The following is a 144,179-nucleotide window of genomic DNA, read 5'->3' as shown; positions in this document are numbered from 1 at the left end:
TGCATATAAAAGAATGCCTTTTGGCTTATGTAATGCACCGGCTACGTTTCAAAGATGCATGATGAGTATTTTCTCAGATCTTCTTGAGAATAGTATCGAAGTTTTTATGGATGACTTTAGTGTTTACGGTGATTCATTCGACCTTTGTTTGGATAGTTTAGCTAGAGTATTAGAAAGGTGTGTTAGTTCAAACCTTGTGCTTAATTTTGAAAAATGTCATTTTATGGTAAAACAATGTATTATTCTAGGATATGTTGTTTCTAATACTGGTATATCTGTTGATCTAGCAAAGGTAGATGTTATTTCTAGTTTACCTTACCCCTCTTCCGTGAGGGAAGTCCGTTCGTTTCTTGGTCATACAGGTTTTTACCGGCGATTTATTAAGGACTTCAGTAAGGTTACATTGCCTTTATCCTGACTGCTGCAGAAGGACGTTGAGTTTGAGCTGAGTGAAGACTGCATGGAAGCGTTTGATAAGCTAAAGATTGCGTTGACCCAAGCTCCCATTGTGAGAGGGCATGCCTGGAGTCGGCCGTTTGAGATAATGTGTGACGCATCCAACTATGCGGTAGGAGCGGCACTGCCATTTTAATGACGAGAATTTTGATGGTATAGAATTTCAGAAATAAATTCTCGTTGCAAGTATAGTTTCTAAACCAACAAACAATCCTCACATCAAACAAAATATGGTTGTCACTAGTTCAACCCCAATAAAATAACCGAGAGTATTAATCCCGGGTCGTTCTCCTTAGAAATTACAATGAAGTATTTTGTTATTGGCTATGAAGGAATGTTTTGGGGTTTTTGTAATAAGAGACAAGGAATGTAAATAACAAGAGAAATAAGCTAATAACTAAGAAAGCTCTTGGCAAGGAATGAGAATTAGAAGTCATATCCTCATTATCATCATTAATTATGACAAGAATTATCCATTGCTCCACTTAGTTAACCTCTAACTATGAAGGAAAGTCAAGTGGATATAATCAACTTGAATCCACAAGTCCTAGTCAAATCATAGTGAAATACTAGCTTTAGTGAAATTCAAGTCAACTAGCAACTTCCAATTATCAATCAACAAAAGAGTTTGATAACTCAAGAGTCTCCAATTACCCAACCAAAGCCAAGAGGAGAAAAATCTAACTCATAAATAAAGGAGACATTTCATCAAACACATAGAGGGCAATAAAAGTAAACATCATAAATTGAAAGAATTAAAGGAAGCTATAACTAATCAAAGCAAGAAATCAACAATAAAAGTTAAAGCAAACATCAAAAGACATGTAAATCATAAATTGCATTAAAAAGAAATGAAAATCAACAAGAGAGTTCATAAACTAAAATTGACAAAATAGAGGAATTAACAAGAGAAGTAGAATGAACTAAAGTGCTAGAACAATAAAAATGTAAAGGAAAACTAAATAGAAGGAGAAGGAGAAAGAGATCAAGATCTAAAAAGGAGTAAACTAAGAACCCTAATCTAGAGAGAGGAGAGAGCTCTCTAGAATTCTACATCTAAACTCTCATGAAAACTCCACTATGACTACTTAGTCCCTCTCCCTTCAATCCTTGGGTTCAATAGCATCAGAAATGAGTTGAATTGGGCCCAAAATGACTCAGAAATTGCTGGCCACGAGTTGCTCAAAATAGCCCACGTTGATCCTGTAACGCGCACACATGGGTGACGCGTGCGCATCGCCTAACTGCAAGGCAACTATGGCATATTTTATAGCATTTTGAAGCCTCGAATGTTAGCTTTCCAATGCAAATAGAACCGCCTCATTTGAACCTCTGTAGCTCAAGTTATAATCGTTTTAGTACGAAGAGGTCAGGATTGACAGCTTAGCAATTCCTTCATTTCTTCATGAGTTCTCTATTTTTACATGCTTTTCTCTTCACTTCTTCCATCCAATACTTGCCTTATGAACCTGAAATCACTCAACAAACATATCAATGCATCGAATGGAATTAGAGTGAATTAAAATTGGCAAATTTAAGGCCTAAAAAGCATGTTTTCGCACTTAAGCACAATTTAAGGAGAATTTACAAAACCATGCTATTTCATTGAATAAATGTGGGAAAAGGTGATAAAATCTCCCAAATTAAGCACAAGATAAACCATAAAATTGGGGTTTATCAACGCTGGCTCAGTGCAAAGGTAAGAACCCTTATATAATTGCTTATGCTTCTAAGACTTTAGACACTGCTCATTCTAATTATACTACCACTGAAAAAGAGCTCTTGGCTATTGTTTTTGCTTTGGATGAATTCCGAGCTTATTTACTTGGTACTAAGGTGGTAGTATATTCAGACCATGCAGCTCTAAAATATTTGTTAGCTAAAAAAGAGTCCAAACCAAGGTTGATACGTTGGATATTGTTGTTGCAAGAATTTGATTTAGAGATCAAAGACAGAAGTGGTTCCCAAAATTTAGTGGCGGACCACTTGAGTCGCCTAGAGCATATTAAAAGTGACTCCACACCTATAGCTAATTATTTGGTTAGTCATACCTTTCCTCCTAAATTTTTCTAAACATCAAAAGGACAAGCTTAAAAGCGAGTCCAAATATTATATATGGGATGACCCATATTTATGGAGATGTGGTGCTGACTAAATAATTAGAAGGTGTGTGCCACAATCAGAATTTCAGTCAATTTAGAGGCCTGCCACTCTTCTGAGAGTGGTGGACACTTTGGACCTCAAAGAACTGCTAGAAAAAATTTAGACTGTGGATTCTGATGGCCCACACTTTTTAAGGATGCTACTACTTTCTGTGAATCTTGCCTCCAATGCCAAAGGTTTGATAATATATCCAAGAGGTATAAGATGCCCCAACAACTTATGTTGTTTTGTGAAGTTTTTGATGTTTGGGGTATTGACTTCATGGGTCCATTTCCAAACTCTAATGGTTTCTTATACATATTGTTAGTTGTTGATTATGTTTCTAAATGGGTGGAAGCAATTCCTACCCATACTGATGATGCTAACGTTGTTGTTTCTTTTGTTCTAAATAATATTATCTGTCGCTTTGGATCACCACGAGCAATCGTGAGTGATCAAGGCACTCATTTTTGTAACAAGAGAATGACAGGTCTGTTAAAGAAACATAGGTGGCGACGGCTTACCATCCCCAAACCAATGGGCAAGCCGAGATGTCTAACAGAGAGATCAAGCGCATACTGGAGAAGGTTGTCAAACCTCATAGAAAAGACTGGAGTACTAGACTTGCAGATGCGCTTTGGGCTTATCGGACAGCTTACAAGACACCCATCGAAATAAGTCCATTCCGCCTTGTCTACGGAAAGGCTTGTCACCTTCCAGTGGAGGTGGAGCATAAAGCTTACTAGGTGGTGAAGGAATGCAACTCAGGATTGAAAAAAAGCTGCAACTACAAGAATTGGAGTGCCTTTGACTAGAAGCGTACGAAAACTCGAGGCTCTACAAGGAGAGGGTGAAGGCAGTGCATGATAAGAATATCAAGAGGAGAGAGTTTAGAACTAGGGATTTAGTCCTCCTCTATAACTCAAGGTTGAGACTCATGCCAGGCAAACTAAGATCAAGGTGGGAAGGACCCTATCGAGTGAAAAAGGCGGAACCATATAGAGTCTTCCACCTGAGTCACCCTTCAAGTCCCACCTTCTTCAAGGTCAATGGCCACCGCTTGAAGCTATACCATGGTGAGAAGATGAAGAACAACAAGAAGTTGGAGATCTTCCTCTTGGCGGATCCAACAATAGAAGAAGACTGAGCTTGTGGACCGTCCAACTTAAGGACGTTAAAGAAAAGTGCTACGTGGGAGACAACCCACCATGGTATGATCTTCCTTTTTTATTATCAGTGTTATTTTATTTTTATCAGTGTTAAATTCTGCATAATTACTTCTATTAGTTACTATTTTTATATAAAAAATGGGGCCTTCGACGCGCAAGCGTCTATAACGTGTACGCGTCGTATGAGAATGCGCAACAATGAGAAAACGAACAGAGAGTTGTGCGAGAGCTACGCGGGAGGGGTGCTTGGCGCACAAGCCACCTCATGCGTACGCGTACACCACGCATACGCGTCCCCTGCAGAAATTTCAACCAATGCGTAAGCGTCCTTGACGCGTACACATGGACATGAAAATCGGCGTAAACAAGTGTTTTGAACAGAGAGTTATGATGGCATCGCACGGGTAGTGTGCTAGAGGCACAAATCAACCCACGTATACACGTCTCTGACGCGTACGCATCGCTTTCATTCTTGGCTATCCACGTGTGCGCGTGAAGGACACGCACGCGTCGTTTGCAATTTTGGCCCCCATACAAAATGAACAGAGAGTTGTGCGTGCGCGAGGCTGGAATCGCGCAACTGGCACAACCATGGTCACGCGTACGCATGACCGACGCTTACGCGTCGCCTTAATTTGTGCTAACCCACGCGTACGCGTAGGTGACGCGTGCGCGTCATATGCGCCGTGTCACTTACTCAGCGCGCCGCCTAGATTTCAATTTTACTCACCTCTCTCTTCTTTTCCTAATCCTAATTCTTCTCCTTTCTTCTTCATTCTTTCCTTCTTCTTACTTCTTACTTCTTTCTTCTTTCCTTCTTCCACCACCACTGACAGACCACCACCAGAGACCGCCAACTCCGGCAGCTACAAATTCCTTTTCTTTTCGTCCTCCCTTCTTACTCTTCTCTCAATCTCACTTCCATTCCTCTCCCTATTTTCATCTTCTTCTTGAGGTTTCTTTTCTTCTTCTCTTCTACTCTTTCATTCTTCTCTTATTTATTGCAATTAATTAATTTATTTATTCTTAATTTTATATTACCTTAGTTATTTATAATTTTTTTTTATTTATCATGCATTTTTATGTTGGTGTTGGAGTTTTATTTGGGTGATTGTTTTGCTATATTTTAGCTTGTGTATATTATGTGGAGTAATTTGACAGTTGACATTTTATTTTGGGTCTCATATACACATGGATTAATTATTTTAATTCCTATTTTACATTGAACACCAAGTGTTTGTGAAAAAGCTCTAATGGCATTTTGAATTCTTTTCTATTTTACTCTTACACTTTAATGCCTCCTTTTCACAACCCTTGCAATCCACATGTATTGAGTATATCATTCACAATTGTCATCATACAAGTTCTCATGAGTTTGGTACATTTAATAATTGATGCTTAAGCTATGCTTCTCATGCCTATTACTTGCATGCTTTTAATCCTCTTGCATCTAATTGTTTTGATATGCCTTCATAATTTTAATTAATGTCTTCCATGCATGTTGTAGCTACCATGTATAAGACATTACTTTTCCTTTGGCATTCATTATTCCTTGGATTTTCTTCCTTCTGGTTGTTAGCTATCTATACTTGACATTACTTCTCTTTCTCCCTTCTTTAGGATGACCACTAAAAGAGGAAAGGAGAAGGCTTCTAAAAAGCCACCGACAAGAAAAGGAACCAAGAGAGCACCGGCTAAGGCGCCGCCATCTACAAGCATCAAGCAACCAACAAAGCGGGTGAAGAGGATTATCAAATTTGATGAAGCAGAGAAAGCCTTTCTCGCACGGGACTCCACACGGTTCACTAACCGTTACTGCGAGCAGATGTTCCCCATCCTAGCAGGGAGGAACTACAATAATGAGCATCTACTCATTCTTCCAACATATTTTGTTGATTTTGTGGAGCCCCGCATTGAGAGGAGACAGTGGGGATTCTTAAGGAGGCAGCCACGGGAGGCCAATCTATTATGGGTAGTTGAATTCTACTCCAACTTTCATTCGCCTACCCTGTAGTCTGTCTATGTTCGTCAGAAGCAAGTCCCTGTCTCCGAGGGTGCCATACAGAGAGTACTGGATCTTCCACCTAGCCCAGAGGGGTTGGATGACTATCAAGAGGCCCAACTTAAGTGCCAGATGTATCAGTTTGACTGGGATAGCGTCCTTGGAGTTATAGCCCAACCTGGCAGCATCTGGATCTATGGACAACACTAGTCAAAATTCAAGAGCATCTTAGCCCAAGCACTTACCTTGGAGGCTCGTGTGTGGGCATAGATTATGTCCCACTACATCTTTTTGAGCACCCACGAGTGTACCTTCACTGTGGACATGGCTGTACTCATCTGGTGCATTCTTACAGAGCAACCTCTCAACTTACCCTGACTCATCCGGCAGGCCATGGGACACGTGCAGATCACGGGGAACCTACCCTTTCCCGCATTGGTTTCAGATTTAGTCTCTGCGGCAGGAGTCTCCTATCGGGCAGGGGATACGAAGGTCATGATTCCCAGGGACAATCAGTATGTCCCAAACGGGAAGTACATCAGACCCCCACTACCTTCTGCGAGCCGACATCTCGGCCCATCTTTGGACATTCCTCCATTTTCTGCTCCACCATCATCCACACCTCCTACACCATCCACCACTCAGATGTTCCTTCAGATCCTTCAGAGGTTAGACCGACAAGACCGGTGGATGGAGCGAATAGAGCACCGCAACAAGCGCCGGTACACTTATCTGAAGGAGCTCATTGTCAGTACTCACCCACCTCCGGGAGAGAATGATACCCTGGATTCTACTTCCTATGCTAGTACGGAGAGCCATGACGAGCCGGACGGTGGAGGCGATGCCTCCAGCCCCACCTTGCTCCTTACTGATGGCACAGAGGACCGTGCCAAGCCTTATGTGTGGGGAGGTTAGTACCTAACTTCTGGAGGTAATCTCTCTCTCTTAACACCAATATGTTACTTTTCTTTTGTTAGATAGGATAGATTGCATGATAGTAGTTGCTTGCATGTATGTTCTGCTTGGTAGAAGTAATGAGTTTCTTTTCACGACCAAATTTTATATCATTTCACTAGTTCAAATTAAAATTTTTGTTAAACTTGTTGGAAGATTTTAAATTAGAACATGGTTTAGAGCTAAGAACACACAACCTGTGAGATTTTGAGCTTAATTATATGGTTACATTATTTAACCATGATTTTTTATTCTTGTGTGTTTTCTTCTCTATGATTGCAATCTTTGGTTTGTTCCATTCTATATGTCCATTATTTAGTGTATATTCATGCATATATGTGATTGAGGCCATTATTTGATATTAGCTCACTTATCCCAAATAGCCTACCATTCTATTTACCTTTATTTGCCACTTTGAGCCCTTTTAACCCCCATTCATTCTTTATATTACCACATTACTAGCCTTAAGCGGAAAAACAATTAATTATCCTATTGAATCTTTGGTTAGTTTAAGATAGTGAGTGTGTGTCAACTAAGTGTGGGGAAATGTGGGAACCTTAGGTTGATGAGAATGTGTTTTGTTTATTATTGACAATTATTGAGAATTTAGGTGCTACTCATGTGAAATTAGAGAAACCATATGCATTGATATACTATGCTTGCAATTATATATATACTAGTGTTAAACCCGTGCGATGCACGGGCTTATATTTAAATTTGATAAGTTAAATTAAAAATAATATTTTATAACCATATATTTTTTAAATTTAGTATAATACTATTATCGTTGTTATATAATAAACGTGTTAAATATGTTATTTTATCTTTATTTAAAGTAAAATATAAATAGAAGAGTTTGAAGTTTATAATATTCTTGAACCATAAGGAGGGAGACATAAAAAAATAAGAAGATATATAACTGTAATAATAGCATGTTAATTTTACCCTAAATTTTATATCAAAAAGCTAATAAAAATTTATCGACAACCTAGTATCTTACTAACTTCATTAGAAAAGCAATTGGCATAGGATGTTGTGCTCCTTGTTACACATTTTATTTCAAATTTGAAAAAAGAGTTATAGATAAATTAGTTATATCTATAGTAAATATTTGTATAAAAGTGTAAATCATAACATGCTATTAAAATGAAAATAATATTATTCTTACCTAAATATTATTAAAAATCTCTTTGAACACGACATTTATTGTTGATGACTTTGGATTGCCGTCTTCGTCTAGAATTAAAACCCTGAGGCCACTGCGACTCTTAACTCTTGACAAAGTTGTCCATGGGTGAACACTGATTTTGGCAAATAAAGCTGTACATGTGATAGTGATTGACCCTGACTCATGTTAATGGTCATTGCAAAGCATACTGTTAATGAAAATTGTCTCCATTGGAACTTAAATGGCAATTCTGAATCTGAAGGGATCAAGTTTATTCTTGGAATGTACACTTTATTTCCAATATTTCTACCGGTCACTACCGTCGCTCCAATTACGTTGCTGCTAAGTTTGTTAACTATTAATCTTGTCCCGTTGCATAAACTTGAAGTCTGGTCTATGTTTCGCAGTAGCATTACAGCGACTCCTGGCTTCAAAGTCAACTTGTGATTGGGTAGTCCTGAACATTTGATGTCATTTAGGAACTCTGGTGTGAACCACTCTTGTTGTACATCTTCATTCTCATCAGCTTGACATGTTGTGTCAGAGCTCAAATACTCCTTTTCCATCCCTGGAAAGATTGTCAAGACGAAATCGTTTACCTTCTCGACACTCTCAAGCGTGGGTGCAAGAATTGCCCTACTCTGAAAATACCTGTAATCTGACATGTTTTGCAATAAATTTGGATATACAAAGTCTACCGAATGAGAGAGAGGGTCATCAGTAGTTGTAATCAATATATCATCTGGAATTTCAACTTCTGATTCATCACCAACAACAGAGCCAATATTTCCATTTCCAACATCAAGTATCCAATTAGCAAATCTCTTCATTTCACCTTCATCTTGATCCAAAGAAGACATTAGAAGCCTCATATTCGTATGCAGTTTCAGAACCTTACAAAATGACCACATATGGGATGAGTTAATAGCGGATGCCAATATATCATGTCTACTTCCTTTCGAAATCACCGGAAGTATCTGTCTGAAATCACCTCCTAGAACAACAACCTTACCACCAAATGGTTGATGTGTCTTATGTTGATCGGTAACTGACATAAGATCCCTGAGCGTCCGATCAAGTGCTTCAAAACGACAGTTGTACCTTCCCTCGCATACAACATATTGAGAACTCAAAATTGGATCATGTTTCGGACTTCTCTGATCTCTCCTCATACCACATCTTGACGTCGCAATGCCGGCAAAAAATTTCTGGGTCACCAATATCTATCACATCTAATAATCACCAAGATAATAAATTGTTTCAGTTATATCTGCAACAAATACTTTATATAAAAATATACCTTTCTTTTACCATGTTAAGTATAAAAATAATATTTATAAAAGATTACCGAAGAATGCAATTTATGGATTAAGAAGATGAGATCATATAATACAATTTCATTGTGCCAACCTCAAGATTTAAGTTTTACATGCATGTTAATCAAACAATAAGAATTACAATAAATCAATGTTCAAATACAAAAATTATAATATATAACCATATCTTAGTTTGAATTTTAAAACTTGAACACTAAACGATAATTTTTTGTTTATAAAAAGCATAACAATAGTAAATAATAAAGTGCTGATATTGCTACTTCTTAAATTACGTGTATTCTGTAACAGCCCAGACCACCCGCTAGCACAATATTGTCCGCTTTGGCACATAAGGCCTACGGTTTTGCTTTCCATGATAGGGATGATAGCCGAAGCCCCCCACACTCACTCGTCAAAACACGTCATGCTAGGGAGAGGTATCCACACCCTTATACGGCATGCTTCGTTCCCCTCTCCAACCGATGTGGGACCTTACAATCCACCCCCCTAAGGGAGCCCAGCGCCCTCGCTGACACATCGATCCAGGTTCCGGCTCTGATACCATCTGTAACAGCCCAGACCAACCGCTAGCACGATATTATCCGCTTTGGCACATAAGGCCTCACTGTTTTGCCTTCCACGATAGGGATGATAGCCGAAGCCCCCACACTCACTCGTCAAAATGCGTCATGCTATGGAGAGGTATCCACACCCTTATAAGGCATGTTTCGTTCCCCTCCCCAACCGATGTTGGACCTTACATATTCTCAGCAACATCGAATATGGCTGGGTATTCAATTTGCACAGAATCATCTAATATAGTCGTGTTTTCAGTAATATCCTCAACTTCTTCAAAAATATTTGAAAGATTTATAGTCAATTCCTTCAAGAATGTTTTTCTTTGTATCAGGTGTCTTTCTTTTTCAGCTATGCACACTTCTTCTAATTCTTTAGTATCTAAATTTGAATTAGATGTACTGATGAGCGAATATTTTATACGCTTTTTGGGGATAATTTCATATAGTTTTGAGTATGTTTTAGTTAGTTTTTAGTCTATTTTCATTAGCTTTTAGGAAAAATTCATATTTCTGGACTTTACTATGAGTTGTGTATTTTTCTGTAATTTCAGGTATTTTTCTGGCTGAAATTGAAGGAGCTGAGCAAAAATCTGATTCAGGCTGAAAAAGGACTGCTGATGCTGTTGGATTCTGACCTCCCTGCACTCAAAGTGGATTTTCTGGAGCTATAGAACTCAAAATGGCATGCTTCCAATTGCGTTGGAAAGTAGACATCCAGGGCTTTCCAGCAATATATAATAGTCTATACTCTGCACAAGGATAGACGACATAAACTGGCGTTCAACGCCAGTTCTCTGCCCAATTCTGGCGCCCAGCGCCAGAAAAGGATCAAAAGCTGGAGTTAAACGCCCAAACTGGCATAAAAACTGGCGTTCAACTCCACAAATGGCCTCTGCACGTGAATTGCTTAAGTCTCAGCCCAGCACACACCAAGTGGGCCCCAGAAGTGGATCTCTGCATCATCCATCATAGTTTACTCATATTTTTTAACCCTAGGCTACTAGTTTAGTATTTAAACAACTTTTAGAGACTTATTTTGTATCTCATGACATTTTTAGATCAAAACCTTGTATTCTCTGACGGCATGAGTCTCTAAACCTCATTGTTGGGGGTGAGGAGCTCTGCTGTGTCTCGATGAATTAATGCAAGTATTTCTGTTTTCCATTCTAACACGCTTGTTCCTATCTAAGATGTTCATTCGCGCTTAACTGTGATGGAGGTGATGATCTGTGACACTCATCACCTCCCTCAAATCATGAACGTGTGCCTGACAACCACCTCCGTTCTATATACGATTGAATGAGTATCTCTTAGATTCCTTAATCAGAATATCCGTGGTATAAGCTAGAACTGATGGTGGCATTCATGAGAATCCGGAAAGTCTAAACCTTGTCTGTGGTATTCCGAGTAGGATTCAAGGATTGAATGACTGTGACGAGCTTCAAACTCCTGAAGGCTGGGCGTTAGTGACAGACGCAAAAGGATAGTGAATCCTATTCCAACCGGATCGAGAACCAACCAGTGATTAGCCGTGCTGTGACAGAGCGCGTGAGCGTAGTTTTCACTGGAAGGATGGAAGGTAGCCATTGACAACGGTGATCCACCAATACACAGCTTGCCATAGGAGGACGTGCGTGCGTGAACAAGAAGACAGAGGAAAGCAGAGATTCAGAAGACAAAGCATCTCCAAAACTCCAACATATTCTCCATTACTGCATAACAAGTAACCTTTAATACATGCTCCATTGTTTATTTGCAATTCAACTGACAAACATAATTGACTTCCTGACTAAGATTTACAAGATAACCATAGATTGCTTCAAACCAACAATCTCCGTGGGATTCGACCCTTACTCACGTGAGGTATTACTTGGACGACCCAGTGCACTTGCTGGTCAGTAGTACGAGTTGTGAAAAGTGTAATTCACAATTTGTGCACCAAGTTTTTGGCGCCGTTGCCGGGGATTGTTCGTGTTTGAACAACTGACGGATTATTTTGTTGCTTAGATTAGGAAAAATTTCTTTTTTTGTTTAGAGTCTCTTATTATTGTCGTGTTAAAATTTTAGAATCCTTATTTTCTTTTTTAAAAAAAAAATATAGTTTTCAAAAATAATTTCTCTATTAGATCCTGTGCCAAACTTCAAGTTTGGTGTTTTCTTGTTGATTTTCCTTAAAATTTTCGAAAATTTTGGTTTGGTTTTCTAAAAATTTTAAGTTTGGTGTTCTTTCTTCGTGTTCTTGAGCTTTCCTTGTGACTTGATCTTAAAATTTTTAAGTTTGGTGTTCCTTGGTGTTTTCCCTCCAAAATTTTCAAAAATAGGGAGCATTAGATCTAAAAATTTTAAAATCTTGTGCTATCTTATTGTTTTTCTCTTTCCTCTTAAAAATAAAAAATATCTTTTCTCTCTTTTTTAAAAACAAATTTTCGAAATATATTTCTAAAATTCAGATTTTTTATTTCAAAATTTAAAACTTTTTTTTCAAAATCATCATATCCTTTTCAAAACTTCCTAACCAATTTCTCTCTCCTCAGTTTTTCGAAAATCTTCACTCAATTTTTATTTATTCTATTTTAATTTATTTCATTTTCGAAATAAATATATAAATAAATAAATAAAAATATTTTTCCTATTTTACATCATCTCCCTTTCTCCATCATGGATCTAAGTGGAAATGAACAGTCCAGGAGGACTCTGGGGTCATATTCTAACCCCTCTACTGCTTCATATGGGAGTAGTATCTGCATACCCTCCATTGGAGTCAGTAGCTTTGAGTTGAATCCTCAGCTCATTATCATGGTGCAGCAAAGTTGCCAGTATTCTGGTCTTCCACAGGAAGAACCTACAGAGTTTCTGGCACAGTTTTTACAAATTGCTGACACAGTACATGATAAGGAAATAGATCAGGATGTCTACAGACTATTACTGTTTCCATTTGCTGTAAAAGATCAAGCTAAGAGGTGGTTAAATAACCAACCTAAGGCCAGCATAAGGACATGGTAACAGCTGACAGAAAAATTCCTGAATCAATATTTCCCTCCAAAAAGGATGACACAGCTAAGGCTGGACATCCAAGGCTTTAAACAAGGAGATAATGAATCTCTTTATGATGCCTGGGAGAGATACAGAGAGATGCTACGAAAATGCCCCTCTGAAATATTTTCAGAGTGGGTTCAGTTAGACATCTTCTACTATGGGATTGCAGAAGGAGCTCAGATGTCTCTAGATTACTCAGCTGGTGGATCTATCCACATGAGAAAGACAATTGAAGAGGCTCAAGAGCTCATTGATACAGTTGCCAGGAATCAGCATCTGTACCTAAGCAGCAACCCTTCCATGAATGAAGAGGTTAAAACAGTAACTGCTGAACTCAGTCTTGTAAAACAAGCTGCTGAATTCAATCAGCAATTGGACTTTCTAACAAAGCAGCTAGCCGAATTTAAAGACAGGTTACAAGAGACAAGGATGGCTAATATACATATGGACGAACAGTTTAAGCAAACAAAGCAGCAGCTGTCAAAGCAAATAGCAGAGGAATGCCAAGCAGTTCAACTAAGAAGTGGGAAAACATTGAATACCCCACCTCAAGGCAGCAAAAAGCTAAGAAATGAGCAAACCACCCAAAATTCACCTGAGGACAGTAAGAGCCCAGGGAAAAATAATTCTGGCGCTAAAACGCCAGAAAATTGGTAGAAGGCTGGCGCTGAACGCCCAGACCATGGCCAAAACTGGCGTTCAACGCCAGAGATACAACAGGACTGGCGTTCAACACCAGAAATGGGCAAGGATCTGGCGTTGAACGCCCAAAATGGGCAGGATCTGGCGCTGAACGCCCAAAAAGGGCACAGTTCTGGCGTTCAGACGCCAAGAGCAGACAAGGAGCTGGCGTCCAGTTTCACTCCAGCTTCTAACTCTGGCACTCAAGTGCCAGTGAGGGATCAGACACACACAAATGCTGATAACAACCCCTCTAAAAAGGCTTCTTCAACCACTTCTGTAGGCAATAAACCTGCAGCAACTAAGGTTGAAGAATATAAAGCCAAGATACCTTATCCTCAAAAACTTCGGAAAGAGGAGCAGGATAAGCAATTTGCTCGCTTTGCAGATTACCTCAGGACTCTTGAAATAAAGATTCCATTTGCAGAAGCACTTGAGCAAATACCTTCTTATGCCAAGTTCATGAAAGAGATCTTGAGTCATAAGAAGGATTGGAGAGAAACAGAAAGAGTTCTCCTCACTAAAGAATGTAGTGCAGTCATTCTGAAGAGCTTTCCTGAAAAGCTTAAAGACCCTGGGAGCTTTCTGATACCATGCATATTAGAAGATAATTGCACCAAGACAGCTTTATGTGATCTTGGGGCAAGCATCAACCTAATACCTGCATCCACTATCAGGAAGCTTGGCTTAACTGAAGAAGTTAAACCAACCCGGATATGTCTCCAACTTGCTGATGGTTCCACTAAATACCCATCAGGCGTGATTGAGGACATGATTGTCAGAGTTGGGCCATTCGCCTTTCCCACTGACTTTGTTGTGCTGGAAATGGAGGAGCACAAGAGTGCTACTCTCATTCTAGGAAGACCCTTCCTAGCAACTGGACGATCCCTCATTGACGTCCAACAGGGGGAAATAACCCTGAGAGTCAACAATGATGAGTTCAAGTTGAACGCTGTCAAAGCCATGCAGCATCCAGACACATCAACAGACTGCATGAAAGTTGATCTTATTGACTCTTTGGTAGAAGAGATCAACATGGCTGAGAGTCTCGAATCAGAGTTGGAAGACATCTTTAAAGATGTTCAGCCTGATTTGGAGGATTCAGGAGACATGAAAGAGCCTCTGAACTTTCTTCTGAAAGAGGAAAAACCTCCTAAACCCGAGCTCAAGCCACTACCACCATCCTTGAAATATGCATTTCTGGGAGAAGGTGACACTTTTCCAGTGATCATAAGCTCTGCTTTAAATTCACAGGAAGAGGAAGCACTTATTCAAGTGCTAAGGACACACAAGACAGCTCTTGGGTGGTCCATAAGTGACCTTAAGGGCATAAGCCCAGCTAGATGCATGCACAAAATCCTATTGGAGGATAATGCCAAACCAGTGGTTCAACCACAGAGGCGGCTAAATCCAGCCATGAAGGAAGTCGGCAGAAAGAGGTCACCAAGTTACTAGAGGCTGGGATTATTTATCCTATTTCTGATAGCCCCTGGGTGAGCCCTGTTCAAGTCGTCCCAAAAAAGGGAGGCATGACAGTGATTCATAATGAAAAAATGAACTGGTTCCTACAAGAACAGTTACAGGGTGGCGCATGTGTATTGACTACAGAAGGCTCAATACAGCCACCAGAAAGGATCATTTTCCTTTACCATTCATAGACCAGATGCTAGAAAGACTAGCAGGTCATGATTATTACTGCTTTTTGGATGGCTACTCAGGTTATAACCAGATTGCAGTAGATCCCCAGGATAAAGAGAAAACATCATTCACATGTCCATCCGGAGTGTTTGCTTATAGAAGGATGCCATTTGGGCTATGTAATGCGCCTGCAACCTTCCAGAGATGCATGCTCTCTATTTTCTCTGACATGGTGGAAAAATTTCTGGAAGTCTTCATGGATGACTTCTCAGTATATGGAGACTCATTCAGCTCCTGTCTTGATCACCTGAAACTTGTTCTGAAAAGATGCAAAGAAACCAACCTAGTTTTAAACTGGGAAAAGTGTCACTTCATGGTGACTGAAGGAATTGTTCTTGGGCATAAAATCTCAAACAAGGGAATAGAGGTGGATCAAGAAAAAATAGAGGTAATTGAAAAATTACCACCACCTGCCAATGTTAAGGCAATCAGAAGCTTTCTCGGGCATGCAGGATTCTATAGGAGGTTTATAAAGAATTTTTCAAAAATCGCAAAATCTCTAAGCAATCTGCTAGCTGCTGACATGCCATTTGTGTTTGACACAAAGTGCCTGCAGGCGTTTGAAACGCTGAAAGCTAAGCTGGTCACAGCACCAGTCATTTCTGCACCAGACTGGACATTACCATTTGAGCTAATGTGTGATGCCAGTGATCATGCCATTGGTGCAGTATTGGGACAGAGGCATGACAAGCTTCTGCATGTTATTTATTATGCCAGTCGCGTTCTAAATGATGCCCAGAAAAATTACACAACCACAGAAAAAGAACTACTTGCAGTGGTTTACGCCATTGACAAGTTCAGATCATACTTAGTAGGATCAAAAGTGATTGTGTATACTGATCATGCTGCTCTTAAATATCTACTCACAAAGCAGGATTCAAAACCCAGGCTCATCAGATGGGTATTGCTTCTGCAAGAGTTTGATATAGAAATAAGAGACAGAAAAGGGACAGAGAACCAAGTGGCTGATCATCTGTCCCGGATAGAGCCAGTGGAAGGGACGTCCCTCCCTTCTCTTGAGATCTCTGAGACGTTTCCTGATGAGCATTTATTCGCCATTCAGGAAGCACCATGGTTTGCCGATATTGCAAACTATAAAGCTGCAAGGTTCATACCCAAGGAGTACAACAGGATACAAAAGAAGAAATTAATTACTGATGCAAAGTACTACTTATGGGATGAACCTTATCTCTTTAAGAGATGTGCAGACGGAATTATCCGTAGGTGTGTGCCTAGAGAAGAAGCACAGAGGATCCTGTGGCATTACCATGGATCTCAATATGGAGGCCATTTCGGAGGTGAGCGAACAGCCACCAAGGTCCTCCAATGTGGCTTCTATTGGCCCACACTCTATAAAGATTTCCGAGAGTTTGTACGTAATTGTGACAGTTGCCAAAGAGCTGGTAACCTGCCTTATGGTTACGCCATGCCTCAACAAGGAATCTTGAAAATTGAGTTGTTTGACGTATGGGGAATTGACTTCATGGGACCTTTCCCACCATCATACTCAAACACTTATATTCTGGTGGCAGTTGACTATGTATCAAAATGGGTTGAGGCTATTGCCACACCCACCAATGATACTAAAACAGTGCTGAAGTTCCTCCAGAAACATATCTTTAGCAGGTTTGGTGTCCCTAGAGTACTAATCAGTGATGGGGGCACTCACTTCTGCAATAAACAGCTTTACTCTGCCATGGTTCGGTATGGAATTCGCCACAAGGTGGCCACTCCATATCACCCACAAACCAATGGGCAAGCTGAAGTCTCTAACAGAGAATTAAAGAGAATCCTGGAACGGACAGTAAATACCCGTAGAAAGGATTGGGCACGGAGCCTGGATGATGCTCTGTGGGCTTACAGGACAGCATTCAAGACCCCTATAGGGACCTCTCCATACCAACTCATGTATGGTAAGGCATGTCACCTGCCCGTGGAACTGGAACATAAGGCCTACTGGGCAACCAGATTCCTAAACTTTGATGCCAAATTAGCAGGAGAAAAACGATTGCTCCAGCTAAATGAGCTAGAGGAATTCAGATTCACAGCTTTCGAAAATGCCAAGCTTTATAAAGAAAAATAAAAAAAATGGCATGACAGAAAGCTGTCATCTAGAATCTTTGAACCAGGACAGAAGGTCCTGTTGTTTAACTCTAGACTCAGGCTATTCCCCGGGAAACTGAAATCCCGGTGGAGGGGACCATACGTGATTACAAGTGTGTCACCATATGGTTATGTGGAGCTTCAAGATATTGATTCTGATAAGAAGTTCATTGTCAATGGACAGAGAATCAAGCATTATCTTGAAGGCAACATTGAGCAAGAATGCTCAAGGCTGAAGCTAGATTAAAAGCTCAGCAAGGTCCAGCTAAAGACAATAAAGAAGCGCTTGCTGGGAGGCAACCCAGCCATGGGGCAACAATCCTCTAAGCATTTTGCCCTATTTCTATTTTTATTCTTATTTGTTTATATAGAGTTCATTGGCAACAAGGTAAATAATCATTTACAGAAGACCTCAGCACACAAAACAGAGAAAAAGAGCTCACTGGCAAGAAAACGCCAGTAAAAGTATATTTTGGGCGTTCAATGCCCAAAATGGGCATCCACTGGGCGTTGAACGCCAGTGATGGTAGCAATCTGGGCGTTCAATGCCAGAAAGGGGCACCCACTGGGTGTTGAACACCAGTAATGGCAGCAGCTGGGCGTTGAACGCCCAGGAGAGCAGCATTTGGGCGCTGAACGCCCAAAACAGGCAGTGTTTGGGCGTTCAAACGCCAGGACAGCAGGGAGGAGCCAAATTCATTTTTCCACACGTACTTCCATTTTAATTTCAAATTTTATGTTTCAATGCATGATTTTTACATGAACATGTTAAGAACCCTGATTTCTAAAATCCTTAATTTCTAAAAATCCCTCTTTCCAAATTCAATCCAAACTCTTTTCAAAACTTTTCTGAAAACAAATCTATCTTTTTCACTCAAAAATCTTTTCAACTAATCCATATCTTTTTCAAATCTCCATATTATCTTTTTCAAAATTCAGATTTATCTTTTTCAAAAATCTATCATATCTTTTCAAAATTAAACTATATCTTCTATCTTATCTTTTTCAACTCAATCTTTTTATCTTATCTTTTCCAATTTTTTGAAAACCCACCCCCCCCATCCCTTTAAATTTGGGTTCGGCCTCCCTCCTCCTCCATCAACAATTGCACCTAGCTCTCCTTCTATCCCTCTCCTTTCTTTTCTTTTGCTTGAGGACAAGCAAACCTCTAAGTTTGGTGTGTTTATCCGAGATCACTAAGATCATGGCTCCTAAAGGAAAACAACCCACTCCAAGAGGCAAGAAAGAGAGCGTTCCAAAACCACTTTGGAATCAAGGGAAGTTCTTATCTAAAGAACATTCAGACCATTATCTTAAAGTAATGGGTCTGAGATCAGTGATCCCGGAAGTTAGATTCGATCTGAAAGAAGATGAATATCCGGAGATCCAAGAGCAAATTCGAATCAGGAACTGGGAAGTCCTAGCTAATCCTGAAACGAAAGTAGGAAGGAACATGGTCCAGGAGTTCTATGCTAATATGTGGCAGACTGACAAGCAAAAACTATCTGGAACTGCCTTCTATGAATTTCGAACCATGGTCAGAGGAAAGATTGTTCATACCACCCCTGACAAGATCAGAGAGATCTTAAAGCTACCTCAGCTAAAGGATGATCCAGACTCCTTCAACAGGAGGATGATGAGAGCAGACATTGACCTGGATAAGATTCTAGAGGACATATGTATCCCTGGAGCCAGGTGGACCACCAACACAAAGGGTGTCCCAAATCAACTCAAGAGAGAGGATCTCAAACCAGTCGCCAGAGGATGGCTGGACTTCATTGGGCATTCTCTGTTGCCCACTAGCAACCGTTCTGAAGTCACAGTTAAAAGAGCAGTGATGATCCATTGCATCATGATGGGGAAGGAAGTGGAGGTTCATCAGCTGATTTCAACTGAACTCTACAAAATTGCTAACAAAAATTCTAAAGAGGTCAGGTTGGCTTATCCAAGCGTGATTTCTCTGCTCTGCAAGGACGCTGGAGTAAGGATGGGAATAACTGAATATATCCTAATTGAAAAGCCAATCACCAAAGCATCAATGGAAAAACAACAAGCACAGGAGGATCCCATCAAGAAGAGAGCACAGGAATTCCTCCCAGAGATCCCTCAATCTGAATACTGGGAGTATCTTGAGACGTCCGTTACCAAGATACGGGAAGCTATGGAGCAAATAATAAAAGAACAGAAGGAACACAGTCAAATGCTGACCTATATGTTTAAAGAACAAGAGGAGCAGGGGCGTGACATAAGGGAATTGAAACGCCAAAGTTCTTCTCTTGTAGGACCAAGCACCCCAAGGATCAGAGGAACCCCCGTTCCCCCAGAATAAAGGTTGTTAATTTCCAATTTCTGCCTTAACTCTGTGACAGTGTCCTTATAGAAGTTTACCTTAGGAGTCATATAGTAGTAATTAGTATCTATTTTGATTTTATCTCCAATTAAGCTATAGTTTATTTTTCTCATCATCAGCAAACATGAATAAAGTAGTAGATCTTTTGAATAAGAGGCAATAAAATTTCGAGTTTTAATAAGAGAAATTCTAATTAGTTAAATGTGGTGGCAATGCTTTCTGTCTTCTGAATGAATGCTTGAATAGTGCATATGTCTTTTGAATTTGTTGTTTAAGACTGTTAAATATGTTGGCTCTTGAAAGAATGATGAACATGAGACATGTTATTGATAATCTAAAAAATTATAAAAATGATTCTTGAAGCAAGAAAAAGCAGCAAAGAACAAAGCTTGCAGAAAAAAAAAAAGAGAAGCAAGCAGAAAAAGCCAATAACCCTTAAAACCAAAAGGCAAGGGCAAATGAAAAGGATCCCAAGGCTTTGAGCATCAGTGGATAGGAGGGCCTAAAGGACTAAAATCCTGGTCTAAGCGGCTAAACCAAGCTGTCCCTAACCATGTGCTTGTGACGTGAAGGTGTCAAGTGAAAACTTGAGACTGAGCGGTTAAAGTCAATGTCCAAGCGAAAAGAAGAGTGTGCTTAAGAACTCTGGACACCTCTAATTGGGGACTTTAGCAAAGCTGAGTCACAATCTGAAAAGGTTCACCCAGTTATGTGTCTGTGGCATTTATGTATCCGGTGGTAATACTAGAAGACAAAGTGCTTAGGGCCACGGCCAAGACTCATAAAGAAGCTGTGTTCAAGAATCATCACACTGAACTAAGAGAATCAATAACACTATCTGAATTCTGAGTTCCTATAGATGCCAATCACTCTAAGCTTCAATGGATAAAGCGAGATGCCAAAACTGTTCAGAAGCAAAAAGCTACTAGCCCTGCTCATCTAATTAGAATCTGAGCTTCATTCAAAAAAAAAAAAAAACTCTGAGATATTATTGCTTCCCAACCTATTAGTCTTCTATTTTATTTGTCTAGTTGCTTGAGGACAAGCAACAGTTTAAGTTTGGTGTTGTGATGAGCGGATATTTTATACGCTTTTTGGGGATAATTTCATATAGTTTTGAGTATGTTTTAGTTAGTTTTTAGTCTATTTTCATTAGCTTTTAGGAAAAATTCATATTTCTGGACTTTACTATGGGTTGTGTGTTTTTCTGTAATTTCAGGTATTTTTCTGGCTGAAATTGAAGGAGCTGAGCAAAAATCTGATTCAGGCTGAAAAAGGACTGCTGATGCTGTTGGATTCTGACCTCCCTGCACTCAAAGTGGATTTTCTGGAGCTACAGAACTCGAAATGGCATGCTTTCAATTGCGTTGGAAAGTAGACATCCAGAGCTTTCCAGAAATATATAATAGTCCATACTTTGCACAAGGATAGACGACGTAAACTGGCGTTCAATGCCAGTTCTTTGCCCAATTCTGGCGTCCAGCGCCAGAAAAGGATCAAAAGCTGGAGTTGAACGCCCAAACTGGCATAAAAACTGGCGTTCAACTCCACAAATGGCCTCTGCACGTGAATTGCTTAAGTCTCAGTCCAGCACACACCAAGTGGGCCCCAGAAGTGGATCTCTGCATCATCCATCATAGTTTACTCATATTTTGTAACCCTAGGCTACTAGTTTAGTATTTAAACAACTTTTAGAGACTTATTTTGTATCTCATGACATTTTTAGATCAAAACCTTATATTCTCTGACGGCATGAGTCTCTAAACCCCATTGTTGGGGTTGAGGAGCTCTGCTGTGTCTCGATGAATTAATGCAAGTATTTCTGTTTTCCATTCTAACACGCTTGTTCCTATCTAAGATGTTCATTCGCGCTTAACTGTGATGGAGGTGATGATCTGTGACACTCATCACCTCCCTCAAATCATGAACGTGTGCCTGACAACCACCTCCGTTCTATATACGATTGAATGAGTATCTCTTAGATTCCTTAATCAGAATCTCCGTGGTATAAGCTAGAACTGATGGCGGCATTCATGAGAATCCGGAAAGTCTAAACCTTGTCTGTGGTATTCCGAGTAGGATTCAAGGATTGAATGACTGTGACGAGCTTCAAACTCCTGAAGGCTGGGCGTTAGTGACAGACGCAAAAGGATAGTGAATCCTATTCCAACCGGATCGAGAACCAACCGGTGATTAGCCGTGCTGTGACAGAGCGCGTGAGCGTAGTTTTCACTGGAAGGATGGAAGGTAGCCATTGACAATGGTGATCCACCAACACACAGCTTGCCATAGGAGGACGTGCGTGCGTGAACAAGAAGACAGAGGAAAGCAGAGATTCTGAAGACAAAGCATCTCCAAAACTCCAACATATTCTCCATTACTGCATAACAAGTAACCTTTAATCCATGCTCCATTGTTTATTTGCAATTCAACTAACAAACATAATTGACTTCCTGACTAAGATTTACAAGATAACCATAGATTGCTTCAAACCAACAATCTCCGTGGGATTCGACCCTTACTCACGTGAGGTATTACTTGGACGACCCAGTGCACTTGCTGGTCAGTAGTACGAGTTGTGAAAAGTGTAATTCACAATTTGTGCACCATGTACTTGCTCCTGTAATCATTAGAGATAATACATCAAGTGCTTTATATTATAAAAAATGAATATATGTTAAATGTTTAAATCAGCTGAATTATGAATATATATTATGAATGTAGTATTAAAGATAAAAGAAGTAAAATTTTAGCTTTGTGATAATTACAATCTATCATGCTTATCTTACCATGTCTCTTTTGAAGTAGCATAGTCTTCCTATTCAGTCTTACATCCCTTTGCAATCTAATTCGATTTGTGTACTCCAATGAATCTATAATAATTATTTAGCATATACCAAAGATTATTTTTAATAGACCAATTGAAAAGTTAAATGTTTGGTCTTTAAGTAATAAAAGCATATTAACATACGCTGGCTTTGTAACTGGACGATATTATTTGATATTTGTTGAAGATGTTGCTAACTTGTCTGATGACATGGGCTATCATATGCTTCACGTGTGATACCCGAATTACTAATATCACTAATATCGGAACATCGTTCTTTTTCATCTACAGAGTGTAGATTAGTAGTTGGAGACCTTGATCGATATGGTGTTGGGTTATTACCTAATAAGATAACTTGAGATATTAGTTTTGAACATATTTTCTGTTAAAGTTTATAATTGAATAAATAGTAGAAAAATCAAAATACATAAAGTGCATGTACATTCACATAAGCAAGTTCCAAAAAAAATCATCCAAAAATAAATCTGTATTAATGCTATTTGTAATGTTCGACAACACCGATTAAAAATGCACACCATTGGAACTATCACTCGAATTTTCTGTAATTTTTTCATAAACAAATTTAGCAACATATTACGAAGACAATGTAAATTAATAATTTATTATTTGTCAATAGCTAAATAATATATAGAAAATACTGTATTTTATGGGCTTTCATTCGGCCAAAATACTCATGACATGTTAATTATTTTGTATACCCAATAAAAACTAAATATATAGAACTGACATACTTAAAAATACCAAATAAAAAATATATTATTCTAACCTAAAAATAAAAATGATAAAATAATTAATTTATTTTTTAATATGAAATCTACCTTGAATTGTGCTTCACTTTGTATTTTCTTTGTCTTTTAATATCAATTTTCTCTTCAATATAATCTTGCTTCTCTTTGGACTTCTTGTATCTTTTAATATATACCTAAAAATATTAAATAAATAAATTTTTTAACCAATTAAAAATATATATACATTATACATAATATATTTTTATTATCAAATTTTTTATATTATTAAAAAAATAAAGTAGTACACATATGACCGCATTTGTTTTTGGTATACATGTCCATCAAAACATAGACACAGGAGTACATGTATGGTGTTTGTTTACTGAGACAAAAATAATGAAAGACATAGTCATACACAAACACCCATAAAAAAATATATTTTGTGTCTCTCTAAAATGCCGAAACACTAATTCTTAACTTGAGACACTAATTTTTTTACATTTTTTTCTCATGTCTAACTTACCAAATAGAATATAAAATTAGTGTCTTCTTATGTCTATGTAAAATCACACAAGTTTTATTTTCAATGGCTGCTTTAATTTCTTTTTTATTCTCATTTATTTAGTCCAGTAAACATATTTTATGAAAAATAATATATTTTTTTTACAAAAGTATCTTTTTTCAAATAAATATAAGTTTAATCTCACGATCAATAAATTCAACTTATAGTTAAAATCTTTTTTTTTCTTAAATAAAGAGATTGAAAATGAATAACTTATAAGTAAAAAGAGAGAAAAAGATGAAAGTTTTTTGGATTAGGATGGTGGAGTTCGTGATCGAAGATGAAGCAAGTATTCTTCTGCCACTCTCCAGAAAAAGATGAAAGTACCTCTATTGTTGTGCTGAGATAATCTAAAAAATAACAATGTAAACGAAGTAAATAGAAAAAAATTATAAATGTGACAAATAAAAAAATTTAAATTTAAAAATCAAAACGGTTAAGAAGCCACTTAATTAGGAATTAGTATTAGAATTTTAAATTTCAAATTTTTAAAAAGAGTTTCCTAATTAGCTAGTGCAAATTTAAAATTTTTAAATAAACTTTTTTAATTAAACGTTTGTTATTCATTAAGAATATAGGAATTTGTTAATTTAAAAATAATGTTTATTAGTTTCGTCATAAATAGTATCAATCCTATTATTTATCGAAAAAATAAATAAAATTAAATACAATCTAAAAATTAATCTTATAAATTACATGAATTTAGAAAAAAATACTTAAAAAGAGAGAAAAAGATGAAAGTACTTCTACAATCTAAAAGATAATAATAAAAATTAATAAATGTGGCAAGTAAAAAAATTTAAATTTAAAAATCGAAATGGTTAAAAACTTAATTAGAAATTAGTATTAGAAATTCAAATTTAAAATTTTTAAATAGAATTTTTTAATTAGCTAGTATAAATTTTAAATTTTTAAATAAAATTTTTTAATCAAACGTCCATTGTCTATTAAGAATATAGAAATTTGTTAATTTAAAAATGATTTTTTTTAGTTTCATCATAAACAGTATTAACTTTATTATACTTTTTCTAAAATTTAAATAGTATTACATTTTTTTTAAATAGTATAAATAACTTCACATCTTAACAAGACTGATAATTCTATTTACTTTATTATAATCCTTTGTAATTAGCATAGTAGCTTATAAATTATATAAATTTTTTAAAAATATTCTCAAACCCTATTGCTTACGTAAAAATTCAAAAAAAATATATTTGAATTTAAATTTAAAATTCTAAACACAATACTTTAATTAAAAATTATAATTAGATTTTTTTTAAATAAGTACACATTAAAATTTAATAACTAACTTAATTATATCAACAATTTAAAGAAGAAATTTATAACTTTATGACATTAAATATTAAATTAAAAATTATCAAAATATCAATGGTGAGAATCAAATTAAAAATAAAACCACAAGTAATAACCAAATAACTTCAATTTATATTTAAAAAATTCTAAATTTCAAACATAAAAATCGAAAAGAACCAAAAAAAATAACAACTCAAAAAAAGACAATGTTTCCACTAAAACAAACGTATGTTTGGCATTATTCTATTAGATAGATTCTAAAAGGAATTCCAAAATATGTGCATCCAAATTCTCGAGTTTCTTTCTCAATCTTGATCTTCTTGCAAGTTGAGGTATCTCCTTCCACCTTCGAATTTTCCGACTCTGAGGATAGTCGCTTAGTTGGTGTAATAGCATTTTCCAACAATTCGGATTCATCATTGGCAGCAACTTCATTGGAATTCTAGCAACAAATTCTGTACAAAAAACCGCGTTAAATTAAAGGATTCTTTCTAACCTTTAATTTTATCTCACTAATATTTTTTGAATAAAATTAACTTCTAATTTTGAGAGAACAAAAAAGATTATTTTTTAAACAAATACCTTAGCACCTTCTACTTTCTCCCCTTCAATGATTGAGGATATCTTTGAAATTGGAAGCAAACCACCGGTGTAATCAACATCCTAAAATTATAATTAATTATTATTTATAAATTAGATACTACTAATGACCAAAGAAGAAAAAAATAAATTGATTTTTAATAGAAAGTACACTTATATATACTCACAATTTGAATAGGGTGAGCCTCTTTGAATTTATTTATGAGATCCACATTATCAGTCATCTTCTTTAACTTTATAAGAAGGTGAAAAATATGGATTATCATATATTTGAACTTCAACGACGAAGAGAAAGATCTTATCAATTAGGTTGAGCAAAAGTGTAGGTGTATCCAATAAATCTCCTTTCTGCAGGGTATTATATAATATATTAATAATAAATAATATAAAAAGTACCAATAAAAATATCTTTACTAATGCTTTTAGAAATAAATATTGGTTAGATCTTACCAATAGGAGTGGATCAAGTATCTCTACATAGCTCTTTCCCAAAATTTATTTTGCCTCCTTGTCAAAGACTACAAAACATGCACAGTCAGAATCATCAATGACACCAAGCTTTATTCGATACCTGCTTAAAAAAATAACATAAAAAAAGTTAAATATAGACTTATTCAATATCTAATCCAATGTACATAGACCTTATTTAAAAAAATAAATAAATAACCTTGCAGTCATGGATAAAAGGATATTAGTAGAAAACTCGCGTCTTCATCGAGCCAAATCATCTCAATTGAGTATGGTAATGGAGAATTTTTGTAACTTGATAGTGTCCATAACCGTATCACTCGTATACGTACACACAAATTGTCGATTGTAGGATTGATGTCAGCAATTTTGTGAATACCAGCCATTGGAATAAGTAGGGAGATTTTGGATATATGTAAAGAAAGCGATTGATGTACTTTAAATTGTGGTGCTTTACCTCTCTCATAACTTATTCTTTTATAGTTTCATCATAACTAAATTTTTTTAAATTTGGTTGACTTCAATTTAAAATTTAAAAAATAACAAACTAAGTAAAATAACCCAAACTTAAAATTTGAAAATAACAACCTAAACAAATAATAATTTAAAAATTCTAAATTAACGTAAATCTTTATTTATAGTAATATTAGTATGTAACAACCGAAGAATAATTAATGTAAATTTTTTTAAAACTCTAAATTTATTTAAAAGAATTTATGTAGCTGCAATTTAAAAAAAATCAACAAAATTTTAAAAAATAATACTAAAAAGAATTAATAGATTTTTAAAAAATAATGTTAAAATATAAAAAAGAACGATCTAAGTAAAATTTAAATAATATTTAAAAAATAACAACTTAAATAAAATAATTTAAAATTTAAAAAATAACAACCTAAGTAAAATAACCCAAACAAATAAAATAATTTAAAATTTGAAAAATAACAACATAAGTAAAACAACCCAAAATTAAAATTTGAAAATAACAACCTAAGCAAACAATAATTTATAATTTATAAATATAAATCTAAAAATTTCTAGTGACGACACGTAAGCAAATAAACTCCCAGACTCAACGTATGAGTGCCACGTCAGCAAATGAGCTCCCCATTTGTATTACTACTAGTGTTAAACCCGTGCGATGCACGGGCTTATATTTAAATTTGATAAGTTAAATTAAAAATAATATTTTATAACCATATATTTTTTAAATTTAGTATAACACTATCATCGTTGTTATATAATAAACGTGTTAAATATGTTGTTTTATCTTTATTCAAAGTAAAATATAAATAGAAGAGTTTGAAGTTTATAATATTCTTGAACCAAAAGGAGGGAGACATAAAAAAATAAGAACATATATAACTGTAATAATAGCATGTTAATTTTATCCTAAATTTTATATCAAAAAGCTAATAAAAATTTATCGACAACCTAGTATCTTACTAACTTCATTAGAAAAGCAATTGGCATAGGATGTTGTGCTCCTTATTACACATTTCATTTCAAATTTGAAAAAAGAGTTATAGATAAATTAGTTATATCTATAGTAAATATTTGTACAAAAGTGTAAATCATAACATGCTATTAAAATGAAAATAATATTATTCTTACCTAATTATTAAAAACCTCTTTGAATACGACATTTGTTGTTGATGACTTTTGATTGCCATCTTCGTCTAGAATTAAAACCCTGAGGCCACTACGACTCTTAACTCTTGACAAAGCAACATAAAGTTGTCCATGGGTGAACACTGATTTTGGCAAATAAAGCCGTACATTTGATAATGATTGACCCTAACTCATGTTAATGGTCATTGCAAAGCATACTGTTAATGAAAATTGTCTCCGTTGGAACTTAAATGGCAATCCTGAATCTGAAGGGATCAAGTTCATTCTTGGAATGTACACTTTATCTCCAATATTTCTACCGATCACTACCGTCGCTCCAATTACGTTTCTGTCAAGTTCGTTAACTATTAATCTTGTCCCGTTGCATAAACCTGAAGTCTAGTCTATGTTTCGCAGTAGCATTACAGCGACTCCTGACTTCAAAGTCAACTTGTGATTGGGTAGTCCCAAACATTTGATGTCATTTAGGAACTCTGGTGTGAACCACTCTTGTTGTACATCTTCATTCTTATCAGCTTGACATGTTGTGTCAGAGCTCAAATACTCCTTTTCCATCCCTGGAAAGATTGTCAAGACAAATCGTTTACCTTCTCGACACTCTCAAGCGTGGGTGCAAGAATTTCCCTACTCTAAAAATATCTGTAATCTGACATGTTTTACAACAAATTTGGATATGCAAAGTCTACCAAATGAGAGAGAAGGTCATCAGTAGTTGTAATCAATAGATCATCTAGAATTTCAACTTCTGATTCATCACCAACAACAGAGCCAATATTTCTATTTCCAACATCAAGTATCCAATTAGCAAATCTCTTCATTTCACCTTCATCTTGATCCGAAGAAGACATTAGAAGCCTCATATTCGTATGCAGTTTTAGAATCTTACAAAATGACCACAGATGAGATGAGTTAATAGCGGATGCCAATATATCGTGTCTACTTCCTTTCAGAATCACCGGAGGTATCTGTCTGAAATCACCTCCTAGAACAACAACCTTACCACCAAATGGTTAATGTGTCTTATGTTGATTGGTAACTGACATAAGATCCCTGAGCGTCTGATCAAGTGCTTCAAAACGGCAGTTGTACCTTCCCTCGCATACAACATATTGAGAATTCAAAATTGGATCCTGTTTTGGACTTCTCTGATCTCTCCTCATACCACATCATGGCGTCGCAATACCGACAAAAAAATTCTGGGTCACCAATATCTATCACATCTAATAATCACCAAGATAATAAATTATTTCAGTTATATCTGCATCAAATACTTTATATAAAAATATACCTTTCTTTCACCATGTTAAGTATAAAAATAATATTTATAAAAGATTACCGAAGAATGCAATTTATGGATTAAAAAGATGAGATCATATAATACAATTTCATTGTGCCAACCTCAAGATTTAAGTTTTACATGCACGTTAATCAAACAATAAGAATTACAATAAATCAATGTTCAAATACAAAAATTATAATATATAACCATATTTTAGTTTGAATTTTAAAACTTGAATACTAAACGATAATTTTTTGTTTATAAAAAGCATAACAATAGTAAATAATAAAGTGATGATATTGCTACTTCTTAAATTACTTGTATTCTCAGCAACATCGAATATGGCTGGGTATTCAATTTGCACAGAATCATCTAATATAGTCGTGTTTTCAGTAATATCCTCAACTTCTTCAAAATTTTTTGAAAGATTTATAATCAATTCCTTCAAGAATATTTTTCTTTGTATTAGGTGTCTTTCTTTTTCAGCTATGCACACTTCTTCTAATTCTTTAGTATCTAAATTTGAATTACATGTACTTGCTCCTATAATCATTAGAGATAATACATCAAGCACTTTATATTATAAAAAAAGAAAAATGAATATATGTTAAATGTTTGAATCAGCTGAATTATGAATATATATTATGAAGGTAGTATTAAAGATAAAAGAAGTAAAATTTTAGCTTTGTGATAATTACAATCTATCATGCTTATCTTACCATGTCTCTTTTGAAGTAGCATAGTCTTCCTATTCAGTCTTGCATCCCTTTGCAATCTAATTCGATTTGTGTACTTCAATGAATCTATAATAATTATTTAGCATATACCAAAGATTGTTTTTAATAGACCAATTGAAAAGTTAAATGTTTGGTCTTTAAGTAATAAAAGCATATTAACATACGCTGGCTTTGTAACTGGTCGATATTGTTTGATGTTTGTCGAAGATGTTGCTAACTTGTCTGATGACATGGGCTATCATATGCTTCACGTGTGATACCCGAATTAGTAGATTAGTAGTTGGAGACCTTGATCGATATGGTGTTGGGTTATTACCTAATAAGATAACTCGAGATATTAGTTTTGAACATATTTTCTGTTAAAGTTTACTAATATCACTAATTTTTAACTTGAGACACTAATTTTTTTACAATTTTTTCTCATGTCTAACTTACCAAATAGAATATGAAAATAGTGTCTTCTTATGTCTATGTAAAATCGCACAGGTTTTATTTTCAATGACTACTTTAATTTCTTTTTTATTCTCATTTATTTAGTTACGTAAACATATTTTACGGAAAATAATATATATTTTTTTACAAAAGGATCTTTTTCAAATAAATATAAGTTTAATCTCACGATCAATAAATTCAACTTATAGTTAAAATCTTTTTTTTCATTTCCTTAAATAAAGAGATTGAAAATGAATAACTTATAAGTAAAAAGAGAGAAAAAGATGAAAGTACCTCTATTGTTGTGCTGAGATAATCTAAAAAATAACAATGTAAACGAAGTAAATAGAAAAAAAATTATAAATGTGACAAATAAAAAAAATTTAAATTTAAAAATCAAAACGGTTACGAAGCCACTTAAGTAGGAATTAGTATTAGAATTTTAAATTTCAAATTTTTAAATAGAGTTTCCTAATTAGCTAGTGCAAATTTAAAATTGTTAAATAAACTTTTTTATTTAAACATTTTTTATTCATTAAGAATACAGGAATTTGTTAATTTAAAAATAATTTTTATTAGTTTCATCATAAATAGTATCAATCCTATTATTTATCGATAAAAATAAATAAAATTAATACAATCTAAAAATTAATAATCTTATAAATTACGTAAATTTAGAAAAAAATACTTAAAAAGAGAAAAAAAGATGAAAGTACTTCTACAATCTAAAAGATAATAATAAAAATTTATAAATGTGGTAAGTAAAAAAATTTAAATTTAAAATTCAAAATGGTTAAAAACTTAATTAGAAATTAGTATTAGAAATTCAAATTTAAAATTTTTAAATAGAATTTCCTAATTAGCTAGTATAAATTTTAAATTTTTAAATAAAATTTTCTAATTAAACGTCCGTTGTCCATTAGGAATATAGAAATTTGTTAATTTAAAAATGATTTTTTTTAGTTTTATCATAAACAGTATTAACTTTATTATACTTTTTCTAAAATTTAAACAGTATTACATTTTTTTTAAATAGTATAAATAACTTCACATTTTAATAAGACTGATAATTCTATTTACTTTATTATAATCCTTTGTAATTATCATAGTAGCTTATAAATTATATAAATTTTTAAAAAATATTCTCAAACCCAATTACTTACGTAAAAATTCAAAAAAAAAGTATATTTGAATTTAAATTTAAAATTCTAAACCTAATACTTTAATTAAAAATTATAATTAGATTTTTTTTAAATAAGTACACATTAAAAATTAATAACTAACTTAATTGTATCAACAATAATTCAAAGAAAAAATTTATAACTTTATGACATTAAATATTAAATTGAAAATTATCAGAATATCAACGGTGAGAATCAAATTAAAAATAAAACCATAAGTAATAACTAAATAACTTCAATTTATATTTAAAAAATTCTAAATTCCAAACATAAAAATCGAAAAGAACCAAAAGAAAAATAACAATTCAAGAAAAGACAATGTTTTCACCAAAACAAACATATGCTTGGCATTATTCTATTAGATAGACTCTAAAAGGGATTCCAAAACATGTGCATCCAAATTCTCAAGTTTCTTTGTTAATCTTGATCTTCTTGCAAGTTGAGGTATCTCCTTCCACCTTCGAATCTTCCGACTCTGAGGATAGCCGCTTCGTTGGTGTAATAGTATTTTCCAACAATTCGGATTCATCATTGGCCGCAACTTCATTGGAATTCAAGCAACAAATTCTGTACAAAAAACCACGTTAAATTAAAGACTTCTTTCTAATCTTTGATTTTATCTCACTAATATTTTTTGAATAAAATTAGGATCTAATTTTGAGAGAACAAACAAAAAAAATTATTTTTTGAACAAATACCTTAGCACCTTCTACTTTCTCCCCTTCAATGATTGAGGATGTCTTTGAAATTGGAAGCAAACCACCGGTGTAGTCAACATCCTAAAATTATAATTAATTATTATTTATAAATTAGATACTACTAATGACCAAGGAAGCAAAAAATAAATTGATTTTTAATAGAAAGTATACTTATATATACTCACAATTTGAATAGAGTGAGCCTCTTTGAATTTATTTATGAGATCCACATTATCAGTCATCTTAACTTTATAAGAAGGTGAAAAATATGGATTATCATATATTTGAACTTCAACGACGAAGAGAAAGATCTTATCAATTAGGTTGAGTAAAAGTGTAGGTGTATCCGATAGATCTCCTTTCTGCAGAGTATTACATAATATATTAATAATAAATAATATAAAAAATACCAATAAAAATATCTTCACTAATGCTTTTAGAAATAAATATTGGTTAGATCTTACCAATAGGAATGGATCAAGTATCTCTACACAGCTCTTTCCCAAAACTTGTTTTGCCTCCTTGTCAAAGACTACATAACATGCACAGTCAGAATCATCAATGACACCAAACTTTATTCGATACCTGCTTAAAAAAGAAAATAACATAAAAAAAAGTTAAATATAGACTTATTCAATATCTAATCCAATGTCCATAGACTTTAATTTAAAAAAATAAATAAATAACCTTGGAATCATAGATAAAAGGATATTAGTAGAAAAATCGCATCTTCATCGAGTCAAACCATCTCAATTGAGTATGGCAATGGAGAATTTTCGTAACTTGATAGTGTCCATAACTGTATCACTCGTATACGTACACACAAATTGTCGATTGTAGGATTGATGTAAGCAATTTTGTGAATACCAGCCATTGAAATAAATAGGGAGATTTTGTATATATGTAAAGAAAGGGATTGATGTACTTTAAATTGTGGTGCTTTACATCTCTCATAACTTATCCTTTTATAGTTGCATCATAACTAAATTTTTTTATATTTGGTTGACTTTAATTTAAAATTTAAAAAATAACAAACTAAGTAAAACAACTCAAACTTCAAATTTGAAAATAACAACCTAAACAAATAATAATTTAAAAATTCTAAACTAACGTGAATCTTTATTTATAGTAATATTAATATGTAACAAACGAAGAATAATTAACGTAAATTTTTTTAAAACTCTAAATTTCTTTAAAAGAATTTATGTAGCTGTAATTTAAAAAAAATCAACAAAATTTTAAAAAATAATGCTAAAAAGAATTAACAGATTTTTAAAAAATAGTGTTAAAATATAAAAAAAGAACAATCTAAGTAAAATCTAAATAAAATTTAAAAAATAACAACTTAAATAAAATAATTTGAAATTTAAAAAATAACAACCTAAGTAAAACAACCCAAATAAATAAAATAATTTAAAATTTAAAAAATAACAACCTAAGTAAAACAACCCAAACTTAAAATTTGAAAATAACAACTAAGCAAATAATAATTTATAATTTATAAATATAAATCTAAAAATTTCTAGTGACGACACGTAAGCAAATAAACTCTCAGACTCAACGTATGAGCGCCACGTCAGCAAATGAGCTCCCCATTTGTATTACTATAAAGATAAAGATATATATATATATATATATATATATATATATATATATATATATAATAAAAATAAATGAATAAGGGGATAAAATTACCCCAATGTTAAGTTCAATAAAAAGATCAATGCATATGTGATGGAATTAAAAATTGAAACATGAGTGTGTAAAAATATGAAAAAGTGAGATATTTGGGTGACTAAGCACAATTTTAGAATTATATAGAGTGTGTGTATGTATTAGGTGAGAACTTAGGTTAGTCAAAGATTCAATTTATAGCTCACTCAGCCATATATATACCCTCACCATTACCTTAGCCCCATTACAACCATTAAAAGACCTTATGATATTTACATTTGTACACTAAATATTTGTTGATTGGTTAGATGAAGAACAAAGTTTTAGAAAGCATGACTAGAGGAGACTAGAGTGAATTAACCCTAGACACTTGAGCAATTAGAGTGCATATACACTTCCAGTGAGGGTTCAATGCTTTATTCTGTGTTCCCTGCTTTCATGAGCTTTCTTCTTACAAGTTTACCAGTGCCTTATTGTGTGATTTGAATTAGTGGGATATGATTTATTTTTTTCTTGGAGAACTTGTCTACTTTTAACCAAGTAGGTAGAAGCATCTTAGCATATAGTTGCATTCATATACATAGGTTGCATTGCATGAGTCTTACTCTTCCTCCTTCATTCATTTGGTCTCCTTGAGCTTAGCATGAGGACATGCTAATGTTTAAGTGTGGGGAGATTTGATGCACCATTATTTTGTGATGTATTTTGGACTAAATTGAGTGGTTTGTGTCAAATAATCTCACACTTATCCATTGAATTTGCACATTTTTCACTTCCTTCCCAATTTTGTGTTATTATTGAAAACTTGCTTCCTAAGCCGTTAAATTGTCAATTTTTAATTATCCTTTTTACCATTCGATGCTGTGATCTATGTGTTAAGTGTTTTCAGGCTATATAGGCATGAATGACTTAGAGGATGGAGAGTAAGCTTGCAAAAGTGAAAGAAACACAAGAAATCATGGAGTTAAGCAGCGAGAATCGACGCGCACGCATGCTTGACGCGTGCGCACGACTTAAAGCATTTCACAGCGACGCGTACATGTGACTGACGCATGCGCGTGACAAGCGCAGAAGACCATTGACGCGTACGCGTGACAAAGCGTTGTGCTGCATTAATCAGAACTCACAGGGGACTATTTCGTGCTGGTTTTGAACCCAGTTTTTGGCCCAAAAATACAAACTAGAGCCAGGGGGCAAGCAGAAATTCAAGACACATTCACATTCACTTAGTTTTTAGTTTTAGTTTTGAATTCTAGAGAGAGAAAATACCACTTCTTCTAGAGTTCTTCACATTCTTAGATTTTTAGTCTTATGCTTTTGATTGGAGATTGAGAGAGCTAATTCTACCTTCGATTGAAGTTTTCTACATTATAGTTTCCTTTCCTATTACCTTACTCTTTTGTTTTCCATTTAGTTTGCTCGTGGTCATATATGGATATTTTATATTTTAGAATTTATTAATACAATGAACAATTTTTACATTTAATTTCATTTCATGTTTAATTTTCTTCAATTAATTATTAGCTTCAAAATTGTCTTTTGATAATTTATTTTAACTACCATGTCTTCCATCTACTCCTTTTACATGTTTGTGAAATTGGCATTCATGTCAATGGAGTAGACTCCCAATTTGACTTTGGAGTTGATTAATAGGAAACCCTTGAGTTGAAATACTCAAGTGTTGACATGTAATTGGAAATTGCTGCCAACTAGATTTTTACTAACTCTAATCCTTTCCTAGGAAGGGATTAGGACTTGTGAGTCAGAGTCGGTATTAGTTACTTGACTTTCCTTTATTAGTTAAAGGATAACTAAGTAGAAGCAATAACCTTTTACTATTATACTTGGGAAAATCAACAAGGATAGAGATTCCGATTAATCTTTTCCTTGTCAAGGCCTTTTACTTCAACTATCTAATACCTCTTATCATTATTTGCTGCTTTAATTGATCGCCGTTTATTTTTCCGTTTCCAATCCTAAAAATTTTTCAGAAAATTTCTGACCAATAAATTGCACTCTTTTGTCAACTCTTTGGGAGACGACCTAGGAATTCTACTCCCAGTTAACTAATTCTAAATTGTGACAACTCTTTTTAAATTGATAAGTGGAAATTTTGTCGGTTAGGAACTGTACTCACAATGCTACTTTTATAAGGATTTCTTAACCGGCATTTTTTTCGCCCATCATTATGTTGATGTGGTGTCATTTGCTTTTGTTTTCTGAATGTATGAAATAAACAGTGCATATTTGAAGTTCTAACGTTAGAATGTTTTCTCTTGAAAGAATAAGAAAAAAGGAAAAATATTACTGATAATCTGAAAAATCTAAAAATTGATTCTTGAAGCAAGAAAAAGTAGTAAAAAAAAAAGAAAAAGAAAAAACATGTTGCAAAAAAAATATAAGCATGCGAAAAAGAAAGAAAAATGGCGAAAAAGAAAATGAAAAAAAAAATCAGAAAAATCCATTACTGCCCAAAAATGCAGGAAAAGGAGGGTAGATTGAAAAAGCCAATAACCCTTTAAACCAAAAGACAAGGGTAAAAGGGCCCAAGGCTTTGAGCATCATTGGATAGGAGGGTCCAAAGGAATAAAATCCTGGCCTAAGTGGCTAAACCAAGCTGTCCCTAACCATGTGCTTGTGGCGTGAAGGTGTCAAGTGAAAAGCTTGAGACTGAGCAGTTAAAGTCGTGGTCCAAAGCAAAAAGAGTGTGCTTAAGAACTCTGGACACCTCTATCTGGGGACTCTAGCAAAGCTGAGTCATAATTTGAAAAGGTTCACCCAGTTAAAGTGTCTGTGGCATTATTGTATCCGGTGATAATACTGGAAAACAAGGTGCTTAGGGTCACGGTCAAGACTCTGAAAGCTGTGTTCAAGAATCAAAATAAGCTTAACTAGGAAATTCAATAATATCATCTAGATTCTAAGTTCCTAAGGATGCCAACATCTCTGAGTTTCAATGGATAGTGAGATGCCAAAACTATTCAGAAGCAAAAAGCTACTAAGTCCTGCTCATCTGATTTTAACTAAGCTTCATTTAAAACTTTGAAATTTATTGTATCTTAATTTTCTTTTCTATCCTACTGTGTTTTTAGTTGCTTGGGGACAAGCAACGGTTTAAGTTTGGTGTTGTGATGAGCAGATATTTTATACACTTTTTGACATCATTTTCATATAGTTTTTAGTAGTTTTTGTTTAGTTTTTATTAAGTTTTTATAGGTTTTAGTGTTAAATTCATATTTTTGGATTCTACTATGAGTTTTTTATTTTTGTACAATTTCATATATTTTCTGGCTGAAATTGAGGAGATGGAGCATAAGTCTGATTCAGAGATAGAGAAACCACTACAGATGCTGTCTGGATCTGACCTACCTGCATTCAGAAGAGCTTTTCTGGAGCTACAGAAGTCCAATTGGAAAGCTGACTTCTAGAGCTTTCCAGCAATATATAATAGTCCATACTTTGCTTCGAATTAGAAAGCCCAAAACTGGCATCCAACGCCAGCTTCTTGCCTCCTTCCAAGCGTCCAGCGCCCAAAGAGCAGAGACTGGCATCCAAACGCCCAAAGAGGACCCCCTAGCTGGTGTTTCACATCCAAGAGACCTCATAGCACGTGGATCTCATCAAAGCTCAGCCCAAACATTCACCAAGTGGGCCCTAAAAGTGGATTTTAGCACTAAATAGACTGTTTTACCCTTACTAGTCATCTGTTTAGTATTTAAAGTGTATTTTACATAATCATACAGACATCACGCATATCATTCATCCCTATTTTCATTTTACCTTGTATTTTACTTTCAGTATGAGTTTTTAAACCTCCTAAGTTGAGGGGAGGAGCCTTGCTGAGTCCTATGAATTAATAAAAGTATTACTGTTTCTTCTTCGATTCGTGTTTGATTTATCTCTAAAATGTATATATGATCTTCATCGTGGTGAATAGGATGGTCGAACAATCATCTATGTTCATCACATTAAGACGAACGTGTCTGACAAACACCCGCGTCTACTTGGGTTCGTGTGGATACGTGGCTGGAAAGTACGAGCCAATAGCTATGTTTATACATCTCTCAGATGGCTAATCCACGACTTCGTTGGAGACTTCTCGAGATACCAGTTTAGCCGATTTTCGGGGAGATTAGGGTCTCTGTGGTATAGGCTAGAATCCAAAGAAGCAGCGTTCTCTGATATGGAAGATTCGACCTTACCTGTGGCGTTTTGAATAGGATCGCCAAGAGAATGACTGCTAGAGCTTCACCCTCTGTCAGATTGAATGACCACGAAAATGGCATTTGATCTGGAGCAGAGGAGATCAATGACCACGTGCAATGGCTTTGATCACATACAGCCTGCCGTAGAAGAAGATCATTCACAAGCAAAGAAGACAGTAATACCAGAGTTAATTCAGAAAGGCAAAGCAACTCCAATCTTCAACTATATCCCTATCCCTGAGTATAATTTCATTCACAAAGTATTTTCTACCCTTTTACTTTATTAATTTTATGGTTTAACCAAATTTAATCCAACAACCTTCTGATCTGCCTGACTAATACCTGCAAGATAACCATAGCTTGCTTCAAACCACAATCCTCATGGGATCGACCCTAACTCGCTCAGGTATTACTTGGACGACCCAATACACTTGCTGGTACAACAGTACGAAAGTGTGGGGATTCGTGCTACCAACCACCTTTTATAACATTTTTTGGATCCTCAAATGCAACATCAATTAAAACTATTTCTCTTTTATAAAATTGATTTTCACTCGACCAAAATTTTTGAGCTAACTTCAAAACCATTTCAAATTTAAACCTCTTTTAAAAGGCTCAAAAATCATTTATTCTTAAATCAATAACTTAATTAGGTTCAAACTTATAAAAATTTTGGTAGCACCTCCCCTAAACTCCGAACTTTACCACCCTTCAAGGGTTCTGTCCAAATCACATTTCTCAATCTTTCTCAACAATTTCAAAACCAAACAATTCCTCAATATAAGCGTACATCTCAGATTTTCAATAAAAAACCCTTTCTGAATATAGGCTTTTTTTACTTAAATAAATTAAACAAGTTCCAAAATTACTCAAATCCCCTAAAGTAATTTTTGAAACGTAAATACCCTAATCCTAATAATATATAAATCGTGCTAGGAGAATGTGGTTTATATAATATGTTAACCACTATATCGTGAAACGATTTATGCATAAATGGTTTATGAGGAATAACACATAAATCGTCTCAAGGTTGCCAACTTTATCAATTGTATGTAAATCGTGCCAGGCTGGGAGGATTTATGTGGTTTCAGGTAAAAACACAAGACCCTGCCACGATTTATGTGTAAGCTGTAACCCCCAGCACCCTGCCACGATTTATGTGTCAACCGTAATTCCCACAACCCTATCACGATTTATGTTCTAGTAACACTCCCTAAGACGCAAGCACAAGTTACCCACAACTCTTAACGTTACACACAAAAACCTTCATTTTCACCCTATCTAAGCATTCAGCGACAAGATTAGGGAGGAAGAGAGCCCGCCGCAGCAGTAGGAGAAGAGGCATTAAGTGACCGCGTTTGCCGTACAGCAGTGAAGGAAAGGGCATTAAAAATATCAAATTAAATAAAAATAATACTAAAAGAGAATACTGAAATTGGATAAAATCAAATTTTTTTTATTTTTTATTTAACTTTGTATATTTTTATTGTATATTCTTAAATTAGTATATACTTTACTTAATATTGTCATTTGTTTATAATATAAATTTACTTATTTCAATTGAAAGATCAAATTAAATAAAAAATACTAAATTTTAACATATAATTTAATTTTTTTAATTGAGAGCAAAAAAATGTTGAAAAAAATATAATTTTGGTTAATATAAATTTATGTATTTTTGAGTAATATAAATTTAAGTAAAAGGCACATAAAATTTAAATTACTAAACAAAATTATGTGTTAAAATTTAGTATTTTTTTTAATTATTATTTTTCAGTATTCTCTTTTAGTATTGTTTTTATTTAACTTGATATTCTTAATGTCTTTTCCCCAGTGCTGTATGCCAGATGCGGTCACTCAATGTCTCTTCTTCCATCGTTGCGAATTCTCTTTCTTTCTAACCTTATCGCTGAATGCTTAGATAGAGTGAAAATATAGGTTTTTTTGTGCAACGTTAAGAGTTGTGGGTAACGTGGTTGGGGTGCTACTCGAACATAAATCGTGGCAGGTTTGTGGGGGGTTACAGTTGACACATAAATCGTGGCAGGGGACTGGGGGTTACAACTTACACATAAATCGTGACAGGTCTTGTATTTTTGCCTGAAACCACATAAATCCTCTCAGCTTGTTATTCTTCAGAAGCCATTTATGCATAAATCATCCCAGGGTATAGTGGTTAACAATTGTATTTTTCTCATTTCGTTTTTTCACAAATACCCATCTGTATTCAACATGTTTTATATCTTCTAGTGTACGGACTACAGGTCCAAAGACTTCACGTTTTGCAAGTGAGTCTAACTCAGCCTTCATGGCTTCTTCTCATTTTGGCCAATCCTTTCTTTGTCAATATTTTTCGATTGATCTTAGCTCAAGATCCTTACTATCATGCATGATATTTAATGTCACATTATATGCAAATATTTCATTGATAATTGTCTTATTTCGGTCCCATTTCTTTCCTGTAAATACATAATTTATTGAGATATCGTCATTTTCAAAATTTTCAGGTACTTGAAAGTCTTCTGGCGTTAGAACTATATCAGAATTTTGGATAACTGCAGGTGTCTTTACTATATCTTTTTCAACAGGAATAGTATTTACCTCTTTTTTCGAGAATTTTTGTCTTTGGAACCGACAGGCCTGCCACGCTTCTGAACTTCTAGTTTACATTGCCCTGATCGAAGATCCAAATGCATCAAGGATGATGCATTCCAATTAAGTTCCTTTTCAGGAAGCTTATCCTCTCCCCCTAATGTTAGAAATTTTGATTCATCAAAATGACAATCCGCAAATCGGGCTTTAAATACATCCCCAGTTTGTATCTCAAGATACCTTACTATAGAGAGAGAATCATATCCAACATATATCCCCAATTTTCTTTGGGGTCCCATTTTGGTGCGAGAAGGTGGTATAATGAGAACATATATCGTACACCCCAATATTCTTAAATGGGAAATATTTGGCTGCTGGCCAAAAGCTAATTGCTTAGGAGAGAACTTATGGTAACTCGTTGGCCTCAAACGAATAAGTGTTGCGGCATGTAAAATAGCATGCCGCCAAACTGATGTTGGGAGATTTATTCTCATTAGTAAGGGTCTAGCAATTAATTGGAGGCGTTTAATAAGTAATTCTGCTAACCCATTTTGTGTGTGAACATGAGCTACTGGATGTTCAACACTTATTCCATTAGCCATACAATAAGCATCAAATGCTTGGGAAATAAATTCACCAGCATTATCAAGATGAATTGCTTTGATTGAATTTTCTGGAAACTGTGCTTTTAATCGAATAATTTGAGTCAGTAATCTCGTAAACACTAGGTTGCGAGAAGACAATAAGCACACATGTGACCATCTCGAAGATGCGTCTATTGGGACCATAAAATATCTAAAAGATCCACATGGTGGATGAATAGGTCTACATATATCACCTTGAATCCTTTCTAGGAATTTAGGAGACTCAAATCTAATCTTTACTGGTGATGGCCTTAAAATTAACTTCCCTTGAGAACATGCAGCACAACAAAATTCACTAGATTTAAGAATCTTCTGATTCTTTAGTGAATGTCCATGAGAGTTTTCGATAATTCTCTGCATCATGGTTGTTCCCGGATGACCCAATCAATCATGCCAAGTTATGAATTTATTTGGGCTAGTAAACTTCTGGTTTACAATGGCATGTGATTCAATTGCACTAATTCTAGTATAATACAACCTAGATGAAAGTGAGGGTAACTTTTCTAATATAACATTTTTATTTGCATCATGGGTTGTGATATACAAATACTCATTATTTCACTCATTCATTGTTTCAACATGATATCCATTTCGGCGAATATCTTTGAAACTTAACAAGTTCCTCAGAGACTTAGTAGATAATAGTGCATTATTTATTATAAATTTTGTTCCTCCAAGAAACAAAATTATAGCTCTTCCGGAGCCTTCTATTACATTGTCTGAGCCAATAATAGTAACATATTCTTCTTTTGGCACAAGATAGGTAAAATATATATTACTTTTGAAAATGGTGTGCGAACTTGCACTATCCGCAAGACAAACATCTTCACTATATGTCCTTGCCATTCTCTTCAAAGACAAATAATAATAATAAAATGAGTAGAAGTATATGCGCATAAAATTATTTTCTTGATTGAAAATATTTTTCTAAGAAGTATAGTATATACTAAAAATTTTATTATTATTATCTTGGCACATTCAGTAATTTTGAAATTCAAAAATATTTTATTAAACATTATTTATATACCTCATATTTGAAATTCAGATATATAGAAAATAAAACTTAACAAGAAGTTTCATGAATACTTAACAAACAAACACATTAAAATATTCCATCATTGATCAAATGACCAATATTTCCTTCAGAATTCTCAAAGAAATCAGATATATCATAATGAGTGGTGAAATTTTCAACAACATTTGAAACAAAATTTGTTTGCTTTTCTTTGTCGTCTTTTTTCAAAGATACTTGATAAAGATCAATTAGGTGCCTTGGGGTACGACAGGTACGTGACCAATGGCCCTTTCCACCACAATGAAAACACTTATCCTCTGTTGATTTATTTTGCCCAAAGTTTCTTTCTTTATCCCACTTTTGGTGAGATCCTTTCTTGTGAACATAATTCTTATTCCTTCCATAATTTTTCTTGCTACCAAAACCTTGCCACTTACCTCTTCTGGGGTAATGATTTTCCCCCATTTGCTTCAGAAAATGGGGCGGCACCAGTTCGGCGTGTTTTCTGATTCCTTAAAAATAATTCATTGTTGCGTTCAATAACAAGAAGGCAAGAAATTAACTCAAAATACTTTTTAAATCCTTTTTCTTGATACTGCTGCTGCAGGAGCACATTCGAGGCATGGAAGGTTGAGAAAGTTTTCTCTAACATATCATTATTAGATATCTTTTCCCCACATAATTTCAATCGTGAGGTGATTCGAAACATTGCAGAATTATATTCATTTATGGATTTAAATTCTTGTAGACGCAAGTGCGTCCATTCATATCGGGCTTGAGGAAGTATCACCGTCTTTTTATGATTATACCTTTCTTCAGGGTCTTTCACTACAAAAAATTTTAGTAAAAACGGCGGTTTTTTTGTATTTACGGCGGTTTGAACCGCCATTATTACCAAGTACGGCGGTTTTGAAAAGCGACGTAATTCTGGACGCCATTCTGGTTATTACGGCGGTTTTCTGAAAACCGCCACAATTTCCTGGGGTTAAAACGGCGGTTTTCTGCTGGGTTAAAATGGCGGTTCAAACCGCCATTATTTCCAGGTTAAAACGGCGGTTTTTTACTGGGTTAAAATGACGGTTCAAATCGCCGTTATTTCCAGGTTAAAACGGCGGTTTAAGGGTTGGTTAAAATGGCAGTTTAAACCGCCATTATTACCCTCACAGAATGGCATTTTAGTCGGTTAAAATGGTATTCTTGAACCGCCATTTTTACCCTAATAGTGGCATTTCAGTCGGTTAAAACGGCATTTTTGAACTGCCGTTTTTACCCTTACAAGGTGGCTTTTGATTGGTTAAAATGTCATTTTTGAACTGCCGTTTTAACCCTAACAGTGACACTCTTTTATCGTTTAAAAATGCAATTTTTACCCTCGTTTTTATCGTGTTAAACAAATAATATTTATTATTAGAAATCATAATCCATAAACAAAATATTATATAACTCAGAAACAAAGTATTAAACATAATATATGATTTTTTAGTATTAGAAATCAAAAGTAATAACTCTTATACAAAGTATCAAACATAACATAATTTTTCAACTATAAATGTCATAACATGTAACTCTTAATACATAAAATCTCCATCATATTTCATGCTGCTCTATTGCTTGCTCCAGAAGACCTACTTCCTAACTCTTTTGGCGATGAAATCTCACTCTCTTGATTCAATTCCTACAACAAAAATATAATTTGAAAATATAATAAACAAAATTACCCTTCTGATATTCAAGGCTTCCTAGTAAAGCTCTAGCTTCCTATGAGAAAAGGGTCATTTACTCATTTAGTTTCATCTTATAATGAAGAGACATCTCAATCAATGAAATCATCAAGAATATATTAAGAAAGGAAGCAGATTTTCTCACACAACATTCTGCTAACACAACATTTCATAAATCATAACCAGATATAGCGAAAGTTAAATCCAAGGATATAACAAATTAATAATATTGGAATAACCTTTCAAAAAGTTCTTTTGAATCTTTTAAATTGCAAGATGCTTGCAGGGTCAGAGCTAAAGATTCAGCTGCAACAACTGGACAACAAAATATATATTTAAATGATTCCAATTTCTAAGAAGCAAAATAACAAACACATAGAGTGCATTATTACAAAATAATGGAAAATAGGGTTATTATTGATGAGCCTTTGAACCTGAGGCATGAAGCCATTGAAGCTGAGCTTGAAGAGACAAAGCAAAACCTTCAAAAAGCTAAAGAAAAAACCATGTCAATGGCGCATTGTCTTTCTTCATTGCAAGAAGAGCTTGAACTCACAAGGCAAGAGCTTCAACAATTGAAGCAAGAATCCATGGGCAATAATAATAATAATAATAATAATAATAATAATAATAATAATAATAATAATAAGCATCATCCCATAATGCAAGAAGAAGAAGAAGAACCGGTTATTATTGAAGATGTCAAGGACATGGAGAATAATAAAAATAAAAATAATGTAACAAAGTTTGATGATGATGAATTGCAAAAGAAAAGGTATGTGACTTTTGCAAATACACCCTCATTAACTCATTATTTCACCGTCACCACAACCGCTTACACTTGAAGTTGAAAAATTGAAGAGGCACCATTCAATTGGGAGTGAGAAGAAGAAGAATAAGATCAAGCCACTTATTCCACTCATTGGTTTTGGAGGTATCTTTTCAAAGAAAAAGAGAAACAATTATTAAGAGAAAAATAATGCTTTCCATAGACACCTTGAATTTTATAGTTTTCATTTGTGTATTGCAAATTGTGTCACCTGCCAATTAAAATTCAGATAATAATGAAATATCACTCATGTCAAAATTATAGGAAAAAAGTAAAAAAAAAAATTGACGGTCTACATTAAGTAGTTTTTTTTTCATTCTCTCATGTCCTTTGTATTGTATTTTATATAGTAGAGGCAAAATTAAACTAATAATATTGAGTGAGAGTGAAATTGAATATATATGGCATATGATATGAATATACTTTTTCAACTTGGTCTTGTTTATACAGCTGCACCCTTTCAGAATATCATTACTTTGAGTGACTTTCATGCCACTTCAAATCATATATATTCAAGCTTAGCTTGTACTTATTATATATTAAATTCAATAAATCATTCATTCAGCGAAAAGAAAAGCATCACGACTTTTCTTTTATACATTTTTATTCTAGATATACACCAAGCCGAAAGAATCATATCATATTCATATTAATTCAGAATAAGAGAGAAACAAATTTATAATGTTAAATTAAGATATAATAATATGTCATAGTGTAGAGTCTATAGCTTCTTAATTAGAAGTGAAGCTTCCATTTTAATCGCAAGTAAAATAGAAGAGTGGACCAAAATCAAATTTACCTCTAAGCTTAGCGCTGAGGGCGCAAGTAAAATTAGTAACCTTAAACTACTTGTAAACAATAAATGTGACTCAGACCACATCAAATTGTTCCATTAATATATTTTTTTATCTATACAATACTAATGCCATTGGCTCAAGAAGAACAAATACCTTCCTTGGGGCTATAAGAGTGACATCAACATCAAACAATGCAATCAAACCAGGTTTCCGGTAGCCATTTATTCTTATTAGACAGGTTGTGATTAACAAAAAAGATATAGAAGATATAGAAGATCCCACTGCTACGATAACAGAAAGTGTGGACGCTGCATTAAAGCCTCCAGAAAAGAGTCCAACGACTTTCTGTAACATCAAGTGGATAAGGTTAAAATGCATAGGCAAAACAACTTAGTGTACAAAGTAGCACATAGATCAAACCAGAAAGGACTAACTCACAGCTTGCTTAAGGCCAAGGCTGTGTGTCTCACTAACTTTCTCAAAGTAGCATGAAATTTCATAATCTTCTTAGGCAAAAGATCTTACTATTCTTATGGCATCAATTGATTTCTAAGCAGCATGCAAAATTAAGATTAGATTGGAAATGAATATCATCTCCTAATGTTGGTTTGATGGAAGAGAAATACCTCAGCAATTGAAGATGCTACTGCAGCTGCAGTTTGAATTTTGTGAGATAGTTCACGCAGGAAATGCCTAAATTTACAGACAGCAACAGAAATTACAGGCACAACAGCCAAAGCCAACACTATAAGATATTGAGGGAAGAGAGAGAAGTTAGAATTCGAACAATGGAATAAATGTATGTCTATAGTCTATGAAATAAACCTTCACTCTTCAACTACTCACATGTTAACTTCCAAGATGTTGCAAACATGAAGCTGAGACCCGTAAGTGCTGTTGCTAGGTTCTTCATGGCCTCAGAAACATTGGTAGTTGCGGCATTCTTTATGATCTGTGTATCTTCCGACAACCTACTTAAGATTTCTCCCGTTCGAGTAACATCAAAGAAAGCAATCTCCTGAAAAATCGCGATTCCATAATAAACAAAAGCTTTCATTGAGCAGCAAGGGCAGCTACAATCTGCAAGATTGAAAATTCCTACTCTCCAATTCATTGGACCAAAAATAGCACAGAGAAACACAATGCAAGAGTCATTGCAACAATATTAGACTCAAAGACAATAACACAAACACCTTATGGACAAGAAATTGCAAGAAACATGTTCAAACTCAACTGCTGACAAAGATTACTAGAGAAATCATTTCAAAAGCAGTCAATTAACGCTACTGTTCTTTTAGATACTTCCTCTATGGCTTAGAAACAATCCATCTCAATCATATCAACAAAGCAAAAGTGAATGAATGATGACCCAAGCACGAAAAATGCATAAAGCATAAGCTCCTCAAAAGAAATATTAGACTCAAAGACAATAACACACCTTATGGACAAGAAATTGCAAGAAATTGTAAGAGCTAGTCACAACAAATATCAACTGAAAACAACTCTGAACTTTGAGTTGCACTAAAAGAAACGAAAATAGAACTCATCATTCCAAAATCTTAATGAGTCAGGGGTCCATTTCCATGTTTCAAGTTTAAACATCCTTACCAAAATCCCTGTTCTTCAATCAACTGTAACTGAAATGCAAAAATACAGCATATAAATTACGAGAAATCAAAACACTAACATTCAAATGCATTCTCATTCAATCACGTATTGTCTAGTCACAATTAGGTGCAAATGCTTGCCAAAAACCTAGGTTCTTATTTCAATTGCAATAACAGTAGCTCAATCATAATCATAATCACATCAATAGCAATCTAAAACCGCAATTACAAGTTTACAAAAAGACATAAACTAGATTCAACCACACATCTTATTCTTGCTGTTGCTGTTGATTTTGCTGCGCAAACAGTGGAACCACTCGCGATGAATCCTCGAAAACTACTTAAAAGAGGTAAGCCAACCTTTCTGATCCAGAACGAAAGGGAGGCGCTGAGATTTTGGCGGAGAAGACGCAGGGGATGGCAAGGAGAGGAAGCTAGAGGGGACGTCATCGGAAGAGATCGCAGCTGGGAAAGCTGTCGCTGGAGGAGATGTCACCGGAGAAGATCTTCGTTGGACAAGATCGTCAGAGAACACAAGAGAGAGAGGTCACTGCAGTAGCGTCGTACACGAGCTTCAACTTTCAACCAAGTGTTTCTGTAACTAGGAATGTTCAATTTGTGTTTTTATATACAAGTGATAAAGGCGGTTCAAAACCGCCATAATGACTAAAACCGCCATCAAATACAAATTTATTACTGGCAGCGACCAAAAGTGCCATAATATCCAAATATTACGGCGGTTCTTTGAAATCGCCGTAATATAAATGTCATTTTAAACTTCTTTTTTTGTAGTGTTTCCACAGATCTGCAGGATCTTTTAATGTGAGATATTCATTTTTCAATCCTTCGTTAAGATGACGACGAAGGAAAAACATGGCCTTGGTTTTATCCTTCTGGGATGTATTAATTTCAGCCTTAATAGTATCTCCAAGATCCATCGAATCAAGATGGATTTCAGCATCTAGTATCTATGATAAATAGTTGTTTCCAGATATATCAAGAGCATTGAATTCAAGATGAGAGAGTTTCGACATAATAAAAATTTGTTACCTGAGTTTTCCAAAAATTTGATCAGAGTCTCGTACTGATAACGTGTTGTAAAATAAATAAATAAATAAGGAAGAGGTAATAAATATAAAATAAGGAGGTATAATTAGATAACAATATCATCACAATTACTATCTCAATATAATAGAGATGATTAATATATTTATTAAGGCGGTCACTCCCATACATACGCCATAAACATCTTTTTTTATGGACGATAAAGTGGATATGCTAGTTGATCGGCATGTGTCCACTGCCATCAATTAATTAATACAGCGGCTAAATTATTTTAGGAGAATGGGTTAATAAAAAAATGTGATTTTAAATAAACCAAAGATTATATTTTTTGTTTGACCACAAAAATAAACTGAAATTTAGTGAACCGGTTAATTTTTGTGGGCTTGTTCCTTTTTTTTCATTTACTTTTGAATTTTGGACTTTATAATATCCAAACAATAAATTTAAATTGAAAATGGACTGGACCAATACGCTAGACTCTTATAATTTTAGTTCTTTTGTTGCTTTAGTATTTTTAATTTATTTTTAAATGTAATTAGAAGTTTTAAAATAGTAAATTAACTAATTAAGTATCATAGATTAATAGATAAAACGAAAGTAAAAAATAAATTAATTCAACCAAAGAAAAAAAAATGCTAAATTTGTTATGTTCTAGTGTATTATCCATTCAACTTCTAATAAAATAAATAAAGTTATTGTTATTTGGGAAAAAAATTAAAATACAATGCAATTTATTTAAAAAAATAGAGAGATAAAAATCTTAATCAAAACCAAGTCTAAATTAAAAATATATAATTGTGGACTAAGTTAGGTTTGATAGTGTTCATATTTATAAAATTTGATTGTTTTTGTAATTAATTATTGTTATATATATATATATAATATTCTTTTCTTATAGAAATAAACATGCAATTTTTTTTAATTTGGTATGCATGAGATGTAAATTTGGATGACCTTGAATAAAAAATGAAATAAGAATTAAGTTAAATTTTTAATTTTTAATATGTTAATAATATTTATGTTTTAGTCTATTCTATCTTATATTTAGATATAATTATATATTTATTTAATTTTTTAGAAAATAGTGATGAGGGCGACGATGTAGGAGGTGGTGGTGGCGAGATCACAGTAATAATGGGTGAGAAGAAAGGGAATGAGAATGGGTTATTATAGTGAAAATTGGGTGGCCTTGTACTTTTGATGGTGTTAGATATTATATGAATTAAAAATTAGGAATAAATTTTTTATAAGAAATTATAATTTTTTACCATATGTTGACGGTCATGATATTAATTATTGGGATAAAATTAAAATTATCTCAAATTTTAAGGATAAAATTAGCCAATGAGTTATAACTCAAATGGCATAGATTCCCCATACTCAATTAAGAGGTCGCGGGTTTGAGTCACGTATCTTTTTAAATTGCCAATGTGTTATAGCTCAAATGGCATAGACTCTCCATACTCAATTAAGAGGTCGTGGTTTTGAGGCATAGACTCCCCATACTCAATTAAGAGGTCGCGGGTTCGAACAATGAGTAATAGCTCAAATGGCATAGACTCCCCATACTCAATTAAGAGGTTGCGGGTTCGAGTCTCCTATCTTTCCAAATTTTGCCAATAAGTAATAGCTCAAATGGTATAATCTCCCCATACTCAATTAAGAGGTTGCGGGTTCGAGTCTCATATCTTTGGTAAAAAAAAAAAAAAGATAAAATTAAATCAAACAAAATATTAAAAGTAATTTAAAAAAATTTTAAACACGTTAAGAATAATAAATATATTTTATCTTAAATTATAACATTATTAAATTATAATATTTTAAATTTAAAAATTTAGAGGAGATATATTTTAGTTTAATAATTTTAAACAAACAAAAAAAAATTTTGAACATAAGAATTTATTCCTTTTTAGTGTAGGAATAATTTTTTTAAAGTAATATTCTTTGTCAAAGCATCAATTCTAAAAAAGCAGTAGAAGAAAATACACATAATTAAAGCAGTCAAGTAGAAGAAAAATTGAAACAGACACAAATAAGAGTAAGTAGAAGAAAATACACATAATTAAAGCAGTCAAGTAGAAGAAAAATTGAAACAGACACAAATAAGAGTAAGTCTGAGAAGTGGTGAACGACAATAGTGATGGTCATTGGGTAAGAAGAAGAGGAGAAGATCGCATATGGCGTAATCATGACAAACACTCTCTCGTGCACCGTTAATCGTGGAGGATGCGCTGCTTCTACTAGCGGACGACTAGTGTGTCGTCGCTCTTATTTTGAATATAAGGGTGTGTTGTAGTAATTCCTCCATAGTCAATCAATCATTGCTAATTGTTTGTCACATGAAGGGAGTATGTTTGTTTTGGATTAGGAGTGTGGAGTGAAGTCGATAATTTATAAAAAAAATGGTTCTAGAGATATTTTAATGGCTGTCCATAAAGGTCTAGAAGCTAATATTAGAGAAAAGACAAATTTGACTCTTAAATTTTATAAACTATTGTGCATAAATTAGATGTTCAATTTAATCCGATGCTTCAGGAAACTAATTCTATAGTTGATTTACTTTATAGTATTTGATTCTTCATATATCTTCTAGACAAAAAATACACTTATGCGATTATCTTTCTAATCAACTAAAAAATTTAATAAATATATAATTGTATCTAAATATAAAATAGAATAGACTAAAACATAAATATTGTTAACATATTAAAGATTAAAAATTCAGCTTAATTCTTATTTCATTTCTTATTCAAAGTCATCGAAATTTACATCTCATCATGCATACCAAATTAAAAAAAATTACAATATATATATATATATATATAACAATAATTAATTACAAAAACAATCAAATATTTTATAAATATAAACACTATCGAACCTAACTTCGTCCACAATTATATATTTTTAATTTAGACTTGGTTTTGATTAATATTTTTATCTTTCTAATTTTTTTTTAAAATAAATTGCATTATATTTTAATTTTTTCCCCAAATAACAATAACTTTATTTATTTTATTAGAAGTTGAATGAATAATAGACTAGAACATAATAAATTTAGCATATTTTTTTTGGTTGAATTAATTTATTTTTTACTTTCATTTTATCTATTAATCTATGATACTTAATTAATTAATTTACTATTTTAAAACTTCTAATTACATTTAAAAATAAATTAAAAATACTAAAGCAACATAAGAACTCAAATTATAAAAGTCTAACGTATTGGTCCAGTCCATTTTCAATTTAAATTTATTGTTTGAATATTATAAGTCCAAAATTCAAAAGTAAATAAAAAAAAGAAAGAAGTTCACAAAAATTAATCGGTTCATTAAATTTTGGTTTATTTTTTAGTCAAACAGAAAAAAAAAATTGGTTCACTTAAAACTGCATATTTTCATTAACTGATTCTCCTAAAATAAGTTAGCCGCTGTGTTAATTAATTAATGGACAATGGAAACATGCCGGTCAACTAGTCTATCCACTTCATCGTCCGTAAAAAAGGACGTTTATGGCGTGTGTATGTGAGTGGCCGCCATCTACTAATATTATATATAAAGAGTGAGAAAGAGGAGTATTCAAAATATTTATAAAATAAAGAGAGAGAGAATTGTATTAGTAATATAAAAGAGAAAGAAGATTATTGTTGTTATTGATGTGTTATCATTAGAGGCTTCAGCCTCTATTTATACATGTACAGAACTTTAATTTTCCACACTCCATTAATTGAAAATCAAAATTTCTTTCATTTAAAAACTGAGTCGCCCAAAAATTACTGGGCATCCAACTCATTTCTCATTCTTATTGTTACGATGGGTAACCGGAGATTAATGGGCTGGACTCGTTAGGTTGGCCCAATCGTCTAAAGAGGGAAGCCTTCGAAGGGAATTACGTTCCTGGGCCTCCGTCCGACTTGTGAGTATGAATGAGCGGGGGGTGGTACCTACAAAGACACTCCAATGCCTAAGTTAGCAAGGGAATAAGCAGGTCTAGAGAGTATTGGGACTTAGTGATACATGAGGAGTGTCAGTGTATTTATAGTGATGAACCCATAACCACCGTTGGAGTAGTTCCACCATTTAAGGGGAAATAACCGTCCCTTTATCTTAGGGAAGTTGGGATATGGCTCCTGGAAGTGGGTGGAGAGATTTTAGGGGCAGTTACTCATTTAAATGAGTGCTTATCTGCCAGCTAATCTTCGTTCCCGACTTCTTTAGAGCAAGTCGTGGCAAGAACCGACTTCGTAGGTCAGAGGTCGGTGTAGGGTGAGGCCCAATCCCTTGGATTGGGTTTTTCGTTTGGACCTGGGCCTTAGCGTTGGACCAGGGTATGAACAGTGCCCCTACTCGAGCCCAATTTCTTTTAGAAATTAGGGTCGAGTATTTAACTTAGGGCCATAGCCGACCTGATAAGGAACCGACGTGATGTTTTAGAACCAACGTGTTTAAAAATTCTCAACAGTCGCATCTAATCAAACGTCGCGTCCGTTAGAAATTTGTGTATTCATACGCGGGGATCAGTTACATTGGAAATGGTGCCTATCTTTAAATGACGGCTTCCGTTTTTACCATTATGCCCCCAACGTTCTTATAAATACTTTTCCCTCTCTTTTCTTGTTTCGTTTATGAAAACTTTCACACTTCCTCTCCTTTGTTCGGAAGAAGCTTTTGCTCGAAGGAATTCTCCTTTCTCTGCCCCTATCCTTCTTCAAGTAAAGGTTAGTTTTCCTCTACTCTCCTTTTACGAAATGCTTTCATTTGCATGCCTTTTATTTTAGAGAGGAGGGTTGGTTTGTAGGTTTCTGTTTGATTCCAGGCCCCTTAGAGACCATGTTTTTTATTCCTTTCCTTTTTTCCTTTGTAGGTTTCACTAATCCTTTTTAGAAAAAAATGTCTTCCATAGAAATTCTGGCTCAGTGGGTGGATGTCACGGTTCTGAGGGAAGAACCTTTTGTTGATACCGATTTTATCATCAACCTTCGCACTCATCATAGGCTCTGTACCTCTGATGAGGATGAGCCAAAGTATGAACTGCTTGCCCCGGGTCCAGAAGACCGGGTTTGTTTCGGGAAGACTTCTGAGGCAGACCTTCATTTTTTCTATATGTATGAGAGTATGATCACTCGCCTGGGCGTTTTTCTGCCTTTTTCTGATTTTGAGATTGCTGTTTTATGTCATTGTCGTGTTGCTCCTACCCAGCTTCACCCTTATTCTTGGGGTTTTCTGAAAATTTACCAGTTTGTCAGCCACGCTTTAGACTTGCCGACTTCTTTGAGGATTTTCTTTTTCCTTTTTCACATGACCAAGCCCTTTAGTGGGCAAAATAACAAGCAGCAGTGGGTGTCCTTCCGAGCTATACAAGGTCGGAGGGTCTTCACTCTTTTCGATGAATCCTTCCATGACTTCAAAAATTACTTTTTCAAAGTTCAAGCCGTAGAGGGTCACCACCCCTTTTTCCTGGATGAGAATCTTTCCCCTCACTTCCCTCTGTATTGGTTGGAGGCCTCCCCCTATGAGAAATATAGTTTGGAGGATTTGGATGAGGTGGAGGCGGCCATTGTGGGGTTCCTCCGAGAAGTATGGGGGAGGGCCCCATATCTGGATACCAAAAAATTTCTCCAGGGGTCGCCGACACAACTAGGTAGCCTTTTATTTAGCGTTGTTTCTGACTTGTTTTTACTGACTTATTTTTCCGATTTTAACTACCTTGTTGTTTTTTACAGAGATGGCGAAGAAGAATTCCAGGGAGTCTTACCAACGAGTTTAGGAGGCCAAGGCAAGGTCCCGCGCCAGGGTCGGCGGCGCTAGGGTGGCTAGTTCTTCCCTTCCTTCCTTTCCCCTCTCTTCTCGCAATTTGGGGACCCCTACTCAACCCATTGTCATTTCATCATCCGCTTCTTCTCTGCCATCGCCTCCTCCCCGATCTTCTCCTGAGCCAAAAAAGAAGAAGTGCAAGACCTTAGAGTCTGGCTCTTCTTTTGAGGGTGAGGCCAAGGTGGATGCGCCTGAATTCGTTCGAAAGTACATCTATCCTCATACCCGCATAGGTATGGATGATGTTTCTGTTCGAAACCACCTTACAATTCTGGCTCAGGAGAGTATCAGGGCAGCGGGGGTGTGCACGAGGTTTCTTGATATTTTTGAGAAGACTCCTCTTAGCTCTCTGGGTTCATCCTCGAGGGTTGAAGAGTTGGAGGGGAGGCTTCTCTTATATCAGGGGCAGGAGAGAGGGTTGAGGGAGGAGGTTGCCAAGTTGAAGGAAGATAGGGATGGTCTCCAGGAGAGGGAAAGGAAGCTGCAGGCCCAGTGTTCCATGGCGGAGGGTCTGAGGGAGAAGGCATAGGAGAGTTATTCGAGCTTGTTCGAGGACCTCGTGGCGGTGAAGAAGGATTTGTTGAATGCTCGGAATGCCTATACCGAGTTGGAGGACTCCATTGCTGATGGGGCCGAGGAAGCATGGAGGATCTTTAAGGAATAGGTCGGAGTTCTCGCTCCCGACCTGGATCTTTCTCCCTTGGATCCGGACAAGGTTGTCATTGACGGGGCTATAGTCTCTCCTCCCTCTCCCCAATATGTCACCGAGTCAGATTTGAAGACTCGGGGGCAGAGGATAATGGAGTCTCCTCCCCGACCAAAGGACGCTCCGAGTTCTTCGAAAGCTCCGGGAACCTCCACTCCTTCTCCTATAGACACTTCTCTCCCTGGTCCTGATGGCGCTCTGACTACTCTTCCTGACTCTAGTGGTGCTCCGACTTCCCCTCTCGGCTCTGGTGGTGATGTTCTTTGAAAAAATTGATTGTGGCTATATAGGGGCCCGGCCTGTGGGTCCCCTCTTTTTTAAACTATTTATTTTTATATTTTGTGGTGGTATTTTGTTGACATTCTCTTTGGCCTTTTATGGCCGTTAACAAAAAATACCCTTTTTTAGATAAGAGTTTAAGTTACCTTTCTCTGTTTGTTGTGCACATGCTTTTCTGTTTGGGTTTTCGAAGAAAAACCTTTTGGGATCTTTGTTTTGGAAAACCTTTTTCTTGGCTGACTGTCCCTTTCTTTAAGTTTTCCTTAGTAACTCGGGACAGCCTTTTGCCTTAGTGCTTTTACTAGGTTTCCTGATCTCCTTTTTGGTATTCCTTATACTCAACTTTTTTATTTATTGAGCTCTTATGACTTAGGTTATTCTTGTGATGCGTTTTCTTTGTTTCTCGGTTTTTCCGACTTATGAGTCGGATTATCCGAGTTTCTCACGATCAAATTTTATAACCTCTTTACACCGACTTGTACCTCGTCGTTTCATCCTGACGACCATCTAGGTCGGTTCATGGGATTTTCACGCTTTGTCGAGCTTAAGTCGGAGCATTTCGTAGAAAGAAAGAAAAACGAGAAGGAATTTATAAGAGATAAAAGATCTTTATTTATTTGCGAAGGTACTTTTACTGCTACTAAGGGTTTTTTGCTATCTATGATCCCTTAGTCTCTACTGTGATGCCTCGTTAAAAACCCCCCTTCAGAAAAAACCCTTTTCTTTTGGGAAAAAATCATGAAGTTGGGAAAAGAGTACATCAGGGAGTAGAGTTCGCTTTTAACTATAGTACCTTTTCATGTTACAAGCATGCCACGACCTTGGTAACTCGGTGCCGTTTAGGTCGGTCACCTTATAATAACATTTTCCTAAGACCTCACTAATTTTGTATGGTCCCTTCCAATTGGCAGCGAGCTTTCCTTCCCCCGATTTGTTGACTCCAATGTCGTTTCTGATCAAGACCAAATCGTTTGGGGTGAAACTCCTTCGAATGAATTTCTTGTTGTACCTGGTAGTCATCCTTTGTTTCAATGCTGCTTCTCTTATCTGAGCTTGCTCTCGGACTTTAGGGAGCAATTCAAGCTCCTCGTTGTACCCCTGTATGTTTTCGACCTCATCATGGAGGATCACCCTTGGACTTTGTTCGCTGATTTCTACTGGTATCATGGCTTCTACGCCATAGACAAGTCGGAAGGGTGTTTCTCCTGTGGCAGATTGTGGCGTCGTCCGGTAAGCCCATAACACTTGTGGGAGCTCCTCAGCCCAAGCTCCTTTTGCATCTTGTAGTCTTTTCTTTAGTCCTGCCAGTATGACTTTGTTAGCTGCCTCGACTTGTCCATTTGCTTGTGGGTGTTCTACCGAGGTGAACTAGTGTTTGATCTTCATACTGGCCACTAGGCTTCTGAAGGTAGAGTCGGTGAACTGGGTTCCGTTATCTGTACTAATGGAATAGGGTATCCCATACCTTGTGATGATATTTTTGTAGAGAAACCTCTGACTTCTCTGGGCTGTGATGGTGGCTAATGGTTCTGCTTCTATCCACTTTGTGAAGTAGTCTATTCCCACAATTAAGTATTTGACTTGTCCTGGGGCCTGGGGAAAAGGACCTAACAGATCCATTCCCCATTTTGCGAAGGGCCATGGAGAAGTTATACTGATGAGCTCCTCGGGGGGAGCCACGTGGAAATTTGCATGCATCTGGCATAGTTGGCACTTTTTCACAAATTCTGTGGCATCTTTCTGCAAGGTCAGCCAATAGAACCCAGCTCGGATTACTTTTCTGGCCAGCGACCTGGCTCCGAGATGGTTTCCACAGATCCCATTATGAACCTCCTCTAGTACTTCAGTGGTCCTTGAGGTCAGTACGCACTTCAGCAATGGCGTTGATATTCCTCTTTTATAGAGGATATTTTTTACCAGAGTATAGTATTGTGCTTCCCTCCGAATTTTCTTTGCCTCTTTTTCCTCTTTGGGAAGGATGTCGAATTTTAGGTATTCGACCAAGGGATTCATCCATCCGAGGTTTAGACCGATTATTTCAAGGACATCTTGTTTGTCCTCTGCTTTCACCACAGAGGGTTCTTGGAGAGTTTCCTGGATCAGGCTTCTATTATTCTCCCCTGGTTTAGTACTTGCTAACTTGGAGAGGGCGTCTGCTCTGCTATTAAGATTCCGAGTTATATGCCTGATCTCTATTTCTGTAAAGTGCCCGAGGTGTTCCAAAGTTTTTTCCAAGTATCTCTTCATATTTGGGTCTTTGGCCTGATACTCTCCATTTATCTGGGAGGTCACCACTTGAGAGTCACTGAATATCATCACTTTTGTTGTGCCGACTTCCTCTGCCAGCTTCAATCCTGCAATCAGGGCTTCATATTCTGCCTGATTATTTGAAGCTGGGAATTCAAATTTGAGGGAGACCTCTATTTGGGTTCCCTTTTCATTAACCAGTATTATGCCTGCACCGCTTTTGGTCTTGTTTGAGGATCCATCTACGTATAGTTCCCACATAGTCGGCTTTTCCTCTTGGTCTCCCGCGTACTCTGCTATGAAGTCGGTGAGGCATTGGGCTTTGATTGCTGTCCGAGTTTCGTACTTTAAGTCGAACTCGGAGGGCTCTATCGCCCACTGAACCATTCTCCCTGCAACATCCGTCTTTTGAAGGATTTGCTTCATAGGTTGGTTCGTTCGGACTCTTATCGTGTGGGCTTGGAAGTAAGGCTGTAACCTCCGTGAGGCTATTACTAAGGAGTAGGCAAACTTCTCTAGTTTGTGATACCTTAGTTCGGGGCCCTGTAGAACTTTGCTGGTGAAGTACACTGGATGTTGTCCGACCTCGTCCTCTCTTATCAGGGCTGATGCGACAGCTTTGTCTGCTACAGACAAATATAGGACAAGGTCTTCCCCAACTAGAGGTCGGGTTAGGATTAGAGGTTGGCTCAAGAACCTTTTGAACTCCTGGAACGCTTCTTCGCATTCTGGAGTCCATTCGAACTGGCATCCCTTTCTTAGTAGAGAGAACAATGGAAGGGATTTTAATGCTGACCCTGCCAAGAACCTGAAGAGGGCTGCAAGTCGGCCATTCAGTTGTTGAACCTCTCTTAAGCAAGTTGGGCTTTTCATTTCTAGGATGGCTTTGCACTTGTCAGGATTTGCTTCGATCCTTCCTTGGGTTAGCATAAATCCTAGAAATTTTCTGGCCTCCACCGCGAAGGTGCATTTTGCGGGATTTAGCCTCATCCAATGCGACCTTATGGTGTTGAAAACTTGTGAAAGATCTGTTAAGAGGTCGGTTTCTTCCCGGGTTTTCACCAGCATGTCGTCTACGTAGACTTCCATTAAGTCCCCGAGGTGGGGAGCGAACACCTTGTTCATCAGCCTTTGGTATGTGGCCCCTGCATTTTTTAATCCAAAAGGCATGACCACGTAGCAGTAGTTTACTCTGGGCGTGATGAATGATGTTTTCTCTTGGTCTGGCTTGTACATCGGGATTTGGTTGTATCCTGAGTAGGCATCCATGAACGACAAATATTGATATCCCGAGCTAGAGTCTACTAGAGCATCAATGCTTGGGAGTGGATAAGGGTCTTTGGGACATGCCTTATTCAGGTCGGTGTAGTCGACGCACATCCTTCACTTGCCGTTTTGTTTCTTGACTAGCACTACATTCGCTAGCCATGTTGGATATTTAACTTCTCTGATGAAGCCGGCTTCTAGGAGTGCTTGTACTTGCTCCTCCACCGCTTGGGCTCGTTCTGGACCGAGCTTACGTCTTCGCTGCTGCACAGGTCGTGCCCCCGGATACATCGAGAGCTTGTGAGACATGAGCTCGGGGTCTATCCCTGGCATGTCGGAAGCTTTCCAGGCAAAGAGGTCAGAATTGTCTCTTAAGAGCTTGGTCAACCTTTGCTTTAAGACTTCCTCTAGGTTGGCCCCTATGTTGGTATTTTTCTCTTCCTCTATGCCGACCTGTATTTCCTCAGTTTTTCCTCCTGGCTGCGGTCGCAGCTCTTCTTTGGCTCTTGCACCACTGAGCTCTATGGTGTGCACTTCTTTGCCTTTTCCCCTCAGGTTCAGGCTTTTATTGTAGCATTTTCTTGCCAATTTCTGATCTCCCCGTACCGTTGCTATCCCCGCAGGTGTCGGGAATTTCATGCAAAGATGGGGGGTAGACACCACCGCTCCGAGTCGATTTAGGGTAGCTCTGCCAATCAAGGCATTATATGCTGACCCCACGTCAATGACTATAAAGTCTATGCTCAGAGTTTTGGATTTTCCCCCTTTTCGAAGGTCGTGTGGAGGGGCAGAAATCTAGTGGTTTTATCAGCGTGTCGCCTAATCCGTATAAGGTATCGGGGTAGGTGGTGCACGAAATTGTGATCTCAGGCAACGACGCCAGAAACTCTGTACGCACGTCTTAATAAATCGTTTTTTCATTCACAATTTCGATACAACTAACCAGCAAGTGCACTGGGTCGTCCAAGTAATAAACCTTACGTGAGTAAAGGTCGATCCCACAGAGATTGTTGGTATGAAGCAAGCTATGGTCACCTTGTAAATCTCAGTCAGGCGGATATCAAAAGGTTATGGAGTTTTCGAAATTAAATAATAAGTAAACATAAAATAAGGATAGAAATACTTATGTAATTCATTGGTTAGAATTTCAGATAAGCGTATAGAGATGCTTTCGTTCCTCTGAATCTCTGCTTTCCCACTGTCTTCATCCAATCAGTCTTACTCCTTTCCATGGCTGGCTTTATGTAAGGACACCACCATTGTCAATGGCTACTTTTAATCCTCTCTGGAAAATGGTTCGATGCGCTGTCACTGCATGGCTAATCGTCTGGAGGCATCACCCTTGTCAATGGCTGCATCCCATCCTCTTGTGAAAATGGTCCAAATGCTCTGTCACAGCACGGCTAATCATCTGAGGTTCTCGATCATACTGGAATAGGATTCACCCTCCTTTTGCGTCTGTCACTACACCCAGCACTCGCGAGTTTGAAGTTCATCACAATCATTCAATCCCAGAGTCCTACTCGGAATACCACAGACAAGGTTTAGACTTTCCGGACTCTCATGAATGCCGCCATCAATCTAGCTTATACCACGAAGATTCTGATTAAGAGATCCAAGAGATACTCATTCAATCTAAGGTAGAACGGAAGTGGTTGTCAGGCACGCGTTCATAGGGAATGATGATTATTGTCACGTTCATCACATTCAGGTTGAAGTGCGAATGAATATCTTAGAAGCGGAATAAGTTGAATTGAATAGAAAAGCAGTAGTACTTTGCATTAATCTTTGAGGAACAGCAGAACTCCACACCTTAATCTATGGAGTGTAGAAACTCTACCGTTGAAAATACATAAGTAAAAGGTTCAGGCATGGCCGAATGGCCAGCCCCCATTATCTAAGAGCTAGACGCCCCAAGATGTCTAATACAATAGTAAAAAGTCCTATTTATAATAAACTAGTTACTAGGGTTTACAAAAGTAAGTAATTGATGCATAAATCCACTTCCGGGGCCCACTTGGTGTGTGCTTGGGCTGAGCTTGAATGTTACACGTGTAGAGGTCAATCTTGGAGTTGAACGCCAGTTTGTAACATATTTCTGGCGTTCAACTCTGGCTTGTGACGTGTTTCTGGCGTTTAACTCCAGACAACAGCGTAGAACTGGCGTTCAACACCCTTTTACGTCGTCTAAACTCGGCCAAAGTATGGACTATTATATATTGCAAGAAAGCCCTGGATGTCTACTTTCCAACGCAATTAAAAGAGCGCCATTTTGAGTTCTGTAGCTCCAGAAAATCCACTTTGAGTGCAGGGAGGTCAGAATCCAACAGCATCAGCAGTCCTTCTTCAACCTCTGAATCTGATTTTTGCTCAAGTCCCTCAATTTCAGCCAGAAAATACCTGAAATCACAGAAATATACACAAACTCATAGTAAAGTCCAGAAATGTGAATTTAACATAAAAACTAATGAAAACATCCCTAAAAGTAACTAGATTCTACTAAAAACATACTAAAAACAATGCCAAAAAGCGTATAAATTATCCGCTCATCACAACACCAAACTTAAATTGTTGCTTGTCCCCAAGCAACTAAAAATTAAATAGGATAAAAAGAAGAGAATATACTATAAATTCCAAACTATCAATGAAACATAGCTCCAATCAGATGAGCGGGACTTTTAGCTTTTTGCCTCTTGAATAGTTTTGGCCTCTCACTTTATCCATTAAGGTTCAGAATGATTGGCATCTATAGGAACTCAGAGTTCAGATAGTATTATTGATTCTCCTAGTTCAGTATGTTGATTCTTGAACACAGCTACTTTATGAGTCTTGGCCGTGGCCCTAAGCACTTTGTTTTCCAGTATTACCACCGGATACATAAATGCCACAGACACATAACTGGGTGAACCTTTTCATATTGTGACTCAGCTTTGCTAAAGTCCCCAATTAGAGGTGTCCAGGGTTCTTAAGCACACTCTTCTTTTGCTTTGGACCTTGACTTTAACCGCTCAGTCTCAAGTTTTTACTTGACACCTTCACGCCACAAGCACATGGTTAGGGACAGCTTGGTCTAGCCGCTTAGGCCAGGATTTTATTCCTTTAGGCCCTCCTATCCACTGATGCTCAAAGCCTTGGGATCCTTTTTATTACCCTTGCCTTTTGGTTTTAAGGGTTACTGGCTTTTTGCTCTTGCCTTTTGGTTTTAAGAGCTTTTGGCTTTTTTTGCTTGCTTTTTCTCTTCTTTTTTTTTTCGCCATTTTTTTTGCAAGCTTTGTTCTTTGCTGCTTTTTCTTGCTTCAAGAATCATTTTTATGATTTTTCATATTATCAAATAACATGTCTCCTTGTCATCATTCTTTCAAGAGCCAACATATTTAACATTCTTAAACAACAACTTCAAAATACATATGCACTGTTCAAGCATTCATTCAGAAAACAAGAAGCATTGTCACCACATCAATATAATTAAACTAAGTTCAAGGATAAATTCGAAACTCATGTACTTCTTGTTCTTTTGAATTAAAACATTTTTCATTTAAGAGGGGTGATGGATTCATAGGACATTCATAACTTTAAGACAAAGTTACTAAATACTAATGATCATGTAATAAGACACACACATAGATAAGCACTTAACATAGAGAAAACGAAAAACAGAGAATGTAAGAACAAGGAATGAGTCCACCTTAGTGATGGTGGCATTTCCTTCTTGAGGAACCAATGATGTCCTTGAGCTCTTCTATGTCTCTTCCTTGTCTTTGTTGCTCCTCCCTCATTGCTTTTTGATCTTCTCTTATTTCATGAAGGATGATGGAGTGCTCTTGATGTTCCACCCTTAATTGTCCCATGTTGGAACTTAATTCTCCTAGGGAGGTGTTGATTTGCTCCCAATAGTTCTGTGAGGAAAGTGCATCCCTTGAGGTATCTCAGGGATTTCTTGATGATGAGCTTCCTCATGTGTCTCTTGAGATCCATGAATGGGCTCTCTTGCTTGCTGCATCCTTTTCTTAGTGATGGGCTTCTCTTCCTCAATGGGAATGTCTCCTTCTATGAAAGCTCCAGCTGAGTAACATAGATGGCAAATAAGATGAGGGAAAGCTAGCCTTGCCCCAGGAGAGGGCTTTTCGGCTATTTTGTAGAGTTCAAGGGAGATGACTTCATGAACTTCTACTTCCTCTCCAATCATGATGCTATGGATCATGATGGCCCGATCCACAGTAACTTCAGATCGGTTGCTAGTGGGGATGATGGAGCGTTGGATGAACTCCAACCATCCTCTAGCCACAGGCTTGAGGTCCAGTCTTCTTAATTGAACCGGCTTGCCTTTGGAGTCAATCTTCCATTGAGCTCCTTCCACACATATGTCCATGAGGACTTGGTCCAACCTTTGATTAAAGTTGACCCTTCTAATGTAGGGGCGTGCATCTCCTTGCATCATAGGCAAGTTAAACGCCAATCTCACATTTTCCGGACTAAAATCTAAGTATTTCCCCCGAACCATTGTAATATAATTCTTTGGGTTTGGGTTCTTACTTTGATCATGGTTCCTAGTGATCCATGCATTGGCATAGAACTCTTGAACCATTAGGATGCCGACTTGTTGGATGGGGTTTGTTAGAACTTCCCAACCTCTTCTTTGGATTTCATGTCGGATCTCCGGATACTCATTCTTCTTGAGCTTGAAAGGGACCTCGGGGATCACCTTCTTCTTGACCACAACATCATAGAAGTGGTCTTGATGAGCTTTGGAGATGAATCTTTCCATCTCCCATGACTCAGAGGTAGAAGCTTTTGTCTTCCCTTTCCCTTTTCTAGAGGATTCTCCGGTCTTGGGTGCCATCAATGGTAATGGAAAAACAAAAAGCTTATGCTTTTACCACACCAAACTTAGAATATTGCTCGCCCTCGAGCAAGAGAAGAAAGAATAGATGAAGAAGAAGAAGAAATGGAGAGAAGAGGGAGAGAGAGAGATGTGTTTCGGCCAAGGAGGGGAAGAGAGGGTTGTTTTGTGTGAAAATAAAGAAGAATGGAGGGCTATATATAGGGAAGGGAGGGGGGTAAGGTTCGGCCATATAGGGTGGGTTTGGGTGGGAAATTGATTTTGAATTTTGAAGGTAGGTGGAGTTTATGAGGTAGGTTTATGGGGAAGAGTGGATGGATGTGAGTGGTGAAGTGGTGATAGGGAAGAGAGATTTGATGTGATTGGTGAAGAGTTTTGGGGAAGAGTGTTTATGGGATTTTGTGAAAGAGGGGTGAGAAGAAGTGAGTGGAGGTAGGTGGGGATCCTGTGGGGTCCACAGATCCTGAGGTGATCCTGTAGGGTCCACAAATCCTGAGGTGTTCAAGGATTTACAACCTTGCACCAAATTAGTCATGCAAAATGCCCTTGCACACAACTCTGGGCGTTCAGCGCCAGATTGGTGCTTGTTCTGAGCGTTGAACGCCCATTTGTTGCCCATTTCTGGCGTTGAACACCAGAACCATGCTTGTTCTGGGCGTTCAGCGCCAGCTCTTCTTTAGGGTGCGATTCTGGCGTTCAAACACCCAGATGCTGCCCATTTTGGGCGTTCAGCGCCAGAATCATGCTCTGTTCTGGCGTTGAACGCCAGCCAGATGCTTCTTACTGGCGTTTAAACGCCAGTAAGGTCTTCCTCCAGGGTGTGATTTTTCTTCTGCTGTTTTTGATTCCGTTTTCAATTTTTATATTTATTTTGTGACTCCACATGATCATGAACCTAATAAAACATGAAAGAACAAGAAAAATAAAATTAGATAGATAAAAATTGGGTTGCCTCCCAACAAGCGCTTCTTTAATGTCAATAGCTTGACAGTGGGCTCTCATGGAGCCTCACAGATGTTCAGAGCATTGTTGAGACTTCCCAACACCAAACTTAGAGTTTGACTGTGGGGGATCTGGTTGACTCTGTTTTGAGAGAAGCTTACTGTGCCTTTTTTCCATGTTTACAGAAGGGTAACCTTGAGTTGTAAACACAAGGGAGTCCTCATTCAATTGAAGGACTAGTTCACCTCTGTCAACATCAATCACAGCTCTTGCTGTGGCTAGGAAAGGTCTTCCAAGGATGATGGAGTCATCCTCATCCTTCCTAGTATCAAGGATTATGAAATCAGCAGGGATGTAAAGGCCTTCAACCTTTACTAACACGTCCTCTACTTGTCCATAAGCCTGTTTTCTTGAATTGTCTGCCATCTCTAATGAGATTTTAGTAGCTTGCACCCCAAAGATTCCCAGTTTCTCTATTACAGAGAGGGGCATGAGGTTTATCCCTGAACCAAGGTCACACAGAGCCTTTTCAAAGATCATGTTGCCTATGGTACAAGGTATTACGAACTTTCCAGGATCCTGTTTCTTCCGAGGCAATGTCAGTTGATCCAGATCACTTAGTTCATTGGTGAACAAGGGAGGTTCATCTTTCCAAGTCTCAATACCAAATAATTTGGCATTCAGCTTCATGATTGCACCAAGGTACTTGGTAACTTGCTCTTCAGTAACATCCTCATTCTCTTCAGAAGATGAATACTCGTCAGAGCTCATGAAGGGCATAAGGAGGTTCAATGGAATCTCTATGGTCTCTAGATGAGTCTCAGATTCCTTTGGTTCCTCAGAGGGAAACTCCTTATTGATCATTGGACGTCCCAGGAGGTCTTCCTCACTGGGATTTACGTCCTCCCCTTCCTCTCCAGGTTCGGCCATGTTGACTATGTCAATGGCCTTGCACTCTCCTTTTGGATTTTCTTCTGTATTGCTTGGGAGAGCACTAGGAGGGATTTCAGTGATTCTTTTACTCAGCTGGCCCACTTGTGCCTCCAAATTTCTAATGGAGGACCTTGTTTCATTCATGAAACTTACAGTGGCCTTAGATAGATCAGAGACTAAGTTTGCTAAATTAGAGGTATTTTGTTCAGAGTTCTCTGTCTGTTGCTGAGTGGATGATGGAAAAGGTATAATATTGTTAAACCTATTTCTTCCACAATTATTAAAGCCTTGTTGAGGCTTTTGATCCTTCCATGAGAGATTTGGGTGATTTCTCCATGAGGGATTATAGGTGTTTCCATAAGGTTCACCCATGTAATTCACCTCTGCTATTGCAGGGTTTTCAGGATCATAAGCTTCTTCTTCAGAAGATGCCTCTTGAGTACTGTTGGATGCAGCTTGCATTCCATTCAGACTCTGAGAAATCATATTGACTTGCTGAGTCAATATTTTATTCTGAGCCAATATGGCATTCAGAGTATCAATTTCAAGAACTCCCTTCTTCATAGGCGTCCCATTACTCACAGGATTCCTCTCAGAAGTGTACTGATGCACAAAATTGTGATCTCCAGGCTCGAACAAATCCTGGTAATGGCTCCAAAGCTTGGTGCTCTGATCTTAATTCATAATTGTCACAACTTCGATACAACTAACCAGCAAGTGCACTGGGTCGTCCAAGTAATACCTTACGTGAGTAAGGGTCGAATCCCACGGAGATTGTTGGTATGAAGCAAGCTATGGTCACCTTGCAAATCTCAGTTAGGCATATATAAATTGATAATGGTGTTTTCGAATAATAATTAATAAAATAGGGATAGTGATACTTATGTAATTCATTGGTGAGAATTTCAGATAAGCGTATGGAGATGTTTTTCGTTCCTCTGAACCTCTGCTTTCCTGCTATCTTCATCCAGTTAGTCTTACTCCTTTCCATGGCTGGCTTTATGTGATACATCACCATTGTCAACGGCTACTTTCGGTCATCTCTCGGGAAAATGATCCAATGCCCTGTTACGGCACGGCTAACCGTCTGGAGGCATCACCCTTGCCAATGGCTTCATCTTATCCTCTCAGTGAATAATATGCTCACGCACCCTGTCACGGCACGGCTATTCATCTGTCGGTTCTCGATCATGCTGGAATAGGATTTACTATCCTTTTTCGTCTGTCACTAACGTCCTGCAATCGCGAGTTTGGAGCTCGTCACAGTCATTCAATCATTGAATCCTACTTGGAATACCACAGACAAGGTTTAGACCTTCCGGATTCTCTTGAATGCCGCCATCATTCTAGCTTACGCCACGAAGATTCTGGTTAGGAGATCTAAGAGATATTCATTCTAGCTTATTTCATGTAGAACGAAAGTGTTTGTCAGGCACGTCTTCATAGGGGAGAATGGTAATGAGCGTCACACATAATCATCACCTTCCTCACGTTCTTGGGTGCGAATGGATATCTTAGAAGCGAAATAAGATGAATTGAATAGAAAACAGAAGTACTTTGCATTAATCTTTGAGGAACAGCAGAGCTCCACACCTTAATCTATGGAGTGTAGAAACTCTACCGTATGAAAATACATAAGTGATAGGTCCAGGCATGGCCGAGATGGCCAGCCCCCATGGTCTAAGAACAATGCGTTCCAAGATGATCCTAAGATCCTAAGCTGATCAAAAGATGCCTAATACAATAGTAAGAGGTCCTATTTATAATAAACTAGCTACTAGGGTTTACATGAGTAAGTAATTGATGCATAAATCCACTTCCGGGGCCCACTTGGTGTGTGTTTGGGCTGAGCTTAAGTGTTCCATGTGTAGAGGTCCTTCTTTGAGTTGAACGCCAGCTTTTGTTCCAGTTTGGGCGTTCAACTCTGGTTTTGGCTCCTTTTCTGGCGCTGGACGCCAGATTTGGGTAGAAAGCTGGCGTTGAACGCCAGTTTACGTCATCTATTCTTGGCCAAAGTATGAACTATTATATATTGCTGGAAAGCCCTGGATGTCTACTTTCCAACGCAATTGGAAGCGCGCCATTTTGAGTTCTGTAGCTCCAGAAAATCCATTTTGAGTGCAGGGAGGTCAGAATCCAACAGCATCAGCAGTCCTTCTTCAACCTCTGAATCTGATTTCTGCTCAAGTCCCTCAATTTCAGTCAGAAAATACCTGAAATCACAGAAAAACACACAATCTCATAGTAAAGTCCAGAAATGTGAATTTAACATAAAAACTAATGAAAACATCCCTAAAAGTAACTAGATCCTACTAAAAACATACTAAAAACAATGCCAAAAAGCGTATAAATTATCCGCTCATCACAACACCAAACTTAAATTGTTGCTTGTCCCCAAGCAACTGAAAATCAAATAGGATAAAAAGAAGAGAATATACTATAAATTCCAAACTATCAATGAAATATAGCTGCAATCATATGAGCGGGACTTATAGCTTTTTGCCTCTTGAATAGTTTTGGCATCTCACTTTATCCATTGAGGTTCAGAATGATTGGCATCTATAAGAACTTCAGATTTCGAATAGTGTTATTGACTCTCCTAGTTCAGTATGATGATTCTTGAATACAGCTTCTTTATGAGTCTTGGCCATGGCCCTAAGCACTTTGTTTTCCAGTATTACCACCAGATACATAAATGCCACAGACACATAATTGGGTGAACCTTTTCAGATTGTGACTCAGCTTTGCTAAAGTCCCCAATTAGAGGTGTCCAGGGTTCTTAAGCACACTCTTTTTTTGCTTTGGACCTTGACTTTAACCGCTCAGTCTCAAGTTTTCGCTTGACACCTACACGCCACAAGCACATGGTTAGGGACAGCTTGGTTTAGCCGCTTAGACCAGGATTTTATTCCTTTAGGCCCTCCTATCCACTGATGCTCAAAGCCTTGGGATCCTTTTTATTTGCCCTTGCCTTTTGGTTTTAAGGGTTTTGGCTTTTTGCTCTTGCCTCTTGGTTTTAAGAGCTTTGGCTTTTTCTGCTTGCTTTTTCTTTCTATATATTTTTTTTTCGCCTATATATATATATATATATATATATATATATATATATATATATATATTTATTTATTTTTCTGCAAGCTTTGTTCTTTGCTGCTTTTTCTTGCTTCAAGAATCATTTTTATGATTTTTCAGATTATCAAATAACATGTCTCCTAGTCATCATTCTTTCAAGAGCCAACATATTTAACATTCTTAAACAACAACTTCAAAAGACATATGCATTGTTCAAGCATACATTCAGAAAACAAGAAGCATTGTCACCACATCAATATAATTAAACTAAGTTCAAGGATAAATTCGAAACTCATGTACTTCTTGTTCTTTTGAATTAAAATAATTTTTCATTTAAGAGAGGTGATGGATTCATAGGATATTCATAACTTTAAGACAAAGTTACTAACTACTAATGATCATGTAATGAAGACACAAACATAGATAAGCACATAACATGGAAAACGAAAAACAGAAGAAATAAGAACAAGGAATGAGTCCACCTTAGTGATGGGTGCGTTTCCTTCTTGAGGAACCAATGATGTCCTTGAGCTCTTCTATGTCTCTTCCTTGTCTTTGTTGCTCCTCCTTCATTGCTTTTAGATATTCTCTGGTTTCATGAAGGATGATGGAGTGCTCTTGATGTTCCACCCTTAGTTGCTTCCAATAATTGTGTGGAAGAAAATGTATCCCCTGAGGTATCTCAGGGATCTCTTGATTTGCAGTCAAATGTTCTACCACTGAGCTATAGACCCTTGATGGAAGCTTTTGTCTTCCCTTTCCTCTTTCTAGAGGTTTCTCTGGCCTTAGGTGCCATCAATGGTTATGGAAAAAACAAAAAAGCTATGCTTTTACCACACCAAACTTAGAATGTTGCTCGCCCTCGAGCAAAAGAAGAAAGAATAGAAGAAGAAGAAGATATGGAGGAGATGGATGGTTGTGTGTATTCGGCCATATGGGTGGGATTGGGTGGGAGGGAGATGTTGAATTTTGAAGGTAAGTGGGTGTATGGATGTGAGTGGTAAAGGGTTAATAGGGAAGAGTGTTTATTGGGAATAGAGGATGATTGAGAAGAGAGAAGAGAGTGAGTAGAGGTAGGTGGGGATCCTGTGGGGTCCACAGATCTTGAGGTGTCAAGGCATTTACATCCCTGCACCAATGTAGGCATGCAAAATGCCCTTGCACACAACTCTGGGCGTTCAGCGCCAGGTTGGTGCTCATTTTGGGCGTTCAACGCCCATTTACTAGCCATTTCTGGCGTTGAACGCCAGAACCATGCCTGTTCTGGCGTTCAGCGCCCAGAAGCTGCCCATTTTGGGCGTTCAGCGCCAGAACCATGCTCTGTTCTGGCGCTGAACGCCAGACAGATGCTCCTCCAGGGTGTGATTTTTCTTCTGCTGTTTTTTTGATTTCGTTTTCAATTTTTATATTTATTTTGTGACTCCACATGATCATGAACCTAAGAAAACATGAAAAACAATAATAATAGAGTTAGATAAATAAATATTGGGTTGCCTCCCAACAAGCACTTCTTTAATGTCAATAGCTTGACAGTGGGCTCTCATGGAGCCTCACAGATGTGCAGAGCTTTGTTGAGACTCTCCAACACCAAACTTAGAGTTTGGATATGGGAGTTCAACACCAAACTTAGAGTTTGGTTTTGGCCTCCCAACACCAAACTTAGAGTTTGACTGTGGGGGCTCTGGTTGACTCTGCTTTGAGAGAAGCTTTTTCTGCTTCCTCTCCATGGTTGCAGAGGGAAATCCTTGAGTTTTAAACACAAGGGAGTTCTTATTCCATTGAAAGACTATTTCACCTCTGTCAACATCAATCACAGCTCTTGCTGTGGCCAGGAAAGGTCTTCCTAGGATGATGGATTCATCCTCTTCCTTTCCAGTATCCAGGACTATGAAATCAGCAGGTATGTAAAGGCCTTCAACCTTTACTAACACGTCCTCTACTTGTCCATAAGCCTATTTTCTTGAGCTGTCTTCCATCTCTAATGAGATTTTAGCAGCTTGCACCCCATAGATTCCCAGTCTCTCTATTACAGAGAGGGGCATGAGGTTTATCCCTGAACCAAGGTCACATAGAGCCTTAAAGATCATGGTGCCTATGGTATAGGGTATTATGAACTTTCCAAGATCCTGTCTCTTCTGAGGCAATGTCAGTTGATCCAGATCACTTAGCTCATTGATGAACAAGGGAGGTTCAACTTCCCAAGTATCAATGCCAAATAATTTGGCATTCAGCTTCATGATTGCACCAAGAAACTTGGCAGTTTGCTCTTCAGTAACATCCTCATTCTCTTCAGAAGAGGAATACTCATCAGAGCTCATGAAGGGCATAAGGAGGTTCAATGGGATCTCTATGGTCTCTAGATGAGCCCCAGAGTCCTTTGGTTCCTCAGAGGGAAGCTCCTTATTGACCACTGGACGTCCCAGGAGGTCTTCCTCCTTAGGATTCACGTCATCTCCTCTCCTCACAGGTTCGGCCATGGCGCTTATGTCAATGGCCTTGCACTCTCCTTTTGGATTCTCTTCTGTATTGCTTGGGAGAGTACTAGGAGGGATTTCAGTGATCCTTTTACTCAGCTGGCCCACTTGTGCTTCCAGATTTCTAATGGAAGACCTTGTTTCATTCATGAAACTTACAGTGGCTTTAGATAGATCAGAGACTAGATTTGCTAAATTAGAAGTATTTTGTTCAGAGTTCTCTGTCTGTTGCTGAGTTGATGATGGAAAAGGCTTGCTGTTGCTAAACCTGTTTCTTCCACCATTATTAAAGCCTTGTTGGGGCTTTTGATCCTTCCATGAGAAATTTGGATGATTTCTCCATGTTGAGTTAAAGGTGTTTCCATAAGGTTCACCTAAGTAATTTACCTCTGCTATTGCAGGGTTCTCAAGATCATAAGCTTCTTCTTCAGAAGATGCCTCTTGAGTACTGTTGGATGCAGCTTGCATTCCATGCAGACTCTGAGAGATCATATTGACTTGCTGAGTCAATATTTTATTCTGAGCCAATATGGCATTCAGAGTATCAACTTCAAGAACTCCCTTCTTCATAGGCGTCCCATTACTTATAGGATTCCTTTCAGAAGTGTACATGAACTGGTTATTAGCAACCATGTCAATGAGTTCTTGAGCTTCTGCAGGCGTTTTCTTTAGGTGAATGGATCCACCTGTAGAGGTATCCAATGACATCTTAGATAACTCAGACAGACCATCATAGAATATATCCAGGATGGTCCATTCTGAAAGCATGTCAGAAGGACACTTTTTGGTCAACTGTTTGTATCTTTCCTAAGCTTCATAGAGGGATTCACCTTCTTTCTGTATGAAGGTTTGAACATCAGCTCTAAGCTTGCTCAGCTTTTGAGGAGGAAAGTACTTGGCTAAGAAAGCCGTGACCAGCTTATCCCAAGAGTTCAGGCTGTCTTTGGGTTGAGAATCCAACCATAATCTAGCTCTGTCTCTTACAGCAAAAGGGAAAAGCATGAGCCTGTAGACTTCAGGATCTACTCCATTAGTCTTAACAGTATCACATATCTACAAGAATTCAGTTAAGAACTGAAAAGGATCTTCAGATGGAAGTCCATGAAACTTGCAGTTCTGCTGCATCAGAGAAACTAATTGAGGTTTCAGCTCAAAGTTGTTTGCTCCAATGGCAGGAATGGAGATGTTTCTTCCATATAAATTGGAATTAGGTGCAGTGAAGTCACCAAGCATCTTCCTTATATTATTATTATTTTCGGCTGCCATCTCCTTTTCCTGTTTGAAAATTTCTGAAAGGTTATCTCTGGATTGTTGTAATTTAGCTTCCCTTAATTTTCTCCTCAGAGTCCTTTCAGGTTCTGGATCTGCTTCCACAAGAATGTTCTTATCCTTGCTCCTGCTCATATGACAAAGAAGAGGGCACAGAAAAATAATAATAATAATGGAGATCCTTTATACCACGGTATAGGGATCCCTTTGTAAGTGGAAGAAAAGGGGGAGACAAAGAATGTAATATAATGGAAGAAACACAACTGTGAGGATGGCAGAGATATGAGATGAGATGTTAGGATATGAATGAATAAATAGAATAAGATGGGAGAGAGAGAATTTTCAAAAATATTTTTGAAAAAGAGTTAGTGATTTTTGAAAATGGTTTTTGAAAAATGTTAGTATTTTTCGAATTTTTTTTAAATCAAAAATAAAAATAATTAGTTAATTAAAAAGAAATTTTTGAAAAAGAGGGAAGATATTTTCGAAAATTAGAGAGAGAGAGTTAGTTAGATAGTTTTGAAAAAGTTAAGAAACAAACAAAAAGTTAGTTAGTTAGTTGAAACAAATTTTGAAAAGATAAGAAGTTAGGAAGTTAGAAAAGATATTTTGAAATCAAATTTTTGAAAAAGATAAGATAAGAAGATATTTTGAAAAGATATGATAAAAATTAGTTTTTTTTTTTTTGAAAAAGATTTGATTTTTAAAATCACAATTAATGACTTGATTCACAAGAAATCACAAGATATGATTCTAGAACTTAAAGTTTGAATCTTTCTTAACAAGTAAGTAACAAACTTGAAATTTTTTGAATCAAAACATTAATTGATTAGTTATTTTCGAAAATTTTATATAAAAATAAGAAAAATATTTTTGAAAAATATTTTTGGAATTTTCGAAAATAACTAAGAAATTTGAAAAAGATTTGATTTTTGAAAAAGATTTTGAAAAAGATAAGATTTTCAAATTGAAAATTTGACTTGACTCATAAGAAACAACTTTGATTTTTTTAAAAATTTTTGAAAAAGTCAACTCAATTTTCGAATTTGATGAGGGAAAAAGGGAAAGATATTTTTTTTATTTTTGAAATTTTTATGAAAAACATTAAAATGATGCAATGCATGAAATTTTTAGATCAAAACATGTGATGAATGCAAGAATGCTATGAATGTCAAGATGAACACCAAGAACACATTTTTGAAAAATTTTTAATGCAAAGAAAACATGCAAGACACCAAACTTAGAATTCTTTAATGCTTACGCACTAAGAATTCAAGAATGCATATGATAAACATGAAAAGACACAAAACAAAAAATCATCAAGATCAAATAAGAAGACTTACCAAGAACAACTTGAAGATCATGAAGAACACCATGAATGCATAAAATTTTCGAAAAATGCAAGATGCATACGCAAATGACACCAAACTTATAACATGACTCAAGACTCAAACAAGAAACAGAAAAATATTTTTGATTTTTATGATTTTCTAAATTTTTTTGGATTTTTATTTTATATTTTTCGAAAGTTATTTAGAAAAGAGAAAAATAAGGATTCAAAATTTTTAATATGAATTCCAAGAATCTTATGCTCTAAAGCTCCAATGAAAGGGTCAGGCATGGCTTAATAGCCAGCCAAGCTTTAGTATGTAACTCAGACATGACACGCCTAACATTCCTTACATTCAATAGCCAATTGGCTAAGAAAGATAAAGAAGCTCTTCTCTTGAGTATAAGAATTGAGACATGGCTTTACAGCCAGTCAGGCTTCAACATGCTTCATGAAACACTAGAATTCATTCTTAAAAATTCTGAAGCCATAGAATAATTTATTTTTGAAAACATTTTTTTTTTCGAAAATAGATGAGAAAATTTTTGAAAGATTTTTGAAAAATTTTTGAAAACAAAACAAAAATAAAATTACCTAATCTGAGCAACAAGATGAACCGTCAGTTGTCCAAACTCGAACAATCCCCGGCAACGGCGCCAAAAACTTGGTGCACGAAATTGTGATCTCCAGGCTCGAACAAATCCTGGTAATGGCTCCAAAGCTTGGTGCTCTGATCTTAATTCATAATTGTCACAACTTCGATACAACTAACTAGCAAGTGCACTGGGTCGTCCAAGTAATACCTTACGTGAGTAAGGGTTGAATCCCACGGAGATTGTTGGTATGAAGCAAGCTATGGTCACCTTGCAAATCTCAGTTAGGCAGATATAAATTGATAATGGTGTTTTCGAATAATAATTAATAAAATAGGGATAGTGATACTTATGTAATTCATTGGTGAGAATTTCAGATAAGCGTATGGAGATGCTTTTCGTTCCTCTGAACCTCTGCTTTCCTGCTATCTTCATCCAGTCAGTCTTACTCCTTTCCATGGCTGGCTTTATGTGATACATCACCATTGTCAACGGCTACTTTCGGTCATCTCTCGGGAAAATGATCCAATGCCCTGTCACGGCACGGCTAATCGTCTGGAGGCATCACCCTTGCCAATGGCTTCATCTTATCCTCTCAGTGAATAATATGCTCACGCACCCTATCACGGCACGGCTATTCATCTGTCGGTTCTCGATCATGCTGGAATAGGATTTACTATCCTTTTTCGTCTGTCACTAACGTCCTGCAATCGCGAGTTTGGAGCTCGTCACAGTCATTCAATCATTGAATCCTACTTGGAATACCACAGACAAGGTTTAGACCTTCCGGATTCTCTTGAATGCCGCCATCATTCTAGCTTACGCCACGAAGATTCTGGTTAGGAGATCTAAGAGATATTCATTCTAGCTTATTTCATGTAGAACGAAAGTGTTTGTCAGGCACATGTTCATAGGGGAGAATGGTAATGAGCGTCACACATAATCATCACCTTCCTCACGTTCTTGGGTGCGAATGGATATTTTAGAAGCGAAATAAGATGAATTGAATAGAAAACAGAAGTACTTTGCATTAATCTTTGAGGAATAACAGAGCTCCACACCTTAATCTATGGAGTGTAGAAACTCTACCGTATGAAAATACATAAGTGATAGGTCCAGGCATGGCCGAGATGGCCAGCCCCCATGGTCTAAGAACAATGCGTTCCAAGATGATCCTAAGATCCTAAGCTGATCAAAAGATGCCTAATACAATAGTAAGAGGTCCTATTTATAATAAACTAGCTACTAGGGTTTACATGAGTAAGTAATTGATGCATAAATCCACTTCCGGGGCCCACTTGGTGTGTGTTTGGGCTGAGCTTAAGTGTTCCACGTGTAGAGGTCCTTCTTTGAGTTGAACGCCAGCTTTTGTGCCAGTTTGGGCGTTCAACTCTGGTTTTGGCTCCTTTTCTGGCGTTGGACGCCAGATTTGGGTAGAAAGCTGGCGTTGAACGCCAGTTTACGTCATCTATTCTTGGCCAAAGTATGGACTATTATATATTGCTGGAAAGCCCTGGATGTCTACTTTCCAACGCAATTGGAAGCACGCCATTTTGAGTTCTGTAGCTCCAGAAAATCCATTTTGAGTGCAGGGAGGTCAGAATCCAACAGCATCAGCAGTCCTTCTTCAACCTCTGAATCTGATTTCTGCTCAAGTCCCTCAATTTCAGTCAGAAAATACTTGAAATCACAGAAAAACACACAATCTCATAGTAAATTCCAGAAATGTGAATTTAACATAAAAACTAATGAAAACATCCCTAAAAGTAACTAGATCCTACTAAAAACATACTAAAAACAATGCCAAAAAGCGTATAAATTATCCGCTCATCATGTACATGAACTGGTTATTAGCAACCATGTCAATGAGTTCTTGAGCTTCTGCAGGCATTTTCTTTAAGTGAATGGATCCACCTGCAGAGGTATCCAATGACATTTTAGCTAATTCAGACCGACCATCATAGAATATGTCCAGGATGGTCCATTCTGAAAGCATGTCAGAAGGACACTTTTTGGTCAGTTCTTTGTATCTCTCCCAAGCTTCATAGAGGGATTCACCTTCTTTCTGTCTGAAGGTCTGAACATCCACTCTAAGCTTACTCAGCTTTTGAGGAGGAAAGAACTTGGCTAAGAAAGCCTTGACCAGCTTATCCCAAGAGTTCAGGCTATCCTTAGGTTGAGAGTCCAACCATATTCTAGCTCTATCTCTCACAGCAAAAGGGAAAAGCATGAGCCTGTAGACTTCAGGATCTACTCCATTAGTCTTAACAGTATCACATATCTGCAAGAATTCAGTTAAGAACTGAAAAGGATCTTCAGATGGAAGTCCATGAAACTTGCAGTTCTGCTGCATCAGAGAAACTAATTGAGGTTTAAGCTCAAAATTGTTTGCTCCAATGGCAGGAATGGAGATGCTTCTTCCATATAAATTGGAATTAGGTGCAGTAAAATCACCAAGCATCCTCCTTGCATTATTATTATTTTCGGCTGCCATCTCCTCTCCTTGTTCGAAAATTTCTGAAAGGTGCTTGCTGGATTATTGTAACTTAGCTTCTCTTAGTTTCCTCTTCAGAGTCCTTTCAGGTTCTGGATCTACTTCAACGAGAATGTTCTTGTCCTTGCTCCTGCTCATATGAAAAAGAGGGACAGAAAAATAATAATAATAGGGGTCCTTTTTACCACAGTATAGAGGTCCCTGTGTGAGTAGAAGAAAAGAAGAAGAAAAAATTCGAACACAGATGGAAGAGGGGGTTCGAATTTGGGTGAGATGAAGTGTTAGTAGATGAATAAATAAATAGAAAGAGATAAGAGAAAGAGAGAATTTTCGAAAATAATTTTTGAAAAAGAGTTAGTGATTTTCAAAAATAGTTTTTGAAAAAGGTTAGTAATTTTCGAGAATTAAAATCAAAAATGAAAATAATTAGTTAATTAAAAAGAATTTTTGAAAAAGGGAGAGATATTTTCGAAAATTAGAGAGAGAGAGAGTTAGTTAGGTAGTTTTGAAAAAGATAAGAAACAAACAAAAAGTTAGTTAGTTAGTTAAAACAAATTTTGAAAATCAATTTTTGAAAAGATAAGAAGATAAGAAGTTAGAAAAGATATTTTTGAATCAAATTTTGAAAAAGATAAGATAAAGAGATATTTTTGAAAAGATATGATTGAAATTAGTTTTGAAAAAGATTTGATTTTTAAAATCACAATTAATGACTTGATTCACAAGAAATCACAAGATATGATTCTAGAACTCAAAGTTTGAATCTTTCTTAACAAGCAAGTAACAAACTTGAAATTTTTGAATCAAAACATTAATTGATGATGTTATTTTCGAAAATTAGGAGATAAAGATAAGAAAAAGATTTTTGAAAAATATTTTTAAAATTTTCGAAAATAAATAAGAAAAATGAAAAAGATTTGATTTTTGAAAAAGATTTTGAAAAAAATAAGATTTTTAAATTGAAAATTTGATTTGACTCATAAAAACAACTAGATTTTAAAAAGTTTTGAAAAAGGCAACTCAAATTTTCGAAATTTATGAGTGAAAAAGAGAAAGATATTTTTTTTTTTATTTTTGAATTTTTAATGATGAGAGGGAAAAACATGAAAAAGACTCAATGCATGAAAAATTTTTGGATCAAAACAATGAATGCATGCAAGAATGCTATGAATGTCAGGATGAACACCAAGAACACTTTGAATGTCAAGATGAACATCAAGAACTTATTTTTGAAAAATTTTTAATGCAAAGAAAACATGCAAGACACCAAACTTAAAAATTTTTCATGTATAGGCACTATGAATGCAAGAATGCATATGAAAAACAAGAAAAGACACAAAACATGAAAACATCAAGATCAAACAAGAAGACTTACCAAGAACAACTTGAAGATCATGAAGAACTTATGAATGCATGAATTTTTCGAAAAATGCAAGATGAATATGCAATTGACACCAAACTTTCAACTTGACTCAAGACTCAAACAAGAAACATGAAATATTTTTTATTTTTATGATTTTATTAATTTTTTTTTGGATTTTTCGAAAATTAATGTGAAAAAGAAAAATAAGGATTCCAAAATTTTTAATATGAATTCCAGGAATCTTGTGCTATTTAGTCTAAAGCTCCAATCTGAGGGTTAGGCATGACTTAATAGCCAGCCAAGCTTTAGTATGCTATTACATGCATTGAAGTGATTAGTTGAATCCTCAGTCCAAAGGAATTTGGACATGGCTTCACAGCCAGCCAGGATTCAACAAATCATCATGAAACACTAGAATTCATTCTTAAAAATTATGAAGAAAAATATAATTTTTTTGAAAACATTTTTTTTTAATTTTTTTTTTCGAAAACAAAGGAGAAAATTTTTGAAAGATTTTTGAAAATTTTTTTTTGAAAATAAAACAAAAAGAAAATTACCTAATCTGAGTAACAAGATGAACCGTCAGTTGTCCAAACTCGAACAATCCCCGGCAACGGCGCCAAAAACTTGGTGCACGAAATTGTGATCTCAGGCAACGGCACCAGAAACTCTGTACGCACGTCTTAATAAATCAGTTTTTCATTCACAACTTCGATACAACTAACCAGCAAGTGCACTGGGTCGTCCAAGTAATAAACCTTACGTGAGTAATGGTCGATCCCACGGAGATTGTTGGTATGAAGCAAGATATGGTCACCTTGTAAATCTCAGTCAGGCGGATATCAAAAGGTTATGGAGTTTTCGAAATTAAATAATAAGTAAACATAAAATAAGGATAGAAATACTTATGTAATTCATTGGTTAGAATTTCAGATAAGCGTATAGAGATGCTTTCGTTCCTCTGAATCTCTGCTTTCCCACTGTCTTCATCCAATCAGTCTTACTCCTTTCCATGGCTGGCTTTATGTAAGGACATCACCATTGTCAATGGCTACTTTTAATCCTCTCTGGAAAATGGTCCGATGCACTGTCACTGCATGGCTAATCGTCTGGAGGCATCACCCTTGTCAATGGCTGCATCCCATCCTCTTGTGAAAATGGTCCAAATGCTCTGTCACAGCACGGCTAATCATCTGAGGTTCTCGATCATACTGGAATAGGATTCACCCTCCTTTTGCGTTTGTCACTACGCCCAGCACTCGCGAGTTTGAAGTTCGTCACAGTCATTCAATCCCAGAGTCCTACTCGAAATACCACAGACAAGGTTTAGACTTTCCGGACTCTCATGAATGCCGCCATCAATCTAGCTTATACCACGAAGATTCTGATTAAGAGATCCAAGAGATACTCATCCAATCTAAGGTAGAACGGAAGTGGTTGTCAGGCACGCGTTCATAGGGAATGATGATGATTGTCACGTTCATTACATTCAGGTTGAAGTGCGAATGAATATCTTAGAAGCGGAATAAGTTGAATTGAATAGAAAAACAGTAGTACTTTGCATTAATTTTTGAGGAACAACAGAGCTCCACACCTTAATCTATGGAGTGTAGAAACTCTACCGTTGAAAATACATAAGTAAAAGGTTCAGTCATGGCCGAATGGCTAGCCCCCATGATCTAAGAACTAGACATCCCAAGATGTCTAATACAATAGTAAAAAGTCCTATTTATAATAAACTAGTTACTAGGGTTTACAGAAGTAAGTAATTGATGCATAAATCCACTTCCGGGGCCCACTTGGTGTGTGCTTGGGCTGAGCTTGAATGTTACACGTGTAGAGGTCAATCTTGGAGTTGAACGCCAGTTTGTAACGTATTTCTGGCGTTCAACTCTGGCTTGTGATGTGTTTCTGGCGTTTAACTCCAGACAGCAGCGTAGAACTGGCGTTCAACGCCCTTTTACGTCGTCTAAACTCAGCCAAAGTATAGACTATTATATATTGCTGGAAATCCCTGGATGTCTATGTTCCAAAGGAAATGGAAGCGCGCCATTTTGAGTTCTGTAGCTCCAGAAAATCCACTTTGAGTGCAGGGAGGTCAGAATCCAACAGCATCAGCAGTCCTTCTTCAACCTCTGAATCTGATTTTTGCTCAAGTCCCTCAATTTCAGCCAGAAAATACCTGAAATCACAGAAAAATACACAAGCTCATAGTAAAGTCCAGAAATGTGAATTTAACATAAAAACTAATGAAAACATCCCTAAAAATAACTAGATTCTACTAAAAACATACTAAAAACAATGCCAAAAAGCGTATAAATTATCCGCTCATCAGTAGGCTCTTAACTCCTTTTCATCCAACCCTAGTTTGTCGAACGCGGGTTTGAAAAGGATATCTGCTGAACTCCCTTAGTCTACTAGAGTTCTGTGGAGATGGGCATTGGCTAAGATCATGGTTATTACCACTGGATCATCGTGTCCAGGGATTACTCCTTGCCCATCCTCCTTTGTAAATGAGATAGTAGGAAGATTGGGGGCTTCACTCCCGACCTGGTAAACTCGCTTGAGGTGTCTCTTGCGAGAGGACTTGGTGAGTCCTCCTCCCGCAAATCTTCCCGAGATCATATGTATGTGTCTCTTGGGGGTTTGAGGTGGTGGGTCTCTTCTGTCCCCATCCTCTCGCTTTCTCTTCCCATGATTGTCCGACCTTTCTATGAGATATCTATTAAGCTGACCTTCTCTGGCCAGCTTTTCTATCATATTTTTGAGGTCGTAGCAATCATTTGTTGAATGACCATAGATCTTATGGTACTCACAGTACTCGTTGCGACTTCCTCCCTTTTTATTTTTAATGGGCCTGGGAGGTGGCAGTCTTTCAGTGTTGCAGATTTCTCTATATACATCCACCATGGAAACCTTTAGAGGAGTATAAGAGTGATATTTCCTTGGTCTGTCGAGACCAACCTCCTCTTTTTTCTTGGGTTTCCTCTCCCTCTCTTTTATTGTGGGAGGGTGCCCAGGTCGCCAACCCGGCTCTCGTAATCTGGCATTCTCCTCCATATTGATGTACTTTTCAGCTCTCTCTTGTACATCGCTTAAGGAGGTGGGGTGCCTTTTTGATATGGACTGTGAAAAGGGGCCTTCTCTAAGCCCATTTACTAGCCCCATAATGACTGCCTCAGTGGGCAGGTCTTGAATCTCCAGGCATGCTTTGTTGAACCTTTCCATATAGTCCCGTAGAGGTTCTTCGACCTCCTGCTTTATTCCCAAGAGGCTCGGTGCATGCTTTACTTTATCCTTCTGGATGGAGAACCTCATCAAGAACTTTCTCGAGAGGTCCTCAAAGCTGGTAACCGACCTTGGAGGGAGGCTATCAAACCACTTCATCGCCGCTTTCGATAGGGTGGTTGGGAAAGCTTTGCAGCGAGTTGCATCAGAAGCATCAGCCAGATACATCCGACTTTTGAAATTGCTTAGATGATGCTTCGGATCCGTGGTTCCGTCATAGAGGTTCATATCAGGGCTTTTAAAGTTTCTTGGAACTTTTGCCTTCATTATGTCCTCAGTGAATGGATCCTCTCCCCCCAGGGGCGATTCCCCTCGGTCGCTACGGGAGTTCCGACTTCTAAGGGAAGATTCTAACCTCAAGAGTTTTTCCTCTAACTCTTTTCGTCGCTCTATTTCTTCCCTGAGATTTCGGTCCACCTCTCGTTGTCGCTCTAACTCCTGTTCCAGTTGTTCTAAACGACCTTGGTGGCCATGGACCAACCCCATTAGCTCGGCGGCATGGGGTGGCCCTTCCTTCCCTGATTCGTGTCCTTCTGAGGAGTTTACCTTCGGATTTTTCAACCCAGAGGTGCCTTCTCTCTGTTGGTCGTTGGCTCCCTGGTGAAGAGTTAGGTCCGCGTCGTTGTTTCCGGTGTCTAGGTTTTCTTGTTCAGAGTCGGACGCTGTATGACCATCTTCGGGTGAATTGTCCGCCATCACTGGTTGATCTCTCGGGTCCCCGGCAACGGCGCCAATGTTACGATGGGTAACCAGAGATTAATGGGCTGGACTCGTTAGGTTGGCCCAATCGTCTAAAGAGGGAAGCCTTCGAAGGGAATCACGTTCCTGGGCCTCCGTCCGACTTGTGAGTATGAATGAGCGGGGGGTGGTACCTGCAAAGACACTTCGATGCCTAAGTTAGCAAGGGAATAAGCAGGTCTAGAGAGTATTGGGACTTAGTGATACCTGAGGAGTGTCAGTGTATTTATAGTGATGAACCCATAATCATCGTTGGAGTAGTTCCACCATTTAAGGGGAAATAACCGTCCCTTTATCTTAGGGAAGTTGGGATATGGCTCCTGGAAGTGGGTGGAGAGATTTTAGGGGCAGTTACTCATTTAAGTGAGTGCTTATCTGCCAGCTAATCTTCGTTCCCGAATTCTTTAGAGCAAGTCGTGGCAAGAACCGACTTCGTAGGTCAGAGGTCGGTGTAGGGTCACTACAAAAAAATTGGATTAAAATGGCAATAATTTTATGGCGGTTACACAAAAATGCCATTTTTTCTGCCAATTTCGGCGTTTTTAGTCTCTGCCAAAATTTTCATATTTTTCTAGCGGTTTTAGTTGATTCTGGCGGTTTAAAACCGCCTCGATCATTTTCCGTTTCTCTTTTAATTTGGATGATGTGTTGCTGCATATATGAGGAGTTTGTGGGTAATGTAAATGACGAACCCTAATCTTTCTCCGCCGTTCATCTCACGCCATTGTCCTTCACCTCACTTCGCTGCCAGTTATTTCCTCACTATCATTCATCCCCTCATCGCTTCTCATCTCCTCGCCGCTACAAGAAACGCTATTGTTGTTGCCTTCATCGAGCTTCTATCTGGTTCTCGATTTGGCTTCTCATCCCCTCGCGACACCTATCAACATCGTGCCGCAGCCTTCAATGAGTGTCTACGATCTTGTTCTGGCTTCGATCTGAAGGTTAGCCATCGCTTATCATCTCCTTGCTGCTCTGTTTATCACCTCACCTCCGCAGGCAACATTGTTACTGCCATTAGCGAGCTTCTGCGATTTGGTGCTGCCTTCTGTGTAACTTCCGCGATTACGTCCTCGCTCTCACTGTCGAGAACTTCCTTGAGCTCCGCCTCCAGACTCTCATCTTCAAGTTCGGCGCGGCCAAGTCAATCCACCACGCCATGGTCCTCATTCGCCAGCGCCACATAGGTATTTCTTTCTTCTTTTCACTTTTTTACTAAAATTTAGGGTTTTTAAATTCCTAAATTTCTATCAATGGTTTGTTTTTGTTCACTGTCGAATTAAGAATCTAATTTCCTTGATTTCTAGGCTTTTGATAAAGTATTATTAAGTTTTGTGATAATAGAAGATTTGTTGATTTTAGATGTGCTACTCCAGCTTCATCAAGATTTGCCAATAATAACAATAATAATGATGCACTAGTTCCAGCAACTAAGAATATCAATAGGCCTAGCATGGTGGTGAATGTGAAGGTCTTGAAGAAGCTCTTCTCTGTTAACAACTTTCAAAAGAAACCAAGGAGGAGAGTAAGATAATTATCCTTTTCCTGTGGTGATTTATGTCAATTAGGTATAAAATTGATCTTTTATTCAGGTATAAAATTCAAAAGGCTTTTATTAGTCTTTAGTGAGGGGATTAATCTTTATCACTAGAAATCTATGCCTCTTCAAATGCAATGTAAATATAAATTATAGGGAGAATTTTTCTTTGATTCATTGTTACATGTCACATATGTTCCTATTGGTTCTGTTCTAATCTCTTTTAGCCAAGCCAATTAGATGAAGTTTGAGGCTTTTAAAGTGGCACTATAATCTTCTTGTTTTGATAGGGGAAGGAAAATAAGCACAATAATGTAATTTTCATTATTCATTTTTTGTTCACTTATAAGCGTTGATTTCTCCATCGGTTATTTATGGATAGTTTCTCAGTAGCTTGTTGCGCTTTTCCTTTATTCTCTCTTTTAATTTTGCACTCAGTTACATCTTGATTTTCATCTTGAACCATAGCAAATTTTATTTTATTTTTGTACCTCGATTGATAAAGAGAAATTCATTTAAAATCTGAAAATGAGAAAATCTGCTCCAATTGAAATCTTTCATTTGTATCATTCGGTTAATTGGTTAAACTTGTTATGGTTAGAATAAACTTATATATGGGGAGAAAGTGCGGGGTTTTAATTGGATTAAGGATGGTTGTAGGGTGAAATAAGAATTGAAAAGAACACAGTTTGGACCAAAGAAAAAATTCCTGGTTTCATGTAGATTTGTTTGTGTAATTGATGTTTTTGTTTACTATGTAATGGTGAGAGTTGTTAATGTTGTGCAGTTAGAGGATGGCTGGCTACACTTTCTGTTTCTGGTTTTACAGCTATAGCTGTAAGAAAGGCTGTGAAGTTAATCACATGCACAAATTGCAAAAGCTTGTGACTTGTCAAAGTTAATCACATTTTTACTAATTGCTACTACTAATCACTTTTGATTTCTCATACTGAGTGCATATTATTAGATTAGATTAGAGTGTTAGCTTTGTTCTGTGTAAAAGAGAAAAACCTGACACCACTTTTATCTCTGTTCAGTGTTGTGACCACGTTCAATTAACCTCAAAGTCATGTTCCATGACAAGGACAACCATTGATTCTCGGAACTGTGCCTTTTTAGTTTTTCACCCCTCACCTCACTATTATTTCTCTTTCACACTAAAATACACCACATGATATCACCCATCAAAAATGGATTGCAAGTTTTGCAATACCACTTCACTTCTTCACACGTAAGACTTGATTGCAATCAGAAATGTAGAAGAAGTAAATGCAGTGTCAGACAACTCATTTATTATTACTATGGATAGATAGATTCATTCATTAATTAAGCAAAGAAAATTTTGAATTCAAGCTTTCTTTGGTGACCAACACCAAACCCTTTTATTTTTCCGGTACCAAACATACCTTAAATGGCTTTCTTTTTGTTTAGCTTAGTTGAAACTACATAATGAACTAGTTATGTTGTGAATTTGTTATTCTTCTTTTAATATTGCAGGATTTTACCTTACAGTTAATCCAAAGAGTACCTCGATTGCTTGGGAAATAATTAGAGTATGCATAAATATGATGTGTAGCTTTAGAAAATGATATGCTGCTCATTTACTCTTTCTCACGTTCTGTTCTCCCTCCATTTACTCATTGAACGAAAAATTGCAGATTGTTAAAAATGTTGCTTCTCAATCATTGGAAGTGAAGAAGCTCATGTACTTGTACCTCCTTCATTATGCTGAAAAGTATGTACATGTAATCAGCCTATAACTCTGATGTTTATAGCATATTCGGATGGTCGCTTACCTTTTTGTCATTCTATTTCATTGCACAATCAACTCTGGAATTATTGGGAGGCCAGTAACTTCAACATTATACTTTAAAGTACAATTTTCTTAATAGTTACTGAAAATCTGAGAGATTTTAGTATTATTATTGACAGGCTGATTTGAACCGCCTAAGTAGGAATCAGACACCACTCTATGATTTGGAAGGACAATTTGAAAGGATAAATCAGCATCCAGTTATGTTGCAATAGTTGTATATTTTTTTATTTAATTTATATTTATAAATTGACAAGTTAATATATTCCATTATATATTATTTCTAACTTATTTTCATCTTTGCAGAATGCAGGGGGTTATTCTTTCTCCATAGGTATTACAGAGGTTCTTAATACAAACCTTGTGATAGAATTAAGTGCCAAAGATGTAGAGTACGTTTATCAAAGATAAGATTATTTATATGTCCGCATTTATTTCCTTTTTCAATCTTGCTATTAGAAATTCTTGTGATTTATCTTCTATTTAATTCTCTAACAATTTAGACATTAATTGATATTGTGATGGAGGTTAAAAGCTTTTTAATGGAGACATTAATTGATATTGATCAATAGTGAATAATATTTAATGGATCCTACAAGTATTTATATAGTGTGTCAAATCGGTGACAAGTACAAGGATATATGCGTAGTAGGATTGTTTCTTCAATTTGATGAAAGTCAAACTTTGTTTCTTCCATTTCATTGATTATAGATGACTGTCCAATGTCCCTTTTACTTTTAATAAATATAAAACAATATGATAGATTACTACAAAATATATAAATATAAAACAATATGATATTTCTCTATTCTAATTAAGGTTTTAATAATTTATATTTATATGATTATAATTCCTTAAGCATACAGATATATCTTGATAGTGAACTTGATTGCTGGCGGTGTAAGATATTTAAATACCTTCATCTCAGAGGTTAAACTTCCAAGGGGGTTATGCTCCTCTTTTGTTTTGTTATATCGATCAATCACACTAATTTCATGCTGACAAAGTCATCCAAATTCAAATTCTATTAATTTTGTGTTTCTGGTGACAAATGTTCAATAAAAGAAAATAATAAATTATGCAGAAGTGCATGTTGAAACACAATAATCTTATATCAGCAACTGCTATCGCATAATATAAATTAGAGGCCAGATTTGGCATAGATATGTTTATTGGAGTAATTTTGTTGCAAACTTGCAACACTTATTCATGCCAGGTTTTACTAATGTTGATTGCAATATATTAATTATTTCGTTTCATGTATGATATATTAATATTAGTCCTAATAAAATCTTTTATTGATTTGTGTTGTTAATATTAGTCCTAATAAAACTGTCTCTGGCATTTCAGGTACTTGAAATAATTCTACCATCGCATCTCTTATTTTATTCAGCATATTAATAAATAACATTTAATTAATTTGTAGTAATTATTCATTTGTTTATTTTATTTTATTTTTGCAGGGGTTGAATCAGTATCTGTGGACATGAAACCATAGTAGTGATCAATGATCATCATTGAATCTACAAGCGATCCGTTTTATCATTATTCACATTCACATATGACATAGTACTATGATTTCTTCATGGCTTGCTTAATTGTAAGATTAAGAATTCTTGAGTACATTAAGCTAATAACCTCTCCACCAATTTATCTATAGTTAGATATAAAAATAAGCTACTTATCACTCGAAAGAGTAAGCTATTTTGGTACTGATGTTTATAATAGGAATCTATTTTGGACACCAACTTGAAAAACACATATTGTGACAATTATTCTAATTGTAAGAACCTTTTATTTATTCAGCAGACATGAATGATTGATTCACTGACCAATTTGGAGCAAGAAACAAAGATGTTGGAGCAAGTTCTCGGGATGAAACTCACACAAGAGACCAAAAAACTATGGCAGGCTTGTTTTAAAGTTAATTACAAAAGGAGGAAACTTTTGGCCTCCAAATCTTATTCATCATCACTTAGCTAAGTTACTTATCTTGTATATTCATATTCTAAGTAGTAAAAACAGCACTTATTAGATGATTTAAATATATTATTAGATATTAACATAGTTTAGGGAAGTGGATGGTAGAGTTGATTGATTAGTGTTTATTGCAATGCTTGTATTTTGGTAAGTTTAGTAAGACAAGGTTTTGTATAAGAGTTATTACTTTTGATTTTTAATAATAAAAAATTATGTATTATATTAATATTTTATTTATGAGTTATATAATATTTCATTTATGGATTATGACTTTTTGCTATTGTGAAATTTTAATCACAAAATTATTTATTTAACGCGATAAAAATGACGGTAAAAATTGTTTTTTTAAACGATAAAAAATGTCACTGTCAGGCGTAAAATGACGGTTCAAAAATGTCATTTTAACCAACCAAAATGCTATTATTAGGGTAAAAATGGCGGTTCAAAAATGCCATTTTAACAACCCAAAATGCCACTTTGTCATGGTAATAATGGCGGTTCAAACCGCCGTTTTAACTTATTCAAAAACTGTCATTTTAACCCTGAAAATAACGGCGGTTTGAACCGCCATTTTAACCAACCAAAACGCCATTCTGTCAGGGTAATAATGGCGGTTCAAACCGCCGTTTTAACCTATTCAAAAACCGCCATTTTAACCTTGGAAATAACGGCGGTTTGAACCGCCATTTTAACCTATTCAAAAACCGCCGTTTTAACCCAGGAAATTGTGGCGGTTTTTAAAAAATCGCCGTAATAACCAGAATGGCGCCCAGAATTACGTCGTTTTCTGAAACCGCCATTTCTGGTAATAATGGCGGTTCAAACTGCCGTAAATACCCAAAAAACCGCCATTTTAACCAGATTTTTTTGTAGTGAGTGAGGCCCAATCCCTTGAATTGAGTCTTTCGTTTGGACCTGTGCCTTAGCGTTGGGCCAGAGTATGAATACTTATCACAATAAATTCTTCAAATTTTGTAAATACCTTTCATAAATAGGTACTACTCGTTAATTATACAACATTTTTTGAGTAAGATAGACTAACACTATACATGTGCAACATGAGAACACAATTACTCGACGTATAAGTAGATTGAATGTTCTAAAAAGCTACATGTTCTTCATTCAGTTTTATAAGTTCAAGAGAGTAGTGGAATTTTCTTCGAAGAATATCATAACTAATTCACTAACAACTACGTTTGAGGATGAATAACTCGAAAGAAAAAATTCATTTGTGCACCTTAAACTGTAATATTCAAAATCTTATCAACTTTCACCCTTATTTTCCAATATAAATATATTTACACAAAAGAATAATAGAATACACCAACAATATAATTTTTTCAGCTGAGTAAGAGTAACCGAATTCCTATTTTCTTTATCCACCATCTAACTACTGCCTCTGAGATTTGCGCTCAGATCTCTAACACTAAATTGAGAAGAGATGGATTATATTATCCGATTAAAATAATATTTAAATCTCATTTTTAAATTGATTCTCTCTTTCAGTTCTTGACTTATATTAAAAAATATTTATATAAATACATAAATTTTTTTAATAAATTCAAAAAATAAGAAATAATTAATTTCAAGAAGATATATGATATTTTGATAGTTATATATGCTGATTCAACTAACCATAATTCTATGAACTAACTCCCACCATGTAACGCGGACAAAAAGAATGGAAGACGCTCACCACCATTAACATCAGAGTCTAGTTGGCTTCGAAGCACACGACGCTTGGAGACAACATCGTCCGGCAACAATTTTACCCGACACAACGGACACGTGGCGCGGTATTCTTGCAGCCACGTGTCCAAGCAGTCCCTGTGGAACACGTGTTGGCATTTAAGGCTCCTCACTTTCTCCTCTTCCTTGAACTCCGACAAACACACCGTGCACTGCACGTGACGTGGCTTCATCTCATTTGTGTACGGAATCGTTGGGTTCGTCTCTTCGATGGATCTCAGGTACTGTAATTTTGCAATTGGACCTGTAAATGATGATTCTAGCTTTTTAATTAAGATGATTAATTGTAATAGCAGGTACGCTAATAGGATTATTATTCTGCCGCAAAGACGGTTGAAGAGCTTAGAGAGAGATGTCATGGCGGCTGCTAGTTAACTAATGGATTCATATGCAAATGTTTTTACTTTTCTATACAAATGTTATGATCATGATATCATATGTTTTGACGAATACTTGTACTACCTGAGTTTGAACTTTGAAGAGGTTAATTAGAAAAACTGAAATGTCAAGGGGACAACAATACAAATATTGGAAAAGTCTAGCAGCAGTAATTTTATTAAATTTTGGTCAGTATATAATCACTAAAAAAAATAAGTAATTTTATATTATTAGATGAAATTTTATATCATTAAAAATATTATTAATGACTACTTGATAACTATAAATTACAAAAGTTACTGACTCTTAATACTTCTTTATATTTTATTTAGAAAAAATGTTAAGAACATTAAAATTTATTATTTTTTGTTATGAGCTAATTATTAATATTTAAAAATATAAAATAAAATATATTATTAAATTTTTAATTTAAAAAAATTATTGAATTAATGATTAAATGATGATCAAAATAAATAAATTTGATGATTTTTTAGTATTTTTTTATTTAATATAATATATAATTTTATATATAATATTTATAATGACAGATTATATATTTATTATATTTAAAAAATACCTATTTATTTTAATAATAATTAAAAAATACAAAATAAAAATTTAATACATTAAAAAATTAAAAAAGTAAATTATAACTTTTTATATATAGTTTTCAAATTATACATTAAGAGTTAGGATGATTAGTAATAAATTATCAAATAAATTAAAAATCATAATTAATTATACTCCTCTATTTTGTAATATCAATGCAATTTGTGGATTTTCAGAATTTTAAAATATTTCTTTCATTTATAATATTTAAGTAGTATTAATTTTTTTTAAAAGAATTATTTCTAATAACAATGTAATCTTTTTTAAGATTTCTATTTAGTACGAGAATACAATTTGATCTAGTTAAAAAGATAGATGATTTTCTATTATTATTATTATTATTATTATTATTATTATTATTATTATTATTTATTTTTCTTGATTTGATTTTATGACAGATATAAGATAGATAAAGTATAAAATTAGTCAATATATTAAATATTTTTAGTGGATTCAAATTCAAATTTTAAGAATGTAAAAAGACACTGCTAAAAATCTTATACCTTTCTATGAAATTGCAATCGAATGGATGATCCAACAACGATATTATTCTATATACCATATTTCGTGTTGACTGTGCCAACACGATTACCCAATTCAACTTGCATTTTCGTCTCGTAGATTTTAGGAGTTTGAAATTGAATACACTTGTCTTGGTTATAAAAATAAGAAAGAAAAAAAAATTCAAGAAAATGCAGGCATGCTGTTTCATATGGTTATTCTATTGATTTTTATAATTTTATAAAATTTTTAAGAATAAAGTATCGTTTTTGTTCTCAACGTTTGGGGTAAGTTCTAAAGTTGTCCCTAATATTTCAATCGTCCTATTTAAGTCCCTAACGTTTCAAAATTGACTCAATGTTATCCTGTCGTTAGGGATCCGTTAACAGAATTAATGACAGGACAAAATTGAGACGATTTTGAAATATTAGGAACTTAAATAGGACAAAAACGTTGGGGACAAAAATGATACATAAAAATAAATTTTAATTTTATCCTTCAATAATATCAATTTTTTACTATACATAATATTCAATTATTTTTTAGTCACATTTAAGTAAATTATACTTAATCATATTACTTTTATTTTAAATAAATTATTTTTTTTATAATTTTACTTTTAAAAATTTTTAGTTATCATGAAATGTTTATAGAATGACTAGTATATAAACTTGCAGAAAAGAAAAAAATAATATATATACAATAAAATATAAATTATACCTTTTGTCTCTAATGTATCAAAATTCTTTAAAATTATAAAAAAATAAATTTATTTAAAATGAAAGTAATGTGATTAAGTATAATTTATTTAGATGTAATTAAAAAATAATTGAATACTATGTATAGTAAAAAATTAATATTATTGAAAGATAAAGTTAAATTAAAATTTATTTTTATGTATCATTTTTGTCCCTAACGTTTTTGTCCTATTTAAGTCCCCTAACGTTTCAAAATCGTCTCAATTTTGTCCCGTTGTCAATTCTGTTAACGGATTCCTAATGACAGGACAACATTGAGTCAATTTTGAAACGTTAGGGACTTAAATATGACGATTGAAATGTTAGGGATAACTTTGGGACTTACTCCAAACGTTAGGGACAAAAACGATACTTTACTCAATTTTTAATTAGGTCTCTATATTTTTTTTAATTGAATTTTTGCACAATTTTTTTTTTCAATTAGATCCCTCTTAACAGTAATTGGTTTAATTGTATAGGGACCAATTAAAAAAAATTGGTGCAAGAATCCAAATAAAAAGAAAAAAAATTAGTGCAAAGACTGAATTAAAAGGAAAAAAAGTATAGAGACCTAATTAAAAATTTTGTGAAACTATATGGACCAATAGAGTAATTAAACAAAAAAAAATACCATTTAAACATGGGTTTCGCAAGTAACAACAAAAAAAAAAAGAGTAAAGTATTGGTTTTATCCCCAACGTTTGGAGTAAGTTCCAAAGTTGTCCCTAACATTTAAATCATCGTATTTAAGTCCCTATCGTTTCAAAATTAGCTCAATGTTGTCCTGCCATTAAGGATCTGTTAACAGAATCGACGACGGGACAAAATTGAAATGATTTTGAAACGTTAGGGACTTAAATAAGACGAAAATATTGGGGACAAAAATGATACATAAAAATAAATTTTAATTTTATCCTTCAATGATATCAATTTTTATGGTACATAGTTATTCAATTATTTTTTAATCACATCTAAGTAAATTACACTTAATCACATTACTTTCATTCTAAATAAATTTATTCTTTTTATAATTTTACTCTTAAAGATTTTTACTCACTACAACGGAGATGCTGCTTAGCGGCGGTTTTTTTTTCCGGTTAGTGGCGGTTTAAAACCGCCACGGAATCAAAGACCAGCGATTAACCAAACTGCCTCAGTTATGGGCGCGGGCATTGAGTTTTGCGGCGGTTTCCAACAACCGCTGGTATAACCGCCGCTAAGCAGGAGTGCCACGATTACCATCATGTTTACCGGCACTTTTATAACCGCCGCGAATTTATTTGACTGTTTCCAATTTGCGCATATATTGCGGCGGTTTTATAAACGCCGCAAAATGGACTGGCAGCGTTATCGGCCCGACACAATTTGATATGTTTTTGTCAATTTTTGGCGGTTTAAAACCGCCGCTAAGTTAAAAAAATTGGAAAAAAAATACACAAAATTTGGGATTTTTGTTTACAAAATCATATAATTTATAGAAAAATATCTTCGAGATTTTTTTTGCCTTTTTGGATTTATAATTATTTCAAGAGCAAGTTATATTCAACCTTAGAATCTAAACTTGTGGCAAAAATAAAAATTATCTACAAACCAAAGTAAATTACTAAAAATATCAATAAAATAAATCTCTTGTAAAGAGTTGCATAGTCTACTTCAAAAAAACGTTTGCATCAATCCAAAATATCTTCAATCCTAAAATACTATTTTTCATGAATCATTCCACTCAACTCATCTCGGCAGCAATCTCTGGTGGCAGCTCCTCACCATGCCGTTGAAATAGATAAATCAAAGCACTCTCCATCCCCTTTATCTTTTTCTTCTCTACTGCTGCTTCATCCTCCATTGCCTTCCTTTTCAACTTCTTGGCTTCTAGCTCTGCCTGTAGTTCATTCAGCTTCCTCTGGGTCTCCTCTACTTGGACTCCGTTGACCGACAAATACAAATTCGGACCGAAGAGTTGACTAGGAGTCGGTCCGAAATCCACACCATGCACTCTACCCGATTTTTCTCTCCGAAGACTTGAGCAATGGAATCATTCTAAGACAAAACTCTAGAAGACTCATCCTGTTGCTCAATCTCCTCAAGTCTTTCCTACATATATAATACAACAATATAGATCCGATTCAAAGACATTCAACTTAGTTAAAACTAAAAATGCATTTATATTTGACAAGCACCAAAAGCATAAGCATGCAAATGGATATATATCTGAAGTGAGAGCAGAGAATAGTTATTAACGTAGTTTTGTCACATAATCAAGTTGAGGAACCCCTAGACAACCAAGTACACAAAAGTTTTCATCTGTTAGAACTCCCTGGATTCTTGTAGTTCCACTTTTCTTTCTCTTTTACTAAATTTAATAAATATTAAACGTTCTCAAAACTCTTCTCATTTAAATAAATAAATAAAAGGGGCAATGAAATATTGAGCCTTACTAGTATTCTAGTCATTTTGATAATTGATCCTAATCATATATTATATTTATTTTAACAAAAAGAATTAGACCTATTAAAAACATCAGTATTTATAAAATACTGATTAAAATGTCAAGGTAATATATAGCCTTTTTAGTCATACAAATATTTTTTAAATTTATTGAGTATTTAACATGTAACAACTTAATATCAAAATAGAGATGTAAAGGATTCAAAAACTTATTTTCAGCTCAGCACACAAGGAAGGGGCAACTAGAAAGCATCAATAAATAGTTAAATCCATTTCAGATCATAATTTTAAAGATTAATTATAATAAGTTGTACTTACACCAATTGTTCTTGCCTCATCATTGATATAAGAGCCATCCTTTTTTTGTGAACTTTGATCCATAATTCTCCTCTAATTCTCCTTCTTTCTTGTTCTGACTGTAACAACAATATATTAATCCATTACCGTATTCCACACAATCAAAGAGAATGTAGACATAGAGATAGTCCAAAGAATGAATAAAAAGATAGAGTACAAGACCAAAGATTGAATAAAAAGGAACTGTACCTCTTCTTCTCTCTGCCGTGCGAACCTTTTCGAACCGCCAGTGTGGGTATATAGCTGTTTTGATCGATTTATCACATTCTTTCTGCACTTCTCCTATTGGGGGTTAAGAGATAAAGGGGGACTAGAAACTGATTGAAAGTGAATCAATGCAAAGGTGATTGTAGTTTTGTGCGCCAATAAAATACTGTTTTTACCTGCGTCTCAGCTTTGGCGCAATAGTTAAGGAACCATCTCCAATGCTCTCGATCAATTCCATCCGGACAGTTCTCGATATTTTGTTCAGTCGTTAATGTTGACTTGTAACAAGCATCATACAACCTCAGCCTTGTATCCTTCGAGGACTTCCCCATACTCTTCAAAATATTTTTCTTTATAGTTCCTTCACTATCTTCATCAAAGTGAAAAATTTGCTGCATAGATAATACAATTTGTTAATATATTGAAACAAATAAGCAGATATAATTTAACACGGTTATAAACCTTTACCTTGACACATTCATTATAAACCTTTTCTTTAGTGGTAACCTCCCTCCAACTTTCCTTACAGATAGAAAATTTTCCGTAGTCTGATCCCAGCATACCAAGAACGCCACTCAACAGTCCAGCCTCGTTTCTAATTTCTTGCTTTTCGTTGTTGAACCTGAGCATGATCCTTCTACCATTGTGTTGTGCCATAGCCTCCCTCACACTTAACTTTGCCGGCTTGATTGTGCCATCGGAATCTATAAGCCAAATATAATACCTTATATGTGTCTCCGTTGTGGACAACATGCACGAAGACTAATAAATAACATAAAGTCTAGCCTGAACAGATCAAAGAAAATCTAATAGATACATTACCGATGATCTTAACCGTCCATGTCCTTTGCGAGTCTGAGCTCTAGAAGCAACAAAGAAGTCGTCAACTTCTTGATCAAGAGAATCGACCTGATTTGCATTAGCATCCAAGTGTACGTGGCCAGGTTCCGAGTTCTGAATGCTATTCGTGATCACCTGTGGAGCAGGCCTTAGTTCACTGTGTGGTGGACGGAATGTGCGTGAGGTGGTAGGTACACTATCACCGCTGGCCGAGGGAATTTCAGAATCATCTTGGTGGAAAGTCGATGCCGGATGTAGAGCCATTTGAGGTTGCTGACATCCTGGTCTTAATTTTAGTTTTTTCGTGAAACGACCTTTCCTAGCCATCTTAAATTCCTAATAATAACATGATGCAGATAAAAAAAAAGTGCATACACTGTGAATATAAACAAATAAACCAGAAGGTAGCTATGAATATAAATAAATAAACCAGAAGGTAGCTATAAACAAATAAGTGTATACGATAAATTCATGCATTTCATAAAGCTTGACAGTTGCCCATTTAAGTTAGCATGACTTTAAATATAGGTTAAACAAAACAATTAATTTTGTAATAATCATTTTAAATTATAAGCTAAGCATAATTTTAACAAACATAAATAAATATAGTATAAAAAATTTAATTAAAATCAGATATATAAAATTCAACTTTTTAAAAAAAGTAACCTTAGATACTGCTTTGTTTTACAGTTAAGTTGTACCGGATTTCAGTTACATGGTTCCTCTGTTTCTGAATTCTGATGAGGTTTTTGTTGAACCATTATAACCAATAATTTTGTGCCTTGTCAAATTCAGTTACTGAAATTATGAAATATGAGTAGACCACATTCCGTTCTTTTATAATTCCTGTTTGCAATTTTCATTCCTTTTTTTTTTTTTTAGGATATTCGTACTTTAGTCTTTGATAATTTAGAAGTTCATAGCAGTTTAGTCATATTCATTATCTAAAGAATGGTTATACCTTTAACAATTAAAGACCAAAGAAAACATTGTAATATATAATTGAGACTGTGTAGTTTGCATTGCAACCAGAAGGTAGATAATGTAAATAAATTTTCATAAAGAAAATATTAATCAACAATACATATGGACATAATGGCTGAAGTTGAAAGCATTAAGGTGATGAGTACCAAATTGTTGTGGGCAAAAACCAAATGGTCCAAAGGGATTATAAGAGACATCGCACTAACTAAGCTTAATTATAAATAAATAAATAAGTAAATAACAACGACATCAATGGTTGAAGTATACTCTGAAGTTCTCTCAAGTGGAACCATTTCTAATTGCTTATAATAAGATTATACCTAAGTCAATTTTAAGGATCAAATGCTAGATTAATATAATTATTACTGATCCTTTCATCAAGAAGCCGAGTCAATACATTAGTTCATAATGTTTCTTCTAGATACGTTATATTTTTCAAAGAAAAAAAAATTACAATTGTGCTCCAAAAAGCACCTTGTTTATTTGTTTATTCTAACTGAAAGCTTATTTTCTGGGTTTCAACAATTAAAATATCACCGTTGTTTAAATGTTTAACATTTGCTTTATTAAATAGGGTTAAGTATTCTTTTCATCTTTAATGTCTTGGGTCAAAATTAAAATCGTCCCCGATCTTTTTTGTTATTAAAATCATCCCCAATGTTACAAAACGTTATAAAATCATCATTTTTACAAAAAAAATAATAATACTTCAACAATTTTATCCTTAAAACAAAAATAAAAATAATATTAAAAAAAAAGAAAAACCCCACCCACCCCACTCCCAGCCTCTTCGGTCTCTCCCCCCTTCACCCCCAAAATTTTACCTTCCTCCTACTTTCAGATCTAACCAAACTCTCAGGCCCATGACCCTCCTTTCCAAGTTTCAACTTCCTTCTTCCTCATTCTTTCAGATCGTCAGTGAGGGGGTCTTCCATGAGGGGATCGTCGATGGTGGGAGATCCGGTGACGCCGCCGCCTCCGATGGCAGGGAAGAAGGCGGCGCCAGTGGCGGAGGAGGATGACGCAAGGAGTAAGTATAGGGAGATGATGGAGATGAAGATGGTGGTGCGGCATGAGCACTTGAAGGAGATCGTGGAAGCCATTAAAGAGAGCTTTGACAAAGCTGCGGTGGCCGGAGATCAGGTCTCTGAGATGCTCCAGATCAGTCAGGCACAACTCGATCACAGTTTCAAGCAATTGAGGAGTTTGTTCTCTTCTTCTTGTTTGTTTATTTTGATATTTGTTTGTTTTGATAATTAGTTGATAATCAATTTTGACTTTTTTATTTGTTTCATTTGTATGGTTACTGAATTTTTGGGCAATTAAGGGGTTAAGTTCATTGGTTCTCTTTGACCATCACTTCTTCTCTGGACCCATTCCTCCCTTGATGAATCATTACTACTACTACTCATCAACCTGTTTTCGTTGTTCACGTTGTTGTTAAGATGCGCTTGTTGCCTCAGTCCCACTTGGGCGGCAACAAAAACAGCATGATGATGTTGATGAGAAGAGTAGTTTGGAGGTGGTACTTACTGCAGCATGTTCTGGATGCTGAGAGTACCTAAAGAAGACGAAGAAGAAGAGACGGGTTGTTGGAAGTTAATGGCAGTAGTTGGAGAGAAGAAAGGGAAGAGATAAGGAAGTGGGGTGCAGGTGGAGGGGGAGGTTTTTTTTTTTTTTAATATTATTTTTATTAATTGATAAGGGTAATTTGGTAAAATAAAATAAAAAGGATGATTTTATAACGTTTTGTAACGTTGAGGATGATTTTAATAACAAAAAAAGGTCAGAAACGATTTTAATTTTCACCCCAGACCTTAGGGACGATTTCAATACTTAACCCTATTAAATATTAAGTAATAAAATTATAATTAAATTAAACTTTTACACTACTATCCACTCACTTATATTTTCTTCCTGTGATTATTTGGAAGGTTCTTAATAGCAAAGGTTATCATGATGGAGGAATCTAAATATTACCAATTTTGTTCAAAACACAGAGAAGAATCATACAAAGATCGATATATGCACAAAGTATATTGATTGTAACTACACAAACCATAATCACATTTTAACATCACAAATTGAAACTTCTATTGGTCTTTACGGAGAAGAGAGGACCGGCGAGCAACAGGCCAGAACTGACGACGACCACGCGGGCAGAGTCGGTGACGTGATAAACAGCCTGTAGAGACCGAGACGGCAACGCGAGATGAGAAGTCTTCGTCGGCCACATGCAAGGACAGGGGAGAGCATGGGAGGTGAGATCTTTTCTGGGTGAAGGTTTGGTTCACTGGATTCATGGCTGAGTTAGCTCCTGGCTTAAGTCACGAATTCTTGGGATAAACGAGCTCAGTGCTTAGATACTGCTAAAATTGCAAAGCAAACTATATACCCCAGGGAATTCAGAATAACTGGAAACTAAATGTATTTATCTAACCAAATATGAAAGAGCATTTGACGTGTATAATAATTAGCTAGCTAATCATAGCTATTTCTTGCTAACATGGCCTACTATATGCTCCTTATTGCTAATAAAGAACTTTTATAAAATATAAGAGTAAACACATGAATATTTACCTTCACCTCATTAAGCATTTTCTCTGAGCACCATGTGTCCGTACTTGTTGTAAACTCAAATTCAAATTTAGTGATGTACCTTCGGTCCCATTGAGACAATTCCAAAAATTTTAACATAATCAACTGAAATCTTTGTCGGGTCTGATCATAAAAAAATATATGAAAAAGACCTCTAAATTGGGACGGGCAACAATAATCAAACCTTTATTATTGAAGCAGGCACATGACTCATGGCTCGAGTGAGGTGTCTGTGTCCAGAGAAGGTATCCAGCCATGACTGTATACGGGACTCTTTGAACCACAATTGCCTTACAAAGGATGTTGCGTGGTCCAACGAAGAGAACGGAGATGCATCTATCATTTTCTCTACAAACCAGTGACTTCGGGAAACCAAAAAGAAGTCTCGGCTCTCCAATTTCCCTGATAAGCCACAGACATAGAAAGAATGTACAAGGACAATATAAACATGTGATTCTACAAGGGCTTGAAGGAGAGGTTACAGCATTGTAAAAACCCAGTTAGATAAAACAGCTTTTTATGAGAGAATAAGTTTTTAAATAACTAAAATAACTCAATTAGTTCAATCTATTGTCTAATGATATGACTAAAACTCAAGACACGATTAATCATTGGTGAAGCATGATAGTATTATTTATGCAGAATCTCCTATGAACATGAGCTAAATGCATGACAAAGAAATGTATTTATGATTCAGCGGCCTCATCACAATCCTCAACGCCATCATTAGTGGATTCTTCTAAATCGCCGTCTCATGTCAACCGCAAGCGTTCGGCATCAAATTCATTCAGGCTAGTCATACAAGGCTGGGGATGAAGGTCGACCTCACAATGTTCATAATCTTCATCCATGTCAAACAAATCTCTTGGCTTCACATGGACTACGACACTCCATCCATTGTCGACCTTATCATCCACGTAGAACACAAGACGCGCCTCAGATGCTAAGATGTATGGCTCGTCGTCTTCTCGATCACCGGTGTGAATCAGAGTGGCAAAGTTGACACAGGTATGGCCCAATACGTCTTGTCGTATGCCTCTGCCTGACGTGGTGTCTGCCCAAACACACTTGAGCAAAACTACCGTGAATTGACCACTGTAGTCTAGCTCAATGATGTCTACTAATCTCCCGTAATATGAGACACCGCCAACAACAACATTGCTATCCCGTTTACTTGCATAACTTCTAGTATCTGAAGTGACGTAAACCCCGCTATTTTGTGTTTTCATCCTTTCCTCCCTCGTCATGGTTCTAAATTTAAATTCATTAACGTTGTAGGCCATGAAGCGTCTAACCTGAGCAATGGGACCATAGGCAAGCCACTGCAGCTCGTTCGAATGACTGGTGCTTCCAAAGGGAACCTGGCATGGAACAATTAAACGTAAGATAGCATCAAAGGGTAGTAGGAATCCGGAGATATAAAGTATTACCTCATGCCTGCACCAGTTGAGAAACTCTCTTGCACAACAATATCTATGTGAGACTGGAACCTTGTTTTATTTCACAACTTTCTCTTTGTGGCTGCTCTGAAGTCACTGTATACACAAAAAATTGATTGCAGGTCAGTACTCTCAATACCATATTGGCTCACTTCATACTCGTAGAACTCACACTCCATACTTACTCCAAGAATTTCTCTACAGCAATGCAATTGACCAGTACATGATGATGAGCTTGAAGGTATTCGATTGCTGTTAGAGTAAAATATGAAGCAGCCCCGACCGCTTTTCCAACCTCTGGAAACATGCTGGCAATTTCGCTCGGTGGAGCTTCGGTCGGCCTATCATCAACGCGCGTCGGTCGGTTGATCCTGGTCTCCACATTATCTAGGTACCTTGAACAGAACGTGCGAATCTCCTCGGATAAGTAGCCTTCTGCAATTGAGCCTTCCAGTTGTGCCCTATTACGCACGTAGTGCTTGAGACGACATAGGTACCTTTAAGAAAATAATAAGTAAACTATTAGGTTTAGGCTATCTTAATACAACAGGTTGAGAAGGCTTATTTAGATTTTTACCTCTCAATCAGGTACATCCACCAAGGCGTACCTCCTCGACTAGATGCACTGTTAGATGAACCATGACTGTGAAGAAGGAAGGTGAAAATATCATCTCCATGTGGCACAGAGTATGGACGACATGATTCTGAAGGAGAGGAAGTTGTTGAGGATCTATGGATTTACTGCATATTTGTCGAAAAAAGGCTGACAACTCTGCCAAGACGGCAGACACAAGGGTGGGCAATACATGTACTGATGCAATTGGCAATAGATGTTCCATTAGAATATGGCAGTCATGACTCTTCAAGCTAAATAACTTGCTGATGAGCGGATAATTTATACGCTTTTTGGCATTATTTTTACATAGTTTTTAGTATGATTTAGTTAGTTTTAGTATAATTTTATTAGTTTTTTAATAAAAATCACATTTCTAGACTTTACTATGAGTTTGTGTGTTTTTCTGTGATTTCAGGTATTTTCTGGCTGAAATTGAGGGACTTGAGCAAAAATCAGATTCAGAGGTTGAAGAAGGACTGCAGATGCTGTTGGATTCTGACCTCCCTGCACTCAAAGTGGATTTTCTGGAGCTACAGAACTCCAAATGGCGCGCTCTCAATTGCGTTGGAAAGTAGACATCCAGGGCTTTCCCGCAATATATAATAGTCTATACTTTGCTCGAGTTTAGATGACGCAAACTGGCGTTCAACGCCAGCTTCCTGCCCTATTCTGGAGTTAAACGCCAGAAACAGGTTACAAACTGGCGTTCAACTCCAAGAGAAGCCTCTACACGTGTAAAGCTCAATGCTCAGCCCAAGCACACACCAAGTGGTCCTCGGAAGTAGTTTTTTGTATCAATTACTCATTTCTGTAAACCTTAGTAACTAGTCTGATATAAATAGGACCTTTAACTATTGTATTAGACATCTTTGATCAGTTTTATGCTATCTTAGACCTTTATGGAGGCTGGCCATTCGGCCATGTCTGGACCTTGTTCTTATGTATTTTCAACGGTAGAGTTTCTACACACCATAGATTAAGGTGTGGAGCTCTGCTGTTCCTCATGAATTAATGCAAATTACTATTGTTTTTCTATTCAATTCAAGCCTATTTCGTATCTAAGATATACACTTGTTCTTCAACCTAAGGAAGGTGATGATCCGTGACACTCATCACCATTCTCACCCATGAACGCGTGCCTGACAACCACCTCCGTTCTACTTGCAATCGCTTAAGTGCATATCTCTTAGCCTTCTGGTTCATGACGCATGGTTGCCTCGCCTGACAACCGAGCCTTCCATTCCATGAGATCAGAGTCTTCGTGGTATAGGCTAGAATTATTGGCGGCCATTCTTGAGATTCGGAAAGTCTAAACCTTGTCTGTGGTATTCCGAGTAGGATCCGGGAAGGGATGGCTGTGACGAGCTTCAAACTCGCGAGTGCTGGGCGTAGTGACAGACGCAAAAGGATGACTGAATCCTATTCCAGTATGATCGAGAACCGACAGATGAATAACCGTGCGGTGACAGCGCATTTTGGACCATTTTTACTGAGAAGACGGGATGTAGCCATTGACAACGGTGATGCCCTGCATAAGCTTGCCATGGAAGGAAGTAGGAATGATTGGATGAAGACAGCAGGAAAGCAGAGGTTCAGGAGGAACGAAAGCATCTCTATACGCTTATCTGAAATTCTCACCAATGAATTACATAAGTATCTCTATCCTAGTTTATATCTTAATTATATTTTAATTATTAAAATTCTATAACCAATTGAATCCGCCTGACTGAGATTTACAAGGTGACCATAGCTTGCTTCAAGCCGACAATCTCCATGGGATCGACTCTTACTCACGTAAGGTTTATTACTTGGACGACCCAATGCACTTGCTGGTTAGTTGTGCGAAGTTGTGACAAAGTGTGATTCACGCTTGAGAGCACCAAGTCTTTGGCGCCATTGTTGATGATCACAATTTCGTGCACCAAGTTATTGGCACCGTTGCCGGAGATTGTTCGAGTTTGGACAACTGACGGTTCATCTTGTTGCTCAGATTAGGTAAAAATTTTTTTAATTTTAAGCTTTTTGTTTTTATTATTCTTAATTTCGATAAAATAAAAAATAAAATAAAAATAAATATTTTCAAAAATATATTTTTCTTCAGAATTTTTAAGAATGAATTCTAGTGTTTCATGATGATTTGTTGAATCCTGGCTAGCTGTAAGCCATGTCTAATCTTTTGGACCAGGGTTTCAACTTATCATCACAAGAGCTTGTTGATCTTCACCCATTTGGCAGTTACACACATAGTTGTTGTATACATGGGAGGTAGGCAATATCTGCTGAAGCTTGGCTGGCCATTGGCCATATCTAGTGTTTTGGACCGAAGCTTTCACTGAAAGCTTGGCTGGCTAATAAGCCATGTCTAATTCCTGGACCGGAGCTTTAGACTAACATTACAGATTCCTGGAATTCTCATTAAAAATTTTGAAATCCTTATTTTTCTTTTCTAATTAATTTTCGAAAAATTCAAAAAAAATTTAATAAAAAAAAAAATTGATGTTTCTTGCTTGAATCTAATGTCAAGTCATAAGTTTGGTGTCAATTGCATGTTTATCTCTTTCTTGCATTTTTTCGAAAATCCATGCATTGCATTCTTCATGATCTTCAAGTTGTTCTTGGTAAGTCTTCTTGTTTGATTTTTAAAATTTCTTGTTTTGTGTCTTTTCTTGTTTCTCATATGCATCTTTGAATTATCAATGTCTCAACATTGAAAATTTCTAAGTTTGGTGTCTTGCATGTTTTTCTTTTCTTAAAAATTTTCAAAAATAAGTTCTTGGTGTTCATCTTGACATTCAAAGTGTTCTTGGTGTTCATCTTGACACTCATAGTGTTCTTGCATGCATCTCTTATTTTAATCCAAAATTTTTATGTTTTGCATCAATTTTATGTTTTTCTCTTTCTTCATTAAAAATTCAAAATAAAAAAATATCTTTCCCTTTTCTCTCATAAATTTTCGAAAATTTGAGTTGACTTTTTCAAAACTTTTTAAAATTTAGTTGTTTCTTATGAGTCAAGTCAAATTTTCAATTAAAAAATTCTCTCTTTTTCAAATCTTTTTCAAAAATCAAATCTTTTTCATTTTTTCTTTTATGATTTTCGAAAATTTCAAATTGATTTTCAAAAATCTTTTTCTTATCTTGTTCATAATTTCAAAATCTTTACTAACCATTAATGTGATTGATTCAAAATTTTTTTTTTAAGTTTGTTACTTGCCTAGTAAGAAATGTTCAATCTTTAAACTCTAGTAGCATATCTTTTTAGTTTCTTGTTAGTCAAGTAATCAACTTTGATTTCAAAAATCAAACCTTTTTAAATTTCTTTTTCAAATCTTTTTCAAAATAAGTTTCAATCACATCTTTTTCAAAATCAATTTCAAAATCTTTTCTAACTTCTTATCTTTTCAAAAATTGATTTTCAAATCTTTTTCAATTAACTACTTGACTTTTTGTTTGATTTTAAAAGTTTACTATTTCAATCTTATTTAAAAAAAAAACTACCTAACTAACTCTCTCTCTCTAATTTTCGAAAATCCCTTCCCTCTTTTTCAAAATTCAATTTTAATTAACTAATTGTTTTAAATTTCAATTTAAATTAGTTTCATTTTTTTCTTATTTTCGAATTCTAATTAATTAATTTAATAAAAACAAAAATATTTTTCTTTTATTTTAATTTGAAATTCGAATTCTCTCATCTCTCATCCCCTTCTGTTTATTTATTCATCTACTAACACCCCTCTTTTACTCAAGAATTCGAACCAATTCCTCTCCCCTGTGTTTGGATTCTTATCTTTTTCTTTTTGCTACTCTTCTCTTCTTATACTTACATAAGGAATCTCTATACTGTGACATAGAGGATTCTATATTTTCTTTTGTGTTCTCTTCTTTTTCATATGAGCAGGAGCAAGGATAAGAACATTCTTGTTGAAGCTGATCCGGAACCTGAAAGGACTCTGAAGAGGAAGCTAAGAGAAGCTAAAACACAACAATCTGAAGAGGACTTTACTGAAATTTTCGAAAAAGAAGTAGAGATGGCCGAAACCAATAACAATGGTGGAGGTGCAAGGAAGATGCTTGGTAACTTTACTGCACCCAATTCCATCTTACATGGAAGAAGCATCTCAATTCCTGCCATTGGAGCAAACAATTTTGAGCTTAAACCTCAATTAGTTTCTCTGATGCAACAAAACTGCAAGTTTCATGGACTTCCATCAGAAGATCCTTTTCAGTTCTTAACTGAATTTTTGCAGATCTGTGATACTATTAAGACCAATGGGGTTGACTCCGAGGTCTACAGGCTTATGCTTTTCCCGTTTCCTGTAAGAGACAGAGCTAGAATATGGTTGGACTCTCAACCTAAGGATAGCCTGAACTCTTGGGATAAGCTAGTCACGGCTTTCTTAGCCAAGTTCTTTCCTCCTCAAAAGCTTAGCAAGCTTAGAGTGGATGTTCAAACCTTCAGACAAAAAGGAGGTGAATCCCTCTATGAAGCTTGGGAGAGATACAAGCAACTGACCAAAAAGTGTCCTTCTGACATGCTTTCAGAATGGACCATCCTGGATATATTCTATGATGGCCTGTCTGAATTATCTAAGATGTCATTGGACCATTCTGCAGGTGGATCCATTCACCTAAAGAAAACGCCTGCAGAAGCTCAGGAACTCATTGACATGGTTGCAAATAACCAGTTCATGTACACTTCTGAAAGGAATCCTGTGAGTAATGGGATGCCTCAGAGGAAGGGGTTCTTGAAATTGATACTCTGAATGCCATATTGGCTCAGAACAAAATATTGACTCAGCAAGTCAATATGATCTCTCAGAGTCTGAATGGATTGAAGGAATCATCCAACAGTACTATAGAGGCATCTTCTGAAGAAGAAGCTTATGATCCTGAGAACCCTGCAATAGCAGAGGTGAATTACATGGGGGAACCCTATGAAAATACCTATAATTCTTCATGGAGAAATCATCCAAATTTCTCATGGAAGGATCAACAAAAGCCTCAACAAGGCTTTAATAATGGTGGAAGAAACATGTTTAGCAATAGCAAGCCTTTTCCATCATCCACTCAGCAACAGACAGAGAATTCTGAGCAGAATCCATCTAGCTTAGCAAATATAGTCTCTAATCTATCTAAGGCCACTCTAAGTTTCATGAATGAAACAAGGTCCTCCATTAGAAATTTGGAGGTACAAGTGGACCAGCTGAGTAAAAGGGTCACTGAAACTCCCCCTAGTACTCTCCCGAGCAATACAGAAGAAAATCCAAAGAGAGAGTGCAAGGCCATTGATTTGACCATCATGGCCGAACCTACAAGGGAGGAGAAGGACGTGAATCCTAGTGAGGAAGACCTCCTGGGACGTTCAGTGACCAATAAGGAGTTTCCCTTTGAGGAACCAAATGAACCTGAGGCTCATCTAGAGACCATAGAGATTCCATTGAACCTCCTTCTGCCGTTCATGAGCTCTGATGAGTATTCTTCTTCTGAAGAGAATGAAGACGTTACTAAAGAGCAAGTTGCTAAGTACCTTGGTGCAATCATGAAGCTGAATGCCAAATTATTTGGTAATGAGACTTAGGAAGATGAACCTCCCTTGCTCACCAATGAACTGAATGCATTGGATAGGCAGAAATTACCTCAAAAGAAACAGGATCCTGGTAAATTCCTAATTCCCTGTAACATAGGCACCATGACCTTTGAGAAAGCTCTGTGTGACCTGGGGTCAGGAATAAACTTAATGCCACTCTCTGTAATGGAGAAACTTGGGATCTTTGAGGTGCAAGCTGCCAGAATCTCTTTAGAGATGGCAGACAACTCAAGAAAATAGGCTTATGGACAAGTAGAGGACGTGTTAGTAAAGGTTGAAGGCCTTTACATCCCTGCTGATTTTATAATCCTAGACACTGGGAAGGATGAGGATGAATCCATCATCCTTGGAAGACCCTTCCTAGCCACAGCAAAAGCTGTGATTGATGTGGACAGAGGAGAGTTGATCCTTCAACTGAATGAGGACTACCTTGTGTTTAAAACTCAAGGATCTCCTTCTGTAACCATGGAGAGGAAGCATGAAAAGCTTCTCTCACTACAGAGTCAACCAAAGCCCCCATAGTCAACTTCTAAGTTTGGTGTTGGGAGGCCACAACCAAACTCTAAGTTTGGTGTTGAACCCCCACATCCTAACTCTAAATTTGGTGTTGGGAGGTTCCAACAATGCTCTGAACATCTGTGAGGCTCCATGAGAGCTCACTGTCAAGCTATTGACATTAAAGAAGCGCTTGTTGGGAGGAAACCCAATGTTATTTAATTATATCTATTTATTTTCTATTGTTATTTTATGTTTTTTTTAGGTTGATGATCATGTGGAGTCACAAAAACTACTGAAAAATAAAAAACAGAATGAAAAATAGCATTAAAAATAGCACACCCTGGAGGAGGAACATTCTGGCATTTAAACGCCAGAAACAAGCATCTGTCTGGTGTTTAACGCCAGAAACAAGCATCAATCTGGCATTAAACGCCAGAAACAGGCTACATTTGAGCATTTAACGCCAAAAACAGGCAGCAGTCTGGAGTTAAACGCCAGCATTGCATACAAAGGGCGTTTTGCACGCCTAATTGGAGCAGGGATGCTAAGGCCTTGATCCTCTGGATCTGCGGACCCCACAGGATCCCCATCTACCCCCTCTTTCTTCTTTTGCTCGAGGACGAGCAAAGATTTTAAGTTTGGTATGGTAAAAGCATTGCTTTTTGTTTTTCCATAACCATTAATGGCACCTAAGGCCAGAGAAACCTCAAGAAAGAGGAAAGGGAAGGCAATTGCTTCCACCTCTGAGTCATGAGAGATGGAGAGATTCATCTCAAGGATCCATAGCTCAGTAGTAGAGAATTTGACTGCACATCAAGAGAGCCCACTCATGGACCTCAACAAAGAGCTATGAGGGAGGAGCAACAAAGGCAAGGAAGAGACATAGAGGAGCTCAAGAACACCATTGGTTCTTCAAGAAGAGGAAGACGCCACCCTCACTAAGGTGGACCCGTTCCTTAATCTCCTTGTTCTTATTTTTCTGTTTTTCGTTTACTGTGCTTCTTGCTTAATTATGTTTGTGTCTTTACTATATGATCATTAGTGTCTGAGTGTCTATGTCTTAAAGCTATGAATGTCCTATGAATCCATCACCTCTCTTAAATGAAAACTGTTCTAAAAACAAAAGAACAAGAAGTACATGGTTTCGAATTCATCCTTGAAACTGGTTTAATTATTTTGATGTGGTGACAATACTTTTTGTTTTCTGAATGAATGCTTGAACAGTGCATATGTCTTTTGATATTGTGGTTTATGAATGTTAAATATGTTGGCTCTTGAAAGAATGATGAAAAAGGAGAAATGTTATTGATAATCTGAAAAATCATAAAAATTGATTCTTGAAGCAAGAAAAAGCAGTGAATGCAAAAGCTTGCAGAAAAAAATGTGAAAAAAAATAGCGAAAAAAAGAGAAAGAAAAAGAAAAAGCAAGCAGAAAAAGCCAAAAGCTCTTTAAACCAAAAGGCAAGAGCAAAAAGCCAATAGACCTTAAAACCAAAAGGCAAGGGTAATAAAAAGGATCCAAGGCTTTGAGTATCAGTGGATAAGAGGGCCTAAAGGAATACAATCGTGGCCTAAGCGGCTAAACCAAGCTGTCCCTAACCATGTGCTTGTGGCGTGAAGGTGTCAAGTGAAAACTTGAGACTGAGCGGTTAAAGTCAAGGTCCAAAGCAAAAAAAGAGTGTGCTTAAGAACCCTGGACACCTCTAATTGGGGACTTTAGCAAAGCTGAGTCACAATCTAAAAAGGTTCACCCAGTTATGTGTCTGTGGCATTTATGTATCCGGTGGTAATACTGGAAAACAAAGCGCTTAGGGCCACGACCAAGACTCATAAAGTAGCTGTGTTCAAGAATCAACATACTGAACTAGGAGAATCAATAACACTATCTAAATTCTAAGTTCCTATAGATGTCAATCATTCGGAACTTCAAGGGATAAAGTGAGATGCCAAAACTATTCAAGAGGCAAAAAGCTACTAGTCCCGCTCATCTAATTGGAGCTAAGTTTCATTGATATTTTGGAATTTATAGTATATTCTCTTCTTTTTATCCTATTTGATTTTCAGTTGCTTGGGGACAAGCAATAATTTAAGTTTGGTGCTGTGATGAGCGGATAATTTATACGCTTTTTGGCATTGTTTTTACATAGTTTTTAGTATGATTTAGTTAGTTTTTAGTATAATTTTATTAGTTTTTTTAATAAAAATCACATTTCTGGACTTTACTATAAGTTTGTGTGTTTTTCTGTGATTTCAGGTATTTTCTGGCTGAAATTGAGGGACTTGAGCAAAAATCAGATTCAGAGGTTGAAGAAGGACTGCAGATGCTGTTGGATTCTGACCTCCCTATACTCAAAATAAATTTTCTGGAGCTACAAAACTCCAAATGGTGCGCTTTTAATTGCGTTGGAAAGTAGACATCTAGAGCTTTCCAGAAATATATAATAGTCCATACTTTGCCCGAGTTTAGACAACTCAAACTGGCGTTCAACGCCAGCTTCCTGCCCTATTCTGGAGTTAAATGCCAGAAACAGGTTGCAAAGTGGAGTTAAATGCCAGAAACAGGTTACAAACTGGCGTTCAACTCCAAGAGAAGCCTCTACACGTGTAAAGCTCAATGCTCAGCCCAAGCACACACCAAGTGGGCCCCGGAAGTGGATTTCTGCATCAATTACTCATTTCTGTAAACCCTAGTAACTAGTCTGATATAAATAGGACCTTTTACTATTGTATTAGATATCTTTGATCAGTTTTATGCTATCTTAGACCTTTATGGAGGCTGGCCATTTGGCCATGCCTGGACCTTGTTCTTATGTATTTTCAACGGTAGAGTTTCTACACACCATAGATTAAGGTGTGGAGCTCTGCTGTTCCTCACGAATTAATGCAAATTACTATTGTTTTTCTATTCAATTCAAGCCTATTTCTTATCTAAGATATACACTTGTTCTTCAACCTGAGGAAGGTGATGATCCGTGACACTCATCACCATTCTCACCATAAACGCATGCCTGACAACCACCTCCGTTCTACTTGCAATCGCTTAAGTGCATATCTCTTAGCCTTCTGGTTCATGACGTATGGTTGCCTCGCCTGACAACCGAGTCTTCCATTCCATGAGATCAGAGTCTTCGTGGTATAGGCTAGAATTATTGGCGGCCATTCTTGAGATCCGAAAAGTCTAAACCTTGTCTGTGGTATTCCGAGTAGGATCCGGGAAAGGATGGCTGTGACGAGCTTTCAAACTTGCGAGTGCTGGGAGTAGTGACAGATGAAAAAGGATGACTGAATCCTATTCCAGTATGATCGAGAACCGACAGATGAATAGACGTGCGGTGACAGCGCATTTTGGACCATTTTCACTGAGAGGACGAGATGTAGCCATTGACAACGGTGATGCCCTGCATATGCTTGCCATGGAAGGAAGTAGGAATGATTGGATGAAGACATCAGGAAAGTAGAGGTTCAGGAGGAACGAAAGCATCTCTATACGCTTATCTAAAATTCTCACCAATGAATTACATAAGTATCTCTATCCTAGTTTATATCTTAATTATATTTTAATTATTAAAATTCTATAACCAATTGAATCCGCCTGACTGAGATTTACAAGGTGACCATAGCTTGCTTCAAGCCAACAATCTCCGTGGGATCGACCCTTACTCACATAAGGTTTATTACTTGGACGACCCAGTGCACTTGCTGGTTAGTTGTGCGAAGTTGTGACAAAGTGTGATTCACGTTTGAGAGCACCAAGTGTTTGGCGCCATTGTTGATGATCACAATTTCCTGCACCACTTGCGCTGTTTTAAATCAACACGCCGAGAAATGTTGCTAGAGTACCCGTCTGGAAAGACCACATTCTTGATGGTCCTCAAAAAGACATCCTTCTGTGGACTGGACATGGTAAAGACTGCAGATGGATACTTTCCACCTTCAAGTAGCCACATGTCATGCCTGATTCTCATCAATTGGAGATCTTTTCTAGCTTTTAGGTGGTCTTTGGATTTACCACTCTCGTTCAACATGGTGAAAACAATGTTGTCACACACATTCTTCTCTATGTGCATGACGTCAAGGTTGTGATGTAATTCATTGGTCTCCCAGTATGGGAGCTCAAAAAATAAACTCCTCTTTTTCTAAGGAGACTCGTCTTGCACCACAGTATGCTGTCCGAATCTTTTTTTACCACCAACTGCTTGCACCTTGCCAAGTGAGATGTGCACACGCTCCAACTGTCTCAAGATATCTCTGCCAGTCAATTTGATAGGTGGGGATCTATTCTCTACCTTACCATCAAATCTACTCCAGTCCTGTCTATATCTGTGATCGTGGTTTAAGAAACAATGGTGACCCATGAAACACCATTTCTGACTGAAGGTGAGTCGCTTAGTCTCGGCATCCAAATTGCACGTGAGACAAGCTTTCCCACTGTACGTATTCCAGCCAGATAAATTGCCCAAGCCCGAAAAATCACTGATAGTCCACAGCAACGCAACATGCATCTTGAAGGTTTTTTTCTCACTTGCGTCGTACGTATCAACATCGGCCCACAACTGCTTCAACTCGTCAATCAGGGGCTGTAAGTAGACATCCATGTCATTGCCAGGCATTTTAAGACCGGGAATAATCATGGAAAGAATATAGTTGGTTTGTTTTATGCAAATCCAGGGAGGTAGGTTGTACGAAATAAGAATCATCGGCCATATTGAGTACTTTAAACTCAGGTTTCCATATGGATTGAAGCCATCACTGGCCAAGGCTAAGCGAACATTGCGTGGATCGCCAAAAAAGTCAGTATATCTCCTGTTGAAGGCTTTCTACGCCTCGCCGTCCCTAGGATGCCTCAAAGAACCGTCAGAGTTGGTTCCTTTCTTGTGCCACAACATGTCCACGGATGTCTTGCTGGACATGAATAATCGCTGCAACCGTAGAATCATAGGAAAATAATGGAGAATCTTCACCGGCAGAGGTTTCCCATTCTTCTGACAACGGCGTTGATCCTTACTAAGGAATTCTTCTGGGTCTTTTGCTTCTACCTGGATGCTCCACACCGTTTGCATCTAGACAGGTCTTGATCGGAGCCCTGATACAGCATGTAGTCATTTGGACATGCATCTATCTTCTTATACTTAATACTGAGCTTCCTTATGATCCTCTTGTTATCGTGGAATGTCTTTGGGATCCCTTCATGCTCAAAGATATTCCCCAATAGCTCTAGAATCAAACCGAAAGCCTTGTCGCTCACTCTGCACATGCACTTGATATGGTACAGCCTCACCAAGAAAGACAGCTTCGAGAATCTTGAGCATCCCGAATACAATTCTTGCTCGCCATCCTCCAGCAATTCATGAAAGGCACGAGCCTCGCGGCTGGGTTTGTCAGATAAGTACGGCAACCCCTCCACAACTTCTCCGACATGCTCATTCATCGAGTCTTCATCATGACACTACAGTCCCGGCAAGTTGAACGCGTCGTGGACCATGTCACGCATTTGATCTCCTGAATTTCCAGTGGGTTCTACTTCTTCTCTACCGCTGGAGCTCTCGTCTACGATCCTCTCACCGTGATGTAACCAAAAGGTATAGTTAGGGGGAAAGGGTTTCATAAGAAGACTATCATACGCATCCTCTCTAGTTTGGAAAAACTGAAACCCACACAAAGGAAATGGGCAATGTATCATCCCATCAGATGATGCATTGGCAAATGCAAAGTCAAGGAATCTATTCAGACTGTCTCTATATTCAGTATTACCTCGTGGCTTTTTAATCCAGCTCTTATCAATGTCTACTTTAATGAGATAGCACAAACAAATAAATAAATAGTAAACAAAGACATAAAGCAATTAAAAACATTAAAAAAATGGGTTATGTGTTAAGAGAACCAATAACAGTTTATCACAATTATGAGATGGGAGAGTAATACACGAGTAATATTCGATAATTTACTGCAAGCAAAACCATGTAGGGGGTAGCAGAATAACTCAGCGAAAAAAGAAACAAAGTTACACTACATCCTGAATAACATGAGGCACACGAAAGATATTAGGAGGGTTGCTTACTCATTGCAAAATTCTGTGCTTTCTAAAAAATTACTGGGAGAAAGAATTGCTGGTTCCAAGTCCAAAAAGTGAAAATAAAATAAAAGCTTCCTTAAAAAATGAAAAAGAAAATAGGAATGAAAGTTAGATTTAAAAAATAATGAAAAAAATATAACTAAACAGTCATAATGGATAGAGAATAGAATCTTGAAATTGTAGATATGTGATTTTAGATATACTACTAAGAATATTATATTATAGTTTCTTTGTCCTATCTTCTACCATATAAGTACAAATAATTGGTTCAATAAAAAAGAACATAAAAAATAAGGATAAAAAAGACAGGGCAAGAAGAATCCTTTCATCACTTCAACAAAATTCACATATTGGTATGCTGAGATGCATGCCTTCAATCAAGTTACTTTACTCAACTTCTCTATTCATGTACTATTTTATTGAACATAACGGTCAACGGTTACCAAGCAAAGAAATAGAAAATGGGATAAAGGGTCACTATCAAAATGTTAGTTAGAACTTAGAAATACCTCTTCATTTTAACATTCCATTCATCAATCAAATGATAACATGCATGAATGCATCAGTGATTCAAAACTTTACCAACTTCTTCCATTTTTTAACCAGTCTTTTTTCCATCCCCTAAAATACATTGCTTGCAAGTTTTCTAAACATGTACTACCTTTCTTTTGTTGAATTAGCTTTTAGTGTGTAAGTAATTTCAAATATCACATCCCCTAACCAAAATTGAATAAAGTTCAAGTTTTTTTCTCTTTATCTCTCATCATTAAGCAATGGTACTACTTTAGTTAATAAGATGAACAGCATTCAAAGAGGATCATACTTGAATTTTCTAATTATACACTTTAACCAAAACAAGATACAAAACAAGACACATACTTATCAAGTTAGACACATGAAACCTTATCACAATTATATGGTCAAGATGAGTAATAAATTTTCAGCACTATGTTTAGTGTCCTATCAAGCTCTTTTATTTCCCCTTTAAAAATTTATGCTACAAAACATAAATTAAGACTGGGTTCACAATATACAGAAAGTATAATAAAAAAGTTTCCATATTATTTTCGATGAGACAGACACAATAAACCAAATACTATTATAAAATCTTAGGAACTAAGTAGCAAGATTAAATTAAAATTGTACAATGACAGATTAAATCTTCAAAGAGATTCAACGGAGCAAGTTTGAATTCAATTATGCTTTTTGCCATCTATTTTGTGGTAGGAATAATTATAACTGTTCTTATTTAGATCACTATAACATTATCGACTACATTATATTCAATTTTATAAAAATTTGATGATATTATATACAATATATTTTTATTTGTAAAAGTATAGCTAACATTTAATATTTAGTACCAATAGGATTGATTTGAATGATAATCAGCTTGGATTCACTTAAGGAAGTCTTGAGTTTGATGCTTAGTATATGCAGCTATATATCTCAAATAAGAGACTCACCCACCACAGTCAGGTACTCAGGTGTACAACTCAGGTTGGATCTGATAAGTTGGGACAAAATTTTAGATACTAGGCAGGAAAAAGAAAATCTAATATTTAAGTTACATAGCACTGACTTTTTTGAATTAGTATAAGCATAACAAATTGTCAACAGGCATCATGTATAGTAGAAAAAGAAATTCGAGACTAATGTAATATACAAAGATTATATGTTGGAGTAGTGTTTGGAATCTGAATGTCAAAAGTGGAGGTCAAAATGGATTTATCATGAAAAAAGAAACATATTATTTGATGATATGCTCTTGATATTCACTGTTAATGCGAGAGACAAAAAGAGTAGGATTTTTGTTCTTTACTTGTTGAAAAGCTAAGCAGTTGGTTTGGTTATGCCTATAAAATTATATATTAACTGAAACTACATGTGATCTAGTATTTGATTGATCATTGATCTTAATCATAAAATAATTAAAATTAATAATTAAAATTGTTCAAGGAAAATTAACTTATTATAAGAGATAAATCGTAACTTTAAATTATTGGCATAAAGTATAATATTTGTTTAATTAACAAAAAATAGTGGAATCTTCTTTACTAGTTAACAAAGAGTATTTAAAGATGGGTTATAAATAACTACTTATTTAAGAAAAGCCCCACTTTATGTTTAACTTGAAAACAATAGTACAAGAATTAATTAATGGTAAAGAATGAGAGGAAAGGAAGGGACAAGCTATGTGTGAAGCCCATGCATCATGTAGATGAGTATTTCAAATATGCATCATGACACATATGTTAATTACTCTAACAGTATCTTCTATTCGCCAATTGAAAAGAAAGAAAAAGACACTAATAAAGTAGCTTAACATATATAAGAATTGGAACACTATTACCTTAGTCCTTTGGCCCTTTTTCATCTGTTATTATATGCTTAGAGTTAACAGAGTAGCACTGTATAAGCATGGCATAAATGCATTACTAAAAATTTGTCCTAAACTATTTTAACCAATATGCAGCAAAATCTTATGTACCAATACATAATTAATAAAATAACAAATTCAGCTTCACAAAGTTTAATTTCACCTCTTCTAATGATATCAGCCAGCTTCTTAATAATATATTTTTACATCACATACCACTCATGCAAAAAACATTAATATCATATAGCACCACCCAAAAAAATCATGTACACGATGTTGAAAATTTAGTATGTGCATAAGAAAAAAACACCTTGAAATAGTAGTTATAAGATTACATTTAGTATTACATAAAAAATAAATAGACAGAGCACAATAAATACCAAAAGAGTGAATATTAGATCACTTTTCATGCTAGTAAAAAATCAACCAAATTGAAGGTAAAAAACAAAAGCAATTTTTAAAAAACACAGTAATAAAAAGAAAGGTTTTATCATAGTACTGATTTATAAGATTTTCAAATAAATTTTTAATATAAAATTTGAAAAAAAAGCTACTTTGTTAATGCAACAGAATAAAATTAGTTGCGGCTAGAATCCAAGCCATGTAAAACTATATCAAATGCATCTTTATCAAAATGCACTAGTAGTAGTAGATTTGGAAAACACATCACAAGGTTCAAAAGGAATTTAAATGTTCTCACTTGAACTGAGATCAAACTGCAGAAGTAATATCACAGTTCATAAAAAAACTAACATCAATTAATGAAACGTTATAATCAAATAATCATAACTAAGTAACCAATTAGTACTAAGTACTGAATTTACAAATACAAAAAAAATCAAATTGCAGAAGAATCACATTATCACAATTGAGAAAACAAAAATAAGTAATCTGATGCTGGCGGAAATCAGCCAATTAAGAATTTATGATATAAGAACAGCGTTGTAAGTACAGTTCTTAACCAGCTAAAATCCGCTTATCAATTTAGAAGGGTGTCACAAAATTGGAATAAAAATACTGGGAGTATGAATCCCAGGTCGTCTCCCAACGAGTTGACAAAAGGGTGCTATCTTATTAATTAGGAGTTTTCCGAGAAATTTTGAGAGTTGAATGACAGAAAGAGATTTATATATTCAAAATAAAAAGCCTTGACTGGGAGAATGATTAATTGGAAGTTCTATCCTTGTTGGAATTCTCCCAAGTGTAGTATAAAGAGGTTGTTATTTTCACTTAGTTAACCCTTACTAAATAAAGAAAAGTCAAGTGATTGAGCTAACTCTTATTCGCAAATCCTAGTCCTCTCCCTTGGGAAGGTCTAGCGTTAGTAAATAGAGAATTAGCCAACAACTTCCAATTTAACTAATCACTTGAGCATTCCAACTCAAGGGTCTCTTTTTAATCAACTCCCAAGTCAAGTTGGGAGTCTACTCTATTGACATAGAAGCCAATTTCGCATACGTGAAAAGGGAATAGAAAGAAGACATGATAGACAATAACTACAAATTAATTAAAAGTAAAAATAGTTCTTTGCATTAATAAATTCTAAAAACAATCCAATTGTAACTCTGAACAAAGATTAAGGATATGGAAAAGCAAGGGAATAAGAAAACAAACTAGAATACTAGCAACTTCAACGGAGATAATGGCTCTTCTCAATATCCAAAGCAAAAGCATAAAACTAGAAAATTATGAATGTGTAGAAAACCTAGAGGAAGAGTAATTTCTCTCTCTGATCTAAAACTAAAACTAAAACTATGCTAATGAGAATGTCTGTTGAGTCTCTACATGTTCCCTGACTCTAGTCTGTGTTTCTGGGCCAGAAACTGGGTCCAAACTCGGCCCAAAATCGCCCCTAGCATTTTTTGTGATTTCTGCAGATCGCGCATGTCACGCGTACGCGTCAGTCACGCGTGCGCGTCATTTGACGACTTTCCTTGCCACGCGTGCGCATCAGGCACGTGCTCGCGTCGTTGTGCGAACTCCAATCCACACGTTCGCGTCAGGTACGCGTGCGCGTCGCTGTGAAAATCTCCAGATCACGCGCATGCATGAGCCATGCATGCGCGTCGATGCTCGCTGGTTGTCTCCTTTATTTCTTGTGTTCCTTCCATTTTTGCAAGCTTTCTCTCCATCCTCTGAGCCATTCCTGCCCTATAAAGCCTGAAAACACTAAACACATAGATCACAGCATCGAATGGTAGAAAAGGGAATTTAAAATACGCAAATTTAAGGCTTATGAAGCAAGTTTTCAACCATAAAACAAAACTAGGAAGGAATTGTAAAACCATGCAATTTGTATGAATAACTGTGCAAAGACTTGATGAAACCACTCAATTGAGCACAAGATAAACCATAAAATGGTAGTTTATCAAACTTCCCACACTTAAACATTAGCATGTCTTCATGCTAAGCTCAAGGAGATTAAAAGAATAGATAGGAAAAAGTAAGACTCATGAAATGCAACCTATGTATGAATACAACTATATGCTAAGATGATTCTGTATATTTGGTTAAAAGTAAATAAGTTCTTCAAGACAAACATAAATTAGATATAACTAATTTAAATCATATAGTAAATACAAGTAGACCTGTAAGTAAACAGCTCATAAAAGCAGAAAACATAGAATTAAGCATTGAACCCTTCACTGGTAGTTTATGTGCACTCTAATCACTCAAGTGTATAGGGTAATCCACTCTAGTATTCTCTAGTCATGCTTTCTAAATTTTGTTTCTTACCTAACCTATCAACAGGTATTTAATGTACCAATACAAACATCATGAGATCTTTTCAAGGTTGTAATGGGGCTAAGGTAAAGGTGAGGGTATATATATGGCTAAGTGAGCTATAAATTGAATCCTTGACTAACCTAAGCTCTCACCTATACACACACTCTATATGCTTCTTAAATCATGCCTAGCTACCCAAAATTCCCACTTTTGCATCACATACTCATGCATCAACTTTTCTTTAATTTTATCACATATGCATTGATCTTTTATTAGCTGAATATTGGGGTAATTTTCTCCCCTTATTTATTTATTTATTGAAATATTTTTTTTATTGAAAAGTAAACATAACTTATCAATACACATGGATTTTTAATTTTTTTCTGGTCTCACATGAGTAGGTACCCAAATTTCTAATATTTTATCATAACACATTCCCTATTAACCCTTGTTCCCACAGTTTTCCCACACTTAGTTGATACACAATCTCTATCTTAAGCTAACCAAAGATTCAATTGGGGTAATTAATTGTTTTTTCGCTTAAGGCTAGTGATGTGGTAAAATATAGAACAAATGGGGATTAAAAGACTCAAGGTGGCTAACAAAGGTAATTGAAGGGTAGGCTATTTGGGATAAGTGAGCTAATAAAATAATGGCCTCAATCATATGCAAGCATGTGAATACACTAAACATTGGACATATAGAATGGAACAAAATAAAAATTACAATCATAGAGAAGAAACTACACAAGAATTAAAATATTATGGTTAAATAGTGTAACCATGCAATTAGGCTAAAAAATCTCACTGGGTGTGTGTTCTTAACCTAAAATACCATGTTCCAATTTACAGTCTTCAAACAAGTTTAACACAATTTTTTTTTTCAATTTAAATTAGTGAAATATTATAAAGTAGAGTCTTGAAAAGAAATTTATTACTTTAACCAAGCAAACATACATGCAAACAATTATTATCATGCAATCTATTCTATCTAACAAAAGAAAAATAACCTATTAGTGTTAAGAAAAAGCACTTACCTCCGGAAGTTAGGTACTGACCGACCTCTCCACACTTAAAACTTGGCACCGTCCTCGGTGCCATCAGTTAGGAACAAATGGGGGCTTGTAATAGCATCTCCACCGTCGGGATTGTCATGGCTCCTGGTGCTGGTAACTGAGGTGGAGTCCGGAGTGTCTGGTTCTTCTTCAGGTGGGTGGTTGCCAACAATCAACTCCTTGAGGTATGTAAATTGGCGCTTGTTACGACACTCCATTCGCTTTGCCTACTGGTCAAGCCGATCCAACCTCTGAAGTATCTGTAGGAGCAGCTGATTTATTGAAGGTACTTGTGATGTGGGAGGAGAAGGAATATCTCCGGCCGGGTCTGCGGTCCGGCTGATAGTGGCTGCTGGAGGTCTGATGTACTTCTCATTGGAGACAATCTGATCATCCCGCGAAAGTGTGGTCTTGGTGTCCCCAGCTCTGTAGGATACTCCGACTGTCGAGACTAGATCTGAAACCAAGGCGGGAAAGGGTAGGTTGCCCGTAATCTGTATGTGTCCCATGGCGTTCCGAAGGTGTCTTGGTAAGTTGAGAGGCTGGTCTGTAAGGATACACCAGAGGAGAACAGCCATATCTGCAGTGAAGGAGGACTCGTGAGTGCTCGAAAAGATGTAGTGGGACATAATCTGTGCCCACACTCGAGCCTCCAAAGTGAGTGCTGAAGCCAATATTCTCTTAGGTCGGGTTTGATGGTATCTATAGATCCATCTGCTGCCAGGTTGTGCTATAACTCTTAGGACATCATCCCAGTTAAATTGGTATGTCTGGCACTTGACAGAGGCTTCTTGGTATGCGTCCAATCCTTCTGGGGCAGGGGGAAGATCTAAGGATTTCTAAATGGCCTCTTCAGTTATGGAGACTTGCTTCTGACGGACATAGACAGATTGCAGGGTTGGCATGTCAAAAATTGGAGTAGAATTCGACTACCCATGAAAGATTGACCTGCCGTGGCTGCCTTCGTAAGAATCCCCATTGTCTGCGCTCAAGGCGGGGCTCAACAAACTCAACAATGTGGGTAGGGAGGATGAGTAGGTGCTCATTTTTGTAGTTCTTCTCAGCCAGGATGGGGAACATCTGCTCACAATAGCGGTTAGTGAACCACGTAGTGTCCCTTACTGGAAAGGCTTTCTCTGTTTCATCGACCTTGATGATCCTCTTGACTCGCTTTGTTGAGGGCTTTACTGATGTTGAAGATGGTTCCGTAGCTAGCGCTCTTTTTGTTCCTCTCCTTGCTGGTAGTTTGGGAGTAGCTTTCTCTTTACCCTTCTTGGTGGCCATCCTAAAAAGAGAAAAGGAAAGTAACATGTAAAGCAAAGGGTTAAAGCAAGGAGGAGGATAGTACAAGTGATAATCAATGCCAAGGTAAAGAAGGATGTCGTTAACACATGTTCACGATTACATGTAATCAGGACATCAATGAAAATATAGCATAATAAATTAAGACAATTAGATGCAAGATGTTTATTGGCATGCTGGCAAAGGCATGAGTAGCATAGATCAAGCATTAATTGCTTAATTTGATTATCAAATGTAACAAACTAACAATCACGTTTGTATTGACAATTATATTCAATTAATAAAATATTGAAAGGGTTTTGTGAAAAACAGGCATTAGAGTAGAAGGATAGAATAATTAAAAGTTCATCATGCCATACGGACTTTTTCACAAATACTTAGTATGCATGGTAAATATGTTATTAAAAGTATTAAATTTGAACATGCAAGCAACCCAAAAATAATTCATGATAATTGTCAAATAACTCCTTAATAAGCCACAAGCAAGTATGGAAGAAAACAATCACCCAATTAGACTTCTAACACCAAGTAAAATAATGCAAAAATAAATAAATACTAAGAAGAGAATAAAGAAAATACAAAGAAAGAACCTTGAGAAGAAGGTGACAAAGAGAGATAATGGAGAATGTGAGGTGAAGAAATTATGATGGAAGGGGGGAGAAGAAGAAGGGAGTAGAGAAAGAAGAAGGAGAAAAAGAATGTAGAATAAAGAAGAAAGAAGAGAAATAAAGAAGAAAGAAGAAAGAAATTAGGATTTGAAAAGAAAAGATATGAAAAGAGGCGGCACAAGGATCTGGTAGTGTTGCGCAAGTGATGCGCACGCGTACTCCACGCATACGCGTGGGTCGCGCAAATGGGAAGGCGACGCGTAGGCGTCAGTCACGCGTACGCGTGACCGTGCTTGTGCTACTCGCGCGAAGGCAGCCTTGTGCACGCACAACTCTCTGTTCGTATCGGGGTGCATGCCAAAATGGCATACGACGCGTGCACGTCATTGACGCATACGCGTGAGTGTGCAGAATTTGAAAATGATGCGCACGCGTCAGGGACGCGTACGCGTGAGTGACTTTGTGCCTTGGGCACAGTTCCCGCACCAAGCCATCACAACTTTCAGCCTGACACCTGTTTAAGTCGATTTTCCTAGGTCACGCGTGCGCGTCATTGACGCGTACGCGTGAGGTGCCAAATATTCAATTTACGCGCACGCGTGAGGGACGCGTGCGCGTGGTGATGCTTGTGCGATTAGCACACTTTCTGCGTTGCTCCCACGCAACTCTCTGCCACACTTTTTTTTACTTTATATATATATATATATGCAAATGCAAATGCAGGCTATATGCTGAATTCATGAGAAGAGTCACTAAATGAAACTAAGAAGAGAGAAAAGAACGATCATACCATGGTGGGTTGTCTCCCACCCAGCACTTTGCTTTAACGTCCTTAAGTTGGACGGTCCACAAGCTCAATCTACTTCTGTTGGTGGATCTTCCAATAGGAAGACCTCTAGCTCTTTGTGTTCCTTCATCTTCTCACCATGATAAAGCTTTAAGCGATGTCCATTAACCTTGATGAAATTGGAACTTGAAGGATGACTCAGGTGGAAGACTCCATATGGCTCTGCTTTCTCCATTCTGTAGGGACCTTCCCATCTAGATCTCAGCTTGCTTGGCATGAGTCTCAGCCTGGAGTTGTAGAGGAGAACTAGCTCTCCAGGCCTAAATTCTCTCCCCTTGATGTGCTTGTCATGCATGGCCTTCATCTTCTCTTTGTATCGCTTGGAGTTGTCATATGCTTCTAGGCGAAGGTTCTCTAATTCTTATAGTTGCAGCTTCTTTTCGGCTCCGGCCTTCTCAAAACTCATGTTGATTTCCTTTACTACCCAGAATGCTTTGTGCCCTATCTCTACTGGGAGATGACAAGCTTTTCCATAAACTAGGCAAAAGGGGCTCATCCCTATTGGTGTCTTGTATGCTGTCCGATATGCCCAAAGCGCGTCTTGTAGCCTGGTACTCCAGTCCTTCCTATGAGGCTTGACGATCTTCTCCAAGATATGCTTTATCTCTCTATTAGACACCTCTGCTTATCCATTGGTTTGGGGATGGTAAGCTGTTGCTACCTTGTGAACAATCCCATGCTTCTTCAGTAATCCTGCTAATCTCCTGTTACAAAAGTGAGTGCCTTGATCACTCACGATTGCTCATGGTGATCTAAAGCGATAGATAATATGGTTTCTAACAAAGGAGCAACAATGTTAGCATCATCAGTGCGGGTAGGAATTGCTTTCACCCGTTTAGAAACATAATCTACAACTAACAGTATATAAAGGTAACCACTAGAGTTTGGAAATGGACCCATGAAGTCAATGCCCCAAACATAAAAAATTTCACAGAATAGCATAATTTGCTGGGGCATCTCATCCCTCTTAGATATATTCCCAAATCTTTGGCATGGGGAACAAGATTTACAAAAGGCAGCAGTATCCTTAAAAAGAGTAGGCCACCAAAATCCACAGTCTAAAATTTTTCTAGTTGTTCTTTGAAGGCCAAAATGTCCTCCACTCTCAGAAGAGTGGCAGGCCTCTAAAATGGTCTGGAATTCTAATTGAGGCACACACCTTCTAATTATCTGATCGGCACCATACCTCCATAAATATAGGTCATCCCATATATAATATTTGGACTCGCTTTTCAGCTTGTCTCTTTGATGCTTAGTAAAATTAGGAGGGAAAGCATACCAATGAACTACTTCAGATACTGCGTGCAAGCTATCAAATGAAAAAGCATCATTGATAGGAGTGGAGTCAGTCTTGATGTGCTCTAGGCGACTCAAGTGCTCTGCCACTAAATTCTGGTTACCACTCCTATCCTTAATTTCCAAATCAAATTCTTGTAGCAACATTATCCAACGTATTAACCTTGGTTTGGACTCCTTTTTAGCTAATACATATTTTAGAGCTGCATGGTCTGAGTACACTACCACCTTAGTACCAAGTAAATAGGCTCGGAATTTATCCAAAGCAAAAACAATAGCCAGAAGCTCTTTTTCAGTGGTAGTGTAATTTGACTGAGCAGCGTCTAAAGTCTTAGAAGCATAAGCAATTACGAAAGGATCCTTACCTTCGCGCTGAGCTAGCGCCGCTCCTACTGCATGGTTGGAAGCGTCACACATAATCTCAACTGGCTGGCTCCAGTCTGGTCCTCTCACAATCGGGGCTTGAGTTAAGGCGATCTTCAGCTGATCAAATGCATTCATTGCAGCCCTTACTCAACTCGAACTCAACATCTTTCTGCAGCAATCTGGATAAAGGCAATGCTATCTTACTGAAGTCCTTGATAAATCTCCTGTAGAAACCTGCATGGCCAAGGAATGAACAGACTTCCCTCACGGAGGAGGGGTAAGGTAAACTAGAAATGACATCCACCTTTGCTGGATCAACAGAAATACCAGTATGAGAGACAACATGTCCTAGTACAATACCTTGTTTTACCATAAAGTGACATTTTTCAAAATTTAAAACAAGGTTTGAACTAATACACATGTCTAACACTCTAGCTAAACTATCCAAGCAAAGGCTAAATAAATCACCATAAATGCTAAAATCATCCATGAAAACTTCCATACAGTTCTCAATAAGATTTGAGAAGATACTCATCATGCATCTTTGGAAAGTAGCCGGTGCATTACATAAGCCAAAAGGCATCCTTTTGTATGCATACGTTCCAAAGGGACATGTAAAAGTAGTCTTCTTCTGATCTTCAGGAGCTATATGAATTTGAAAATAGCCTGTATAACCATCTAAAAAGCAGTAATGGGATTTACCTGACAGGCGATCAAGCATCTGATCAATAAATGGCAAGGGGTAATGATCCTTGCGAGTAGCTTGGTTGAGACGTCTGTAATCAATGCAAACCCTCCATGAATTCTGCACTCTAGTTGTCAGGAGCTCTCCATGCTCATTCTTTACTGTTGTGACTCTAGATTTCTTGGGCACCACTTGTACTGGACTGACCCATTCACTGTCTGAGATGGGGTAGATGATATCTGCTTCAAGTAGCCTGGTCACTTCTTTCTTGACAACTTCTAAGATGGTGGGGTTCAATCTCTTTTGAGGTTGACAGACAGACCGTGCTCCCTCTTCTAGAAATATTCTGTGCTCACAAACTTGAGGGCTTGATGAGCGGATAATTTATACGCTTTTTGGCATTGTTTTTAGTATATTTTTAGTAAGATCTAGTTACTTTTAGGGATGTTTTCATTAGTTTTTATGTTAAATTCACATTTCTGGACTTTACTATGAGTTTGTGTGTTTTTCTGTGATTTCAGGTATTTTCTGGCTGAAATTGAGGGACTTGAGCAAACATCAGATTCAGAGGTTGAAGAAGGACTGCTGATGCTGTTGGATTCTGACCTCCCTGTACTCAAAGTGGATTTTCTGGAGCTACAGAACTCGAAATGGCGCGCTTCCAATTGCGTTGGAAAGTAGACATCTAGGGCTTTCCAGCAATATATAATAGTCCATACTTTGGCCAAGAATAGATGACGTAAACTGGCATTCAACGCCAGCTTTCTGCCCAAATCTGGCGTCCAGCGCCAGAAAAGGAGCCAAAACCAGAGTTGAACGCCCAAACTGGCACAAAAACTGGCGTTCAACTCCACAAATGGCCTCTGCACGTGTAACACTCAAGCTCAGCCCAAACACACACCAAGTGGGCCCCGGAAGTGGATTTATGCATCAATTACTTACTCATGTAAACCCTAGTAGCTAGTTTATTATAAATAGGACCTTTTAATAGTGTATTAGACATCTTTGGTCTCAGTTTTAATCCATTGTTCATCTTAGGAGACTATTGATCATGTTTTAGGGGGCTGGCCATCTCGGCCATGCCTGGACCTTTCACTTATGTATTTTCATACGGTAGAGTTTCTACACTCCATAGATTAAGGTGTGGAGCTCTGCTGTTCCTCAAAGATTAATGCAAGTACTACTGTTTTCTATTCAATTCATCTTATTTCGCTTCTAAGATATCCATTCGCACCCAAGAACGTGATGAAGGTGATGATTAAGTGTGACGCTCATCACCATTCTCCCCTATGAACGCGTGCCTGACAAACACTTCTGTTCTACATGAAATAAGCTAGAATGAATATCTCTTAGATCTCCTAACCAGAATCTTCGTGGCGTAAGCTAGAATGATGGCGGCATTCAAGAGAATCCGGAAAGTCTAAACCTTGTCTGTGGTATTCCAAGTAGGATTCAATGATTGGATGACTGTGACGAGCTCCTAACTCGCGATTGCAGGGCGTTAGTGACAGACGCAAAAGGATAGTAAATCCTATTCCAGCATGATCGAGAACCGACAGATGAATAGCCGTGCCGTGACAGGGTGCGTGAGCATATTATTCACTGAGAGGATAAGATGAAGCCATTGGCAAGTGTGATGCCTCCAGACGATTAGCCGTGCCGTGACAGGGCATTAGATCATTTTCCCGAGAGATGACCGAAAGTAGCCATTGACAGTGGTGATGTATCACATAAAGCCAGCCATGGAAAGGAGTAAGACTGATTGGATGAAGATAGTAGGAAAGCAGAGGTTCAGAGGAACGAAAAGCATCTCCATTCGCTTATTTGAAATTCCTACCAATGAATTACATAAGTATCTCTATCCCTATTTTATTATATAATATTCGAAAACACCATTATCACTTTATATCTGCCTGACTGATATTTGCAAGGTGACCATAGCTTGCTTCATACCAACAATCTCCGTGGGATTCGACCTTTACTCACGTAAGGTATTACTTGGACGACCCAGTGCACTTGCTGGTTAGTTGTATCGAAGTTGTGACAAATTATGAATGTGTAATCACGATTACGCGTACCGAGTTGCTCACGTGCCAGGAATAGTTTGAGCCTGGACATCACAATTTTGTGCACCAAGTTTTTGGCGCCGTTGCCGGGGATTGTTCGAGTTTGGACAACTGACGGTTCATCTTGTTGCTCAGATTAGGTAATTTTCTTTTTATTTTGTTTTCAAAAATTTTTCAAAAATCTTTCAAAAATTTTCTCATCTGTTTTCGAAAAAAAAAAATATATATTTTAAAAAAAAAGTTTTTAAAAATAAATTATTCTATGGCTTCAAAATTTTTAAGAAGGAATTCTAGTGTTTCATGAAGCATGTTGAAGCCTGGCTGGCTGTAAAGCCATGTCTATTCCTTTGGGAATGAGTATGTCAGGCATGTCATATCTGAATTACATGCTGAAGCTTGGCTGGCCATTGGCCATGTCTAGTGTTTTGGACCGGAGCTTTCATTGAAGGCTTGGCTGGCTAGTGAGCCATGTCTAATTCCTGGACTGAAGCTTTAGACTAAGAATGCAAGATTCCTGGAATTCTTATTAAAAATTTTTGGAATCCTTATTTTTCCTTTTTCAATTAATTTTCGAAAAATCCAAAAAAAATTAGAAAATCATAAAAATAAAAAATATTTTTCTGTTTCTTGTTTGAGTCTTGAGTCATATCATAAGTTTGGTATCAATTGCATGTGCATCTTGCATTTTTTTTTGAAAATTCATGCATTCATAGTGTTCTTCATGATCTTCAAGTTGTTCTTGGTAAGTCTTCTTGTTTGATCTTGATGATTTTTTGTTTTGTGTTGTATGTTGTTTTTCATATGCATTCTTGAATTCTTAGTGCGTAAGTATTAAAGAATTCTAAGTTTGGTGTCTTGCATGTCTTCTTTGCATTAAAAATTTTTCAAAAATATGTTCTTGATGTTCATCATGATCTTCATAGTGTTCTTGGTGTTCATCTTGACATTCATAGCATTCTTGCATGCATTCATTGTTTTGATCTAAAAATTTCATGCATTGCATAATTTTCATGTTTTCATAAAAATTCAAAAAATCAAAAAAATATCTTTCCCTTTTTCTCTCATCAAATTCGAAAATTTGAGTTGATTTTTTCAAAAATTTTTAAAATCAAATTGTTTCTCATGAGTCAAATCAAATTTTCAATTTGAAAATCTTATCTTTTTCAAAATCTTTTTCAAAAATCAAATCTTTTTCAAAATTCTTAGTTATTTTCGAAAATTCCAAAAATATTTTTCAAAAATCTTTTTCTTATTTTTATACCAAATTTTCGAAAATAACAATAACAATTAATGTTTTGATTCAAAAATTTCAAGTTTGTTACTTGCTTGTTAAGACAGATTCAAACTTTAAGTTCTAGAATCATATCTTGTGATTTCTTATGAATCAAGTCATTAATTATGATTTTAAAAATCAAATCTTTTTCAAAACTAATTTCAATCATATCTTTTCAAAAATATCTTCTTATCTTTTTCAAAAATTTGATTTCAAAATATCTTCTCTAACTTCCTAACTTCTTATCTTTTCAAAATTGATTTTCAAATTTGTTTCAACTAACTAACTAACTTTTTGTTTGTTTCTTAACTTTTTCAAAACTACCTAACTAACTCTCTCTCTCTCATTTTCGAAAATATCTTCCCCCTTTTTCAAAATTTCTTTTTAATTTATTAATTATTTTAATTTTTAAATCTTAATTTTCGAAAATTACTAACATTTTTCAAAAACTATTTTCAAAAATCACTAACCTTTTTTTTCAAAATAATTTTCGAAAATTATCCCTCCCCCATCTTATTCTATTTATTCATTCATATCCTAACATCTCATCTAACATCTCTTCCATCCTCACAGTTGTGTTTCTTCCATTATATTACATTCTTTGTCTCACCCTCTTCTTCCACTCACACAGGGATCCCTACACTGTGGTATAAAGGATCTCTATTATTATTATTATTATTTTTCTGTGCCTTCTTCTTTGTCATATGAGCAGGAGCAAGGACAAGAATATTCTTGTTGAAGCAGATCCGAAACCTGAAAGGACTCTGAAGAGAAAATTAAGAGAAGCTAAAATACAACAATCCAGAGATAACCTTTCAGAAATTTTCAAACAGGAAGAGGAGATAGCAGCCGAAAATAATAATAATGTAAGGAAGATGCTTGGTGACTTTACTGCACCTAATTCCAATTTACATGGAAGAAGCATCTCCATTCCTGCCATTGGAGCAAACAACTTTGAGCTGAAACCTCAATTAGTTTCTCTGATGCAGCAGAACTGCAAGTTTCATGGACTTCCATCTGAAGATCCTTTTCAATTCTTAACTGAATTCTTGCAGATATGTGATACTGTTAAGACTAATGGAGTAGATCCTGAAGTCTACAAGCTCATGCTTTTCCCTTTTGCTGTAAGAGACAGAGCTAGATTATGGTTGGATTCTCAACCCAAAGACAGCCTGAACTCTTGGGATAAGCTGGTCACGGCTTTCTTAGCCAAGTACTTTCCTCCTCAAAAGCTGAGCAAGCTTAGAGCTGATGTTCAAACCTTCAGACAGAAAGAAGGTGAATCTCTCTATGAAGCTTGGGAAAGATACAAACAGTTGACCAAAAAGTGTCCTTCTGACATGCTTTCAGAATGGACCATCCTGGATATATTCTATGATGGTTTATCTGAGCTATCAAAGATGTCACTGGACACTTCTGCAGGTGGATCCATTCACCTAAAGAAAACGCCTGCAGAAGCTCAAGAACTCATTGACATGGTTGCTAATAACCAGTTCATGTACACTTCTGAAAGGAATCCTGTAAGTAATGGGACGCCTATGAAGAAGGGAGTTCTTGAGGTTGATACTCTGAATGCCATATTGGCTCAGAATAAAATATTGACTCAGCAAGTCAATATGATCTCTCAGAGTCTGCATGGAATGCAAGCTGCATCCAACAGTACTCAAGAGGCATCTTCTGAAGAAGAAGCTTATGATCCTGAGAACCCTGCAATAGCAGAGGTAAATTACTTAGGTGAACCTTATGGAAACACCTATAACTCAACATGGAGAAATCATCCAAATTTCTCATGGAAGGATCAAAAGCCCCAACAAGGCTTTAATAATGGTGGAAGAAACAGGTTTAGCAACAGCAAGCCTTTTCCGTCATCAACTCAGCAACAGACAGAGATGAGCAGATAATTTATACGCTTTTTGGCATTGTTTTTAGTATGTTTTTAGTAAGATCTAGTTACTTTTAGGGATGTTTTCATTAGTTTTTATGTTAAATTCACATTTCTGGACTTTACTATGAGTTTGTGTGTTTTTCTGTGATTTCAGGTATTTTCTGGCTGAAATTGAGGGACTTGAGCAAAAATCAGATTCAGAGGTTGAAGAAGGACTGCTGATGCTGTTGGATTCTGACCTCCCTGCACTCAAAGTGGATTTTCTGGAGCTACAGAACTCGAAATGGCGCGCTTTCAATTGCGTTAGAAAGTAGACATCCAGGGATTTCCAGCAATATATAATAGTCCATACTTTGGTCAAGAATAGACGACGTAAACTGGCATTCAACGCCAGCTTTCTGCCCAAATCTGGCGTCCAGCGCCAGAAAAGGAGCCAAAACCAGAGTTGAACGCCCAAACTGACACAAAAACTGGCGTTCAACTCCACAAATGGCCTCTGCACGTGTAACACTCAAGCTCAGCCCAAACACACACCAAGTGGGCCCCAAAAGTGGATTTATGCATCAATTACTTACTCATGTAAACCCTAGTATCTAGTTTATTATAAATAGGACCTTTTACTAGTGTATTAGACATCTTTGGTCTCAGATTTAATCCATTGTTCATCTTAGAAGACTATTGATCACGTTTTAGGGGGCTGGCCATCTCGGCCATGCCTGGACCTTTCACTTATGTATTTTCATACGGTAGAGTTTCTACACTCCATAGATTAAGGTGTGGAGCTCTGCTGTTCCTCAAAGATTAATGCAAGTACTACTGTTTTCTATTCAATTCATCTTATTTCGCTTCTAAGATATCCATTTGCACCCAAGAACGTGATGAAGGTGATGATTAAGTGTGACGCTCATCACCATTCTCCCCTATGAACGCGTGCCTGACAAACACTTCTGTTCTACATGAAATAAGCTAGAATGAATATCTCTTAGATCTCCTAACCAGAATCTTCGTGGCATAAGCTAGAATGATGGCGGCATTCAAGAGAATCCGGAAAGTCTAAACCTTGTCTGTGGTATTCCGAGTAGGATTCAATGATTGGATGACTGTGACGAGCTCCTAACTCGCGATTGCAGGGCGTTAGTGACAGACGCAAAAGGATAGTAAATCCTATTCCAGCATGATCGAGAACTGACAGATGAATAGCTGTGCCGTGACAGGGTGCGTGAGCATATTATTCACTGAGAGGATAAGATGAAGCCATTGGCAAAGGTGATGCCTCCAGACGATTAGCCGTGCCGTGACAGGGCATTGGATCATTTTCCCGAGAGATGACCGAAAGTAGCCATTGACAGTGGTGATGTATCACATAAAGCCAGCCATGGAAAGGAGTAAGACTGATTGGATGAAGATAGCAGGAAAGCAGAGGTTCAGAGGAACGAAAAGCATCTCCATTCGCTTATCTGAAATTCCTACCAATGAATTACATAAGTATCTCTATCCCTATTTTATTATATAATATTCGAAAACACCATTATCACTTTATATCTGCCTGACTGAGATTTGCAAGGTGACCATAGCTTGCTTCATACCAACAATCTCCGTGGGATTCGACCCTTACTCACGTAAGGTATTACTTGGACGACCCAGTGCACTTGCTGGTTAGTTGTATCGAAGTTGTGACAAATTATGAATGTGTAATCACGATTACGCGTACCGAGTTGCTCACGTGCCAGGAATAGTTTGAGCCTGGACATCACAATTTCGTGCACCAGGGCTGATGCCTACTATATCCACCAAGCTCCACCCAATTACTTTCTTGTGTCTTCTCACCACACTGAGCAGCTGCTCCTCCTGTTGGGAAGTGAGTTCTCTTACAATGATAACTGGGAGCTTCTGATTATCCTCAAGGTAAGCATACTTGAGGTAGAGTGGAAGGGGCTTTAATTTCAATTTCTACTCATGGTTAGGCACTTGATCATCTGGAGCCAGTGATGGTTGTAACGTGTCTTCATCTTTTCCAGGGGGTGTCCCCACACTTGCATCTTGCTCCATGTGCCTCTCTTCTACTTCCTCCTGATGAACTGCAGCTATAGTCTCATCGATGATGTCGCATTGGAAGATGAAATGATCCTCAAGAGGATGCTTCATAGCTTCATCCAGATTGAAGCTCACTACTCTGCCATCTATCTCAAAAGAGTAAGTTCCTAAGAAGGCATCCAGCTTGAATTTTGAAGTTTTTAGGAATGGCCTTCCAACCACAGAGATAATGCTTTTATCTGCTAAAATAAAACGAGCTGCCGACCTTTTTAAGGGAGGGAGCCTCAAAGCATCATATACAGACAATGGCATTATACTAACACACACTCCTAAATCACACATACAGACAGAAAATTTCACACCATCTATAGTAATAGTAACCATGCATGGACCTGGGTCACTACATTTTTCAGGTATATCACCTACTAAAGCGGAAATGGAACTACCTAGAGGAATAGTTTCTAAATTCTGTAATTTATCTTTATGCATGCACAGATCCTTTAGAAACTTAGCATATTTAGGTACCTGCTGTATGGCATCAAAAAGTGGAATGGTTACCTCAACCTTTTTGAATATTTCTACCATTTTAGGGTTTAGTTCCATCTGCTTTCTGGACTTCCTAGCAAGGTGTGGAAATGGGATAGGAATGGTGCCACTTGCAGCTTCTGCGTCTCTTGGTGCTCCATTCCTTGGTTGAGCTGCTTCTTCTTCAACCGGGTCTTGGATTACATCCTCTTCTTCAGCATCCTCTGCCTCCACAACATCTTCAACTTGAATGTTTTCCTTTGAGCTTGGCTCCTCATGATTCCTTTCTTGCAGTGTGGTTCCGAACCTCAAAGTGATGGCATTGATGCCACCCTTGGGGTTGGGTATAGGTTGAGAAGAAATTGTACTGGAACTTGAAGGTTGAGTGTTAGAGGTACTCGACAATCCCATCTGAGAGACGAGAGCTTGTATAGCAGAAGTCAGACCATTAAGTGTGTTTTCCATGATCGTTTGTCTTTGTGCAAGAGAGTGAAGCAACTCGTCATTGGGAGAAGAAGATGGGTAAGTGATTTGGGGGACCTACTGTTCGTTGTTTTGAGGTGCTTGGGACTGCCTTAGGTGAGGTGCTCTGTAAAGCTGGTTTTGGTTCTACTGTCTGTTGTTGTTGTTCCACTTCTGATATCCATTGTTGTCTCTGCCTCCTCTGTTGTAGTTGTCCCTCCATCCTTAGTTGGAATTATCTCTCCATCCCTGGTTAGAATTGTCTTGCCAATCTTGATTGTGGTTTCCACCTTGGCTGTAATTGCCGCCTTGTTGATTGTATCCTTGATTCGGGCGGTCATAGAAATTATGAGTAGCTGCCACGGTGTTGTCTTCTTGTTGGAGCTGCGAACACTCATCAGTATAATGAGAGTAATCAGCACATATTCCACATACTCTTTGAGGAACCAACTATTGACTTTGTTGTGATGAGGGAGGCTGAGGTTGTTGTTGATTTAGCTGTATCTGCTTCAGTAGGTTGGTCATTTCACATACAGCTTGTGTGAAAGCAGTACTTTCACTGCTAGAGGAAACCTCTACAACAGCCTTGGGGTGGTTGTTTCTGTGCCTGTGATTCCGAGTGGACTAGCTAGGTCGCTGATCAGTTGCCACGCTTCATCTGCGGTCTTGTACTTTTTCAGAGAACCATTACTTGCACCATCCAATGTAGTTTTATCCCGAGGCTTCATGCCTTGGGTGAAGTAGCTGATCAACACCAACTTGTCAATCATGTGATGGGGGCATGCATCAGAAGATTCTTGAAGCGCTCCCAATACTCATAAAGAGTCTCTGATTTGCCTTGAATAATGCAGAAGATCTCTTTTCTTAGTCTATCTGTAACTTCAGTTGGAAAATATTTTTCCAGGAATTCTCTCCTGAGCGTATCCAGTTAGTAACAGTCGCTTCAGGTTGAGTGTAGTACCACTCCCTCGTCTTTCCCTTAAGAGAAAATGGGAAAGTGGTTAGCAGAATAGAAGTTTCATCTGTACCATGACGCCTAACAGTAGAACAGGCTATCTGGAAATCCATGAGTTGCTTGATAGGCTCCTGAGCAGGTAAGCCATGAAACTTGGGCATCAAGTTGATTAGTGCGGTCTTCAATTCAAACTCTGCAGCCAGATTTGGGTGACGCACTTGATACGATTGCAGAGTAAAGTCTGGGGCTCCAGCTTCCTGGAGAGTAATCCTCCTGGGCTCTGCCATATTACCTGTACGTAAATCAACTGAGTCAGTAGAAAAGGAGCTTGTTTCTTCCTCAGATGGCGCTTCAGATTCGCCTTCAGATGAGACTGGTGAATTGATAACAACCATTTCACCACCCACAGAGTTTAGCCTACGCCGAGCTCGCCTAATATGTGAAATAGTTTTTTCAATTTCAGGATCAAATGCGGCTAAGCTCGGATCAGGCAACGAACGCGTCATTCAATGAAAGAAACATACAGCTCATGGTAATAAAATAAAATAAAATAAAATATGCGAAAATTAAAAATATATACACTAACTAATAATTTAGCACACAATTGTAACTCCCCGGCAACGGCGCCAAAAATTGATGCTGGCGGAAATCAGCCAATTAAGAATTTATGATATAAGAATAGCATTGTAAGTACAGTTCTTAACCAGCTAAAATCCGCTTATCAATTTAGAAAGGGTGTCACAAAATTAGAATAAAAATATTGGGAGTATGAATCCTAGGTCGTCTCCCAACGAGTTCACAAAAGGGTGCTATCTTATTAATCAGGAGTTTTCTGAGAAATTTTGAGAGCTGAATGACAGAAAATAAATAATTGTAAATTAAAAAAGATTTATATATTTAAAATAAAAAGCCTTGACTGGGGGAATGGTTAATTGGAAGTTCTATCCTTGTTGGAATTCTCTCAAGTGTAGTATAAAGAGGTTGTTATTTTCACTTAGTTAACCCTTACTAAATAAAGGAAAGTCAAGTGATTGAGCTAACTCTTATTTGCAAATCCTAGTCCTCTCCCTTGGGAAGGTCTAGTGTTAGTAAATAGAGAATTAGCCAACAACTTCTAATTTAACTAATCACTTGAGCATTCCAACTCAAGGGTCTCCTTTTAATCAACTCCCAAGTGAAGTTGGGAGTCTACTCTATTGACATGGAAGCCAATTTCACATACATGAAAAGGGAATAGAAAGAAGACATAATAGACAATAACTTCAAATTAATTAAAACTAAAAACTGTTCTTTGCATTAATAAATTCTAAAAACAATCCAATTGTAACTCTGAACAAAGATTAAGGATATGGAAGAGTAAGGGAATAAGAAAACAAACTAGAATAATAGCAACTTCAACGGAGGTAATAGCTCTTCTCAATATCCAAAGCAAAAGCATAAAACTAGAAAATTATGAATGTGTAGATAACCTAGAGGAAGAGTAATTTCTCTCTCTGATCTAAAACTAAAACTAAAACTATGCTAATGAGAATGTCTGTTGAGTCTGCATGTTCCCATGCTCTAGTTTGTGTTTCTAGGCCGGAAACTGGGTCCAAACTCGGCCCAAAATCGCTCCTAGTGTTTTCTATAATTTCTGCAGATCGCGCATGTCACGCGTACGCGTCAGTCACGCGTGCGCGTCATTTGACGACTTTCCTTGCCACGCGTGCGCGTCAGGAACGCACTCACGTCATTGTGCGAACTCCAATCCACGCGTCCGCGTCAGGTACGCGTGCGCGTCGATGCTCGCTGGTTGTCTCCTTTATTTCTTGTATTCCTTCTATTTTTGCAAGCTTCCTCTCCATCCTCTGAGCCATTCTTGCCCTATAAAGCCTGAAAACACTGAACACACATATCACAACATCGAATGGTAGAAAAGGGAATTTACACTATAAGAAAAAGCAATATTTGTAACAAAAAAAATTACAAAAAATCGAAACTTTGAAACAAAAGGATTTTGTAACAAAAAAAGGGGCCGTTGTAGTATGTCCCATTACAAAAAATTTTTGTAACAAAAAATGGAACTGTTACAATTCAAAGTGATATTTTGTAACAAATTTTTCTGTTACAAAAAACTAGAAGTCGTTACAAAAATGGTAACAAATTTTGATCTTCAAGATATTTTTGGTGAAAATCTATTTTTTCCTATCATAAAATTTTGTTACAAAATGTAACTTAATTTTGTAACTTTTTTTTCTTTAGTTACAAAAGCAAAATAATTATTTTGTATCAATTTTTTTAATACAAATTGCATGCATAATATAAATATATTGAAATATACTGAAATTAATTACTATAAAATGAGATATTTTATTAAACTCAAAATACTGATACACAAATTTTTCTTGAAAAGTAATAAAACATGTTACAAATCTAAACAATAAAAAATGCTACAAACCTATAAGTATGTTACATCAAGTTAGGCTATAAACCAATCCCAATGAGAAATCCTAAAAAGCATATTTTCAATTAGTAACTCTCCTGCATTGACAATAACAATTAACAAAAAAAATAAATGAATTAAAAAGAGAAATCAGGAAGCCATTATTGGCCATAACAATTTTAATTAACAAAACTTAAATTAACAAAATTATCAACATATTTCCAATTAGTAAATCTCCTACAAATCTCACAGCACATACTAAAATATAAGACAAATTATATGTCAATGTTATAATAAACCTGTTATAAGTTACTTCTTTTGTCCCTCTGAGATGCCCTTGAGAATTTCATCACCCTCCAATGTGTCTCCACATATGTCCAAACCTAATATCTTTGTAAAAAATATCTTAGCACTTAGGAGTTTGGAAGACTTATAAAAATATCAATATGATGTAAGCTGTATTGAACCGGAATACTAGTAGCTAGAGCCTATTAATCTCTATTTTTACATTTTTATCAACTCAACAAATATTAAACTATTTCGCAATTTGCTTAATGAATACCTTTATGATGTACTCTAATCCAACAATTTTGAAACACCCCTTAATGCTTCCCATTTTCTTATAAGGTATAAAAGATATAAAAGAAAAGTAATACATAAGGTGAAATAATTCATAAGTTGCAACAGGATGCTGACAGCTAGAAATTCTTCTTCTTTCCAAGCTCAACAACAACAGAATAATAAGAATAATTCAACTCAGGAGAATAAACAAAAAAGAGTGACGAACAGCCAATCTTGGAAGAGATTTCGAAGTACAGAGGTCAAGCTCAACAAAAATCAATGCATGATGTTAATTAGACAACATAGGATGGGAAACATAAGATGAATGAATAACAATAACAAAATCATATCTAAAGAAAATCAACACAGTTTCTCATCAAAACAACAATTCCATCATAGACAGCAAACTAGCTCCAAACACTTTCAGCAACAATCAAAACCTAACAATCTAAATAAAATCATCCTAACTTACCCACCTATAATCAACTAACAGCAACTAATCTAACTAAGATAATTAACCCAAATAACTAATTGACCAAAATTAATCAAACTTAACAAAAATAAAAAGAAAAATTGACAAAAACCTGGAAGCAGAGAACCAGCAAGGCAAAAAGAAAGGGGACAGGGGTGTTGCAGCTGCGGTGGATAGAGGACGCTGCTACAGGCGGCGCCGCCAGCGTGCTGAAAAATACTAGCTGAAAATTCATGGTTACGTCAAGTTTCACTTAGATAAACAGATTGGGTATTAATATTGCAATTCACATAAAAAACAGAGTTAGTGTCAATATTCTAACTCACAACTAACTTCATTATATTATAATTTGCAAATACTAGCTCACTTTCTCATGACATTATCTTGAATAAATTTAAAATAATTCACCCAACAACATATTTAATTATTTAGAACCAAAATTAGCCTGATGAATGAATAGGAACAAAATTCAAAGCTAATTAAAGAATTTAAACACGCAGAATTGATACAAGGGGGATCAAGTTACATAAAACGTTGTCAAATCAAATCCATAATAAGCACAAGGCAAGGCAAATACCTGGTGCTTGGTGAGCCTTCTGTGAATGGCTCTGGTCTTCTTACTTCTTAGGGTGGAGATTAAGAGCTTAACTTTTCATTTGCATGCATCCTCCAAAGGTTGTAAGCCACATTTCATAATCAAGTTTTCCCCTTCCTGTTGCAAAGATTACGAATCTCTCCTGTAAACCCCAATCGACTCCATCAAACTGCATCTCCTAGTATGCCCAAACAAGATTAAAAGAATCCCTCTCACCCAATTGCAGAAATATGTCAAAAAAAAGTGAAACCAAATAATTAGATCAAAATTCATAACCGAGAACAAATTTAGAAAAAAAAAATCCTAAGGAAATAACAATCAGAAACATAAAAAGTTCAGAGAGCTTAAAATAACCAGAGGCTTTCATATGTTTTGAAATTCAACAGAAGAAGGAGGAGTTGGAACTTCAAAACGCGACGGAGACGAGGAAAAGCGGCAGAGGCAGAACATAGCCATTTCCCCAAATCCCCAATAGTAGCTTCCCTGTTTTCTTTTCCATTCACGTTCCTCTTCATGGCGGACCTTGGCGATGGTGGCTCCACCCACGGCGATGGCGACAGTGTGAAGCAGCGCCCCTTCCTTCTCTTATTTGCGGCGGCTCTGATGGCGATGACAAGGCACAGCGGCGGCGGTAAACCCTAGTGGCAGCAGCGACGAGTCAGAGGCGTTCCTTGGTCGACGACACGCGCGACGGGTCCAACGGCGGTGGAAGCAGCCGAGGCGATGGCGACGCAGGCTCACCTGTTGGCGAGTTCGCAGCAACTCCCTCTAGAGCTCTCTCTCTCTCTCAGACGCATCTCTCTCTCCTGCGATGGCTTAGCGGTGACGCGACGGTGGTGGCGAAGCGGCTGGACAATGGCTGCAGCATGGCTCTTCCTCTTTTTTGATCGCAGCTCTCCTTCTCTTCTCTAATTTCAGGTTTTGTGTGTATGTTTGTGTTGAAGCTGGGGGAAGAAAAGAGACGGTGGCTCCTGTTAGTTAGTGTTAGGGTCGTAAGGGGCGTTAGGATTAGATAAAACTAGGGTATATTGTATTGATTTAAAATTTAATTTAATTTTTTAAAATTATTTTAAAAATATTATTTAATTATTAATTAATTAATTAATTTTTAAATAAATATTTTAATTTAAAATTAAAAATAATATAATTTATTTTTTTATAAAATTAAAATATTAAATTTTAAGATTTCAGTTATTTAAATTAGATTATATAAAATTTTTATTCTTTTAAAACTATTAAGATTCTTAATTTAAATATAGAAAATTGTTTAATAATTATAAAATTAAATAAAATTTTTAACTTAACTATCAAAATTTAGTTTAGTTATTTTTAATAAAATAATTTATAAAAATAAAATGTTTAATGAATACATAAATTAAAATTAACTTATAATATAAAAATATTATTTAATTATAAATTTAAAAATTATTTTTAAATAAATATTCTAATTTTAAGAATTGAAGATAATTAAATTAATTATTTTTAAAATATTATTTTATTATTAATTTATAAATTACTTTTAAATAAATACTAATTAAGATAAAATTGGAGATAATTAAATTAATTTTTTTTATTCATAACACTTACAGTATTGAATTTAAAAATTTTAAATATTTAAATCAATCATATAAAATTTTTATATTTTTTTAATTACTAAAATTTTAAATTATAAATAAAAAAATATCCTGTTTAATATAAAATTTTCTAAAAATTTATATTGAATAAATATAATAAATCATAAATGAAATATTATTTAATTTTTAAAATAATTTTAAACTCTCATTAGTTTGACTTAAATATTTTTAGTAAAATAAATTTTTGAATATAAAATCTTATATAAATATAATAAATCATAAATAACTCATTATGTTAATTTTCAAAAAAAATCTTACATTTAATATGTTGATATAAAATTTTTTATTAGTTAAAAAAATCTTTAAATTTTGTGACAGGTAAATAACTTGTTACAAAAATATTGTATTTCGTGACAAATTAATTTTTTGTTACAAAATATTTTGAATTTTTGCAACAATATAATCTTTTGTTACAAAATATTATAATATTTTGCAACAAAACAACAATTCGATACGAAAGCCAACATAATTTGTAACAAAAGAAATCACGTTGTTACAAAATATTGAAATATTTTGTAACAAATTTTCTTGTTGTTACAAAAAAAGCATAATTTGTAACAATTTTAAATTTGATACAAATTTTTTGTTACAAATGCTTCATTTTCTTGTAGTGTTAAAATACACAAATTTAAGGTTTAGCAAGCAAGTTTTCAACCATAAAACAAAACTAGGAAGGAATTGTAAAACCATGCAATTTGTATGAATAAGTGTGCAAAGACTTGATGAAACCACTCAATTGAGCACAAGATAAACCATAAAATGGTGGTTTATCATAATCCTTGAAAAATTTTTGTCAAATTTTGTTCCTTTTATTAGCATTTCACTCATGATTCTATCACTCCATGTTTTCCATAAGCCGGATTTTTCTCAGAAAAATCTTTGAAGTTGCTTCTCTGAGCCAGATAGTGTTATTCTTCAAATATTTGTTATTTACTATTAAAATCCAGCAATCCACAATCATTACAAGTTATAAAACTCATCAGGTTACCAAGCTTAACTAGCAGTACTCGCTGGTTACCTTATCGTGTTGACTACTATTAAACAGTTCTTGACAAGTATATACCAACAATAACAATAGAAACAAGCAAGTCCATGTCAAATCTAATATATCCTAAAAAACAATACTTCATGTACATCAAATCTAAAGAGCATATTTTTATTCGTACCTTAATGGAGACCTTCACGATCAAGGAGATGCTCAACTTCGACGGCGGTGAGAGAAGCATGGATGGCAGCTGCGCGCCTCGACAACCTACACGAAGGTGTAGGGTGGAGCAAAGGTCGGGGATATTACACACCGTGGATGGGGGAGTATGGGTTTCAGGAATTGTGTATGGCAGGCAAAAGCTTAAAAAATTTGGGGGTTTCTGCAAAATTGGGGGAATCAATTACTTGTTGTAGGATGACAAGGGGGAACAGAAAAATTGAGTTAAGATAAGATCCTCACATGGGTGGGTTCTTCCGCTGATGTTTCGCGCCTCTGCTCCCGCTCTGGTTTGGCGCGCTACCAAAATCAACTGATGGGTTTCTGCAAAACTGGGGGGGGGGGGGGGAAGGGGAATCAATTACTGGTTGTAAGATAAAAGGGGAATTGAAGCAATGAATTGAAACTCACCTAGCGGGGTTTCTGGGTGTAGTCACTGGGTATGTTGCGGCACAGGGAGGGTGGGTGGGTGTGTTTCGCGCCTCTGCTCCTGCTTTTGTTCGCGCCAAGAGGATAGGGTAAAATAAGGAAGCTTAAAGATATATACCCCAATTTCGCAGCGGTTCTAACTGCACAGCCGCTATTCAGGGGCGTTTTACAGCTTCTGCTAGACCGCCACTTACCTCTGCCGGGATCCTTCCAATTAGCGGCGATTTTGGCCACGCCCGCTGTTTAGCCGCCGCTAGCCTCCGCTTCTGCTGTATTGACTCATCATGAAATGTTTGTAGAATGACTAGTAAAATTAAAAAAAATAAATATTTATAGAATGACTAGTAAAAAATAAATATTTGTCATAAAAAAATAAAATTTTTTTAATTTTACTAGTAATTCTACAAATATTTCATGATGACTAAAAATCTTTAAGAGTAAAATTATAAAAAAATAAATTTATTTAGAATGAAAGTAATGTGATTAAGTGTAGTTTACTTAGATGTAATTAAAAAATAAGTGAATAACTATGTACCATAAAAAAATTAATATTATTGAATGATAAAATTAAAATTTATTTCTATGTATCATTTTTGTCCTCAATGTTTTCGTCCTATTTAAGTTCCTAACATTTTAAAATCGTCTCGATCTTGTCCCGCCGTCAGTTCTGTTAATTGATCCCTAACGGCAAGACAACATTGAGCCAATTTTAGAACGTTAGGGACTTAAATAAGACGATTTAAACGTTAGGGACAACTTTAGAACTTACCCAAAACGTTGGGGACAAAAACGATACTTTACATGAGTTTCGCATAACAAAATTATCTAAACACTAAAAAATTACCAAAAAAACCCCAAATTATCTTTATCTTCACCAACGCTACCATCATCTCCCTTTCTTTCTTCGCATTTCCTTTTTTTATTTTTCTCATTCTCTATTTTTCTCATTTTTACCCATCTTCACAATGGACTTCCGCCGCCGGCCTCCCCCAACGGCCAACGCTACTGCAGCGGCCAAGAGACCCACAATCACCACCGCTACACCTTCCCCTCTACCTCCCAAGGCCTCTGATGCCCTCCCACTCCTGATCTGCTTCGCCGAGGAACAAACCCCATCTCTGCCTCTAAAAAACTTGAACTTGTTGGACTCCGTGAAGCATTACTGCGCGACCTCCATCAGCCAAAATGACTTTAATGCACCAACCATCGGCACCGTCGTGCGACCTCCATCAGCTACGATAAGCTGATATTGCAGAGCATAAGGACACAGTCTCTGACGAGTACTGGACTCTGTGCCTTCATGAGAAGATTAGGGGAGAATTTCATCCACTGGTGGTTGTTGTCTCCGGAGAACCAAAGAGCGGGGAGCTTGCTAAGGACCATCACCTATGACTTCAATGCCTAGTTCTGTAATGGTACTCTTCTGACCTTTCATCTTTTCTCTCATTTTCTGTTACCCCTTCATCATTGTTGCCGATGCTGTTATTGTTGTTGGAGAATATGGAAAGGAGTAGAGACGAAATGGTAGACTTGCACCTTGCAGATTGAATTTGTGGCCTTGGACATGTTCTGTGATAATGTGGTTGCACTGGTTTAATTGATTTCTGGTTTTTCTCCATTTGATATGTTCTACTACTGTTGTTGGTGTCTCTGTCGTAACAACACACATGTTTCAGAGAGAGGGGGGAGAGAGAGAGAGAGAGTAATGTGATGATGATAAGGATAATTTGAAATATTTAGGTAATTTTTTAGTGTTTGAATAATTTTATTGTGCGAAATCCATATTTCATGAATACAAATAATAATTTTTTTGTTATATGAGTAGATGTATCAACGTTTTTAACTTTCTTGAGTAAAAATAGTAATTTACTCTTTATTTTATTGTTATTTTTTTAAAACAACGAAATTGAATGGGTTGGACGCCCAATTTTTATATTATATACAATAACCAAATAATCATCCAAGATTTTTGCTTAGTAATAATAATATAATAAAGAAATTATATATAAAATCTTCTCCAATCTTTATTTAACATTTAAGTTAGTAGTACTGATTTGAATATACCTATTTATCTATTAATCTCTTTATATGTAGTAGGAGAGTACTTCAAGGTTATCTACTTGACAAGTAGAGTAGCCAATGAATAACAAGTGTTGCACTTCAATATTTAACAAATGGCAATTATAAAAAAAGAGTATTAAAATAGAGTCACTTATATTATCTAAAAAATTATTACACATTACACATTGTGTAAAAATAAGGAATATTCAAATTTTCAAAATCTTTATATTTATCATATGTGCTTAAATTTTTGGCATTTTAATTTATTCTAACCCTCCTTTTAAATACTATGCTTCTCCATCTTCAGAAAGAAAAAAAAAAGTAAACCCTCCTTTTAAATATTTTGCCTCCATTTTGTATGAGAACTCAAACACCGAAAACAAAGTATAATGGCTGAAACATTTGATTACCTGCTCGATGCCAACCCAAGAAAACTGGCATGGAATTTTAACGTATATGTGGTGAGGATTTTGGAGGTTCCAAACAAATACAACGAGAAGAAATGTGGATCAATAGAGATGATCTTCCAAGACAATAAGGTAGCTAATCCTTTTATATATCATAGTTATTGTGAAAGTATTTATTTTTTAATTTACTGATACTTATTTCTCGGGTCTACACTAATTTCAGGACAATAGGATTCATGCATCCATACGCAAGTGTGTTGTTGTTAGGTGGAGGCACTACAAGAAAAATGTTGAGTACTATCAAATTTAGCGTTGTAGAGTAACGACAGATTTACAATCGCATTTACAGGTAACGACGTCGAATTTGTAAGGTTAAGTAATTATCAGTAGATTTTGTTTTCTGACGGTAAATCTACCGATATCATTTGGAGGGAAAATACATTAAATTGGCACGTCCTTTTTACCATTGGATTTACCGTCAGATTTTTCCGACGGTAACTCCAATTAGTGAAACGATGCATTTTGGTGATCCGCAAAATCCGACGATAAATATGATATTAAAGGGGCATAATAGGTTTAATTACTCTGTTGGTCCCTGTAGTTTCGTAAAATTTTCAATTAGGTCCCTATACTTTTTTCTTTTTAATCGGGTCCCTGCACCAATTTTTTTTTCAATTAAGTCCCTCTTAGTAGTAATTGGCTTAATTTTATAGGGACCCAACTAAAAAAAAAGAATTGGTACATGGACCTAAATAAAAAGAAAAAAAAGTGTAGGGACCCAATTAAAAAAAATTAGTGCAAGGACTCAATTAAAAGAAAAAAAAAAGTATAGGGACCTAATTGAAAATTTTGTGAAACTATAGGGACCAGCAAAGTAGTTAAACCGGCATAAAACGAACCCTCTTCCCACTTATTCGAAACCATCACCACCATCCCCCCTCTCTCTCTCCCCCTCTCCTTCCAGAGCCTCTGTCACCACTATTTGCCACCACCGCCGAGACCACCATCGTTACAGCCTATCTCCGTCGCCGTCAACCCACTACCGACCCTCCTTCTT

General features: G+C 36.3%; 5 protein-coding genes, 4 non-coding genes and 1 pseudogene across 9 annotated transcripts; 3 read left to right on the top strand and 7 right to left on the bottom strand.

Annotated features, from left to right (window-relative positions):
- Nucleotides 1–7,710: 7,710 nt before the first annotated feature.
- On the bottom strand, nt 7,711–8,973 carry LOC107620423 (uncharacterized; annotated as a pseudogene).
- Nucleotides 8,974–27,784: 18,811 nt separating this feature from the next.
- Nucleotides 27,785–28,357, bottom strand: LOC107620424 (uncharacterized). Its single transcript, XM_088489967.1, has 2 exons — nt 28,208–28,357; nt 27,785–27,967 (listed from the first exon to the last, which is right to left on the bottom strand). The coding sequence occupies exons 1-2, from the start codon at nt 28,355–28,357 to the stop codon at nt 27,785–27,787; spliced, it is 333 nt and encodes a 110-aa protein (XP_088346093.1).
- A 3,478-nt stretch (nt 28,358–31,835) lies between these two features.
- Nucleotides 31,836–34,048, bottom strand: LOC148579419 (uncharacterized). Its single transcript, XM_088489960.1, has 5 exons — nt 34,038–34,048; nt 32,594–32,714; nt 32,315–32,491; nt 32,138–32,210; nt 31,836–31,972 (listed from the first exon to the last, which is right to left on the bottom strand). Exons 1-5 carry the CDS (start codon nt 34,046–34,048, stop codon nt 31,836–31,838), a joined length of 519 nt encoding a protein of 172 aa, XP_088346086.1.
- A 10,051-nt stretch (nt 34,049–44,099) lies between these two features.
- On the bottom strand, nt 44,100–47,663 carry LOC107621923 (uncharacterized). The gene is made up of 7 exons (XM_088489954.1): nt 47,480–47,663; nt 46,453–46,686; nt 46,233–46,351; nt 45,760–45,951; nt 44,415–44,472; nt 44,220–44,295; nt 44,100–44,136 (listed from the first exon to the last, which is right to left on the bottom strand). Exons 1-7 carry the CDS (start codon nt 47,661–47,663, stop codon nt 44,100–44,102), a joined length of 900 nt encoding a protein of 299 aa, XP_088346080.1.
- Nucleotides 47,664–71,612: 23,949 nt separating this feature from the next.
- LOC148579418 (small nucleolar RNA R71) lies at nt 71,613–71,720 on the top strand. The gene has a single exon (XR_015896364.1). It is a non-coding gene; the product is annotated as a small nucleolar RNA R71 (small nucleolar RNA).
- Nucleotides 71,721–76,032: 4,312 nt separating this feature from the next.
- On the top strand, nt 76,033–76,140 carry LOC148579417 (small nucleolar RNA R71). The gene has a single exon (XR_015899689.1). It is a non-coding gene; the product is annotated as a small nucleolar RNA R71 (small nucleolar RNA).
- A 7,238-nt stretch (nt 76,141–83,378) lies between these two features.
- LOC107623439 (protein HAPLESS 2-like) lies at nt 83,379–85,686 on the top strand. The gene is made up of 4 exons (XM_016325693.3): nt 83,379–83,450; nt 85,121–85,207; nt 85,395–85,475; nt 85,582–85,686. The coding sequence occupies exons 1-4, from the start codon at nt 83,379–83,381 to the stop codon at nt 85,684–85,686; spliced, it is 345 nt and encodes a 114-aa protein (XP_016181179.2).
- A 3,218-nt stretch (nt 85,687–88,904) lies between these two features.
- Nucleotides 88,905–92,474, bottom strand: LOC148579416 (E3 ubiquitin-protein ligase ATL59-like). Its single transcript, XM_088489950.1, has 2 exons — nt 92,363–92,474; nt 88,905–89,248 (listed from the first exon to the last, which is right to left on the bottom strand). The coding sequence occupies exons 1-2, from the start codon at nt 92,472–92,474 to the stop codon at nt 88,905–88,907; spliced, it is 456 nt and encodes a 151-aa protein (XP_088346076.1).
- Nucleotides 92,475–105,144: 12,670 nt separating this feature from the next.
- On the bottom strand, nt 105,145–105,252 carry LOC148579415 (small nucleolar RNA R71). The gene has a single exon (XR_015896671.1). It is a non-coding gene; the product is annotated as a small nucleolar RNA R71 (small nucleolar RNA).
- Nucleotides 105,253–128,714: 23,462 nt separating this feature from the next.
- LOC148579414 (small nucleolar RNA R71) lies at nt 128,715–128,822 on the bottom strand. The gene has a single exon (XR_015898724.1). It is a non-coding gene; the product is annotated as a small nucleolar RNA R71 (small nucleolar RNA).
- Nucleotides 128,823–144,179: the final 15,357 nt, after the last annotated feature.

The sequence above is a fragment of the Arachis ipaensis genome, chromosome B10 (assembly GCF_059453495.1).
Source record: "Arachis ipaensis isolate K30076 ecotype BB chromosome B10, ASM5945349v1, whole genome shotgun sequence".
In the NCBI taxonomy this organism is placed as follows: Eukaryota; Viridiplantae; Streptophyta; class Magnoliopsida; order Fabales; family Fabaceae; genus Arachis; species Arachis ipaensis.
Note: the sequence above shows the minus strand (reverse complement) of the source record. Positions and strands in the feature narration are given on the sequence as shown.

Coding starts and splice junctions, on each gene's coding strand:
- LOC107620424 (XM_088489967.1), bottom strand. CDS start 28,357: ATGGAAAAGGAGTATTTGAGCTCTGACACAACATGTCAAGCTGATAAG. Junction 27,968..28,207: donor CTTTGAAGTCAGGAGTCGCT/GTAATGCTACTG, acceptor AACATGAGTTAG/GGTCAATCATTATCAAATGT.
- LOC148579419 (XM_088489960.1), bottom strand. Junction 32,211..32,314: donor AGGCTCACTCTATTCAAATT/GTGAGTATATAT, acceptor TTATAATTTTAG/GATGTTGACTACACCGGTGG. Junction 31,973..32,137: donor TGAAGGGGAGAAAGTAGAAG/GTGCTAAGGTAT, acceptor ATTCCAATGAAG/TTGCGGCCAATGATGAATCC.
- LOC107621923 (XM_088489954.1), bottom strand. CDS start 47,663: ATGACGTCCCCTCTAGCTTCCTCTCCTTGCCATCCCCTGCGTCTTCTC. Junction 46,687..47,479: donor AGCAACAGCAAGAATAAGAT/GTGTGGTTGAAT, acceptor TCAATCTTGCAG/ATTGTAGCTGCCCTTGCTGC. Junction 45,952..46,232: donor TAGCATCTTCAATTGCTGAG/GTATTTCTCTTC, acceptor TTGATGTTACAG/AAAGTCGTTGGACTCTTTTC.
- LOC107623439 (XM_016325693.3), top strand. CDS start 83,379: ATGGTGGTGAATGTGAAGGTCTTGAAGAAGCTCTTCTCTGTTAACAAC. Junction 83,451..85,120: donor AAAAGAAACCAAGGAGGAGA/GTAAGATAATTA, acceptor GAAAAATTGCAG/ATTGTTAAAAATGTTGCTTC. Junction 85,208..85,394: donor ATGCTGAAAAGTATGTACAT/GTAATCAGCCTA, acceptor TATTATTGACAG/GCTGATTTGAACCGCCTAAG.
- LOC148579416 (XM_088489950.1), bottom strand. CDS start 92,474: ATGATGGTAATCGTGGCACTCCTGCTTAGCGGCGGTTATACCAGCGGT. Junction 89,249..92,362: donor GGCAGTTTGGTTAATCGCTG/GTCTTTGATTCC, acceptor CATCATTTACAG/GTCCAATTGCAAAATTACAG.